This window comes from Brassica napus, chromosome A9, assembly GCF_020379485.1.
Source record: "Brassica napus cultivar Da-Ae chromosome A9, Da-Ae, whole genome shotgun sequence".
NCBI classification, from domain to species: domain Eukaryota; kingdom Viridiplantae; phylum Streptophyta; class Magnoliopsida; order Brassicales; family Brassicaceae; genus Brassica; species Brassica napus.
Genome location: NC_063442.1, coordinates 24,731,641 through 24,875,819, shown reverse-complemented (window position 1 = coordinate 24,875,819; position 144,179 = coordinate 24,731,641). Strand labels below are relative to the sequence as shown.

Below are 144,179 nucleotides of genomic sequence, written 5' to 3'. Positions count from 1 at the left end.
CCTGTTGTCGCTTGAATCAGATTGAATATGTGAACAATACTTTTAAAACGATTTTATAAAACGTTTTTTAAATCGATCTGAAACGGTTCTATGAACGCTCTTTAGCTTTCTCTAGAACGTTTTGGAATAAAAAGAGGAATCATATTTAGAAAATAATTTACACAACATTCTCTGAAAGGCTCGCGATTTCATTTTTCTAAAGAAAAGATAGCGTTTAAGAAGGCTTTTTGGCGAATTCTGAAAAACGATTATTAAAAAGTTCAAGAACGCTTTTGTGCGATTATGAGGACACATATTAAAAGTTCCATAACGTTTTTATGCGATTCTGAGGACACATATTAAATGTTCAAGAACGATTTTATGCAATTCTGAGGACACATATTAAAAGTTCCATAACGTTTTTATGCGATTCTGAGGACACATATTAAATGTTCAAGAACGCTTTAAAGCGATTCTGAGGACGAATAATAGAAGTTCAAGAATGCCGACTAGGAGATTCTGGGGACAATCATTAGGAATGAATAATGGGGTAAATGGTAGTTCATACAGTGAGGAGACAACCCTAACTGGGAATGGACTACCACTTGGAACGTAGCCTACACAAGTTTCGGTTGTACCGATCAGCATAAGCAGACTTTACCCTGATATGTTTAGTAGGACTGAACTTTGAAATCATGGAAAAATCTGAAAGATTGTGTCCAAATAATTACAAAATATTTCTTTTGAATCTATCTAAATCTAAGGATTAAAGATTGCTTTCAAATGATTATGGAATATTTTGTTAAAACCAGTGAGACGACAGCCCTAATTGGGAATGGTCATCCAATTGGATCGATTTGTCTATGCCTAGTAAAACCACTATATAGTGAGTTAAATACTTCCATGAATCTTTAAGTTTTGATATGGAGAAATCAAGGCTAAGAACACAAGCTCAAACAAGTTTGCAATGACAAACAATCTAATCATAGAGTTGTGATTCTTCATGCATAAGATAAAGACTGCATGTATGACAATTTATTTGCATACTAGGTCTATAGTTAAAATGGAAAATTTCCATAAAAACTATCTCTCATAAGCAAAGGCTGAGTGCCATAATATGACTTGATTGTCAGGCAACACAAAAATATGCAAATCACAAAGAATATGTCATCACAATTGTGAACATAAAACGAAAGTGATTGAGCCAAAGAACTATAAAAGCCTAAAATTCATATTAAATTATACATTAGCTTTAGAAAGAAACATGCTTTAAAGAAGTTCAATGTATAGTTTCAAAATATTAGACACACATCACAGCAGGGCTGGCGAATGTTGTAGCAATATTGGTTTACATAAAGACAAAGTGAAATCTCAAACCAATTTGATAAAAACTGATACATGAAGTGTAGTTTTGCGTCAATGTTCCATAATATAATGGAATATATATGGCAACTCAAATGAGAATGAATAAGAGAATTAGCATTATTCCTCATAAGAATTTCTCCTTATTCACTAGAATCCAATGAAGTTGCGGAACAAAAGTTCTAAACTCATAACGGATGAATGCAAGCATGCATGATCCTGAATTAACTCAGGAAATGTGTGTGTGTGTGTGGGGGGGGGGGGGGGGGGGGGGGGGGGGGGTTGCTTACCACATTCAAAGATTGGCAAAAAGCCATGTACTTTGAAAAGGTAATGTAAGTTCATACAAATACCCAAAGTGTGAAAGTGCTTAGCAAAATCCATAACAAGGGTGTTAAATTATTTGCGATACACCCTAAGTTATGGGCTGCTCTAAGGTAAAAAACCAAGAGTTTTAGAAGGATACAGTGATGAATACTGGATATCTGAATCTAAGAACTCGAAATCCATGAGTGGAGATGTTTTTACACTTGGAGATAAAAAAATATCTTGGTAATCTTCCAAATATGACCAGATTCACAATGTAACCTGAGTTCATTTCTTTAGACAAATCAGTAAAAGAAGCAGAATGGCTTCGTAACTTCTTGGAAGATATTCAAATATGAGAGAAACCAGTCCCAGCTCTACACATATACTGTGATAGTCAATCGGCTATAGCTCGGACACTGAATACTCTATATAATGGAAAATCGCGTCACATTAGACGACGACATAAGACAATTAGGCACTTGATCTAAACCCGTGTTATATCTGTGAATTACATCAAGTCAGGTGACAACCTTGCGGACCCGTTTACCAAAGGGTTACCAAGAGATGAAGTATTAAAATCATCAAAGGGAATGGGTTTATTGCCTATGACTAAGAAGATGCTTGATAGAAACCCCACCAACGAGATTGGAGATCCCAAGATGTCGGTTCAAAGGGACAACTAAACCAAGCGGAATCTGATTAAAGCACTGAAATTACTCAGTTCCCACGATGACAAACAATGCTTCCTGTAAGTATTTAAGGTAAAGCAATGGCTTTTTAATGAGATAAGACCATAAACTTTCATATATATATATATATATAGAGAGCGTATAACATGATACTTTCTGTATATATGATAGGTTTTAGTGGCAATCACCTAATGAGTGTGAAATGGGGCCGCTTCTAGGAGAATGAAGTTTAGACTATACTCTCCAAGTTCACGGCCAAAATAAACACAATAGAAAGCTTAACTCTACGAGAAAACACAGTTGTGTTATATTTGTTGACTCGGTTTACATAAACTTTGGGGGGAGGGGGGTGGGTTCAAGACATCATGTTCACCATCTGAAAAGTAAATCTGACATGTATTAACAATGAGTAGTTGAAAGCTGGAAAACGTTACTACATCATATACAGTTAGTTTTTTCGCTTATACTCTCGAAAAGTCTGTTTGTGTAGTCTAGTGTTAGGCCTAGTTGTAGAGTCTGTTGAGTCAAATTAGTCTATCTAGTCTAGCTTTAAAGTAACTTCTAATCATGTGGAGGATTGTTGGACCAATTATTATAAGCCTAATATGGGCTGAGTAATAATTGGAAGTGTGAATAGAAAATTTTTATAAGCCCAATGGCTGAGTAAAATTATGATTTTATGTGAAGAGATATGGAGAATTTGGACTCACTTTGCAAGCTAAATGAGCTGAGCGAATTGATTCATTTGTTGGTTTTGGACCTATGATGAAAAATGCTTAAGCCTTAAGAGAAAAACTTGGCAACCAAGCTAAGCCAACTTGGTTACCAAATTTAACTTGCTTGGTGACCAAACTAAATTCTCTTATAAATACTACATGATCTCTTCATAATTTATTTATACAATTATATTTTTCTGTTCTTAGTTTCCCTCACTAGAAAATAAAAAAATTACTCGTTAGATCTTCTTCTTTAAAGTAAGTGTCTTGAGAGTATATCGTAGTATTTAGTTCGTAGATTCTGTTTCGGGTGTTGCGAAACGGTCTTATCATGGTTGTATCATGGGATTCAAAAATCGCATAAAATCGTCACACATTACGGGTGATTTATTGAGTTAAGGAAAGAGATCAAATCTCGACTTCGTGAATTTCGGCTATTTCCTTATGACTTCTTAAACGTTTTCAGTCTTTATATTAACGTTCATATGCTTTAAGTTTCATAATTTTCAATCAGAATTTTTGCGGTTCTACACATACTGCAATAAAGGAGTCATCGAAAGACTCAGAAGAAAACATCACCAAGCCCAATACATTTACCGAGCACGAAGACAACAGAGTCGCTGGAGCTGCAGAGCTTAAGAAGCCGCACATGAAAGGCAATAGATCCGGTGGGTCAGGAGGAACATAGTCGGGAAGGTCACATGAAGAACACGTGATATACCTTGGAATTGACCCATTTTTATCCATGGTATATTAGTATTTTACTATATATATATCTATGTTTTCTACTCTTCTAGGTATCCATGGAACTTGGAGGTGGCAATCTTCAAGGCTCGCTTTCGCAAAGAACTCTTGGATATATGTCAAAAAGAAGTGAACAGAACTTGGTGGCAACCACCATTAAGTTTTGATTCATGGAAGCCTGTCCAATCTTGGTCACTGATCCTACAATGGAAGCAGACTTTGACTCAAGAGAGAAATTTAGAGAGAGAAAAACTAGGAACTAACTTTTACCTGCAGCTCCAGATACCTGTCTGAAATCCTTGCATCATGTGATCGATACTCCCAAGGTAAAGCATTCACTTTATATTTATGCTAAGAAATGAAATCAGTAGAGAGGATGTCAGACGTGAATTGATGAGTTGTGTTATGTTAGAAATGGTTGCTAAGCTAGGATATTGCATAGTGTGCTTTTGTGATTAGAACTTTTTAAATGTGGTTGCAAAATTGTTGAGGAAAGATTTCTATGTTTTTAAAATCTTAAATCCCTAAATATTTTCAAACCTCATTCAGAGAGACTGCCTGTATGTTTTGCTTGAGGACAAGCAAAAGGGTAAGTCTGGAGGAGTTGATATACCTTGGAATTGACCCATTTTTATCCATGGTATATTAGTATTTGACTATATATATATATCTATGCTTTCTACTATTCTAGGTATGTTTTCGTTCAGGTGCATTTCGAAGTAAAGCTATGACTTTGGAGCATTTTTGAGCTTAAAGACATTTCACCCGAGCTGACCACTTAGAGGTCGACGAGAGGAAGAATAATCGATCGATGCGCATCAGTGCTGACGATCGATATCAGGAAATGCCTTGACAGATGAAGATTAATATCGATCGATGTACACAAGTACTATCGATCGATGTCGAGACACCAGACGCGACATTTTGGATTCAGCAGACTTAAAAACCAAGGCCAAGCCAAATTACCAAAATGCCCTGACGAGTTTTTAACCTAGTAGAATATATACTGCAAGTGTTTTGACGGCAGAGAGAGAGTTTTTCTTTTCTAGACATAGTTTTGTTACAAGTTTCATTTGGAGAGAAGATCACTTGTGATTGGAACTCCTTGTTTCATTTTCTTATCATCTATTCTATGAGTTTCTATTTATCTATTGATATGAATTGCTTTGCTATGTCTGAGTAGTTCAACTTTTAGATCCAGGGTTCAGATAGGTTTGTGGAATTAGCCCCAAACTATAGATCTGCCTTGTTGTGATATTCATGATAGATTTGTATTCATTGCTTGTTTTAGCCTAGCTAACTAGAACTTGATCATAGGATTGCATATTCAAGCACCCTTGTTATCCCATCCTGACATCTATCTATCATATTAGGATTGCTAGAGAGGGCTAACCGCCAATTTAGAATCTTAGTAGACATTTTCATACTCGCGCATAGGCCTGGCTAGAACCCGTCGATCGATGTCCTCAACTGACAATCGATCGATGTTGGCAAAGGTGTATCGGTCGACGTCTTAATAGACTATCGATCGACACTCTCTTGTGTCTGCATCTAACCAGTGAGACACAAGATCTAGTCTTTTAACCAGTGGTACATGTGACAGCTGATCACTGAGTTAAGCGAATGAGCTCTAATATATCATGCATGCAACAGTTAGGCATCTATAGGAATTATAATCTCCAACACCTGAATAGTGGCCCTGCATCTAATATCATTTCCAACCTAAGTTACATTTATCATTTACTCGCTTGTTACTATTGCTATTTCATTAAAACATTACAACCTTTAGAATTAATAAACACTAGATTTAATTGTTCCCTAGTTCCTTGTGGATTCGATCCCTAAGTACTACATCTGGACCTCTTTTGATGAGAGTAACACTCCTTAGGGTAATTTGAGTGGCATCAAATTTGGCGCCGTTGCCGGGGAGCTTTGATCGCCATTAGATTTAGTTTTATTAATTCTTATTCTTTTCTTTACCCCCTTTTTTCTAATAATTTTTTTTCTTGTCTTTTCAGGTGCATGCCCAGCGGTACCAGAAGCAACAAGAAGAAAGACTTGCTGTTCTCAGACGATCCTGCTCAATTGGAACGCACCATCCGTAGAGGTCAACGTTCCACATCGCTCGACGCAACAACTTCATCGTCGATCGATACGCATAATCAACCGTCGACCGACACCAGACCGTCATCGTCGATCGATCCCAATCGTTCGATACTACACCGCGTACGTCGATCGATACTGTGTCGTCAAAAATGGTCAAAAAATAGATGCTCAGGGAATTGTAATCCCTAATGCTGATGCTACAGGAGCTGCTCAACCTGTAGATGAGGACGCTCGATCGAAACCACTAGCCGACTACAATCGCCCAGATGAGTACTATTCCAACAGATCAGCTATTCGACTTCCGGAGATCCAGAAGCAGAATTTCGAGCTGAAGCCTCAATACTACACTCTCGTGTCGCAGATACCCTACTATGGGTTACCGCACAAGCATCCTATGGACCATTTGGAACGGTTCAAGGATCTAATCGCTGCCATTCGGATGGAAGGAGTCCCCGAAGATTACCTGCTGTGCAAACTTTTAAGATACACGCTTAATGGAAAAGCGATGCACTGGCTTAGGCAGCAACCCACAGGATCTTTAACATCCTGGAGCGACATCAAGAATGCTTTCTTACGAAACTTCTTTGATGAGTCGCGCGCTGAAGAACTTCGAAACAAAATTTCCACATTCTCGCAGAAGGCTGGAGAGTCTTTCAAAGATGCGTGGATTAGATTTAGGTTCTTCCAGCGAGACTGTCCACACCACGGATTTAATGAAGTGCAGCTGCTAAGCACTTTCTTCCGAGGTCTCGCCTTACAGTATCAAATGGCTGTTGATACGGCGAGTGAAGGAAACTTCACTACTCGGAATCTGTTGGAAGCTGTGAGACTTATCGAAAACCTTGCTAACAGCAGCAGCACCAAAAACACTGACTCTGAAAGGAAGAAGTCTGTAGCCTCTATCGGGAAGGAACAGATGGACGAAGTAAGAGCTAAGTTAGATGTGGTGAGCGAGCTTCTTAGGAAGCAAGTCTGTTCAGCTGAAGGAGAAGTAGCAGATACAGAAAGAGAAGAAGATGTGAACTACATCGGAGGTACCGGATTCCAGAAATTTGGAAACCAGGGCGGAAACAGAAACTTCTTAGGAAATGGCCAAAGAAGTAACCAAAGTTCACAATTTCAAAAACCCTTCAACAACAGCAAGAGCTACTCGAACTCTTACTACCAAAATCCACCACCCCAGACTCAGAAAAGCAAGATCGAAGAGATGCTTGATCGAGTACTGTTGGGACAACAACAAATCACTGTGGATTTCAACGGTAAGATAGACTCTGCCTACAACAATCTGAACACCAAAATCGAGACCTTAGGGACTCAAGTGAGAAAACTTGAAACCCAAGTAATTCAGACGGGCGAGACTATAAAGAGGCAAGAAGCTTTCGCTAGAGAGGCAGGAGCCGACAAAGGAAAACACCACGTAAATGCCATCATAGATGATGATTTCTGGCAAGTGGTGAGAAATGAAAAGCTTGAGGAAGGAGATTTCGAAATCGAAAGCTCCATGAGTCTCGGCGGATCCCAATGGTGTCGACCGATGTCGATGAACTCGCATTGATCGACAGACCATGATGAAGATCGATGGACGGATTACTCCAGTCATCGATCGACGTCGTCTGCCAATTCGACTGAATGCAATACGGTTCGAATTCTAACTCATGAAGAATTCGCAGCTAAGCATCCTCACCCACCCTCCCCTTTCTATGATAAAATCGATCGATCGGTTGAGCCAACCATCGATCGACAGAGTGAGCCCGACGTCGATCGTCACAACACACCTCCCATCGATCGACATGCACCTCTGACATACCGAGTGCGGTTACCCTCAATCGATAATGATTACATCAATGCACTCAGACCACCACCTAAACCATTAACAAACCCACCCGAACCATAACCCAACCCTTTAAATAGTTCACCAGAATCTGTTCAAGAAGAACACGAATCTGAAGGGAGAAGGTTAAGGAAAAAAAATGAGAAGATTCCAAAAAACCTTAAGAGGGAAGCTAACGATAAGGAGATGGATGTTTCACTAAACGAGTCCTCAGAATCCCAATCGAAAAACCTTTTGATGAAGCTTACTTCACACACCGGTTGTGGATGTTCTTCAGAGAAACAAAGGTAACTGAGGAGGACATTAGGAGAATGTTTTATCAAGTCAGAGAAAAGATGAAACACAGGATCACATTGACGAAGAAGAGTGATCCTGGGAAGTTTGCAATACCATGCGTAGTCAAGGGTGTTGAATTTCCCCATTCAATGTGTGACACAGGAGCATCAGTTAGTATCATCCCTAGGATCATGGAAGACCAGCTTGGTTTGACCATCGAACCCTCAACAGAATCCTTCACCTTCGTGAATTTTTCAGAGAAACGATCTGGAGGCATCATAAGAGATCTGGAGGTACAGATTGGTAATGTCCTTGTCCCTGTAGATTTTCATGTCTTAAACATCGAGCTTAACTGGAACTCTTCACTTCTGCTTGGAAGATCTTTCCTAGCTACAGTAGGAGCTGTATGTGACATGAACAAGAACAAATTGTGTATAACGCTCATAGACCCAAACATCCACTACGACCCCATCTGACCCAAGAGAAATGTCATTAATTCTGTGGATTATGGGAAAGAACTTGGCTTCATTGGCGCATGCCATTGTGGAGCAGAGTGTGAATCGGAGTACGAAACAGAGTACTCAAAATCGATCGACACTCCAACCTTTCCATCGATCGATTCCACTGTGTCAATGGTGACCGATGACCACAGCAACACGTCACTCGACGTAATGCACCCAGTTGACCATTTCGCTTCACCAAATCATTGTCACCAACATTTTGCCTTCCAACCTCCAACCAGGAGAGGAAATGATGATAATTCTATAAGCAGTTGGGCAGACAGTGGTTTCCAAGAAAGTTTTGCAGTTGACACTGTAATTACTTCACCTAATGAGGAACATACCGAGGAATACGATGAGGATTACTGGAAAGAACGTGCAATAGAAATGTCTTTGCAGGATGAAAGACTTGAAACACACAAGTTCACCAACACGTTTCCAACATCGTTCGACGCTGTGCACTCCACATTGGTCGATACCCACCCTCGTCCAGCAAAACAACCGCTCACATCGATCGACACCCACAAAGAAACATCGATCGATATTCGCGCCGCAGCGAGAATCCATGAGCAGGAGAATATTCCCTCCCCAACTAGGTTTATAGATACCTATATAAATCGTTTTGCACCTCTGAAACCACCTACACACAACAGAGCAAACACGCAAGCAAAAAAGATGAACACTATTCCCTCTACATCAACAGAAAAATCCATGAAGAGCAATCATCTCAAGAACAAAAGTTTGCAGAAATTACACTGCCATCGATCGATGTAACTGTATCTACATCGCTCGATACTATTCTAAACCCTAATCTTTCTATTTCTAAATTGAATGATTATCCAAACATTGATTACAGTTTTCTAACACCTGATGAATTTGGTATTTTCAGGGACACAGATGGCAACGCACGTGCAATGGATGGAAGGATTTTACAAGTGTCCAGAGAGGACATAGCAGACATCTTTCAAGTAACCAATGGACCTGACAACCTATTCTCACAGCAACGTGGAACTCCAGACGTCATTCAAACAGATCCTAAAAACCACGCAGGAGTCGCAACAACAGAGATCAACCAGATCTATCACGTCAACCAAAAGGGCAAGCATCGATCGACGGTACAATAGAGACATCGATCGACAGGGTAACACCAACGTCGATCGATATGGATGAACCGACGTCGATCGACAGACGGTATGAATGTGGGAACCGCGCTTTTGACATGTATGGAGCCAGAAAGTTTACTTGGGAACAAAGGGACGAATATATAGTCTACAGAGATGAGCGTGGACACGCACGAGGCGCAGCTGGTGAGATGATACCTGTCACAAAGGACAACATCAGGAAAATACTGGAAAGAGCATCTCTTTTTGAAGAGAGCCACATCTGTCTTCCAGAACATGCCACTTCCTTCACACCCACAAGACTGGCACCAGAACTTTACACCAAAGAAGAAATCGATGAAATGGTGTTTGGTATTTGTGGAGCTCAGGAGAAACTGGGAGAGGAGCTCAAAACATTGGTAGAAGATACACATCAGCCTTTGGATAGAGGCTACAATGAGCTTTTCAGATGTATGGCAGAAATGAGGACAGAAATTGAAAGTTTACGTCAGCAACTTGAGAAGGAAGCTACGACCTCCGCATCGATCGACACCACGTGCAACATCGATCGACGTCAGTATTTCTACAGCTCAGATCCACTGCAGAACGGCGCTGTTCAACACAACACATGGATGAATGGGAAGTCTCATACATCGACACGAGGATAAACGACGTTTACTGCCCTCTCAACAACAACGTGGACTGGCTAAGCACTAAAATCGAGCTACTACAGCAAGATCTGGACACCATTCGCAAGAAGGACCAACATCCAGCCACATCGATCGACATGTGCACCTTCACATCGCTCGACGCCAAAGTCTCAGCAATGAATGAGAGGCTGAGGACTTACGAGGATATGCATGACCATTTTTTATCACCTGTCATGACATATTTAAACAAACTGTCTAGTCAATTACTTGATGTCCAAAAGGATATTGCGAACATTACTAATCAAAGTTTTTTGCAGGCAAAATCAGCATCGATCGACAGGCTACGAGGACCCTGGATCGATGGCAAGAAACCTGTGGAGTTACTTCCTTACACAGCAGCAGAAGTTGACAAGATCACATCCAAGATCTACACTGCTCTAGACACCATGGAGGAACGACTTGACAAACGCCGCGATGACATCTACTTTCCATTCGACAACAAAATCAGTGGACTAGACAACCACGCATAATGGCTACAGAAAGAAGTCAAAGCCATTCAGAGGCAACTCGCAGCTCAACATCAGATATCAACATCGATCGATAGGACAAAAGCGAAATCGATCGACGGCAACTCGCTGAGATTGACCAACGAACACATAATCGCATCGAACGACGCCGAGTTTATACCATTCGGCGAGCAGCTGATACACAAGACAGTAGAGTCAATGCAAAAGGAACTGACAGATCTTTCAGCATACGCCTATGACAACATAGGCTGGCACCAGGTCAGCATTGACAACATTCAAGAAAGGCTACAGAACATCTCCACTGTACTTGGGAAGATGGATGACAAATGGACAAGAAATGATGAGGCCACAAGAAGCTTCATTGCATCTTGGTCCAGAATGCGCAGAGAAGACGTGGATGCTTGCTTTCCAACAAGCAGCTGCTTCTCCACCCAATAGCCAATCACTACCACAGTCAAGCTAAATGACTATAATTAAGCGCTGAGTGGGAGGCAACCCACTATTAGGTATTTTGCTTTGGTTTTATTAGCTAGCATTTAATTTCTTTCGTTTTATTTCTTTCAGATTTAGGAGACCCAAGTAGGAGGACCTGAATATCGACCGACGACGAGACGTCGACATCGTTCGACATAGGCAACCACACGACGATCGATGTAACAGTTACACATAGATCGATATCTAATCCGGTCAGATGTATCTTACCTACTTGTTACATTTCGTATATTACAAACTATTCATCATAACTCCGGCTGAGTTACACTGAGACAGTGTAATTTAAGTCTGGGGGGTGATTTACTGATATAATTTATTTTATTCTTATGTAAAAAGGAATTTCAAATAAATTATGCTTAGCTATTGAAAATAGGGACTATAATCCTATATTGATTTAAAAATGAATATCTAACCAATCTTTAGCACCATTTTAGATTTACTGATTGCAGATAGCACTAAACATGCTAAAACCGATCAACCTATCAACTACACATGTACCTTGAACCGTATGAAGTAGCCAAAGCTGATTTCCAACACTAAACCTGACATAACCGCTTGTCTTGGGGCTTGGTATACATGGCATCGGATCTTCAGACAGGTCTGGAAGGTAACGCATGGTTTAGATTATTTATCACATTTTCTCTCTCTAGATTTCGACCCTAGATTAGTTAGTGAGTATATAAAAAAATAATATATATATATATAATAAAAATAAAAAATATATATATATAAGATCTATTGTTTAATTAGGATGAGTCTCAACAGGACTTGGTGGCTAAAATCATTAAGGCTTGATTCATAAAGACTCAAATAAAAGAGTTTGAAACGGAACTTGGAGGCGGCAATCTTCAAGGCTCGCTTTCGCAAAGAACTCTTGGATATATGTCAAAAAGAAGTGAATAGAACTTGGTGGCAACCACCATTAAGTTTTGATTCATGGAAGCCTGTCCAATCTTGGTCACTGATCCTACAATGGAAGCAGACTTTGACTCAAGAGAGAAATTTAGAGAGAAAAAAACTAGGAACTAACTTTTACCTGCAGCTCCAGATACCTGTCTAAAATCCTTGCATCCTATGATCGATACTCCCAAGGTAAAGCATTCACTTTATATTTATGCTAAGAAATGAAATCAGTAGAGAGGATGTCAGACGTGAATTGATGAGTTGTGTTATGTTAGAAATGGTTGTTAAGCTAGGATATTGCATAGTGTGCTTTTGTGATTATGACTTTTTAAATGTGGTTGCAAAATTATTGAGGAAAGATTTCTATGTTTTTAAAATCTTAAATCCCTAAATATTTTCAAACCTCATTCAGAGAGACTGCCTGTATGTTTTGCTTGAGGACAAGCAAAATGGTAAGTCTGAGGGAGTTGATATACCTTGGAATTGACCCATTTTTACCCATGGTATATTAGTATTTTACTATATATATATCTATGTTTTCCACTCTTCTAGGTATGTTTTCAGGTTCAGGTGCATTTCGGAGTAAAGCTATGACTTTGGAGCAATTTTGAGCTTAAAGGACATTTCACCCGAGCTGACCACTTAGAGGTCGACGAGAGGAAGAATAATCGATCGATGCGCATCAGTGCTGACGATCGATATCAGGAAATGCCTTGACAGATGAAGATTAATATCGATCGATGTACACAAGTACTATCGATCGATGTCGAGACACCAGACGCGACATTTTGGATTCAGCAGATTTAAAAACCAAGGGCAAGCCAAATTACCAAAATGCCCTGACAAGTTTTTAACCTAGTAGAATATATACTGCAAGTGTTTTGACGGCAGAGAGAGAGTTTTTCTTTTCTAGACCTAGTTTTGTTACAAGTTTCATTTGGAGAGAAGATCACCTGTGATTGGAACTCCTTGTTTCATTTTCTTATCATCTATTCTATGAGTTTCTATTTATCTACTGATATGAATTGCTTTGCTCTGTCTGAGTAGTTCAACTGTTAGATCCAGGGTTCAGATAGGTTTGTGGGATTAACCCCAAACTATAGATCTGCCTTGTTGTGATATTCATGATAGATTTGTATTCATTGCTTTTTTTAGCCTAGCTAACTAGAACTTGATCATAGGATTGCATATTCAAGCTCCCTTGTTATCCCATCCTGACATCTATCTATCATATTAGGATTGCTAGAGAGGGCTAACTGCCAATTTAGAATCTTAGTATAGCATTTTCATACTCGCGCATAGGCCTGGCTAGAACCCGTCGATCGATGTCCTCAACTGACAATCGATCGATGTTGGCAAAGGTGTATCGGTCGACGTCTTAATAGACTATCGATCGACACTCTCTTGTGTCTGCATCTAACCGGTGAGACACAAGATCTAGTCTGTTAACCAGTGGTACATGCGACAGCTGATCACTGAGTTAAGCGAATGAGCTCTAATATATCATGCATGCAACAATTAGGCATTTATAGGAATTATAATCTCCAACACCTGAATAGTGGCCCTGCATCTAATATCATTTCCAACCTAAGTTACATTTATCATTTACTCGTTTGTTACTATTGCTATTTCATTAAAACATTACAACCTTTAGAATTAATAAACACTAGATTTAATTGTTCCATAGCTCCTTGTGGATTCGATCTTGATAGACCGTGGTCCACGGATCAGTACATGGAGCCGAACCAGCCTGGAGATCAGAACGTTCTGAACATTTCAACCGAGGTTCATGTTTTTCACCGTACCGGACAGACTGACCGTGCAGTGTACTGGACAGTCCCGCATACGTCCGGAAAGGAGCTTTGGCTGGAACCATGGCCAGATGACCGATCTGACCATACTGGAGCTTGTCTTTCCCGTCCAACTTCACATTTGAAGACATATGGTCGAGCTAGAATCCACTTTCGGCGAGCTGGACGAGGTGACACTTACTTGGGCGAGCTAGATGAGCTGAGTGAGCTAAGTGACACTACTTTGGAGCTGGATGAGCTGAGTAAGCTAAATGACACTAGCTTGGAGCTGAATGAGCTAAGTAACACTGAAGATGGAGCTGGTTCAGCTCCTGGGCGAAATGGGCCTTTTCAGTCCAAAGAAAAGTTCATAAAAAGTTCATTATGGGACTGTTTCTTTCCAAATTCGACCAGCCCTTTCCTCAGTCCATTTCAAGCACATTCTCATCAAGAATACCAAGAGGGAGTCAGCAAGGAAGTCTTGGTCGTGCATGGGAAAAAGAATTCAACAAAAATCATTAATTTCGGTCTTTAGTCAAAGTCTTCATTTCTAGTTTCTATGTCTTGTTTTTAGCACATTCTTCTTTGGATTTCTACAACTTGTAATCCTATAAATAAGGCCTTAGAGCCACGAAATAAATCAGATTTTTTTTCCCCTTTTTATGAGTTTCTCTCATTGTTCTTTGTTTAGAACACTTCTTAGTTTCTTGGTGAGGTTATCTCCAAGTTTCGATCCTTCTTTTGTTGGACCGGTGCATCACATCCGGCAACGATCGAAGTCTGGTAGTATCTTTGGGCTATTCCGCAACCCTTAGTGTCACCGTTCATACCATCAGTTCTCAATCCTCTCGGATCTGAGTTCATATCAACCTTACCGAAAGAGTGATCCTTATTTTGGTTCTATCAAGTGGTATCAGAGCCACTCTTCCGGTAACTCTATTATCATTCCATCTTCTCATCTCTCCATCTTCTTCAAACACTTCTTCTTCTACCTTTCTTAAATCCGGGCCCCTCATTACCATCCATATATATAAAAAAAAAGATTTACGATTTGATTCAAAAAAAAAAAATAGAAAAAGTTCAAAGTTTGTTTTGTGGATTGGTGGTGGAAGAGAAAGCCTGCTGGCTGAGGAGAAAACCGGCCTTTGAGGTGGTTAAAACGGATTTCAAAAGTCAAAAATCTCTTATCTATCTATCTTGAGAAAAACCCTTTGTTTGCTTTGGATCTATCCATTGGGATTCTTGATTTGTTTTCTTAGAACCTTGAGAAGAAACTTGAGTGATTACCATAAAATCTGAGAGAAACACTTGAGTGGGTGAGATTAAACACTTGAGAGAGTGTGAGAATTTTTATCTAAGTTTTTTTGTTGAGAATTTTCAGGTTATGATGTTTGGTCTCCAAAGGAAAAGTAACAAGGAGAAGCACCCACGATTTTCTGTCTCTCAAACATCCTTTAAATCTTCTTTGAATTATTTTTATGAGTGTGTTAGTGTGCAGGAAAAACCAAACAGGTGGAGCAAAGAGCATGTCAATACATCCAAAGGTGAATCTGATCCAAGAAGGCGATTGCTTCAGTTTGATGTCCAACAATTTTGTGATAACTTTGTGAAGGGTGTGGACAAAGCCCTCAAGGACGTCAGCAAGAGCCAAAAGAAGAGCACATTCACACGTGCCCCAGTAGCTGAGCCATCCTTTTCCATCAGTAAGAAAACCCAAGGTGAATCTGAAAATTGTTTTGAAGAATTTAAAGATTTTTTAGATTCTTCACCCATATTTGATAAAACTAATGAAGAACCAATTGAATGTTTGATATCTTGTGAAGAAAGTTGTGATCTTCCTTATCTTGAATCTGAGTTTATAAATGATAATGAACAGGCTAATGTAGAACTTCTTCTTCCCTACTAGTGTTCCTTATCTTGTAGATAAATTTTCATACATATTTACTCAAAACTTCTTCTTCCCTACTAGTGTCCCTCTCTCTATTTCTCACAAAACGTACAAATCGTTTCACACTCAGTATTCTCTCCCAAATCTGCATTTCTCTCTCTCCCTATATCATTCCAAATCATGTAAGTTTTCATTTTAATAGAGATTGTTAAATTAAAAATTTGTTAGGTTGTTCGTTTAAGTGATTTGGAAATTGGTTTTAGGTATTCTGAAGATAGATTTAAGATTGAATGATAGTTTAAGAATTTTATTGTTTGTGTTTGATCTTGGTAGTTTTAAGATTAATTTTTGTTGTCAGTGTTAAGATTTGTTAGTTTTAGATGTTTTTGTTTATAAGATTTAAAATTTTTTTTTCTATATAAAACTTATTTTATATTTTCTATTTAAATTAACATTTGAAAAAAATTTAAAATATTTTCCAAATTATAAACATTTTTGCAAACGTTTTTAATATATATAAATGTATTTTACTTTATAAATGAACATATCATATATAAAATCGTTTACAACTATTTTCTATATTTTTACAAATTAAAAATTGTATATTAAAAAGTTTTTTATTTTAAATAAATATTTAAGTATTTAAAAAAAAACTTATTTAAAATTTCGTTTTTTTTGGGAAATTATGTTCAGTTTGCATATGTTTTTTTAGTACTCAAAATTACTGAATTGCAAAAAAAAATATTATTGTAAACAATTTTTTATTTTTTATTCTATTTTTTTAAATTATATCTATTTCTATTAATTTTTATTAAAAAATCTTATATTTTAAATTATTTTTCAGTTACATATATTTGTTAATTTAGAGTTTGTTACTTTAGGATGTTTTTGCTTAGTTTGTTAGATTAGGGCTATAGATCGTAATATTTTAATTTAGTTATGAATTATAAATATTTTTATATAATTTATTTAATTTTTATATTTTATTGCTGTAGAATTTTATGGTAAATCCCAAAAAATTGTTTTGGATATTTGACTCTACAAAGCACTTGTACATGTGTATGTCATTTCAAGAGATGTGATTTTTGAAAATTGTTATTAAAACTTGATTGCTGTAAAAAAAAATAGGGTTGTGGGCATCACCTACCAATCAAACCCTTAGAGAGGGAGCTCCTATCAATTAATAAAGTAAGTCATTTATCTCGCTTATATTTTGTTGGTTAGGAAGAGAACCAATGATAGATAGTTTCAGCAAATGTTTTATTTTGTCCTCATGTACTATGTATAGTGACTTATGTTTTAATCAGATGTATAAATGCTTTGTAGATTTTTATATTATGCTCTATATTTTCCCTTGACACTACAACAGCTATATCCAGAAATCTTTGGTGATTTGGTTAATATTTTTTTTGTTTATGTTTCACCTTATATAGAAGTCAATCACTAATATCCAAGTACATATATGTTCTAAACACAGCAATATCTAACTGTTGAAGAAGGTGCACAACCGATTTGTTATCAATTTTAGGATAGCAAACCAAAATGACGAATGAGCCGAGGCTGATTTTATTTCAATTTCAATACATCTCCTTATACTTTGTATTCTCTAGTCCATATAAATCTTCGAAACAAATCTTTGCAAGCTCCGACTTGTTTCTGGGGTCAAAAACAGTGACTACAATTAATATCATGTTAATATTCTTCAAGCCATTCCAATACCTCTCGAACTTTTTTAGCATTTTTGTCGCCTTAGACCTCATATCAGAATCAGAGCTGCTGGAGAGTACCAGATTAGTCGCAATGGTTACTATCTCACCATAGCACCTATGTGAATTGAGTGAAGTTGAAGCCGACACCACCAGAATTGAATTGTAAAAGATGATAAGAAATCAACATAACTTCTCAATAGCATTCCAATCCCTTAGCTGAGGAGGTCCTACCCTTTTTGCTCCATTTTCAAATTCATAAAAACGGATCATTGTACAGCTTGTCTTCTGCTTCCATCTTATCGAAAGCCACCTTCAACTTTTGAGCTGTTGTGAACATGAGATAGGCTGAATTCCACCTTGTGTTGACATCCAACGGCAGACTTCCTCTTGTAATATTCCCGAGTCAATTTTTAGCTCAAAAGATCTCAATATGTTAGCATGTGATCTAACATAAGAGATGCCATTGCGGATAGCAACCACATTCTGATGTGGGCACTACATCTCAAAAGCCTGATCCGAACCCAAAACAACATTACTATAAAACTTCCTCAAAACTGAACTATTGGCAATAGCATTATCTACGGTTATGCAGAAATTTTTTTCAATTCCCCATTCAGCCAAACACTCTAATAGAACAGTTCATATAGTCTGACTTTTGTGATCCGTGATGTGTTTGAACCCTATGATCAACTTCTTCGACCGCCAAGAAGCATAAATATAGTGCACTGGGATGACAATATAACTCGCACAAGTATACATTGAACAGTAAGAACCCCATGACCAGCTTCTTCGACCGCCAATAAGCATCAATATAGTGCACTGGGATGACAATATAACTCGCACCTGTATACATTGAACAATAAGAACCCCATGACCAGCTTTCTAATATGTATAAAAGAATCAGAAGATATCTATTGTATAAAGGATTACATGTAGTTAGGGAGACCCAAATATCTGTTTTCAAAGATACTAGTTGTTTGTTACACAAGAACCATTTCTTGAGTGCATCTTTCCTTTCCACATACGTCTTGATAATGTCTTTAGTCGCAGTTCTTCTTGAATGAGGAGTATACCCAAAGTTTGCCTATAAATATAGAAAAGAGAAGACATTAGTTACAATTAAACATGAAAAAAAGATGACATTAGTCACAAGTTAGACATTACTAACCTTGTCATATAAATGTTTCTATGCTACACTTTCAACAAATGATAACGGCAATTGTCATAAGACAACCATCTAATTTATGGCTTATCTCAACTGACCTTCAGTCAACTTTGCCTTCTTAAGTTTCCCTTCATCATCATTGTTTGGCTGCTTATCTTCTTGTCCAGCCGACAAAGCAAAATGGCTCTTACATTTCTGAAGATGGCTCTTCAGATTTGAGGTTCATGAGTTTGTGAGACATGAAAATGTGGTCTGACAGTAGTTGCATACACACTTGTCTCGATCTTCTTTAGTCCTTGTGTAATGTTTCCAAACTTCGGACCTTGTAGGGAGAATATGCTTCACTTTGCTTATTGTTCCACTAGCTGTTTGTGTTTCTTTCCTCTTGCCGGTATTACTATCTGGTGTTTTTGAATGTTTCCTACATCATTTTTGTTTTGGGTTTCTCGGTCAAAAGATGATGTTGAGTCCATTTACAAAAAGAAAGAAAGTAAAACACCAAAATCAATTTGAGTAGACATGTAAACCGCAAACAAGAAAGCAATAAAGCAAACACAAAAACATATGTTCTATAAAGATTACGAACCAAAATAATAATCGATTTTGACTCAATTCAACAAGGAACTAATGAAGAAGAAGAAGAACAAGAATCGAAGAAAAAGAGAGACAATAACTCCGATTAGATTCTCGAATAATCAGATGAAGAAGATGGAGAAGCTAGGTGATTTATAGTAGCCAGTTTGAGTTTGTTAATTATGATGTCGAGAGATGTCTTTTTGGGAACTAGGGTTCATTAGCTCACGAGTTTAAGAAACAAAGAGGCTATTTGTAAAATGTGTGTAAATGAATGTATGTATATATGAGACAAGATTAATTATAGATGCTCGGTATTTTCAATTTACTTGTTTGGATTTCGGTTTGCAACCGACCCGACCCATAGCCAAAATGTTTGGGCTACAAAATCGAATCGAATTTTTGCTTGGGTCCGTTACCAGTCCAGTACCGTTAGTTCGGGTTACACTATGCACTTCGGGTCCAGTACAAAACGCCCAGGCCTAGTTCAAGGTAATATCAGAGTAATATAAAGGGTAATAGTATAAGATTTTTTCCGTTGAATGAAATGTTTGTCTTAGTTAAGTGTCTACTATAGGTCGATACGGTACTATAGGCAAACCTAGAATGTATAGTGTTGTTCGAAATTTCTTGTAAGATCTACGAACGTGTACAATATAGGTTGAAGTTAATCAAAAAAATTAAGACGATTCAGAAGAGTAAAATGGGTAAAAAGACTAGAAAATTGTGTCTCCAAAACTTATGCAAAAGTAAATAAAAATCTCGAACAAAAAGACAACAAGGGATAAGCCGAGTTTTGCAACACCGGTGACTTTGGTCTGTGATAAACAAACTAAACATTCAAAAGATGACGAGAAATGAATGTCTATTCCTCTTCAACAATCTTGCTCTTCTCGCTAACATAGATACCGTCGAGGAACTTCCTGATATCCTTCTTCTTCACGTGACATTTCTGCACATTACATACAAACACGTTGTGATTATCTTCTTACACTTGTGTCTAGAATCAATCAGTGTATTAATGAAAAATGGTTTCACTATATATCTGCAAATCCCAAGTTCAAACACCCACCTAAATACACATGTATTATCAGAAGTTCCGTCTAAATGCGAAGGGAACAAACAAACAATATGAATACTAGTCCAAATTACTATTGTTGTCACTACTGTGGTAATCTATGGCAAAACTGTGAAACCAAATTCAAAAATCAACAAAGAAAACTTATAAACAAAAAAGTAAGCACAATATGCAAACTCGGCCAAGTCAGCTCTAAGTTTTTTGCCTACGTGATAATGTAAATGCGTATGAGAAACTCAGATGAATCCCCATACAGTTGAGCAGAAAATGAATCAACGCAACTCTTACGAAACTAAAAGATATACTGAATTTCATCAATCAATCAAAACAGAAAACAATCTTAACTATAATCACACATGAATTTGAACTGGTGTCGGCAGAGAGTATACCTGGTTGATAAGGGCGCATGACCTTGAGACAAGCTCGATGTCATTTCCGTCAAGAACAATCTCATCCTTAACTTTTTCAGACCGAACAATGGTTACACCATCCAACATCTCTACCTTCCGAACCTATATGTTCCAATGAATACATTTCTAAGTAGGAAAAAAATAAAATCATCAAAAGCAAATAAGACACAAACCTTCTTCTCGCCAAGGAAGTTACGGATCTCAATGGACTTGCTGTCACCGCCGATGGAAGCGTTGATGGGAAAATGAGCATAGACAAACCTCATCTTGTACCTGAAACCTCTGGTGACACCGGTGATGAGGTTATCGACGTGGCTAAGAGCGGTTCTGATGGATGCACTTGATTTGCGAGATCCGAACCACGAGTCGATCTTGAGCTTCCTCTTCCCAGTCTCGGCGTCCTTGATGAGCTGGAAATCGAGGTTGAGATGCTTGAAGTCGCGAACGAGCTTGCCGCGGGGTCCTTCGACTTCGATCACCTTGGCGTGAACCTTGATGCTGACGCTCTCGGGGATGTCCATCGTCTCGGAAGAAAGGATCGTCTTCATTTTCTCCTCGCTCTCTCTCTCTCTCTCACGCTCTGTTTTTAGGTTAGGCTCAGGGAGGAAGGTTTCTGAAGTTGCGGCCGCGTTTTTAAAGGAGGGAACAAAGAAGCCCTAGAATGTATGAATGAAACCCTAGGAGGGCTTCCGCTTGTGTTACGAACCCATGAGAGTATGTGTTTAATGGGCCGGCCCGAATTGCTGTTCCATTTTCCCCAGTCCTAATGTATTTTTTGATTTCTTTGATTGACACCATTGCATTGCACGTGAATCCGCTCCTGCTTAAACACTCTTTTTAGAAAGAAAAAAAATGATGTCTAAATCAAATCAGTAATTGAAATAGGTACCCAAAAATATAATTATGTATCTAAACGCTATTAGCTATATTAAAGTAAGCTAAATAATATAATTATATTATATTTATATTTAAGTAATATAATATAATTATATTTAAGTAATATAATTATGTATCTAATTATCCTGGAATGAAATGCTATCTTGAATGAAATGCTATCTGGAATAAAATGCTATCTTGGATCAGATCTCCAGCCGTTTCAAGCCCTATCATCCTTCGAAAGCTAGCTGTCCAGTCAACCGTCTATCACCTGTGGAAGCAGAGAAACAATGTGTATCATAACAACAACATCATTGGACCAGTGGTGATTGCAAGGATGATATATCGAGAAGTCAAGAACACTATCATGGCAAGAAGGGATAGAAAGAAATTTCAAAACCTCTTGTCAAGTTGGATTATATAATTTTTAGGCTTCTCAGCACTTTTGCTCTATCTTGTTTTTTCTTCTTTTTTGCCAAGGTAGAGTACTATCTAGATTTAACTTTTTTGTAAAATCTGAACATCATTAATATGATATTAGCATTCTTAGCAAAAAAAAAAAGTAAGCTAAATACTCAATATTATAATTTTATAATCTAAAGGGCTTAATTATGTGAAAATATGTTTTATGAACGGTCCAACAGAGTCTGCATGTCACGTATCTTTGGTCTCATCAATTGTATTTTTCTTTTTAAAATAATTACTAGATTTTGAACCGTGCTTCAAAAGCGCGGATTTTTTTCCGGTTAAGAATATTGTTTGATATGAATTATTATTTTGGTTTTGATGTTTTGAAGTATATTATTAAGTTATAAAGTATTATTATATCGAAAAAGTAAAAGAATTTTAGTTTAAAATTATATAATTATCAAATAGTTTATTTTAAATTTTATATGTGTATTCTTATGTTACAACGTCATCGTTGCATTTCGTGTGTATTTTGTAAGAGTTATATTTGTTGAGTTGATGAGACAAAAAAATTTACTTGGCAGATTTTGGGCTGATCTAATAGTATATATATTGTAGAATTTTTAATACTTTTAGCATTGTTTTCATACCCGAACCAAACCTATAGTCTCAGAAGTAAATAATGTGATTCATATAAATCTGGTCTGAATTTTGTTAAAACCTTATATATAAAAATCTGATAAAAGTCGGTAAAAACGTAAAAACTATCACTGACCCGCTATCCAATATTGGTTGACCCGATAAAATCCCATATAAATTGGATGATATTTTTTCAAAACTCAATTCAAACTTTTGAATCAAGCTTTGAAGCATGGGGTTAATATTTTTTCAAAAGAGAAAAATCTTATTTAAATTAGTTATTCCAAACCTAGTGAAGAGTTTATACCAATCTCAATGTGTTTAGTATATAATATATGATTGAATAACCCGCAGAAACCTGCAAGCTTGAAACTCAAATAATATAAATATTAATTCTGGACCTAATTATATTTGTAAATTTATTTTGTTATTTAAATTGAATTACAGAAGTGGACTTGTATTTGAGCATCTTTTATACTAAACATTATTTGCTGCCCAAAAAATAAATACTAATCATTATTTTGGATTTTAGTAATTGTGCTTCATAAGTAAAAATCAAGTCAACTTAGTTTTTATAAAAAAAAAGAGAGAATATGGAGCAATATTTTCTAAATTATTTGTATTTTTTAATTTTCCATAATATAGTTTAAGTGGTTGTATCTGAATTATAGTAAAAACTCAATTAAATAAGTTGGCCCGAAGATAATTTTTAACTAACTTCATATGCATTTTTTTCAAATTTGTTCAGTACGTATATGTTAATATCGTTTTTTATGAACTGAAAATAATATAATATACTACTATGTTTGATCGGTTCTATAGTAAAACATGATTTTGTGATAATTATTTATCATACTTCATTAACTCATTTTTTAAAATACATGTATTACTTACCAGACTATTTTAATTCAAATGGCATGTATTATTTAATGGTGATATGCACCATACCAGTCGTTTTATATAGATATGAATTTAAGAATTAAAATAAATATTATATAATATATATATAGTCACACATACATAATTGATTAGTCTATGGACCCACGAGTTTATATATTATTGCATCAAAAAAATGTTGGTTAGTAAATCGTATATGAGATATCAATAACTAAATGGAGAAATTTATAATCAAGGGATGAGATTTATAGAATGTAATATAGTAGTTACCATAAATATAGGAGTGACACACTTATAATATCTAAAGAAAATCAGAAAAATTTATGAAAATATATTGTTAGGAGAAATTTAAGTAGGACCATGAAATTATTAACTCTTAGGAAATAGTCCAAACAACCTTGTATAAGTAGATTTTTTAAGATTGCTTCCCTTTTAATAGAATAGATTATTGATATTTCATTCTTTATAGAGTCAATGGGCTTATACTACAAAAAGAACATGAATATTAACAATCTACTTATAGGAGTAAACTTTGGTGTCTAGCAATCAAGGCACCATCATATAGGATTTCGGGTATTTACCTAATTAGGGAAACAGTTTTATGTAAAGGTGCAATTTCTCTATCGATGTATAATTTACATGAAACTTAGCACATGTGATCTACCTTTCTTTAATGAACTGATTTAGTTAAAGAACAAGTGAATGTCATGATGTTTATATAATTTTTATGTTATCAAGTGAATTGGTATGGGAGTACCTCGCTAAAGGGATCCTGAGAAATTCTTATACCAAATTCTTAACTGATTACAGATGAGACTATGGGAAAAGAAAAGTTTATTTCTTTATAAAATATGCGCTTCAGGCAGCAATATATGTGTTGTGGCGTGAAAGGAACAAGGTTAAGTATGGGGACAAACCTCTGTTCAAAAACTCGGGCACCTAGCCGACTAGGCGTCCGATCGGTAAACCATTTAATCGACAAAAAATTGCCTAGGCGCTTAAAAATCGGATTAAAACAGATTTTAACTGCATAATAATTAAACTTCAATGACAAATTTTGGGTCCAAAAACAAAATCCCATTTGTCTAAGAATTAATATGACTTGATACATGTATTTATAAGGCACTTCAAGACCCCTCTTTATCATTATTAACTGATGTGGGACAAATGCATGTTTTTTTTTAATTTTTATTTTTAAAGTCGCGATTAAAAGGTTGAAAAAAACGTTACAGGAACATCAAATCCAATACCAGTTGGACTAACTTATGCGGACCCAGCCACTAGACTATGATGCTTTGACATTCACTTGTCACATATATTTGTATATATAACCATGTATTATTTATTTTTTATTATCATGTTTGTTACATAAACATATTATAAATATATTAAATCGTATTGAAAACTAAGTCCCAATTAATTTCGGCTTAATCCCCTGATTTTTTGGTAACTCGCTAGGTTCGGGATCACCGTTTGACTAGCGCCTAGCGTAGTTCCGAACAGGGGGACAAACTGTTATATATGGAAGTGTTGAAAAAGATGATTGACAAAGGGATCCAAAACAAGCTAAGTTTGCTGAGATTGAAGGGTGTTAAAGGAATGGAAGAGGTTTTGCAAATTTTGGTTTGGAACAAGATTGTGAATAAGTTTTAGATTGATAGTAATATCAAAAGAAGTAAAGGAGTAAAATTTGGCTAAACAAAGGATGCACTTGATGTTAAGAGTTTTTTTTTTGAATAAAATGTACCATTCATTCAAAAAAGAAAATTATGTTATCTTGATTATAAATAATGCTCATAAATTCTTTATAGTTTATAAAATATATTATATCAAAATGTTTATATTTTATTACCATCAATACGATTAAAACATAAGCAATTTTTATCTACTTGCAAATAGTCTAGATTGGTCTGTTACATTAATTTTACTTTTTATTATTTCTCCTACAACTAACTTAGTTATTAATAAGGGGGCGACTGGTTTTCCTGCTACCACCTGCAAACGCAGTTTTTGCTGTTGGTAGCGGTTGTCGGCAGTTTGTAACAATCACTCAAATCGCTCTAAATTGCTCTAAACCGCTTCAAACCGCTCAGAATCTCATAAATTCAAAAGCTGGCTCCAGCTAGCGTTTGTGGTTGCGGGAGGGTAAATTTTTTTTCTTTTTTTAAAAAACAATATATATACAAAAGTAAAAATATTTAATAAAAATTTTAAAATTGAAATTATGAAAATATTAAAATATATCTATTTTATTTTAAATAATATTATACTTTTTTATAATAAAAACAATTTCAATAAATTTTCAAAAATTAAAATTATAACTTTCTAAATATAAATTTTATATTTATTATAATTTTATGATTTTTGATATTTTTATAATTGTATTAAATATAAATATTATTAATTTATTATTTGATTGTTACCGCATTTGGTAGTTAACCAGTCATAAGTCACCCGCAAGCGCACTAGTTTTTAACCGCAGTACCAGTCGTTCAATTCTCTTAAAACCGCTAGAAACCGAAACCGCCCGCATCCACAAACTCGCGCAACCGCAACCGTTGCGTTTGAACCAGCCCTAAATATATATCATATCTAACCAATTATTTTAAAATTTTCAAATAAGATATCTAAAAGATATTCTTAAGTATCTTTTTCTAAGATTACATTTTGATAATATCTTTTAATACCTTTTATTTTAAATGTAAACATAAACTTCTTTTTAATATATGCTTTTAAATAATAAAAGTCATAATTAATATTAACTATAATAAAAAACCAATATTGTTTAATTTTTTATTTATATAATAAGAATAACATTTCTATAATATTTATATATACATAATTTATATTCAAAATTAAATTACTACATCAATTAATAAATATAAAGTAATTTAATCCATTTATTAACTATTTTATAAATTATAAAATAACAGAATAAAATATATTCATGAATTTTACAACATACTTCAACTTATTAAAACAAATATTAAAGTAAGATATATAAGCTACTATAATTATTTCATATTTTAATATATATATATATATTTAAATTAGAATATTAAAAATAATTTAATATATTTATCAAGGATTATACAATAATCTTGAGAAAAATATAATAACAAAATAATTTTTTACCAGTATGAAAATAAAAATTAAATTTGTACTATAGTTTAAATTTTTAAAATATAGCTATAGTTGATTTGAGGTGGGTTATATAAATGAATTATCTTATTTTCATAAAATTTTATTCATGTAAATTTTATTTTAATTTTATATACTTTAAAAACAATTTTTTTATTAAAAAATATATGTGTATAAGATTTCTAATTTTCAATAAATACGTTTTTGAATAAAAATTAATCCGTGCTTTAAAGCATTGATCAAAAATGATAATAAAAAATATTATTGGATATATGGAAAAAATATATTACAAAATTAAAATTAATAAATATTTAAATCTTTAATATGAATAATGAAATTAAATTTAAAATTTAAAATAACCCAAAAAGATCGAGAAAATTCTAATAACATGTAAACAATAAAAGTAAACTAAATAAATAACTGATTATATTTAATTAAAACTAAAATCACTAAATTGTAATCAATAAAAGTTGTATACGAATCGTTGATCCTCAAATATATTTTTATTTTAGTATGTATCCTCTCAAATATTGATACATTACGGTTACAACAAAATGATAAATTGGTTTGACTAAAAAATTTATGGCTAACTTTTGTAAAATTAGAGCATCACATTCATAATATATCCACCATTCATCTAAACATTCATGAATTAGAATACTTTAAATAAGACAATTTAAATCAAATTGTATTACATAATGGGTCACCTATCGGTTCAACTGGTAGTCGAGTCTTAGGTTTTAGCGGTGTTTTACTGATTTATAGAATTTCTAAATATAGATTTTATTTTTTTTAAACCAAACTGGATTACATATAGGATCACCGGTTTTATCGGTTTAACCACGGTTCCGGGTCAGGTTTCAAAACACTGAATATAACACTTAATGTGTAACATTTAAATGTAGATATATATATACAATCAAAAATACAAATTTATATCATATATATTTAGTCATTATTAAGATCAAATACTTTACCGTAAAAGATTCACATTTGTCACTTCTAAATTTTAATTGGGCTTCTCTCACTCTTAACTCCGTTCTCTCACTTCAATTTTAGAACAATCTAAATAAAGATATAGTCAATAGTCTTCTAAATAAGGCTGTTTCATCCCAGTGTCATGGTGTCCCCTTGGATTTCCCGCGGCAGAAATAGTCTTCTTCCTTTCAGTGCAGGTCCCGTTTTCTCCTACGCCTAGCTTCCTCCTTAGCAACCTGTCCTTTCGGCCATTGGAGTTGTGTGTGTGCTCGTGCCTCTCAGGTATGTTGCTTCTCACCTTCTGTGTGCTTAATTGTCAGTGGTTGTGCTTGTTTGGACGAGAGTGAGGATGCTTCGGCTCCTCTCTGGATTAACAGCTCTGGAAGGTAATTGAATGTAAGGCCCGGAGTTGCTTCTGTGACTTGTCTGTGTAGTCTGACCATTTTCACCTTCCGGTAGTTTTGTCGTACCAATTTTACTTTCGTTCATCTTGTAAGCCATTGTTATTCACCTTCTAGGGTTTTGCTTATCGGTGTTGTTCTTTTCTTTTAATACCAGTTGTATTTCTTTTATTTTGTTCTGTTTTTCTTTTTCTTTGTGAACTCTGTATCCTTTTTTCTTCTTTGTTAAATTTTAATATGAAAGCCAGTTAAAAAAAAAAAAAAAAAGATATAGTCAATAGAATATAATTATATAAAGCTTGTTTGGAAGCTTTGTATTTAATGATTATATGATTTGAAGTTTGTATACAAATATCAGCAATGTTGAATAACTTTTAACTTATAATTATGTAAAAAGAATATGATTAAAGCAGAAATATTGGAAAATACATATTTGTCATGTAAAACAAGGTTGTCTTACGATACAATATTATATAAAGAGATTTAAGAAATTTTGCAAATCATATATTATCTTCTATAGACTAAGCAAAACACTGAGGTATAAATTAAATGCATAAATCACGTTGGTTATGATTCATTTCCTGAAGCGTATACGACATTATATGTTAGAAAGAAAATGATCACACCAATAGCAATGGTCGGAAAAAATTGCTATAAAAGTGGTTAAAAACGTTATGATCATGGATCTGTATGTATAATATCAAAATCGAAACAAAGCATTTTCTTTAAGACTTGTACCGGAAGTGAAACAATAAAGATGGCAATGAACAAATGATATTTAATCATATCTTCTGAAGATAAAATAAATCAAGTGTGAGTACACTATCAGATTGTACAAAACTTTTTAAAATCTAAAAAGACTGATAAATGAATGCCTATGAAAATACAACTTGAGATCAGTGATGCACAGTATTCTTTTAGTCTCAAAGAATTTTATTGAATTTGAAAGATATACTCCATGATGTATATCACTAATTATGATGTTTGAATTTCTCCAACCACGTCTTAAATATAGTCAATCAAAAAGTGAAAATTGTTCTAAATTTAATGAATAAGAAGAAACTTCATTTTAAGAGATGATATTAGGAGTCTCGCACTATATGTTAGTGACATTTTTTCGTCACTTAATGATTTCATTAAACTTAAGAAAAACAAATAGACCTAAAATGTGGTCCATTCCGAAAGGTTCATTACACAAGCAGAAAGGAGCGAAGAGTCTTTTTGGCTACCCCATCAGCTAACGAGTTTACGATCGAGGGAGATGAGAGAAACAAATAGTCGCAAACCCAGAGGAGATCAAGTGTATACGATTCCAATGATTTCTTTAGACTACGATTTGCCGGTTTTAGCTCTGAAGGGCGTTGAATTGTCAGAGAGAACTTTGAGATTTGAGAATTCCAAAGTTAGTGCCATGCAAAAAGAGCCAATCACACCGCAACGGTCTCTACCATTCGTGGGGAATTAACGAAAGTCTGGATCGATGATCCCTGGGATGAAACTGCCAAAGATGGTCGCGAGAATATCCAACCTAATCATGTAGTCTTCCTGTCCGAATTCCAAGCCGTGTCTGTTTTACAAGTGATCAATCTCGAGGTATATGTGGATCTGGATGATCGATTTGAGGAAGAGCGTAGAGCAGAAGGTAACAATTTAATTTCTGATGATTTTCCTTGTGCTTCCGTCCATTCTTTTGCTAATATCAGACCTTTTAACGATATTTCCTCAGGACTGAAGGTTTTACCTTCAAAAATCAATGAGTTTCGTGCTGTCTGGATTTCCTAGCAAATCCATGGAAGTATATTAAACACAAATCCCGAAGGGCGAAGGCAAACGGCTGTTCGAACCTTGATGATGGCCTCTTTAAAAGATGAATCTGCAGCTATGTGAACTGCTTGGCGTAAAAGAACACACTTCCATTCCTTTACCGCAAAGGGGCAGGTAAAGAACATATGTATGTCTGATTTAAGGTTTTGACATCTGAGGCAAGGGGTTGCTGATACTAATCCTCTTTTGTAGGTTGACTCCTAGAGGAAGGGCATTTTGCACTACTGACTAGAGGAAAGCTTTTATTTTGGGTGAGAACTTTCCTGACCAAATGTCCTTTATCCACTTGAAATCCTCAGCTTGATGCAACAATGACGACTCTGTGTAGGAGATAGAAGCCGTGTGATATCCTGAGTTTTGCGAAATAAATACCCGAAGATGTAGAGTGCCATATATAAGAATCTTATGCTCCTTTCAGGCTGGGTTGCAGGCACAAAATCTGAGAGAAATACTCCGGTAAAACTTTTTGAATTCTGCTTTTATTTCACTTTAGGTAATCCGTTAGGAGGTCTGGCACTGTGAGGTCAAGATCAGATTCTCGAATAGGACCTATAGGCTTTTCAATCTTATCGAGTGAAATCCAGAAGTCCTTCCAAAGGCTCCACAGCTTTCCCCAGGTTCTTAGTTAGAAGATCTCTGCCGTAGAGGATCCCTCTCCAGCCATGAGAGCAGGTCTAAGGTGGCTCCACATTAAGGAAGTGTTTTCCATTGCAGTATTTCCGCAATAGAACCCGTGCTAGTAAGCTTCTCGGGACCGTGATTAGACGCCATGCCAGTTTTGCTAGAAGGGCCTGATTGAATTTTTGGATATCCCTTAAAACAAACCTCCTAAAGATTTAGGTTTAGTTAATTTATCCCAAGCCACCCAACAGATTTTATTGTTTTCATCTACTCCATCCCATCAGAATCTTGTTAACACGGATTGTATTCTTTTACACAGGCTGATTAGGAGTTGAAAATAGGACATGGTGTAGGTTGGGATGGCATTGAGTACTGATTTGAGCATTGTGAGCTTCCCAGCTCGAGAGAGTCTCTTTGGGGACTAGCTGATAGCCTTCTTTCGGATTCTATCTACTATCGAGGTAAATAAATCTCTTTTTGTTCTGCCAAAATGTTCAAGCAGTCCTAGATACTTGCCTAAACCTCTTTCTTGTGTAATTCCCAGCAATAACTTCATTTTTTCTTTGACTTCAGGTGGAGACTTACTTAAGAATGTGGTGGATGACTTGGCCTTGTTAATCATTTGACTGGAAGCTCACTCTTTTTTTTTATAGGATCCTCAGCAGAGTTTCGCAATTTGAAGCGGATGCAAGGCCAAAGAACATGGTGTCATCTGCAAAGAGCAGATGACTGACCCTCTGGCTTCCACGTGCTACACTGACTCCCTGAAGTAAATTAAACCTTTTCTTTCTGCACTCTTGCACAAACCCGATAGGACTTCACTGCATAGTATTAAGATATAAGTAGATAGGATATCTCCCTACCTAATACCTCGGCAAGGCTTTACTTCTCCGTAGACTGAATTATTGAGTAGAAAGGAGTAAGAAACTGTAGTGATGCATTGCATTATCCAGTTTATCCATGTTGCATGAAAGCCTAAACTTTGTAGAACATATGAGACAAAATTCCACTCAATTATGTTGTATGCTTTCAACATATTTGTCTCTACAGCCATATTACAGTTCTTTTCTACCTTTGATCTCTTTAGGAAGTGTAGCACCTCATGAGTGATCAAAATGTTGTCTGTTATAGTCCTGCTCGGATCCCAAAATTGTTTTTAATCTTAGGGACATCAGCTTTGAAATTGCTAAGGGCAACATGTCTATAATCTTCCACTTTTTGCGCTCCTGTGATTTTTGGAATTAACTTCACATATTTTTGTTGAGCGTTGGTGTGAGGATACCCGTTGAGAAGAACAGCTGGATCTCCTTCACCACCGCTGGCCCGATGACCTCCAGTTGGACTGAAAGAAACTGGCTGAAAACCTGTCGGGGCCTAGCGCCTTATCTGCATTGATCGCAAAGGCAGCTTCCTTTATCTCATTTGCATGTGGCATCACTATGAGTCTTTCATTTTGTGCATCTAAAATGCATGGTTGGAGAGCTTTCACGATTTTTGGTTGTCCATCAACACCACCCGATTCAAAGAGCGCTGAGTAGTCATGAGATGGCTCTGGAAATCTCTTCCTCTTCATAGACTGGTACGTCATTCTTGTATGCAATCACTGATAGTCTATTTTTTGCTGATCGACCTTTTGCTACTGTATGAAAAATTCAGTGTTGGAGTCCCCAAGGGCTAACTATAATTGTCTGCTGCGTTGTTTCCAGAATTCTTCTTCGGCTTTTGTACAAGTGCAACAATCTCAGATTAAGTTCGTGAATCAGGGCTTCATTGGATTTTGAATTGGACATTGCTGCCTCCAGTTTCTGTTTTGTATCCTCTAACGACTTTTGGCTGTTCTTATGAAACTTCTTACTCCAGGAAAAAAATGGTCTTTCTGCATGAGAGAGCCTCTCTTCCACAGTAAGCTGCATGGAGTTTTCCCAAATATCCTTAATGATATTTTTTTATTTCCAGATTATCTTTGAAGCATCTGTCGTATCTGAAATTTTTTGCCCTTTTTCCTTGAAGTATCTAGGAAAGCAAGCAAAAGTCTGTGATCTGAGCCCTCAAACTTGAGGTACTGGTTTATGCAAGATGGGAACAGCTCCTTCATTCGCTTTTACTTACAGATCTTTCCAGTCTGCAAAGCACCAGATGAGTGTGTCTCTTCCCTCTCAAAAATAAGTATTTTCCAGAAAATTTTAGATCAAAGAGCCCATTTTGAGACATGAAAGACCTGAAGGCACATAAAGTTCATTCAACTCTTTCCTCTGCTTTTTTTCTATGATTCTCTCTCTAATGGATATACACCTTTTCCTTGTGAGTTCTGAATCTACGAGATTATTTTTTTTTTTATAAGCTGCTCCACGAAGAATGTTAGAACTAAATCTTCGTGATCTCAATTTTGCAGGTTTCCTAATTTTTCTCCTGGCTTTGTTCTGAAAAGCCATCAATGTCTCATCTTCCTCAGGTACTGCAATGGGGTTTGGAGTGTTTCCAACGCTTCTTCCCTTTCCGTCTTAGGGCTGATAATGACCGATTTAAACTTTGATCTTTCTCTTTCTCCATTAAGGGTCGCTTGGTCCATATAACGAAGAGTGTCACTAAACTTTGATTCCAATCCATAATCCTCTTCTCTCCTAGCTTAAGGGCAGTAAATGACCGAAGGGACAGGGAAGAGCCAGCCATGTAGAGGATATTCATTGATTGGAGGAGGAGTGATTGGTTTACTATCAGAAGCACTTAGTTGCAACGACAAATTCGGCTGCTTTGCTGCTGGAGCCATTATTGAAGTTATTGTTTCTTCCATTAAAAAAATTGCATCTCCGTAGAACTCTCTACCTCCGAGCTGCTGCTCCAACAGGGTCATGGAAACTTGGGTACTGCCTCGTAACTTTGTGTAGTTTTTCCATAACTGCCTCTTTTGAGAGCACTTGAGGTACGCTAGTTCTCTTCTGCAAAGGATCCATCTGATTTGTTTCCTCTATTGCAAGATTCTTTTGGATGAATGGTTTGACAGAGATGTCCTCCGTTTCCGAGACCTGTTTTGGCCTCCATTGGCATGAGCTCCGTTGAGGAAAGAGATCTCTACGTCTCTGTGATAATGCTGATACCCTCTCTCTTCTTAGAATAGGGTGGTGAAGCGTAAGTCTGAGCTCTTTTTGAGACTGGTTTGCTTTTCCAGATCGGTTATGTGGTGTCTCCTTGGTTCGCAGATTTCTCTGGTGGTGGATTACGAGTTTGCTTGGTGCTTACTCTTTCCTTGAAAGAGTTTCCGTGTCTATCAAATCATTTCTGGAATGAGATGTTGGCAGAGTTTACACCAACATAACTTTACGAAGCTAGTAATCCTCCTCCGAAGATCTTAGGGAGTCTGAGATGTAGCGGTTGGGGGTCTTACGATAATCTCATGGAGAGATCTCAGAGCTAAAGTTTTGTTGACTTCTTCCTCTTCTCTTGACCTTACCAATTGTGTTTTGGATGCTTCGTCATCTTGTTTTTTCGGACAGTTTTTCCTCAGATGAAGAAGTGAGAAACAAAATGAGCAGTGTAATTCAAGTCTCTCTTATTCCAGGGTAATAACACTTTCTTCACCCGAGTCAAACTCCACAATCGATTCTTTCACTAGAGACTTTAAGCCATCTACTAGTACTCTAACCCTTGTTGTTGTTCTTGTCAGCTCATGGTTGTCCAAGGTACCCAACTCTTGGTCTACTCTGCACACCAAGTCTTTTTGCCAGTAGAGGAGGGGTAAACCTTTGATTTTGATCCAGAAAGGAATCATGGAGGGAAAAGAGGGAGAGATGACCGGTTTCCACCACTGGAGGATGACCATCCAGAAGGAGAAATGGTACGGTCTATTATCTAAGACTTTTCTCAGATTTCTTTGTAAAATCTAAACTGGAAACAAATGTTTTCCAGATCTGACCCAACAGCTCTACGTTGAAAATTCTATTTGCATGGAAGAGATGGAATGAGAGCTCACATCTTCTGTTCAGCCGTCCTATAAAGGTAAGCACGTTGTCTCTTATGAGTGTTGAGTTATTCAGAGCTGGTGCCTTGATTCTCATAAAGTTATTGTCGCGGCCTTCATTCATTTGCTTTTTCCTTTTTCTGTTTTTGTGAGCCTAAGAGCCATTGAAACCAAAAACGAAGTACGTTTCCAACTGGTCTGCAAGTAGTGGCAAGACAAAACTTTGCTGGAGGAGTTACTAGTCGATTCCTTGCAGATTCGCTTGCTGATGTCACTGAAAAGAAGTGGAAAGCAAATAAAAACGAAGATGTGGCTTGCAATCTTGAGAGAGGGAAGCATGGTGAACAAATGTCGATGAATGAAGAGGGCGTTGTTGCGGATTCATGTTGCTAGAAAGTGAAACAGCTTCAGATTTGAGATTTGAAATTCAAACTATGTTGAAAAGGCAGCTAAATGATGCTTTTTGGGACATATAATATGGCTTCCAAGAGGTTAATGGGAAGGAACAGTGGAAACTATCCTTACTAGGAAAAAGCGAGAGTAGTCCCTTTCACGTTTTACCCGTTGGACTCAAGCAAACACCTTGCTTCAAAACACGTGCCGTGGATAGTTTTCTCAGCAAGATTATTTGGTCTCCACTCGTGGTTGGAATTCTTGTGGAACTTTTTCTGGTTACTTAAATTTACAAGAAACCTAATAAGACATAAAGAAGTTCCATATTTTAGTGACCTGAACTGGGTATATTATCGATTATAAAGTGAAATTCAATTCGAGATTAAAAATCTCATCATCTCAAACGAAAGAGTAAAATATTCTCATATTCACAACAAGTGCCTAACAAGTGGAACGTCTAGGAGTTTATGTGTCTGGTCAGGGTGGGATTGATGAGTCATCCATAAAGTAAATTTAGGAGATTTTGAAACTAATCGTATTGAGGTGCTTAGCAAATGAACTTCGAGCATGCACATTACAAATATGTTGCACGGTTTCTACAGATTTAAAAAAGTAAAAATAATTAGAAAAGGGAGAGAGAGAAGCATAAACGATGGTTCCTAAAAAATCGATTCATCCCCATGTTACTCTGCTTCTTCCACATGTTACTACATTACTGGTTTGATTTATCTTTCTTATTTAAAATTTAGTGATTAATTAAATTATACTCAAAGATTAATATTTTAATCATTAGGTACTCTTTCTGGAGATACCAAATACTAATAGTACTCTTAGAGCATGATTATCGGGTGAAACTCATTTTGGTTTTCTAAATATTTTTTTTTCTATGTTTTATCTAATTTAAGAAAAAAAAACAGAACCAATTGCCGGCTGCCACGTGTTTTGGAGTCCGCAAAATAGTGTAACAAACTGGCCAAGAACGATCCGTAATTAGCAATTTTGGTGACCGTTTTTAGAAAAAAACGTGGAGCCCACACCCATTTTGGGTTCCGTGATAAAAGTGCTCTTATGCATTCTCTTTTTTTTTTTGGCTCAACTACTACTTTCATTCTCCAACTGAGTTCATGTTTACAACAGACATATCAGCCTCACAAACAGATTTTAACCAAAGTGGCAAGATAGAATACAACTTAGGAACATGATTCTCTAACGAAAAAGCTTCCTTCGCTACTCTATCAGCTGCCTTATTACCTTCTCTAGGGTAGAAAGTCACTCTAAGATCAGGATTTCCAGAGAGAATGTGTTGTATTTCTTGCACGATCGGCTTCAGCTTTGGCCATGTACTCTCCTTTCCAACGATCATTTGTGCAAGAATTTGTGAATCGGTTTCAAAGATCACCTGCTTATATCCAAGGCCACACAAAGATTGCATTGCCCATTTAATACCTTCTGCTTCCGTCTCTATAGGTGAATTCAATCTCTGGAAATTTTTTGCCCCTGCCCAAAGCATATGTCCTCTGTTGTTGCGAGCGATCCAACCAACCCCACTGCAGTGATGATCCTTACGCCAGGCACCATCTGAATTACATTTGATCCATTGGGGAGGGGGCGCCTTCCATTTGGCTTTGGTGTTGCTAAGGGGGGGTGATCTGGTCATTTTTTGCTCCTCCTCTTGTCTCCTTTTCCATTCCTCCATGTCCTCAGTTGCTTTTGCAATCGAGCTTGGTGCTGAGTAGTCTATGCCTTTGAAGATGAATTCATTTCTATTTTTCCAGATTCTCCAAAGCAACCAAGGCACTAGATCATCATGAATCTTGAGATGAGGACTGTGATGCTTTATGTTCAGGACTCGGTAGATATTAGCATATAATGAGTCTGACATCTCACCACTTGGAGGAGCTTGGATAGGAGATACCGCCCAGATCAAGCGAGCATAAGGACAAGTGAAAAGAATGTGGTTCACTGTCTCACTGCCCGTGCCACATCTCCCGCAGCTGCCATCTTTGGCGATGTGTCTGTAATGCATATTTGCTGCAGCTGGTAGAGAGTTGCTGATGCATTTCCATAGGAAATGTCTGATTTTTGGGCTAGTTTGCAGCTTCCAGATTTGTTGATAGAGCTCATCCAGACTCGGCTGGTTCACTGTTGTAGCTGCTTGATCTGTATTGATGAAGTTTCTTTGGACCCAATAGCCTGACTTCACTGTGTAGAAACCTGTATGTGTGTAGTCCCAAGCGTATGTATCATTGCCAGCTCTCCCTTGGGGGTTTATTGCAAGGATTTTCTCTGAGGTTTCTGCAGTAAAAATTGCTTCAACTGCTTCTTTGTTCCATTCATTTCCGGGGATTGTCATTAGTTCACTAACACACATATCAGGCTTCACTAATTGCATGTATCTGAGGGGGACCATCCTGGTCGAGGTGGGTTTGATTGCAGGGCTGCTTCCAATCCAACGATCCTCCCACACTTTTGTGGCCTCACCATTGCCAATTATTCTTTTAGCTCCCTGCCTTATCAGCTTTTGAGCTGCTAATAAGCTTCTCCAAGCGTATGAAGGGCGAGATCCGAGAGGAGCATCTAGCGGGGTGGAGGATCTGAAGTAACGGCTCTTGTATATTCTTCCCAACAGTGAGTTGGGACAAGTGATGATCCTCCATAGCTGTTTTCCAAGGAGAGCTACATTGAAGTGTTCAAGGTCTCTGAATCCTAGTCTGCCTTCGCTTTTGGGCTTGGTGAGCTCAGACCAGCTTTTCCAGTGCATCTCTCTTGAGTCCTTATTGTTCTTCCACCAGAAGTTAGACAGAAGTGACACTACTTGCCTACAGATTGTCTTTGGTAGAAGGAAGCATGCCATAGTGTAGGTGGGTAGAGCAAGGGCGACTGCTTTCAACAACACCTCTTTCCCTCCCGCAGAGAGAAACTTGTTTTGCCAACCGTCGACCTTATGCTCAATCCTTTCTTTGAGGAAGCTCATGATTGATACCTTTGATCCTCCAAAAGACTCTGGCAGCCCCAAATACATACCATCTCCTCCAGATTGTTCTATGCCAAGCTTGCGTTTGATGTCTTCTCTGCTTTCTTCAGGAATGTTTTTACCGAAGTAGATGCTCGAATTTTGATAGTTAATCCTCTGGCCTGAAGCAAGGCTATATTCGTGGAGTATTGATCTGATGCTGTTGAGTTCCTCATCAGTGTTTTTGCAGTAGAACATACTGTCATCAGCATAAAGGAGGTGAGAAACAGAAGGTGCCCCTCTTGCTATCTCAAGTCCTGTGATTTCACCTCTGCGCTCTGCTTGCATTAACCTTTGCACTAGCATTTCGGTACATATCACGAACAGGTAAGGCGAGAGGGGGTCCCCTTGCCTTATACCTCTCGTTGGGCGGATATCACCGTATGGGTTACCGTTGATCAGCACCTGGTACTCCACTGAGGTTACGCACTCCATTATGAGATTACACCAGCCTTCGGAAAATCCTAAAGTTCTCATCGCTTTCTCCAGGAAAGCCCACTCTACTCTATCAAAAGCTTTTGAGAGGTCCGTCTTGATGGCAATGTGTTCCCTGGAGCAACGGTTGTTGGAGTTTAGTGCGTGGAGAAGTTCATGAGCAATCAGAATATTATCGGATATTAGTCTCTCCTCAACAAAAGCCGCCTGTGTTTCCGTAATGATGCCAGGTAGGATCTTTTTTAAACGCTTGCTCAACAGTTTTGACACAATCTTGTATGCAACATTACATAGACTTATGGGTCTGAACTCATCAAGAGTTTTGGCGCTCAGCTTCTTTGGAATGAGGCAGATGTTTGTCTTGTTAATGCCCTCCTCAAGCTTCCCCGTTGTGAAGAATCTTGTGACCATTGCAGTTATCTCCGAACTCATAGTCCCCCAGAACTGTTGAAAGAAGTGGCCAGTCATTCCGTCTGGACCAGGGTAATTGTTGGGGTTGATGTCGAAGACCGCTTCTTTGATCTCTTCGATAGTAACCGGCATCATTAGCTTGGGGTTCTGGTCTGTTGTCACTATCGAGGGGATCTCTTCCCAAAATGGGAGAGTAATCCCAACATCTTCCGAAGTGTAAAGGTTCCGGAAATGGCCCTCTGCTACTCTACCAAGATCCTCCTCTGCATACCATTCCTTGCCTTCACCGTCAGTCAAGCTTAAAATTCGGTTTTGTGCTCTACGGTTCTTTGTAACAGCATGGAAGAACTTTGTGTTTTGGTCCCCTGATCGAAGCCAAACCAATCTGCTCTTTTGTTGCCAAAAGGTTTCTTCATTCTGGTATTCTTCGTTTAGCTCCGCTATGAGGCCATGAAGTCCTTCTTTATCGATGACTTGTTGTCTCGTTGCTGTGTCTATCTTGTGGTGGAGCTCTTGTATTCTTAGGGCGGAATTTGGCTTGGCGAATCTTTTCCATAGTGAGATGGATTTTCGACAGGTTGCTATGCTGCTCATTAGACTGCTCTGGCCTTGTGTTGCGCCTTGCCAAGATCTTTTAACCACATCTGTAAAACCTTCTCTATGTAGCCACCGTTTATCATACTTGAAACCCGCACGCCGTTTCCAGATTTGATCCATAAGGGTAGTTAGGACAGGGCTATGATCAGAGCTTACTCTCTTAAGATAAGTGGCACCTGCTTGTGGAAACAAATCTACCCATTCCTGGTTAGCCACTGTTCTGTCAAGTCTGCATTGTACCGTCTCTTCGTTACGAGTGCCTGCCCAGGAGTATTGATATCCTGTATGCTTGATGTTTCCTAAGCCGCAAGCTGAGAGCATTTGCTTGAAGTCTTTCCCATCTGCTGGATCTCTCTCTGTTCCACCTATCTTCTCTGATGGGTCTAGGATTTCATTGAAGTCCCCTGTCATCATCCAGGGACCTTTTCTGTCTACTCCAATTCTGGTTATCCTTTCCCAGACCTCATGTCTTCTGCATTTGACTGGATCTCCGTAGATACAGGATAAATAGAAGCTTTTGTCCTGCCAATGCGCCTTCATGTCGATTATTCTCTTATTGGCCTGCAGTATCTCTACTTTGCAACTTTCCTTCCACATCACTGCTAGGCCTCCATTCTTCCCGATGGGCTCCACTGTTTTGATGTTATAGTATCCAAATTTTTCCACAAGCCCTTCCATATATCTTCTCTTATTTTTGGTCTCGCTGAGGAATAGTATCTCAGGAGAGTACTGACCAAGTACCTCCTGTAGATGTCGAACTGTCGGGGTATTCCCCACCCCCTGACAGTTCCAGCTCAGTAGTTTCATATTGGAGATGAAGGGTTGGTATTAACCATCAACCCTTCTTCAACAATTTTACCACTGGCCAATACTATTCGCTGAACAGAAAGGCTCTGAGTATTTGCTGCAACGTGTGCAGAATGCTTCTTGTCTCCTGAATGATTTCCTTCAGGCACTACTACTTGAGATCCCAGTCTATGGAAGACCGATGATGGGGAGATGTTGCTCTCCCTACCACTCACCCTCGCCTTCTTACTCTCTCTACCACCGCTGTTGCTGCCTGATCTTCTTCTTTTAGCAGTGGACAGTTCCACGTCTTTATTCTTTTTGCCAGAGGAGCTGACAGGAGGAGTGCCAAGTCTTTCAAAGACTGAAGGAGGGCTACGGCTTCCCTTGCTTGATCTGCCATCTTGGTTCTTGTCTGAACTTTCGGTGTCGTTTGATGGAGTGTCAAACTTGCTGCTAAGTCTTTCAAACACTGATGCCGTCTCTTTACTAGCTCCCGATGAGTTTGCACTTCCTTTCTTTTCTGAGTTTCGCCCTTCTCCGCTGAGACATACCCTCTGACTCGAGTTTTGAGGGGATTCTTCTGTGCTTTTTGAGTTCCCTCCAATAACAATTGACTTTTTCTTCCAGACTTGAGAAGGTGCAGCCTCTGATCGTTTTCCTTTTTTATCGTCACGCTTGCGATATTCTGTACTTTTCGTCTGTCTTGCTGGAGTTATCTGAGAGAGGGAGCCTTTTGTTGTTGGCAGTCTGTGTCCAGAGCTAGATCCTGGTGGAGCTTCTTTGCGGCTTTCGCTCGCTGCCATCAGCGCATTTTTGCCTCTTTGACCTCTACTAGCAGGGAGAGATTGTGCTGGTGCTACCTCGGGACATCGAGTTTGGTCATGAGTGAGACGTTTGCAGGTGAAACAGATTTTGAGAAGCTTTTCGTATTCGAGCTCCGTGGGCACAACTTCTCCTGATCTGAAGCGGGCAGTTCTCCTAAACTGCAGAGGTTCATCTGCATTGATCCAGACTAGTGCTCTGACATAGTCTACTGAAGTTGAGTTCTTTGCGTGTAGCTCGACTTTCTCCACGGTGCCCAGAGGTCCCAACAGGCTTTCGATAGCTTGTTTCTTTAAGAGGTGTATGGGGATACCTCTGACTCTTATCAAGAAGGGGATTTTTTTGAGGAAATCAGGTCCAGGGCGCGGAGTCCACTGGTCAAGGGAGACAATCCATCCGTTAACGAACCAAGGCCCTCTGGTTAAGACGTGATGGAGATCTCTGTATGATTGGAAGATGAACTGAACTCTGTTTTCGCCCACTCCTCGCCCATGGACTCTATCTTCTAGTCCCCATATGGGTGGTAGTGCTTTGACAAGTCCCCCAATCTTGTGGGCCGCTGGGTTGAGACATCTGACTACCACGCTCAGCGAGTTTTCTTCAATAAGGTCGTCATTTTCTATCTCTGGGATGTCGACCATTTCTCCCTCTTCTAGCAGAGCGCCTTCAGTTCATCAAGGAGGGAGAGTTCCTTCTTCTTCTTTGGACGGAACATCGAGATCTTTTCGTGGAAGAGAAGCCACTCAGGCTTATTGTGAGAGTAGGAGCAGATCTAAAAATCTGAGTGAAAAAACGGTATACTCCTGCCCAAAACCTAGATCTGGTTCGTGAGATCCGGGATTGCAGGCGAGAGGAGGAAGAAGCTAGAAGAGCTTAATGAGACTGAAAAGCTATTGGAGCTTAATGAGGCAAAACGGGGAAGCCACTAGGACTTAGTGAGATTGGAGAAAGCCACTGGGACTTTGTGTGAGGCTTGTGTGAGGGGAAGCTACTGGGGCTTTGTGTGAGGGGAAGCTATCGGAGCTTAATGGTGGCAGCAGAGATGAAAGATCTGTGCTGAATGAGAGGGACTAGGTCTGGATCTATCGAATAAGCAGTGGCGGCTGTGATTCAACGAAGAAACCTAAAATCGCCTTCATTTTCTCTCTCCGTGAAACCTTCTAAAATCCCATTAGTGCTCTTATGCATGATGTTTATTAGAATGAAGATAAATGATATAATATAGGCAAGAACTTTACAAAACTAGAATACCAGGGTCATGAAAAAAAAGAATTTTACAAAATGTTTTAATGTAAACCAGTAACACTATTAATAATCAAGAAGTTAAGATCTCATTTCAAGTTGCCACGAGACATAAACTGAATAATAAATGTTATATTCTTATCTTTACAGGCTTAAAAGGTTGCATTGATTTTTATTGTATAATATGATATGCCATCTTATGTGAATTTGCAGAATCCAAATTAATTATTCCTCTGATGGAGTTTTACTTACGGCACTAGATTCTGGTACAACCCACCGGTTTAAACGTCTCAGCGATGTATACACCTAAATATTTTTGGCAACAAGCATTATATATAAGCTCCAAAAACAGAACTCGCTAGAGCTTGAGCAAAATAGTTATGTTGTTTGTAAAAAACTTAAAAAATTATATACTAATCCATTTCTAACCTGTTGATCCCAATCTGTTCTCAGAGTCATGATGGTAAGCACACAAGTTTGAACAAATACTCCAAATAGCATTCCGATCCAGACACCCTAAAAGTCAGAGAAAAAAACTATATGTTATATCCAAGAGAATCAATAAAAATGAGAAAACAAAAGAAAACAAAAGTTACTTTGACTTGCAAACCGACTACATAACCAAGGATAACACCAGTAGGAATTCCGACAAGGTAATAGCAAGCAAGGTTAACGTAAGTAACATATCCTTGCCATCCTGCTCCAACAGCAACTCCTGTTCCGGTTTAAAACGGTTCAAAACACATGTAAGTTCAAAGATCCGCTTCATGTTACTAACCATCACATGCCAAATAGCAAAAACACATACCTGAGAGAACAGGTTGAACACTGTTCATGAGGATGGAAAAAGCTAAAAGTGGAGAAAGATCGGCAACTTCTGCTGCTACAGCTTCACTTGTAGTGAAAATGTAGGAAACTTTTCCTCTTAGAAACAAGAAGACGAAGAATAGAACTATTCCTATAGAGAGTGACGTGAAAACCGCTGTCAATGTTGCAAACTTGGCTCCTTTTGAGTTTCCCCTACCGAGCTCATTCGACACTCTTACACTGTTTTTATACATAATTGCAAATAAAAAGAATAAGATGACGATATTAATATAGCAACGATGATGTTAAGTTTGCAGGTATCAAGTATACGCACCTTGCTGCTGCCAAAAAACCAAGTGCTATCATCATCTCCATTCCATTTATGTTGAGGCTACAAAAGTTGGTAAAGAAGAGTCGATTTATAAATATTTATGTATTACTACTCATGATCATGTTTAATTTAATAATCAAGTAGGTGAAATGTACAGATGCACGAAAATGTATTAGTTATGGATAGGACCAGAGAAGAGAGAATGAAGCTTAGTTCTTGTTAACATACCAGATAGCAAGTGCATCTAGAGCGACCTCTGCGTTTTTTAAATTTCCAGTGAGCAGTACCAAGATCGAGTTATACCATAACTCCAAGCTGTCGAAAATAACCACATAGTAATAACTAATATTAGAGGTAGGTCTACACGTTAGAATCGATTTAAATTTATAAGTTATTAATCTTTGACATTGTCATTCCTCGTAAGAGAGCCTGAGTAATTGAGTTTACTCTTTAATATTTCGCACCTTTCTCTCACTTATATATATAAAACTATTTTATATTTCATCTGTTTCAAAATAAATATCATTTTATATTTTATATTTGTTTCAAAATAAATATCGTTCTACAATTCCAATGTAAATTTGTACATTAAATCTATTTTTAACCGTTTTGAACAACCAATAAATTTTTATTTAAATTATTTTCATTAAATTAAATATGGATATATTAGTCTATTATATAATTTTCTTAATCTCAATGAAAAATATCAAAGGAGGGAGTATGAACTTTCTTCTGTAACCAAATCTTTGAAACTAAATGCTAAACTAATTAAGAATCATATGGTTCCAGCTTCCAGCCACCAAACTGATACATTGACAAAGTAAGTGCAAGTGGAAGTGGAAGCCAATTGTCTGTTGTTTTAACCACCAAAATAGGAAAACTAACGCTATTTATACGAGTGGTATCACTAATAAGACTTTTTATGCAAATATTTGGTGAGAGATTCTTAATATATATTATGAAAGCTTACCAAAGCATTCCACCGGAAGACATGGAAAGTTTAAAAACGGGCCATAAATCTTTGAAAGCCAACATAGAGAATCCTCTCCACGTGTCCTTACACCCACCGCAAGTGACGAACAAGAGCTGCGCAATGTTAGGCAACCAGAAGGCAACGAGCGTCGAGGTCATAGCACCGGTGATTCCAAAATCGAAATGAACCATTAGGAGCCACGACAAGAACACGTGGACCGCTAACGAGACTGCAGCCACATAAGCAATGATTTTGTTCTTGCTCTGAGCTTGGAGAAACATTTGGCAAGTGAATGATGGTATGAATGAGAAGTTGATGCCTATGACCCATAGGGATATGATCCGAGCCACACGGACAATGCGTTCCTCTTGACCTAAGGCTAAGAGGATCGGGCCCGAGAAGATATAAACGGGCGTGAGGCAAATGGTACAACCTGTGAGGACGATCCATGACCTTTGGAGATAGATTCCGAGCATATGGTTTTGTTTTGCTCCGTAAGCTTGGCCACATAGTGTTTCTAGTGCACTGGCCATGCCTAACTGCATCACAGTTCATGTAAAAACACGATGATTAATTGTACGGTGACTTATAAAACAACACTTAAAACGATAAGTTGAGGCATCTGCATAGTTACATGATATGTGTTACCCGAAATAATATATTCTGAAAAATACTCCAAAACCATATTAACAGGACTTAATTTTATTCAAGATGTTGGTGCATGATTTACCATTAGTTTCTTGTTAGTTATATTGTTTATTAGTTATATTGTAAGAACATCTTTAACGCTAAGAACATATAAGAATTACCAAAGAAAAAAATATTAATATTATAATACTTTATAATAGTACCATTAGTTTCTTGTTAGTTATATTGTTTATTAGTTATATTGTAACATATAAGAATTACCAAAGAAAAAAATATTAATATTATAATACTTTATTTACTTTTTATTTTTTTGTAAAAAGTAAAACCAATAACTGACTAACACATATGTATGTTTCGAAACCGTCTCTTATAGTAGTTGTTTTAGAACTGTTCTCATTTTTTTTTCATAACTTTTTACTATTTTACTTTATTTTATTTTGGAAAGTTACCGTAAGAACTTAGCGTAAAGATGCTCTAACTCAAATTTCTTCGGTGTTGGATTTCACTTGAAAATCAGTAAAAGTAGTCTTTACAGAAAATAGAATTGGAAAAACCATCAGGGATATCAAGTACAAAATCCAAACAGAAAAGGATGCCAGCAAAAAAAAAGGTATAGCCCAAAGCAAGATCGACCAAAATGCAAACTGTAAAGTAGGAAAGCCATGTTACATATGATTTTAGGCCTATCAGTGACAAGACATTAGATTTTGACCTTATCGGTGGAAGAGCTATACATTGCCAGTTTAGGAGCTCATTATTTTTGAGGTGGTGGAATTGACGATGATTTTTGACAACCAATGAAGAGGATAGTTGAGAATTCACGATGAACAAATTAAGGTTTCCGAATTATAATTAGTGTTTACATTGAATACGAAGAGAAGTCACTGTGAAAATATGGTGAAGGAAAAAGAAAAGAACGAGCTAGGAAATGAGAGAGGAGAGTTAGAAAAATAGGACCAATCTTGGAATTTAGAAACTGAAAACAGTGAAGGGGCATTCAGCTAATTATGCTTTGTGTGTGTGTATAGAGCCTAATTTATCTTTATCTTTTCATTGTAATATATTTGATCCTATAAATGATTTGTAATGATTAATAACATATAAATATCTTTGCTAAAAATTCATATTATTTTCCACATAAATATTTTAATTTTTAAATTGACTTTAAGGTCTACTATATAAAAACATTTTGTTTAAATCTGTTTTGAAATCGATGAATTTTCCAGTCTTAAAAAACTAGTGAAAAAATTTCGAAAATAGTATAACATACTATAATTTTGTAAGAAATTTTTAATCTTTTTAAAAACAGTGTACTACAAAATGAGATTGTGACTACGCATACATAGATTTGTAGTTATCTAAGTTTTCCCATCAGTGAGAAAATAATTATCATGGTTTACAAGAAAATTATTATTAAAAACATTTTACTTTATAAGTGAAAACTATTAGTCATTATTACCACCAGTAGGTGATAATTTGCAGTGATCAAAGACTTTTATTTCTAATAGTTTTCTCATATGTTAATCCATAATAATTAGGTTATAAAAATACTACTATAATATACGTTCAGCAATAGTAATAATATACGCAACTTCTTATCATAATCTATTTACGTGGAAGAGAGACAAAAATGCCGACATCACTGCTCACCCCTTTGTGGATATGGTTTTTAAGTAAGATCCGATAAAATTTAATAAAAACATTTTATCCTCAATAGCAATAAATATTTTTCTTTTTCTGTGGATGGATTTTTCTTAATGAATTTAATAAAATAGTACCACGGGACGACAATAACCAAAAACAAAAATAGTACCACATTGCCTCTAAGAAATTGATTCAATATCAGAACTCTTAAAACATATATAAATGATTTAAAATCGTGGATGATGCGTTTAATCTTTAGTGATTAGTATTACAACTAATCACTAAATAAGAGTCTTCAACAGTGTGTTTTAAAAAACATCTACTCCATCAGTTTCAGAAAGATTCATATTTTAGAAAAAACATTTGTTTCAAAAAGATATATTTTTTACTTTTTAATGTATTATTTAATAAAAAAAATTTAATTTTTAAAAAGTTAATGTGTTTATTGGATTTCTATTGATTAAAAATTATGAAAAATTGTTATTCACAAAAACATAATGTATTTACGATTAAATTTTAATGTGTTTTATTTAATATATGTGAAAAGTTTAAAATATATATTTTTTGAAATGGAGGAAGTATGTATTAAACTATATTAACTAATTGTATTAATTGGTAATCAAAGTCTTACCAAAATACCATTACTGAAACGGAGGAGAACGGTGAAGGTGATTGAGTAAGCGGCTAACTCGATAGGTCCAAGATGACCGATGAAAGCTTGACTTATCATCGAAACTCCGAACGTAGAGAACCTCGTGAAGATAGCCGGCGCCGCTACTACCCAAAGCTTCTTTGATTCAATCCAAACCTTCTTCGTCAACCCCAACTCATCATCTTCCCCACCGTTCTCAGCCGTCTTATTCAACAGAGCGACCGTGAGTTCCTCTCCTCCTCCGGCCATATCGTTGAATCTCTGTTGTTTCTAGTGCGCCAGAGGCTAGAAGCCAAGGAGGAAATGAACGGAACAGAGAATGGAGGGAGGGGAAGAGGATATAGTTTGTTTGATGGACGAGCTTGGTTTAAGACACGATTTGTTGAAAAAAAAAAAAAAAAAAGACACGATTTGTTGTTCTTTCTATAGTTTTATGTTTTCTTTTTAATGATTTTTATTGGGAACGAAAAGCCGCCTACGCCTCTTGCAGGAAGTCGCAGTTAGTAGACAAAAATATATTGCAACAAATAATAGAAAAGGTTGTATAATTCAAGATCACATACGATCGTCCATTTATTGACCATTTAGTCTATTTTTAACCGATGCTCTAACTATACTAAAAGACAAATATCAAGCCCTCTGAGAAGGTCCACGTCGGACTGGAAATTTATCTAGTAAAAAATCAGCATTCGGCCATGTCAGCAACGAGTTGGTTCAAGTTGGGCTTCAGGTATATTTTGTGACCCGCTTATTTGGGCTTCTGTTTATCTTGGCCACATGTGTTGTGTTCGTGTTTCGGAAACGCAAAACGGCGTAACCTAAGTTCTTTCTTCCCCTACCTTTCGACTTTCACCTCTTCCTTTCCCCTTTTCTGCAAATCCGTTTAGCCGATTAACTTCATCACTAATTGCTCTAATCAAGACTTTGTTTCAACTCATTCAATGGCTTCTTTTCACCTTCCTATCAATTTTTCTATTTATAGATCTCTTTTCTTATCTTATGTCTCCATCAAAATCATTCTCTCAGGAAAAAAAACTCAGACATTCATCCCGATGGAACCCACCGGCAACTCCGCCGACTCCAGTGACCGCAAGACCGGCAAGAAGATCGTCGCCTCCTCTGCTACTGTGAAACCAAATGGGAAGTCCATCGCTTCCTCCGCGATTGTGAAGACTGATGTTTCATCTACCGTTCCGGTGAAACCAAACGTTGCTACAGCTCTCTCCTCCGCGCATGCAGACCAAGTCATGTTATTCCGAGATGTTTCATTTGGCCCACGCGAAGCGGAGTTGAGGTTTCGTCTGATTCACTTCTGGGAAGCTCGAAATCCACTCACGAATGGACGTACGTTTGAGAGAGAATTAACAAATTTGAATTGATATTATGTAAATATTATCTACTGTTTTGTAGACGAATTGAGTATCATTCATTCGTTACCTGTTTGAGATGGCAATGCAATAAGATAATTGATTTCCCTGTCATTTTCTCAGGACACTATATGTTTATCTTTGATTGATTACCTCCCAAGCTTGAATTTTTGTGTTGCGTTTTAGGCTATGCTCATGGTGATTACTTCTAACTGATTGAGTTCTCTATGGTTTCTCTTTTTTTGTATGGAAATAATCGACATATATTAGCCTACGATTTGAGAAACCAGCAAAGGTGCGTTTCTCCATTGTACTTTATATGCTTTCAATATTGTAATAGGGTATGTGGTGGACAAGATAATTTAATTTGTCTAATAATCTATCTTGCATGTTCAGTTGCTATTCTCCTCGATTCCTGAGAGCTTCTCGCCGTTAAACAGGTTAACTTATTAACTCCATTTTGGATTTTAGAAACTGTAGTCCTTCTTTGCAGTTTGATTTTTATTTTATTTTCTCTGTGGAGTTTGATTCCTATGATGAGTTTTTGGTAGTCAATGGGATATCCAAGCTCATTCGTTCTACATATGTAGAAAAACGCATCACCATATTCCATTTGATTTCTCCATAATTATATTTTTTAGTGTTTACTCTTAACAGTATTTTTGTTGTTGATTTGACTAGATTTTAGTTGTTCTTACGAGGTTCTGACTGCATCCAATAAAAAAACTCAAGTTTTCGGATAAACTAACATGTTTCTTTGTTACTATTGTGCTGTGACTTATTTTCCATCACATGATCTTAGTCGTTTCTTTATCTACGGTGAGCTGATTGATTCATGACTATCCTACTACTTGTTTCACATGATCTTAGTCGCACACAGGTCGCGCACAATATACATCGTTTACATGATATCTAGCCTACATCTTCAGGTTTAGTTAACATGCTTCCCTGAAGTACTAAGTCTGTGTGTGGTTAGAGAAAATGTTCATTCTCTGTGTTGTTGACTACTTCCTGCTATTCTGAGATATCTAATTTTAGGAAATGTGGATCCAATTTAATATATACAACTTTATTTGTGTTTGGTACAGAGCAGAGGAAGAAGCTTGGTATAGGAAAACACTTTCTCTTAACCCTTAGTTTTCTCTGTATCAAACTTCAAAAACATTTTATTATGTGATGAATGCATGATAAAAATCTATGACTTTGTGTAGTGGTATTAATTTTTATTCAATTTTCTCTATATCTTTTGCTATTTTCATCTGTGGAAAGGTGGAAGCTATAAGGTTGCAAAATGATATTTAACTGTTAACGTCCGACTGTGACAGACCTGCATGCATAAGTGTATTCGACAACCTTGCGGAGCTCCAATGAGGAATTAGTAATGTCAGGTGTGGAACCAAAGGTTGCTGTAGCCACCAATATCAACCCTAAATTAGTTGGAGGTAACCATTTCTAAAACTCATCTGTTATTTTAAGCCATCTTTTTTCTAAATGCTACCCCAGGAACACATTTCTTTTTTGACCATGAGAGTGTAGCCAGCCAAAGTTATCTCACAAAGTAAGGATTATAGCCTTTGTTACTGTGAAAATAATTTACATGTCTTCATGTTATAAATCATGTACAGAGTTAGTCACCACAAGGTTGGTCTCTGTAGGAAGGTTCATTGTCAACGTCTACGAAATATGGTGGTGTTAAGAAGATCGAAACGTTAACACTGTCTTAGCTAAATGCTTATATCATATCGCCCCACAGGCGACCACTTTCACGTAACCCATATGTTAGTGTGTTTCTTGACCGACAATTACTTTCACTTTCTTAGTGCCATATCCAAAGGTTTGAAACCAATTTTTCTGCTCTTGCACTGATGAAATACTGAATATATATTAAAAATATTAATTGGATCGAACTGTTCTCTTTTGTTTTGATGCAGTGTTCCTGAGATAAAGTGCATACGAGGAAAGAAAGCTTTCTTATTACATGGTATCTCACCAGAATCAATCAATTTGTTTCTACCGTGAGTATCTCCAAATACAGAATGTAATGTCTTTAAAAAAAAAAAATTCAAACACAGAAATAGTAATCAGATCGATATAGCTTTACATCAAACACATTCAGGACATAGATCAAAATGTTGTCTCAGTTCAGACTCATGCATGTTGTTTCCTTAATCAGGTATTGCAATGAGGACATCAAGATGATCAATGTGTATGAGTATAGGGAAAAGGGAACGCTTAAGGACCATCGGAATGACTCGGATAACCCTAGGTTGAGCTGGAGACAGAAGCTTGAGATATGCGCTAAAGGGCTTCACTATCTCCATACAGGTTCCGCAAGAGCCACTATACACTTCATTTGAAGTCTGCTTCAGGTAAATGTTTAGGACCAACTCTTCTTCTGTAGAACATGTTGAAGAAGCTTTACTCTTTACACAATGTAATCATTCTCTACAGGCCATTGAAGCTCTCGACCCGAACCACAAACTGGGTACTGGAACCACAAGAAGCAAACTCAATCTGAATAGAAAGACAACTTCATATCATCAAACTGTTCCGTGAGTTTAACCAAAGGAAAAATATACAGAGCAAATTTGATGTAATAAAAGCTCAAAGAGCAACTCCGAGACAACAAGAGTGAATACCTTTTGGATAGATAGAGAAAGTTTCTTGCTTTCATTTTTTGTTGTTGCATTTATTCAGAATCTTTTGTTCTTTTTATTCTCAGCAAAATTTTCAGTAAACAAATAACCTACCTTAGCGTTATATAACTAGGAACAATAAATGTTTGATTCTTTCGCTAATGCTGTGTTTTGAAAAACTGAGATACAAGTTTATTCTGTAACAACTTCCTTGGTCGGGGTTGTGTGGGGACCATATTATCTCATTTGTCGTGCTCTTTGCTGGAGGTCGGGATAATGCTTCTTTCTTGGTAATGCAGTTGCTGGAGCTAAATACCCTAGACTGGGGGGGAACACACAGTCCAAGTGTTGTTGGAGGAAAATTAAAAAAAAACCTCAGTGTCTATCCTATTCAGCTGGAGCACATATATCTAAAAAACATGGCAAGACTCAAACCCCCAAGAAGTTGCAACCTCCAAAACATAAATCATCTATGCAAGAATTGTTACTAGTTTTTAAGAGTTGAGAAATTTGTCGATTACATTGCTAATAGATCCAAATAAAATATGTCATTATTTCTTTTGCTTTTTAAAGACAAACCAGGTTTTACATTTCTTATCATGAATAAAAAAATCTTTAATTTATATATTTCTTTACTTTTAAAATAAATTATTACACCCTCCTGTACTAGCTCCTAAAATTAAAATAATAAATAAAATCCTTAATACATACGTAAACCAAAAAAATTGCATCTAACCCATAAGTAAAAAAAATTATCTTATTCACTTAGTGGGAGTCAGAAACGCAAACATGACATCATGAGATCTACTAACATGTACTCATAAAATCAATTATTAGTTCAAGACCCTCGAATCTAAATTGGAAAGAACTAATAATTCAGATTCAATTGGACTAACAACTAACAGATGAAAATGAGACTAATGGAATTCAAATGAGAAATCAACATCCGAACCCGGCGCGTAGCGCCGGAATACCCCTAGTTTCATTAGACTTCTTGTACACTAGGCTATCCCGTGTTCGAATTTAATTATGCGGTAAACGCTACTAACCCCCAAAATAAAGAATGGACAAATCACGAGCACATCAAACTTATTACTGGCCTGGGCATAACCCGGACCTGAACCGAAATGAAGAGATCAGATATGTTACAGATCTATAGAAAACCCCGATCGGGTTTCGTTTGGCAATTCGGATTAAACTGATAACCAAAGAGTAACCTGAAGTGAACCGACCCTATATGATATATAACATATATACATATATGATATATACATAACACATGTGAGTCTCTTCCTCTTTTCGATATTTTTTGTTTCAGAGCAAAATCATTAAAACAAGAGGCTATTCATCTTCTTATACTTTTTGAAATCCCTAATCATATATGCTATTAAACCTAAAGAGCCTCTCATGTTTCAAAAACGTACTCACTCTCCATCTTCTTCAATTTCGCGAAATCAGCCCCATGTGAATAACAACTTATGAATTTCACAATCCATAATCTCCTATTTCTTCACATGTTATGTTATTCGATTTGGGGTTTGAATGAGAACAAATTAGGTTTTTAAAATCTTAGGGTTTATAGTTATTTCAAATCGATTGAATGCTACGGGTTCTGTTAGGGTTACTTAACTTGAATACGATTGAATGTTAGGTTTCTTTTCGATTGAATGTAATTTCTTCTCTTATGAATCATGAATGATTCTGAATGTAGTTTTTTCAGATAGATTCATCTTCAACTCCAAACCGTGTTACTCTTAACAATGACAAATATGTAGAAGGTGATGAAGAACAAGAGTTGATGACTCCATATAGTAGATGCAAGCGTAAAGAAACACATGGAGCTAGTGGAGAAACATACCAAGCAACAAAATTTCTTCGGGTTCTTCCTACAAGGTCTAACATTTGGGAGCATTATACAAGAACAAAGGAGAATAGTGACAAATGAATTTGTCATTAATGCAAGAAGGAGTTTTGTTGCTCAACAAGGTCGGGAACATCAAACTTGATGAAGCATCTTACTGTCTAGAAACACTACATGGCATTTTCATAGGCCAAATTAAGTTCCACTTAGCCTGTGATCAACAAAGAAGGAAAACTGAAGTCTGAAAAAGTCATTGAAATTACCATTTTCAGAAAAGTTACTGTTGAGATGATGGTAATAGGAGAGTTACCACTGAGTTTCATAAAAAGTGTTGCTTGGAAACACTTCTGTTCTAAGGTCAGATTTCTCTTATTTTATCTAACACAAACATATTTTAATGCTTTCGTTTAGTTTGTTATATAACTTTGAATGGTATGTTTGTAGGTGAATCTATACAAACATGTTTCAAGAAGGACATAAACAAGAGACATTGTTGAGCTATATGTGCAGAGGAATCCATTTATGAAGAAATGGTTTAAAGCTAATAAGCACAATGTTTTTTCTGACTACAATGTGTAAAGACTTTAATTTCCATTTTTCTATGGTTTTTGCCTCTTGTGTTTCGATTGATCTTTATGTGTTTCTTCCTTCTGTGTTTGGCTTGATCACAAGTACTGTTACATGGTTGTCACTTCCCATCACGTTTATGCTTGTTGGCGACTGAAGAAGCTCAATGAGTTCAAACACAGTTACTGATCACAAAGGTCAGACAATTTCTAAGGTTCTTTTGGATTTCTTAGCTGGCGATAATATTTGATCTAACGAAGAAGATGAATTTCACAAGCATGTGTTTTGATGAGTTTTATGGGCAGGACAGCTTGGAAGGTAAGGAGATGTAAGACTATGTGATTAGTGTTCTTCGTAGTTTGTTCAAGGAGGACAATGAGAGATATGAAGAGTCAAAGAGGGCAATCTGATGAATCTAAAAAACCCAGTACACAAGCCTCTCAGTAGATTCAACCGTTACTATGGAAGCAGTTGATGATGATTTAGGTTATAAGAGGATGACCGAAGGTATAAGGATAAGTTAAGTGAGATAGGACTGAAAGACAAGCGTGATGTACTGGATATATACTTGAAAGAGGCTGTTGAAAATCCAGATATGATGCTTGGTGTAGAGTACAATGCTCTTTCTTTCTAGAAGAGAAATTGTATCATGTTCTCGATTTTGTCACAGATCGCTAAAGATGTTTTGGCCTTACAAGTTTCTTCTGTTGCATGTGAGAGTGCCTTCAGTACAAGTGGGAGGATAATCGAGCCATCTAGGATGCCTTACACCCTACATGGTTAAGGTGTTGTAAAAAGACATTCAAATTTGACCCAAGAGTGCTTACTAATGCACAAATCCTTGATGGTATTGAAGAACTTGAGAAATTTGAAAGAGATGTATCTTCAGTTTGCTTGTTTACGTTTTTTTTTGCTTCTTATATGTGTTTGTTAGTTGATAGTGACCTGCTTTTTTTGTCTTTGCATCAGAATTTGCTGATTCAGTTCACGGGTCTGCATAAGGTAATGTCTATTGTTGATATTCTGTTTACAAATAGTCTATGATTTTTGTTTATGGCTTCATTTTAAACATCTTTTGTTGTCACTCTGTTTGACAGAAATAGAAGATTGTCAAGTGCTAGTGTTTATCAAATGGTGTAGTGTTATCACAAGATTTTCATATGCTTTTGTGCTTATCTTTCTACAACTATGCTGATTTTCTTTTGTTGTATTTTCGGATTTTATATGTTTTGATGCTTTTTTCTTATGGAATGTTATTTTTCGGATTTGATGTGCTTTGGATACTTTTTCTTAGTGGAATGTTGCTATTTTGGAATTGGTGCAGTTTAGATTTTTTTAATCAAAACATTAAGTTTCCTATTTTTAGATTTTTATAATGTTTTTTACTTCAGTATAACCCAAACTGAACAAAAAACCCCGAAACTGAATGATATATGATTACTTTACCAGTTTTAGGATGTAATACAAAATATAACTGAAACAAAAGTATTATTATCCGAATCCGATACGTACAAATAAAAGTTTAGTATGGGACCTAGGAGGGTGAAACAAGAAACCTAAAAACCTAAAAATCTTATTCGAACCCGTATGGGTACCCAAACGCCCATACCTACTTATTACAATGTTGACTACTCTATTTTTATGCCACTGATGAGATATTTTTGGAGCTCTGTATCAAAATAATTAGTTTAAGTTTAAATTATATATGAAACTTAAATAGATGATTGGTCTCAAATTATTTTGAATAATTTATGAATTAGAATCTGGATAGATTTTGTAATTATTTTATTTCAGGATTACCTGTACTGATTTGATTATTGTAAAAATCTAAAATTTCCACTGTAAAAGATAGAGGATTCCTCTGTTTTTGTTTGTTATATACTCTCTCTGTTTGTTTTTTTTAATTCACTTTGACATTTTTTTTCGCTACATGAAAACTATAGTTGTAGAATTTAATTACAATTTATAATTATTTTCATCATAATATTAATTGAAAATGCATTGATTTAAAAAATAAAATTATGTATATCAAATACTATTGGTTAAATATATGTAATTAATTACAACATAAATGAATTTCAATAATTTTTTGTAATATGTGTAAAATGTCTAAGTGAAACGTTTTATGAAATGGAAAGAGTAACATTTTGAAGTTGGGTAAACCTTTTAATAAAAATATTTAATTTCTATATTTTCTTTACAAAAACATCATTAACTATCTAACTAACTAGCCATATTGTAACCAATAAAAAGTAATCTGCAAAATATAAAAAGTCATTTGCATAAAAACAAATAAATTTTACATTGAAAAGCGAAAATTTCAAGTAATTTGAAGCAATTGTTTTTCTTCTAAATGTAATAAATTTAGTGATAATTGATTTATATTTCTGGAATATTAAATTTAAATTGATTATATTCCACATCTTCTGAGTACTAATATTTATTTAATATTTAATATTTAATCTTATAATACATAAGTGAAATTCTAAATCATGAAAAACGACAAATCATCAGCTAAATTGCTAAAATGTTTATTAAAACTAATAGTTCACTCAAATCATAGAGAAAATATAAGAAAAAAACAAAATTGATTTTTAAATAACAATTTAGATTTATTGATAAAATTAAATAACAGTGTCATGATTTTAAATTTTAATTAGTAGGTTATATTTGGATATTTTCTCTTCTGACAAAGAATATATGTCTTTTAAGTAAATTATTGGTTGAAGATGTTATTATCTCGGTAACTAATGCATAATCTATACTATTATAGCACAATACCCTTTTCTGCGGTTACCTTGATTTTTGAAAGTATTTACAGATTATGCCACTGGAAATTAATTATAATAAAACAATTACATTAATATTTAATGCTAACAATCAGTTAACTAATAATATATGCATATTCAAAATTTCTATCGTAATCATATCTTTTTGTTAGTAAATAAAATCAATCATATATTTGTATATAGTTTGGCTACATCACATATAGATACATTATGATATCTACATCTTTGCTTATTGTATTTAAGTTTATATTATAATTTCTTTATAGTTTCAGTGACAACTTTACTCGGATGCAAATTTGCACTTTAAGTGATACAAAGACATTCTATTTGCTTCATCATCTATCCTTCAGCAATCATGAGGCCCTTATATAAAGCATTCTTCTATATAACTTCAACCTAATCTAAGTGTGTAAAATGAACTTATATTTAGAGTGATAAACTGTCAGAAAACATACCTTTTGTGTTCATATTCTTGGAGTCCTGCTGCTTGAGATAGAAGCTTCGATGATATAGTGATTTGTAATGGTTATTAGCATATACTTAAGCCCATACTTTCCTGAAATCAGAGTGACAGCTAGCCCATTCTTCTTGTTTCTGCTTCAAGTGAGTTAATATCATCGGCAAGGCTTACCTATAAGAGAATCTTCTTCAGAAAAGTCCATGATGTCAAGCCCATAATAGAGTTATCTTTCCTGGCTTGTTCCCGTGGGAAACCCATCGAAGGAATCTGCGAAAATAATTTCTGTTAAGCAATAAGAATTAACAAACTTAGGGACAATCTAAAGGGTTGTATATGAAATTACGAGTTTGAAGTTGTCAACTTGCAGTGTAAGACGTTTTCTTAGTGAAAAAGAGTTATTCTCACAAATTGGAGTATTTGTAAGCGTTGGGGAACTTCTCCAAAATCGAACAAATCTCATATTTATCATCTTAATTTCTAGTGTAACCGAGACCTCTGAACCTGAATATTTGTAATCAAATTCAACAGACCTTGATTTAGCCTCAACTTCATAATTATGCACCAAAATTTTTATGTTTAATAGATTTACCTCAGAACATCTTCTAGCTCCTTCATGGAGGAAAGTAAGGGTTCCACGAATCTGCAAACAATTATGTTTGGACGTACATAATTAGTTAGAAAAGGAACCAAAAGATATAGACGTGAACTGTTGTGTGGGTGCATTAGGGTTTCGAATGATGATTGTACCACAGTTCGTAGTGCGATGGATTTGAATCTTTCCAAAGCCATGGCCCATAGTTTCTTAAGGGTTTTAGTTTAGGGATATTAAGATTTCCAATGGCTAGACGACAAAGATGGAGTGAGAGAGGGGAAGTCACATTGGTGATGTATTTTTTCTTTTCGGAAAAAAGCAAGCTTAAGCTAGTGGGAGAATATATGTTAAGCTCCTTACACCAGGTGACGATTCAGATAACAAAACAGATGAAGAGGATGAAGAAGGAAATCTAAACGACAAAGAAGCCGGCGTTGAAGAAGATGGAGGTTAAGTCAAAAAGGTATTACATATAATTGTCCCATAGGAAAGTTTTTTATAACAAATGCAAAACATAAGCCCAAGGACTTAAAGCATCCGAAGACTGGGAATTTGTTGACATGCCACGTGGCATAATTCGCCCGCTGCTTCATGGTGATGTGGAGGGCTGAAGAGAAAGAAAATTATGTTTTATTATTATAGAAATTGGGGATAATTGAGAAGAAGCTCATTAATGAATCTGAAGAGCAACTATATTGACATGATTAACTCAAATTGAGTTTTTCACATAAGATTGTTTGTTGATGAAAGTTTCAGTGTGACTTAATGTGAGATGCTCAACAAAGGAATGAGAAAGGATCCGTAGAATCATTTATAACTATGGTACTATGTGAAACCCAAATGAAAACCTTGATGAATCAAACTTTTAACTTTCAATATCTTTTTCCATTTGGGAAACAAATACAACGTCATTCATCCTTTTATAAAACATTTCAATCTTATCTTTTAGTAGCATCAACACATGAACATGGGCTGAGACAATCAAATATATTGGAGTTGGTGAACATGTGAGCTGCAATTTTTACATGGTACATAAACGGACTTTAATCTACTATGGGACAAAAGGATGAAAAAAAATCTGGCACCACCTAAAGTAATCTCCCATAGGACAAGAGAGTGGTTAATGACAATTTGCCCCATTAATGAAATCAATATGAACCCTTGGATCAGAATTCTATGGGATATAATGTGAGCCGTCGGATAATTAGAAGAAAAGAGATCAATATTTACCAGAATGCCATTAATGAAAATCTCTCTTGAGCCGTCAGATCTTCTGTCTTTGTTTTAATCTTGGCCTTCGGATCTCACATCCAAACCCTTCTCTCTTGCCTGGGTCCCACAGATGCATTAATCCTTTTTCTTCTTCTTCATTTCTCCTACAACCATACTCAACTACCACGGAAATTCATTCTCCTCACCAACAAAAGCTTTCTTCTTCAACTTTTCATCCACAAACCTTCACCTCTGTTTCTTGGGGATTTTTGACAGGTTAGGACGCCGTGAAACGGGTCATGTACGTCGTCCTTAGTTCTGAAATCGGTTGATAAGTGTAAACTCTCTCCTTCTCTCTCTCTCTCTATTATGTTTCTCTCTCTCTCTCTCTCTCTTCTGTTTCTCTTTCTCTCTTTATTGTTGTTTGTTTCAGTTTAGTCATATAAACTGTGTGTTAACGATATGAGACAGATTATAAAGTTTAATATAATTTGGTTAAAGTATGAAGCATGATATTGTAGAATAAATCGTTTTTGTCTATGGTACAATAGGTACAACTCTAGTAAAATGGAAAGTAGCAAAACTGGCAGAACTAGTATTACTGATATTGTTCATCCGAAACATACCACTAGTAAACCTGTTAAAACTTGGAGTAACACATTGAATAGATAGTTTTGGTACCACTCGTATAACTTATATTAGTCATGTGCAAAGTTGACATAGTATAACTGGTCTTACTAGTATAACTGATAACTACTGTTACATGTAAACTAGTCTAATTGATAATATTAGTATAACTGAACTAGCTAATAAATGATAATGTTGGTTTTTAGTCATTTTCAGAAACTATGGATAGTAATGGGTCTGTGGTGATACATTTTGAACATGGTGAAGAGCAACATATTTCTACACTAGTGATGAAAGGAAGATATGAGGAGATTACTTATTCTCAGTTGCTTGATAGAATAGCCAAGAAAATGAAGATCGATGTAGTTGAGACGAAGCTTCAGTTGAGTTACTTTCCGCTGGTATTGAATAATAAGAGGCCTTGTTATATCTTGGATGATGAAGATGTTTTAGGATATTTAATGAAGGTAGATAAGAAAAACTGACGTAGTGTCTTGCGTGTGGAGCTTAAGGAAATCGTCGCAGAAAATCAGAGCAACGAGATGTTTTCTATGAATGAGGAAAATCTGAGTGATGCCAGAGCTAATGATGGCATGGTTGGAGTTGGAGAGTTGGAAATTGTTCCTCGTATTCAGGAGGATGAGTTTGAGCATGAGAAAATCAGTGAAGAGGGTGATGAAATGGATGATAGGGAGGAGTTGCTGGCTGTTACAGTAGTTGAACCTCCTGTTGTCAATTCAGAGTGGGATGATGGCATTGATATTAGTTTTCATCAAGAATTTGCGACTAGAGAAGAAGTGAGGGATTTAGTGGACAAAGGTGTGCATTCCAATTGTTTTCAGGTTGATATAAAGAAGTCGAATCCTCGGGTTTACATATTGAAATGTCGTGGGGCTGGATGCAGATCTGATTTTTTCTCTATCAGAACGTATAGAAAGATGCATATGTGCTCTCGTGGAGATGCAAGTGTCATGAAGAAGAAGAAAAGAGGCACGCCAAGCTTGGTCGCATCAGTGGTGCACTCGGATTATCCCGGCAAATACAAGACTCCGGATCCAAAGACTCTCATAGATTTGGTAACAGACTGGGTGTTAAAGTTTAATATTCTACGGCTTTGAGAGGGAAAAATAAAGCTTTGAGTGATTTGCGTGGTAACCCGGAGGAGAGTTTTGCTAGGCTGCCATCTTACTTGCACATGTTACAAAGGATGAATCCTGATACCATTACACGATTAGAAGTGGATGAGAAGAACCAGTTTAACTATATGTTCTTTGCGCTCGGAGCTTGCATCGAAGGGTTCAAGGCGATGAGGCAAGTGATAATAATGTATGGAACTCACCTGAAGGGTGTGTACAAAGGAGTGCTTCTCATTGCCACTGCTCAAGATCCAGATCATTATCATTATCCCCTTGCTTTTGCGGTAGTAGATGGTGAGAAAAATGCAAGCTGAGAGTGGGTTTTAACTATATTAAAAACTTTGATACCAAAGCATCATCAAGAAACTTTGATCCTCAGTTTGTATTTTGTACTGATAGAAACCAAAGCATCATCAAGAAAGTACACGAGGTATCATTGGCGATCCATGGATATTGCAATTATCACTTGTCTAATAATGTCAGCGAAGCTTGCAGCAATGTTAACAAGAAAGGGGTTGCCAAAAACATTTAGAGATATTGCTGGTATTTACAGTGAGGTGGACTTCAGAAAATGCTACAACGATTTCAGGAAAATGTATCCTCAAGCAGCCGAGTATATAGATGACAGTGTTCATGAGACAAAATGGGCAAGATGTAAATTTCTGAGAGAAAGGTAAAACATAGACACAACCAACACTGTTGAATCTATCAATGATGTTTTGAAGGAACCAAGGAAATATGCGTTGTTGCCAATGCTTGATGTGATCGTGGAAAAGATAACAGAATGGTTCAACAAATACCGTCTATTATCTCTACGCGTACCAGAGAGGCAGATACTAATCCCACATGTGCATGGGATATTGCATCACATATATCCTACGGCTAAAAAGTTGAAGGTGACCGAGCTAAATACATTTGAAGGTCACTACAATGTGCTTGGCGAGGATGGTCATGGTTATTTGGTTGATTTGAGCAACAGAACATGCTATTGTAGGTATTTTGATATTGATCGGTATCCTTGTGTGCATGCACTTGCTGCCATCATGGCGCGTGGAGAAATGGTTGAACATTATTGTTCTAGGTATTACTGGATGGAGCAGTGGACTTTGGCATATTACAGGACAATATATCCAGTGCCTCATCATTCAACATGGGAAAGTTCTGAAATTCCTGAGGAAATTCGATCTCAGGTTGTATTCTCTCCGTAGGTAGAGAAAAAAAAGGAAGACTACAAGTTACTAGATTCCCGTCTGCAGGAGAATATAGGAGTAAGAGAAAGAAGAAGTTTCCACCATTGATTGGTGAAAACGAAGAAAGTGGCAGTGATAGCAATAGCGGTGGTAGTAACAGCAGTGACAGCAGTGGCATCAAGGGAAATGGGGACGAGGGAGGTGACAACGAAGGAAATGATGAATGAGTCTTACTTGTTAACTTGTTATGGAACTTGCTTATGTGTTGTGGAACTTATTTATGTGTTGTAGAATTTATTTATGCACTGTGTTGTTTCAATCAGGTAAAACTTCATAAACATAACACTCATTTTTATGTGTTGTCATACTATTACAACTAGTAAAACTAAAATAGGTTCTACTGGTATAACTAGTACAACTATGTCTAGTTTACTAAAATAGGCTCTACTAGTATAACTAGTACAACTATGCATGTTCTGAAATTTAAATATTCTTTTGGGCTTTCCCTATTAATAAAATAATCAAATAGTCTAATTTTTAAGTGTTTGGATAGGTTTATTTGTGTTTTGTATTGGATTTTTTTTTTTTATTTCTAACTCCATCACAACAGTTTGCTTGTGATACCTTATACTTTTAAGGTTTGTTTACTTGTTTGTCCACATATTTTTTGTAAAACATACGTGACAAGTATTTAAACAATAGTGATGCTTTCATTGTATCCGAGCAAACAAATGTAAACATAAATAAATGGTACAACTTAGATAATAGAATTTTTTTCTTTGGTATAACTAATATTTTCAGGTTTCACTGCCAAAGTACAACTCTGTACAAACTAGTATAACTGAATAACTAGTACAACTTTGTGTAGGCCAGTATAACTAATAAACAAGTACAACTTTGTAGAAACCAGTATAACTAAATAACTAATATAACTTTGTGTGCATAATGTGTTTCAGATAAGTAGATTCCCAGATAAGTCCTAAATGTTTTAATTCAACACTAGTTGTACTAAGTTTTCTAGTTGTACTAATTTTATATTTTTGGGCATAGTTGATGCAGTTTTACTTGTTCTAGTTTCCCACCTGTAAATGCAACCTATTCAACCACCAAATCAATTACACACATACAAGTTTGGATTTAGGTTTTAAAACGCACACATATACAAGTTTTAGGTTTTAAAACACACACATACAAGTTTTAGGTTTTAAAACACACACATACAAGTTTGGATTTAGGTTTTAAAACAAACACATACAAATTCCAAAAACAACAACATAGTTTAGCACTTCTCCAAATCAGTTTGGCGTAAAAGGAGACCTCAACAAATGAGAACGCTTGGACACCCTCTTTGGCATCTCATCAACTCCAACCGAAGCTGCCTCCTCTAAAGCATCATCAACTCCAACCGAAGCTGCCTCCTCTAAAGCAACATAAACTCCAACCTCACCTTCCTTCTCCAAAGCATCATCATCATCTACAACCTCATTGGTCTTGTCCGCAGCAGCTTTTTCCGCAGCAGCCTTCTCAAATCTATCTGCAGTGTCTGCCATAATTTGAAGTGTAGATTGCTCATCTCCATCATCATCAAATCTCTCTTCAGTATCTACATTGAACAAAAATACATCATGACTTAGATCATCATCATTTAAAATATAATTTGAACTTATATGTTATCATGACTTACCTTGCATCAACTTCTCAGCCTCTGCCCCAATCTGTTTCTCACCATCTTTCTCAGCATCTACCTCATCACCATCCTTCTCAGCCTCTGCCTCTATCTGTTTCTCTTCATCTTTCTCAGCCTCTGCCTCATCACCATCCTTCTCAGCCTCTGCCTCAATCTGTTTGTCACCATCCTTCTCAGCCTCTGCCTCATCACCATCCTAGTCACCATTGTCCTCGCCCTCCTTATCACCCTCATAATCATCCAAACACTGCTTCTCAGCCTCTTCATCACCCTCCTTATCACCATGCTTCTCAGTCTCTTTATCACCCTCCTTATCACCATTCATCTCAGTCTCTTCATCACCCTCCTTATCACCATGCATCTTAGCCTCTTCATCACCATCCTTATCTCTTCTTCTCCCTCCGGAAGCATATCCGGTTTCAGCTTCACCAAACTGGAATGGCCAACTTTCTCTCTGAATCTTGTCTTGTTCCAACTCCTTCACTCTTACTGCTAGAAGACGAATTGTTTCGTCTCTCAATGCAAATCCATCGTCCATTCTTTTGTTCAACTTCAACTCTAATTCTCTTAAACTCTCACGATCTGCCTCGCCCCCTGCCTCAACTCCTGCCTCGCCCCCTGCCTCACCCCCTGCCTCACCCCCTGCCTCACCTCCTGCCTTGCCTTCTGCTTGCTCTTGTTCTCTCGGGTTCTCACATCCATCTCAAATAGATCCGGCCAGAAAATTTTACTCCCTGGTTCTAGTAGAATCTTGTTCCAACTGTCAACAACTATGTCTGGCGTATCCGAATCATCTGTCAGCTCCAAGTCTTCATAAGTCCCTTCATCCATTATTTCATACAAAAGGTCTGCTTCATATCCTTGTGGTTCCAAAATACTGATAATCTCCTGAAATATGACCAACAACAAATTACATATTTAATTAACTATGAACTTGAAGAAAATGACATAAACAACACTTTAAAAAAAATTATAAGCTTTTACCTTTGTGTTTCCTAGCGTCCGATAAATCATGTCAAGTGGAAATTCTGTTGTTCCGGTCCTCTTGAACTTCCATTTGCACATTCTTGGACAACCATCAGGACAGTTTTGAACATGCTCTCTGAATCTATCTCTAAGGACAGGGATACATTCAAATGCTAATATCTGCACATCATTTCACACAATCACATTAGTTATATTATAACAAATATACTTATGAAAAATACAATTCTTATACCTCCAAAGGGTTGATAAACCCAGGAAATACCCATTGTGCCTTCTATTGGATCCCATCACGAAACTAATCCCTCACATGAAAAATCTCCTTCATGCAATCATCAAATGTGTAACGGCCCCATGGAAATTCGGTGCAAAACTCCAGATCTTCTGCTGCTTGGAGAATGAAATACTCAATGAAGTATCCTCCTTTTGACCTTCCTCTTAAAACTCTAGCCAAAAAGTAAAGAACCGCCATCCTCAGACGATCGCCACTACCATCAAACTTCATCTTCTGAAGTTTCTCTAAGACATCCGCTTCTGCCACTTGCAGACCCTTTTCCTTCCCATCCTTTGTCTTCTTTACCTTAAAATACTTTCTCGCAAACTTCATGCTCCCTATGCTCGGATAGTTTTCTGGATATGAGTGGCAGTATAAACCAGAGAGGAGGGCTATGTTCCCTGATGGAGTATCTAATTGGAACACCGTTTACCCCAAACGAAGCTTGTCGACCCTTTCCTGTATGCATAGTACGAAGTAGCAACATCCACAATCCCATCACTTTTCTTGTTGGGGTACAATCCATGTGGAATATATGCTTGAACTGAGGATGATCCTCAAACCAACTCTTCTCTGAGGCCTCTAACTTTTTAATCGTCTTCAGAAAATCGTGTTGATGGCACCTTGAGGAGAGCTTGCAACCCTTTCCATAGTCACTCGATTTGAAGAAAAAACCAGCAGGTCTGGCAGCATCTACGGTCATATCATCCCTCTCAACCTGAAAAACACAAACAAAATACACTGAATAAATAACTGAGTGATACAGCACAAAATCACTTAGTTGTACCAGTTACACTAATTAAATGAAAACTAATATTACTAGTTCTACCAGCAACCCTAGTTATACAACGATAACACCATCTCATTAAATAGTTATACAAAATACTTCTCTAGTTATACCAGTAGGACTACGTATAAGAAGCGTAGTTGTACCAGTTATATTACTTATAAAAAAAGATTTTACTAGTTATCTTGTATCTGTTTACAACATATTATTACCTGTTGAACTAGTTTCATTATTTTAGTTGTACTAGTAATTCAATACTCAGTTGTATTAGTAAGACTAATTATACTTTTCATAGTTATACCAGTTATATTAGTTATAAGAAGTGTGGTTGTACTAGTTATACTAGTTCCATTGATTTTGTTTTACAACATATTATTACCAGTTGAACTAGTTTCATTCTTTTAGTTGTACTAGTTATTCAATACTCAGGTGTATTAGTTAAACTAATTATACTTTTGATAGTTGTACCAGTTATATTATTTATAAGAAGTGTGGTTGTACTAGTTATACTAGTTATATTGATTCTGTTTACAACATATTATTACCAGTTGAACTAGTTTTATTCTTTTAGTTGTGCTAGTTACACTACTTATATAATTACTACATATTTCTTAGTTCAATCCTATCATAAATAATTCTAAAACCATTTTAAATTGACTTGTTTACCGTTCTTGGAGCGTCATTATCAACGGCAACCTCAGGTGCGTTTGAATCTCTGTTGTTAGATCCAATCTCCTCACCGTCTGCTCGTCTACACGATGTGAAGGACTCTTTGTGGAAGAGCTGAGGTTACTCGAGGTTGTTGTTGATTCTCAGCCTCACTCGCTGCATGAGTTGGTGTTGGCGATTTTTGTGGCTGACTTGGAATCACTGGGCGTGGTGTACCCTCGCTATCGCCCTGAGAAGGCAATTCTGCTGCTGGTGTGGGGGGGCATGAACGCCTTGATGTTCCGGTGGAGATGCTGCGGTTTCTCTCACACGGTTCCAAGTCCTCTTGGTTGGATTCGACGAGGACCCACCGTCCAGACCACTGTCTCGCTTCCTCTTCTTCTCTGTGGTTTCACTCCTCTTTGCCGCTTCTCTCTTTTTCTTAATGGCGGCTCTCCTTTTCGCTGCCGCTACTTTTCTTCTTTTCACATCGGCGTTCTTCTTCTTCTCCGACGCTTCCGCTTTTTCTTTCATCTCGGCGAGCCGAGTTTTTGGCGACATTGCACACACGAAATTGGATACGAAATTGGAGATGGATATTGTTGTTTAGAGATGATTGTGCTTGAATCTAAGTTTGATTAGAGATGGGGGTTTGAAATCGTGGTGGTTATGGAAAAGAGAGTTTGAAATCGTGAGTGGGGAAAGATGAAATTGGAAATTTAGGATTTTCAAGTTGGGTCGGGTCGGGTTAATGGATTTCGGTGATTAGGTTTGTAAATAAGTTGAAGTTTCTTGGTTACTTAGTCTTTTTCTCCTATTTTCGTTTTATTTTTTTTTAATTTTTAAACAAAAATACACATGGGTCCATAATAGTTTTCTTTTTTTTTTTAATTTTTAAACAAAAATACACATGGGTCCATAATAGTTTTCGTTCAACCCTTTTGTCCCTTCCCAGCATTTGATCCTACATAAACGTTGAATGTTGTGGTAACAAAGGAAGAGGAGGAGCGACAGTTGGGGTTTGGGTTACCTTTTCCGGATTCGCGTGGGCTTTAGGAACTTGTCCAATGATATCAGCTTCGGCTGAGCTTGAAGACTCTTCTTCTAAGAGCAGGTTCAGCTTCCTTTGATATCCCGAGAAACATCGTAATAAATGCATTTACACTATAATAGACACGTGGCAGCCTCACAATAATTTGATAATAAATATGCTAACGCGTTCACACTATATTCATAAATGTGTTCACACAATGTATTTTGCGTTTTTAATATAAAACTCACATACATGGTTCCAATAAAACTCTAGATTTTTCGGTTCGAATAAAAATAGATAACGAATCAAAAGCCAAAAAAAAATATATATATATTACATTTATTGTTTACGGATAAAGTTGAGCAAAATGTTCATAAATTTTGATTCTATTCGTTATCCGTTTTGATTTGAACCAAATAATTTGGATATCCGCAACTCTACGAAACAAATCAAATACTAAATACAATGTCCAAACAAAAAGCAAATCACAAATACCAATAATTTTAGGAACATATATCTAATTTGATCTGCTATATGAATATATATACATATATGTAAAGAATTATATATATATGTTTTGAATTAAATTTAATATATTAGGTACTAAAATTTAGAAAGTTAAATAATGTTTTATTTTTTGCAATAAAATGTTATTATTAAAATTTTCAATTATTTTAAAATTTTATTTTTTACGGATCAAATCGGATATTCTTAAAAATTCTAAAACATTTCGGATATCCGAGTCACCGAATATCTAGGTGGCTAAAGATCGAATCGACACGAATGCTTTCAAACATGCATATATTCGATCTGGCCCCACCCTTATTTACGGATACAACTTTATTTTCTTTATATGAAAAATGACTAATGTCAAAGCCTTTTTTATTTTAAATTAAATTAAATTTTATCTTTCATGTATTATTTTGAACAAAAATGTCATTTCATCTTAATTAACAATATCTTTATATATTTGTCAACTATTTTTATATACTTTTACATACACATACAACAACTAAAATATCTAATTTTTTTTAAAAGTTGAAATATTTTTTCTTATTGCTTCTTTCACTACCGACCAAATTGTAGTAAAATGATTTGTCTTAATAATTTTCTTTTTTTTTCTTTAAATATTATCTGTTTAGAAACTATAATATGAAACTATTGGTTCGACATGACAACTATCTAAAAATCATAACATGAAAATAAATAAATAATATTAATTTTTAGTTTTTACCGAAAAAACCAAAAAATCAAACATTTTAACCGAATAAACTAAAATGAATACTCCCTCCGTTTCTGAAAAAGTGTCGTTGAAGAAAATTTTTTTTTGCTACAAAATAAGTGTCGTTTTCGATTTTAAATGCAAAATTTATTAGTTTTATTCAATAATTTATTTTTCTATTGGTTGAAATATGGTTAGGTATATTGGTAATTTTGTTTTTATATAGGAAATGTACAAAATTAATTGTTTCCTTAATCCGTGTGCACAGACCCAAAACGACACTTAATATGAAAAAGAGGAAGTATTAATTTAAAATAATAGTTATATTTTAGAAGATTAAAAACCAAAAAAAAACTTAAAACCAAACCAATATCCAGATTAAACAGATTTAATGTCTATTTATTAAAAATAACAAAACTAATAATCACATCCTGTGCAAGGCGCACATTATTACCTAGTATATATATAAATTACGTGAATTTGATCAGTGAGAGACAAGGACCTCTCTTTGGCGTCTAAATTCGTTAACAGTGTATCTCAAACTTATTTTAAATGAACACATATAAGTGTATACTTTCAAGAGTGGAATATGGCTTATAGTTAATCACAAAAATTATGTTTTAGCTCAATCTTTAAAATTATTCTCTTGGCGAAGTTTGGTTTCGACCCCTTGATTCTGGTTCAACCCAACGGTTCAGACGTCGTTGCGAAACAGACACCTGAAATGATTTTAACAATAATAATATAAATTATTATTTTTTTGTTCTAACAAAAGTGTTAAAATTTTTGAGAAAAGTTTCGAACAGTTCTAATAAATTTGATAAATTATATTAATGTACCTGTTTATCCCAGTCTGTTTTCATAGTCATTATGGTAAGCACACAAGTCTGAACGAAGATTCCAAATATCATTCCTAACCAAACACCCTAAAAAATTTGGCAAAAAAAAATAAAAATAAATGATTTGTATGTTATTAAACTATTGAAAAAGAAAAAGAAAAAGAAAAGTATGTAACTAAACTATTAATTTATAGATTTGAAAACAAACTAAGAAAATAATAGACTTACTTTGACTTGCAAATCCACGACATAGCCAAGGAAAATACCAGTAGGAATCCCCACAAGGTAATAGCAAGCAAGGTTAACGTATGTAACATATTTTTGCCATCCCCCTCCAACAGCAACTCCTGCTCCGATTATAAACGGTTCATGAACATATGCTCAGGTTTAAGTTTCTTATCGATATTAACGATATCCATTACTGAATACCATAATGCTAGGTTATAGGTCTAGGGCCCAGTAACGGTAATAACAGTAGGAAGTCATTATAAATGAAAGTGATTTAAGTGGATATCATATAATCGTCTTATTCGAATAGTTACTTGTCCTTACTCCTTATCACCCGAAACTATCCAAGATACAAAACCATGCATACCCGAAAACCTAAAATATATGAACCGGGTAATAGAAAGTTCTAGGATATACGGTCCATGCATGAACATATATCGTGATCGCAAAAAAAAAAAAAAAAAAAAAAATATATATATATATATATATATATATATATCCCTAAAAAACATCGTACGAATTTTCCATGGAGTCAATGGCTAATGGTAAACACGACATTCAGATCAAGAGAGAAAATGCGTACCGGAGAGAACAGGCTGTACACTGTTTAAGAGGATGGAAAAGGCTAAGATTGGAGAAAGATCGGCTACTTGTGCGGCAACAAGTTCACTTGTTGTGAAAATGTACGAAACCCTTCCTCTCAGAAATAGGAAGACAAAGAAGAGAATGACTCCTACTGAAAGTGACGTTAAGACTACTATCATTGTAGCAAATTTGGCTCCTTTAGAGTTTCCACTTCCAATCTCGTTTGAAACTCTTACACTATTACATATATTATTACAAAAGAACAATAAGAAAACACTGATAGAATTCCTATGTAGACACATCTGTATATTCATATGTTTATAGAGAGAGATGTATATATGCATATATTATATATAGTACTAAGAGATACTCTCTAAAAATTCTATAAATGAATAATATCGAGACAATAGAATTTTACTAACTTAAAATTATTTAAAAAATATTATTAGACATCTATATTTTTAAAATAATTTAATTGTTCAAAAAGAAAAAAGAATATAGTAAAAATATATAAAATAATAATATCCAATACAGTAATGTATTATTAATATTATAGTTATTAATTAAAAGATTATTTTGTTATTTAAATAGTTTCTATCTAAAGATATTATATTTTTAATTAAATTTATTTTTAATTTCATATATTTTGTTAAATTATTTGATACATTTTATGTGTCTTGAATACATACCATATAATACAAATAATTTTTAGATGCAATTCGATAAGAGCATGAAAAATTGAAAGGAAAATAAAATTACATGTGAAATTAGTTTTAAACAATAAAATGTATTGTTTATGTTTTTATATATATACACATAGTAATTATTAATTTGTAATTTTTATGGGTACATATTTTATATTAAAGTTTTCTAAATACTACTATCTTTTTATCTTATCTAACAACTTGAAACCGGATAAATTTATTACCTTATTGTATTAACTTCATATCGCATATCTGAAACTGAAGACATTTGGATAGTTCGTCTTTTCTAAAGTAGTTCGAATAAAGAGCATTGGATGATATGTTATTTCAGTTTTATTATGTTAGTATGTTTGATATCAAATGTTTTTTTAAATGATTCGCGTGTGTATATATATATATATATATATATATATATATATATATATATATATATATATGTATATCTTTTAATATTAATATTTATTGTATGAGACGTCCTACTTATATGATTTTGTAATCATTTGTATCTTATCATAACAAAATTTTAAACCATAGATCAAAAAAATTTTAATGTGAGAATTCTAACACTTACATTTCAGGTACATGCCATATAAAATAGAAAAAGTGTTTGTTTGAATTAATAAAATTTATTCACGTGTTAGGTCCAATATAATTATATACATAAATTTTTATTATATATATATATATATATATTTCATAATATGTAAAAGAATATATAATACGTAAAAATAATTTGTACATAATGTTTACTTCGTGTAAAGCGCGCATGTCTTAACCTAGTAGGATATTATTTAGTTGGTATAATAAGGGTAGTCATAACATTTGGTTGTGTATAATAGGTTGGATCAAAAATAAATAGGTGCAACAACTTTTTAAGTAGATTTTAAGATGATCCTTTTTAATAGTATAATAGTATATATTAGATTTTGACCCGCATTTAAAAGTGCGGATTTGTTTTTTCACCTATTGATCCAACATTGATTGAAAAACTACCTTTATCTTTTATTTTGAATCTTAATTTTTATTTGTTTTTTCAAAAAAAATCAAAGTGTGGTATTTGTTTGAAATAGATTTAAAGAATATATATGTGATTTAATAGTATATATATATATATATATATTCTACACCGAAGTAAAATATGTTTTTACTATTCAAATGTAGTAACGATATGAGTTGTTGATTTTAAATTGAAAATGAATTTCTATTGTCACATATTTGTATCATAGTTATAACAATCAATATATTCTATTTTATCTATATTCAATTTAAAAGGTACTACTTTTTGACCCGTTTTCAAAGTACGAGGATCTTTTTTGTTGACAATTTCAGTAAAATTTGCATTAATTTATAAATTTTTATTAGAAAAAATAATATAAGATTTTTCTATTATGATGTTTGAATTTTAAGAAACATTTTCCTATCCGACTCGGAGCCATGGTCAAACAGTAGACCCGGTACCCGGTATATAATCTGGTTAGGATTTAAAAACAAATTGTTAATTAAAAATATGATATAATCCGGTAAAAATCCCAAGAACCCACTATTATTGGAGGTAGTAATTTTTAAAAAAGATTTGAATCTAACAAAATTTAAAAGAAACAAGCTTGTGGTCTCAAATAAATTAATTTGATTTTTTTTTAAATGATATATCATGTGGTCGAATTCGATATATATGATCCTGATGGGTTATAGTCATATTATTGTAGTACTTTGTCATACTCTAATTTTGAATAATTATATTTTTAATAATAACATATGTGGCAAAAACTTTATTTCTACTGATTTGTATATAATAAAAGCATTGTTTAATTTTGTTCCCCATCATCAAAACTTTCTTATATGACATTAATTTTGAATAATTACTAATAACATTTTAATGCTGCAGCTCTAGAGTCGGTTGTTCGTGTTTATTATTTGCAGGTGGAAGAAACGAGCAATGCCTAATTTGCATATACCAGTTCGATGGGCTCTTATGCATGAATCAAAGTGGATATGTCAACTTTATTTAATAAAATAGTGTTTTCATATATGAATCGTAAGCTATGTAATCACTAATTTAATAACGATTCAAAATATGAATCCTAGATAGTAGGCATTATTATTAGGATATTTTTTTAAAATAATGGTTCCCACAAAAATAGGATAATAAACAATAGGATATAGAAGGAAAATAGAAAATACAACATATTAATAGTTTAGATATATTTAGTTTAATTCATAGGTTAAAAATGAATAGGTACAACAACCTTGTTTAAGTAGATTTTTTCAGAATGATTTTCTTTTGATAGTATAGATTGTTTGTCTTTTAGCTAGACTATAGTTTTCATCAATGCTAAATTTGTATAATTAATAAATCCTCAATATTTGTCTAAAAATCTGATATGTATGATTTAATAACCTCGCTGCTGCCATGAAGCCGAAGGCTACCATCATCTCCAGTGCATTTATATTGATGCTGCAAAATTTTCATCAAATAATTAACGATCACTCCTTAACTAAGTTTCTTTTGAGTAATATTGTAGAATAGAATAATTGTCAAACCTAAAAACATAGGGATGATAATAGTTCCTAATTCCTTTGGCAAAAATAACATAGGGATGATAACAGAATTACAAAATCTATACAGACAAATTTTACACGACTAAAAACTCGCAAATGATTGCATTTGCACATGACAAATAAAATCCTAAACGCAAAACGATTCTGCTTTTAATTCCTTGTGTTTCCAACTAGAGAGTCCAAATACGATTAGTTACCTTAACCTATCATTTTTGATTCGCACTAGTGAATATTATGTATTGCTTTCAGACCACTATATAATCTAAAGAAAAATGTACAAATGCATGAGTATACCTTCAAAAGACAGCAGAAAGCTTACCAGATTGCAAGTGCGTTGAGAGAAACCTCAGCGTTTTTTAAATTTCCTGTGAGCAAGATCAATATCGAATTGTACCATACTTCCAAACTGCCCAATATAAGTATCAAAAGAAATTACTATTACTCACTTGACAAAAATGCTAAAACAATATAAAACGTATATTCAAACTTTTTGGTTAATCTTGTTGGGATTGCGAAATCCCGTGTCCAACTCTATCTTATCTTATTAGTACGATATTGTCCACTTTGGGCCTTAGAGGCTGGCCCGCATGGTTTTACTTTTTGGTTTCCTTCCCAAAAGGCCTCATACTATTAGAGTTGGACATCTCTTTATATATTAGACTTTCATTTGTCTAATATCCGATGTGGGACTTAACTTGTTATCTCACATTCTCCCCCTCAAGCTAAGGACCACATTCATCTCATATGTTTCCTTCGGCGAATCATCTTCGGCACCACCTTGTACCAGTAATCGCAAGGCTTTCTTTGAGAATGTTTCTCCCACAACACATCACATGTTCCATGATCTTCTGACGTTTATGCAATGTACCTTCTCTTTCCTCTTCTACCCGTTCTTACTTAAAGGGTATTTTAGTCTTCTTGCATCTCTTTGTCAAACCGCTCTGATACCAATTGTTGGGATTGCGAAATCCCGTGTCCAGCTCTATCTTATCTTGTTGAGCTTAAGGTTTGTTTGTGTGATTGCGATTCAAAGAAACAATGGCTGATGATAAAGCATTGATAGACACGAAGACTCTGGGAAGAAGAGATGGGATTCCCGGGACTGTTGTCTGTCCAATGCTAACCTCAACCAATTACACGGTTTGGGCAATGAGAATGAAAGTTCTTCTACGCGTCCATAAGGTATGGGAAGCAATCGAACTAGGGACAGATAAAGAAGAGAAGAATGATTATGCTATGGTGCTTCTCTTTCAATCCGTACCAGAGAGTTTGATATTGCAAGTAGGAGATCAGAGCTCACCTAAAGATATGTGGGAAGCTTTGAAAACAATAAATCTTGGCGCAGATCGTGTAAGAGAAGCTCGACTGCAGACCTTGATGAACGATTTCGAACGTCTAAAGATGTCTGATTCGGAATCAATAGATACCTTCTCAGGCAAGTTATCTGAGCTTGCATCGAAATCGGCCTCGTTAGGACAGAGTATTGAAGAACCTAAACTAGTAAAGAAGTTCTTAAATAGTCTTCCTAGAGCAAAGTACATCATGTTGGTGGCCTCTCTGGAGCAGATGCTAGACTTAAATACAATCAAGTATGAAGATGTTGTTGGGAGAATTAAAGCATATGAAGAACGTATCAAAGAAGATACAACAAACGATCAACAGAACAATCTGCTCTTCTCGAGTTCAGAAGGATCGAATTCAAGAGGACGAGGAAGAGGCAACTATCGAGGACGTGGTAGAGGCAACAGAGGAAGAGGACGCGGCAGAGGCAACACCGGAGAGTGGAACAAAGAGAAGAGAGACTACTCACAGATCACTTGCTTCAACTGCAACAAAAAAGGTCACTTCAAGTCTGTTTGCCCAGAGAAGAAAGAAGAAAATCAAGAGCTCAAAAAAACTGAGACGGAAGTAGCAGATGCTGTGCTCTACATGCATGAGGTCGTGTTTCTGAATGAAGAGAAAGTTATACCTAAAGCACTCGATATAAGCAAGAAAGAAGAAGGAGTATGGTACTTGGATAATGGCGCAAGTAACCATATGACGGGTGAGAGAGGATACTTCTCTGAATTAAATCAAAATATTAAAGGAAGAGTGAAGTTTGGAGACGGCTCATGTGTGGACATTGATGGTAAAGGTTCGATATTGTTTGAAGCTAAAACAGGGGAGCAAAGGCTTCTTACTGATATTTACTACATCCCTGATTTGAGAAGTAACATTCTCAGTTTGGGACAGGCAACGGAGCAAGGCTGCGACGTTAGGATGAAAGATGACTACCTAACTTTGAGAGATTCAAACGGAAGACTTCTCACTAAGGTTCTAAGGACTCCTAACAGACTTTATAAAATTCCACTTAAGATAGGTCAGCCTAATTGCCTTCTCACGAAGCTAAAAGAAGAACCTTGGAGATGGCATGCACGCCTTGGTCATATCAGCTTCAAAACAATACAAACCATGGCAGCACAGAAGATGGTTCACGGTCTGCCAGAAATCAAAGAAGAGAATCAGTTGTGGACTCGTGTTTAGTTGGGAAACAAACTAGGCATAGCTTTCCTAATGCAACTCCCTATAGGTCAGCTAAAGCCCTAGAACTCCTACACGCAGATCTCTGCGGTCCAATATCACCCGCCACACCAGCACACAACCGCTATATATTTGTCATCATCGATGATTGTACGAGATATATGTGGACTATTCTGTTGAAAGAAAAGAGCGAAGCTTTCGAGAAGTTTAAAGAGTTCAAAAGCCTCGTCGAAAAGGAAGTAAACAACAAAATAGGTACACTACGTACAGACAGAGGTGGTGAGTTTACATCAAAGGAGTTTCACGAGTTTTGTAACAAGAGTGGGATCAAGCGTCATCTAACGGCGCCGTATACTCCGCAACAGAACGGCGTAGTAGAGAGAAGAAACCGCACCCTCATGGAGATGACTCGGAGTATGTTGAAAGCAACCAACGTACCTAACTACATGTGGGGAGAAGCGGTTCGTCATGCCACTTATGTTATAAACAGAGTTCCCACAAGAGCTCTTAAGAACAGCACACCATACGAAAGCTTGAAGAAAAGAAAGCCTAGTGTTTCGCATATCAGGGTTTTTGGGTGTGTTGCGCACACAAAGATCGACTCTCATCGTCTAAAGAAACTAGATGATCGATCGCAGGCTCTTGTTCATCTTGGAGTCGAGCCTGGCTCAAAAGCATATCGACTCTATAATCCTACCTCAAAAGGGATTGTGGTTAGTCGAGATGTTATTTTTGATGAAAGAACCTGTTGGAATTGGAAGGGAGGCGATAAAGAAGCTAACACAAACTCTGGAATGTTTAGTATGACTTGGGGAACGACTCTCGACGAAGGGGCAGGTCCGTTTGTGTCTGGACAGCGTCAAGAAGAGAACATTGCCGCAGAAACAGAACATCAACCTGAAGAACCCGAGACAACACATATTGAAGATGTTGATGAAGAAGCAACAACTCAAGAAACAAGACACTCAAACCGTCAGAGAAGCAAACCAAGCTACCTCGACGATTATATTTTACTTGCTGAAGTAGAATGTGAGTTGCTACTTCTCTCAATCTACGATGAACCAAGAAATTTCCATGAAGCAAAGGGAAATAAAAGATGGACGAATGCATGTGAAGATGAGATTGACTCTATCAATAAAAACAACACATGGGAGCTCGTAGAGTTGCCGCAAGGAGTCAAGATCATTGGTCTCAAGTGGGTTTTTAAAGTAAAAAGAAACGCAGATGGCTCTATCAATAAGTTCAAAGCTCGACTTGTAGCCAAAGGCTATGTACAGGAACATGGAATTGACTTCGACGAAGTGTTTGCTCCAGTGGCTCGACTAGAAACTATAAGGTTACTGATTGGTTTAGCTGCAGCAAACAAATGGGAGATTCATCATTTAGACGTCAAGACTGCTTTCTTACATGGAGAACTGAATGAAGAAGTTTATGTCTCACAGCCTGAAGGGTTTGAAAAGAAGGGAGAAGAACATAAGGTTTTCAAACTCTCTAAGGCTCTATATGGTTTAAGACAAGCTCCACGGGCTTGGAACACGAAACTAGACCAGATTCTCAAACGGTTAGGTTTCAAGAAATGTTCAAAAGAAAGCTCTGTTTATCGCAAGGATGATAAGGGAAAGCTACTCATCGTTGCTATATACGTTGACGACCTGTTCGTCACTGGAAATTCTAAAACTGAGATCGCAGATTTCAAGAAGAACATGTCAAAGAACTTTGAGATGTCAGATTTGGGATTGCTAACGTATTACCTTGGACTGGAAGTAAAACAGAATCCAGATTGCATCACGATCACTCAAGAGGCTTACGCTAAGAGAATACTGAAAGAAGCCGCAATGGATGATTGCAATCCAACTTGTATACCAATGGAGTTTGGTCTACAACTCTCCAAAGGACAAGACGAACCCGAGATAGATCCAACTCTCTATCGAAGGAGAATTGGCTGTCTCAGATATCTCATGCACACAAGACCCGACATGGCATTTGCGTTCGGTATCCTAAGTAGGTATATGCACTCACCGTGGACGTCTCATGGTGATACTCTAAAACGTGTGTTAAGATATCTGAGAGGCACTGTCGGATATGGCTTGTCATACAAGAAAGGAGAAACTAAACGACTTGTGGGGTTCAGTGACAGTAGTCACAACACGGACCCTGACGATGGGAGAAGCACGACGGGACACCTGTTCTGCCTTGGAGAAACGCCAGTAACCTGGTGTTCACAGAAGCAAGACACAGTTGCATTGTCCTTCTGTGAAGCAGAATTTATGGCCGCGACTGAAGCTGCAAAGCAAGCTATCTGGCTCCAAGACTTAGTGAGCGAGATTACAGGAAAGAAGATGGAGAAAACACTGATTCGTGTTGACAATAAATCAGCTATCGCATTAGCCAAGAATCCTGTGTTTCACCGAAGAAGCAAACACATCGCCAAGCGTTTTCATTTCATTCGAGAGAAGGTGGAACAAAACGAGATTGATGTGGAGCATGTACCGGGAACAGAACAGAAAGCAGACATTCTAACCAAAGCTTTAGCAAGAATCAAGTTCAAAGAGATGAGAGACTTGATTCAAGTTCAAGACCTAAGCAAAGATGGTTTGAAGCTTAGAAGGGAGAATGTTGTGGATAAGCTTCAATAAAGATAGCTTAGGATTCAAGTTATTCATTAAGAAAAGTAGAATAACTTATAGATTAGGATAAAGATAAGATTCCTAGTCTCAATTGTATTAGGACAAGTTAAGAGCTCCTATATAAAGAGATCTATAATGTAAGTTGATCTCACAAGTTAAGAAAATAAATAAAACGAAGGAACTGTTTTATATACTCTGTTTCGCATACACATACGATCTTTGGCGACTTTAAATCTAACATTATATTCAAACTTTATCAATCTTTGACAAGGTGAATGAATGTAATTCAGTTTTTGATACTGTAAACTTTCTCATATTTTATAAATACGCATAAACAATCCATCTCTTATATTGGTACCCTTAATACAAAACTAATAGATTACATCCCGGACTAGTATGAAGAAAGTTGGGCATTTTCAAAGCATTTAACATCGCAAAGAGGAAAACCACAGTGACTACAAATTAACCTCATCCTCGACTTTAATCTAATATCACATGATTCGACTACAGCTCTCGTATATGCATGTATGAATTATATATATGCTTGTTCAACGAGACATTTCTTAATATTAAGCCCTTTATCAAAAAAAAGACATTTCTTAATATTCTAAATGATTCGACTCTATAAGACTTCAGAAAATTTAGAAAAACATACCACGTCATGCCACCGGAAGCCAAAGATAATTTGAATACGGGCCAAAGATCTTTGAAAGCAAACCAAGAAAATCCTCTCCATGTGTCCTTACACCCACCACATATTACGAACAAGAGCTGAGCAATATTAGGCAACCAATGTGCTACGAGCGATGAGGTCATTGCACCAGCGATCCCAAAGTCGAAATGAACCATTAGTAGCCAAGACAAGAAAACATGGACCCCTAAGGAGATAGCAGCGACATAGGCAATGATCTTGTTCTTGCTCTGAGCTTGGAGGAACATTTGGCAGGTGAAGGAAGGCACGAAGGAGAAGTTGATGCCTATGACCCATAGGGCTATGACTCGAGCTATACGGACAAGGCGTTCTTCTTGACCTAGGGCTAAGAGGATAGGACCAGCTAAAATGTAAATGGGCGTGAGACAAATGGTACTGCCTATGAGGACGAGCCATGATCTTTGGAGGTAAATCCCTAGCATATGATATTGTTTTGCTCCGTAGGCTTGACCACATAGTGTTTCTAGTGCGCTAGCCATACCTAACTGCATAACTTGTCATTGAAGGTGTATTAATACATGGTAAAAATGACTCAATAGTGAATTTCAATAATATAATGTTCATAATCAAATTCAAGCCATGTATATGTTATTAAAGTTACTACGAGATCTGTCTGTTGGTTAGAAAAAGTTAATATTTGTGTATAATTGCGCAGGATGAACGTTATATATAAAAATAATTTTTATATATTATTATTTATTTATGTTTATTTACGTATTATGTATATAACTAAATTATAGTAAGCACATAAATCAAAACAATACCGCTTGTTTCTTTAAGTTATTTTTTGGTAAATAAATAAATAAATCATTTTATTTATTTTATATGGTATATAATTAAATTTCAATGACATGGACATAGATATATAGTATATTTAATATAAATATATATTATTGAAGTCAACATATCTTCTTTTTGTTTTGTTTTTTTTTTCTTTTGACATCGAAAGGCTATTGTATTATTCAAAGAACTTGAAGTGGTTTGGGTATCCAGACCGAAATAGAAAAAAACAATGTAATAGAGTTTCCTTTGAAATGTTCTTGCAATCTTAGCTAAAGAATCTGAAATTCCATTATATGCTCTTGGGATGTGAAAAATCTTTGAGTCCGGATAACATATACGCAACCTCCAATTCAGTTGAAAAACTTGGCCAAGCTTGAGGCTCCTTTACCATATCAGTTAGATCCTTGCAATTTGTACCAAAACTCTGACATGACGAATGTTGAAGCATGCTTTCCATTGCCCATTGCAGTGCTTCCACTTCCGAATGTAAAGCAGTCTATCACCTACTTAAGTTTCGCGTCTCCATAAGTTGGATTTTTCCCAGACTATCCTTCCAAACCCATCCACAACCACTAAACTGAACCGTGGAAGTCCATGAACCATCCACCATACAAATATTTTCTAAGCTTATTGGGGTTCTTCACTGATATGCTCATGTGGAATGAGTGGTACCATCTCATTTGCATTATACCGAGCCTGACATTCACTTTCAGCATATCGGAATAACTCCAAAGGATCCATGTCTATCCCCCTGAATAGTTTGTCAACCCGAGCCTTTCAAATATACCAGATTATCCATGGGTAAGGGTCCTTGTCAAGCTCTAGCTCAACAATGCTATTCTTCTTCCAGAAGAGATAATCCATATTAGCATAAGTGCTCGGTAGCAGGAAAATGTTAGGACTAGATGGTGTTGTCGAAAGGGACCATACTTGTAATGCTGGAGGGCATTCAAATATGGCATGAGTAACAGTTTCTTCTGGTTCTCCACATCTTGGACAATAGTTGTCGAATCTCATATTACGGCGTATTAGATTTCTCGTTACAGGCACTTGTCATGTTATCAGCTGCCACCTAAGATGCCATATCTTCTGAGGTCCTTTTTACCTTCCAAAGCAAAGGCTTGGAGTTTAGTTATATTGGGTTCTTGGATCTCCTTCTCTTCTTCAGTCCTTATTAGATTTCAAGCTACCAGTATCCCGATTTTACCGTATAGTGACCATTCTTAGTGAGAGTCCAACGGAATGTATCTCGATGAGTTAAGCTTATGGCCAAACTTCTCATGAGAGGAATATTATCAGGGGCAACCTAATTCTATAATAGTCCAACATTACATTCCTTTGTTTCACCGTTAATGAGATCACTGACTCTCATATTCAGATGCAAAACTGGGGCAGTTGATCACGGCGGTCTAGCTGGTGAAGTAGGAATTCAAGAGTCCTCCCAAACCTTAACCTCATATCCAGAATGTATTTTTTGCCTACTTCCCACTAGTAGTAATTTTCGTGCCGCTGAGATACTATTCCATACATAGGAAGGGCTGCTTGTTGAACTCATTCGCAAAGGCGAACTCATTCGGTAATATCTTCCTCTCAATACTCGAGCTACTAAGGAATCAGGATACTGGACTAATCGCCAAAGTTGTTTTGCTAGTAATGCCATGTTGAACTCGTGGATCATACTGAAACCAATCCCGGATCATACTGAAACCAATCCCGCCTTCTTCTCTCGGCAAACTCATCTCTTTCCATTTTGTCCAGTGGATTCCTCTATTTGGTGGATTTGAGCTCAACCAGAAATGTGCAATGGCACTTGCGAGGTTCTCACATATCTCCTGTTGGAGCAAAAATCTAGACATAACATAAGTCGGAAGAGCTAACAATATAGATTTGATTAAGACTTCTTTCCCTCCTTTTGATAGCCATCTTCCCGTCCATCCATTCACTTTATGCATTAGTTTATCTTTGAGAAAAGCAAAAAAATTACAGTTGGAGCTGCTAATGTCTTATGGGATTCCAAGATATGTTCACATTCCTCCTTCAGTCTAGATCCCAAGTGTATCTTTAATTTGTTGTCTAACATTTGCGCCAATCATCTTACCAAAGAGTATAGAGGATTTATCAAATTTGATACAATGGTCTGATGCTTTTCCATATTTCCTTACCATTTCATCACTTCTTCAAATTCACGGAGCTCCGCCTTACAAAAAAAAAGAAGCTATCATTAGCAAAAAAAAGGGGTGAGATACCAAGGGACACGAACGTGTAACACGCATCCCTGTTATCTTCCCTTAGTTCTCTGTATAATTTACAAGGCTAACGCTTCGTGCGTAGAATAAAAATGAAAAGAAACAAATAATATCCTTGGCGTAATCCTCTCTCCGAAACAATACTCTTCTAGGCTGCCCATTCATAAATACCTTGTACTGAACCGAAGAGATACATCGCATTCTCCAGGTAATCCAAGTTTCTGAAAATTCCATCTTTCGCATAACTTCTTTGATGAATGACTACTACATCCTATCATTTGCTTTACTCATCTCCATCTTAATGGTCCAGTCAAAGTCAACATATTTTTTTTTGGGGTCAAAGTCAACATATCTAAAACCATAAATTTCTATTAAAAAAATAATGAGTAAAGCAACACCAATTTGCTTTGGTTTCTGTGTGCGCCGGGTTCAAATTACCATTGGTACGGTCCGGAACTTCTATTGTTAACCAAAAAAAATCTTGATTTACTTCTCTTTCAAGAAATTAGAACGTCGATACACACCCACGTCTCTTTTTCCTATCAACTAAAAACCAGATCTGCGATTTGGATGGATGCTCCTCGGATCCCTGTGACCTCGTCGGACAGTAGGTCGCTCTCCCATCCCCTCTTTTTTCTCGGCGTCTGTTCTCCATTGTCGAACTAATCTAGATTTTGGTGATTCTCGGAGGTATTTTTTCTCTTCTTCTCGTTGTTCGTAAAGGTTTCTTGTTTAGATATTGATGTAACTATGACCATGAACCACTGATAAGTTTACTCTTATGTTTTAGTTAAAATTTTTAATGTGGCTACATATCAAATAACAATACGATATAGCTAGAAAGATTCTGACTCTGGACATATGAACTCGATAGGATGATGACGTGAGAACGTTTATGTGGATGGTGAGAATGAATATATCAATTTCTGATGATCCACTAACAGAGGTGTGCCTACAGTGTATTGAAAAAGGCATTCGCCTCAGGCCCCCGATTAATATGACTATTTTTAGGGCCCCAAGATTTAAAATAATTTCTAGTCTAGTGGTTTAGACTTATTTAAAAAAAAACATTTCTACGAAAATTAATCAACTCATTTTCTGAATTCATGTATTTTTTTCTATATAACATAATATAACATATTTACGTTATAAACTTATTTCTTTACAGTATTAGACTTGTGTATTTGGTGAAAATAATATATCACATTAGAAAATTATTTTCATTACAGTTGTAAATAAATTTATTTTTAGAACTTGCCTTAGGCCCCTTAAACTCTTCGCACGGCACTATCCACTAAGAAAATGAATTCCAAAGAGATTTAGTAAAACACTGGGGAAAGTATGATTAAATTCTAGAAGCTTTCGCTTCATGATCACAAATTGCCTAGTATTGTTTTCATTGGATAAGGCCAAATTACTCATCCTTTTCTTTTACTGCTCTCTATAAGTTAGTTGGATAGAAGTTATGATTAAGTTAGTAGATTTGTATATAAGAGAGCAATCTATAACTTCCTTCCATATTCAAAGATCAAGGAATACGAGCAAGAAAACGGATGCGCGATTAAAGACTAATGAAAAACATGACATGTAGCATACATGTGAAAAACATGTATTGATATGCCATTGTTCAGCTTTTTTTTGTTGTTGGTAAAAGCCATTGTTCAGATTTCAGACAGATATCACAGTTTGCTTGTATTTTCAGCAGTCAATTTAACGGAGGCAGGTGTTGCTACTTCCTTAATCCAGTCGGCAGTCGCCGGTTTGTGACTTCCCTCATATTTGTGAATGATTAATGTATATAAACTCGTGTGGTATGCATGTAATAATTAAACCTTGACACTATACAATTCTATTGTCTGTCGTGCAGCATATTACACTTTAATGTCCTATAATTGAATAGTTTTAAGTATTTTCATTGTAAATGGGAATCTACGAATCTCACAAACGATGGCAATGACAGGTCACCACTGGACATTTGCGGCCAATGAATATTGTCAGTTGTCACACTTGCTGAGAACGAGCCGTTACTGCATTTTAAAACAAAACTAGATTCTGACCGTTTTTAAAAGGCGAGTATATTTTTTGTTTTACATTTTTTTTTAAAATTTAATTTTTATATTTATGTTTTTTAATCATATTTATGTTTTTGTATAATACTTTCTTAAATGATTAATAAATTTTTTTAATAATTATATTAAAATAGTTGGACTACATATATATCAATAGGTCATGTTCTTGTTTTAATAGAATATAGATAAAAAAAAATATTTTATGCACTTGGAAAGCGCAGATTTTTTTTATTATATTATAATACAAAGTCTTATTATATCGAAAAATATAATTTTTAACAGTTATATAATCTATGAATTAGTTTATTTGATATTTTATATGTACACTTTTACGTAAGTTTCTTTTAGGCATGAGAATTATATCCGGATAAAAGAAACAAACCGAACCGATCGGAAATAAAGGTTTAGTTCAGGTCTAGAGAAGATAACCTATTGGGTTTTTTTGGACCCGCAGGTCGTTGTTTGAGTCTGGGTCCTATCCTAGACCCGATCATAAATATGTTGTGTTTATTAGGTATATTTGGATATTTCGAATATGTTTTCGGCATTATGGATATTTTTTTAACTTTTTGGTTTACGATTATAGTTTTTGATTTCAGGTAATTTTCAAATTAAAATTTTTTTTTGGGTATTTGGATAAAATTTTGGGTATTTTCAGTTCAGTGTCAGATTTTGAATAAGATTTTGAATATTTAGGTATTTGAATTTTTTGGGTATTTGTTTAGAGTTTCAAGTACTTTTCGTGTTTCGAATATTTTTCAGAATTTTTAGATATTTCAATTTTTTTCAGGATCCTAAATACCCGAATAAATGTGGACACATTATGTCCATATCGGATCCAACAACCTTTTGAAACAGATTTTTAACGTTATTGTACAAAAACATGGTTGATGAAATATTTTTAGAGAACTCATTTTTAGATATGAAAATATCTATCAAACTATAGACGGTTGAAAGTTTAGTATATATGATATGAGATTTTAGTGGGAAAGTTTTATATATGATATGATTACTTTATTATAAAGGAAAGAGGAAGTTAGAATGTATACATATATACCGTGTAACTTTTCTTGCTTTAAATCATATATTATATGATAAAAGTGATAATATAAAACATTAGTTTCAATGTTTTTACGATTAAAAATCAAAATGATAAATATAGTAATAGTAATGATTAAGATTTAAGAGTGATATTTGAATAAATAAAGGAATTGAATAAATTATTATTAGAAAAATAGATGGTAACAGATTGTTAGTCTAAGTTTAAGGTAAGACAAAAAAATAATGAGTTAAATGAAATGGTCTAAACAACTTTTATAAGTAGATTTTTAAAACTCTTTCATTTTTAATAGTATTGATAGATAAAAAAGAAAGAATATTTTTTTCCTTTTTTGGTTATATTACGTTTTTCTTTTTGACCGAACTATTACGTCTTATTTTTAAATATTCTTCTGACCATACATTTATTCTAAATTATTTTATAGAATCAATATATTCTCCTACTTTTTGTTAAAGGTGTTATCTTGCATTTTCCAACTTTTATTATTATTTTATTTCACTGATTGAATTCTACTAACAATGAAATGTTTTCTGCCGCCTTTCGAAAGAACAAGGTAATTACATAAGCGAACAGTCCCGTCGACTATGAATGACAATATTACTGAAACCCGTCCAAATATAATTTGGAGTAGCAAATTTTTGATTTCGTAGAAACCAAAGCAGGCTCCGACAAGAAACCAATCTAAGCATTCACGTGTATATAATAGCAATTTGTACCATTAATTAACTAATCAGAACTTCTTGACAAAAATATAATCTATACTATATTATGAACAAACTTTTTCTTTCTTTTCTTGAATTTTTTTAGTAATATACGAGTTTGCAGAAAAGATTTGTGGATGAACTAATCTAATTTTCATATGATTGTCCTTAATTAATCTGTAGTAATATTGTAGAATCAAGAAAGTAGAAGAGTACTTACCAAGATTCCATTACTGAAACGGAGGAGAACGGTGAGAGTGATAGAGTAAGCAGCCAACTCAGTGGGGCCAAGGTGGCCGATGAAAGCTTGACTTATCAAAGATACTCCCGACGTAGAGAATCTAGTGAAGATAGCCGGCGCGGCCACAATCCATAACTTCTTAGATTCCCTCCAAACCTTCTCCTTCATATCCAACTTATCATTTTCTCCACCCTCCTCGGCCGTCTTTTTCAACAGGATCGCCGTCAGTTGTCCTCCTTCTCCGGCCATGGCTTTGGAGGGAATGATAGAGCAGAGGGAATGCGTGGAGAAAGTGGGTCGTTTATTTGCAGAGGAAATGAATACCGGCTTACGCCTCTTTTTAAGATCCTTATTTGCCAAATTGGTTCGGACTGAAGATTTTGGTTTAGTTCGGTTTAATGCCTATTTGGTTAAGTACGAATACGATAGACTGACCGTATATTTTTATGTAAGACTACCTTATTTTGTAAACTGATAATTTTTCTCCCCTCTTGCACCACGTCACTAACTCGAGCTTCCACGGCGCATCACGTGTCCATCCTGCGATTCATTAACTTGCGACTTTAACAATTTTGGCTTACTTTGTTATCTTATGATCGACGCTGGTCCGATAGACCAAATGATTTAGCTCTAATGTGTTTTATGGTTGCGAATGGTGACTGCGGATTGACCGGTGCGGGATAAGCGGTTTAATTACGGTGCGGTTCTAACAGTTATAAAAATGTATAGATATAAAATATATATAGAGATTTTTGACACTATTAACTGCGGGGTGAAACGGTAAGCCGGTTACCATTCGAAGCCTGTGTGCCTGTGTGAAGGATGACCTACGTGAGAATTAGGGTTTTCGTATCTCCTCTCTGAATCTGCAGTGACTTTTAATTTTCGTCTGATTAACACACCCATATATTTGTTCATTGTGGTTAATCCCCTATTAATTCAAACACCCACGATCTAGCCTTGAATGCGATCTTCTATTGGTGAAGTGGTCTACTAAGAGTATAAATAGGTATATATTCCTTCTCTAGAAACCATCTTCTCTATATCTCTTATCATATATATATATATCTTTGATATGGCTAATTCTAGGGGTTTTTTTCTCTGATTTTAAGTAGTAGAGTACTTTTCCTAAAGAGTAAAACAGTAATGTGTACTTTCTCCGATTTTCATGTTTTACAGTCTAATTTCATCTCACTCTTTCTCCAAGAAGGCTCCAACGAGATCTCCGATGACTATTGGGGACTCCATGCAGAAGAGATTCTTCAAACAGCCATTTCCTCCTCCGTCTTCGGCTAAACGCATCATCGCGAGACGGCACTGCTCCGTGAATCGGAAGGAGGCAGTGTGGGATTGGATAATAGCTTTGAGTTTCTCTAGGAAGTACAAGCTTGGTTATGAAGTTTGTCGTTGTAAAGACCCTCACGAGCGGATAGGGTTTTGGTCGAGAAAAATCCCGTTCGACCAGTTCGGAGTTGGTTCGACCAGAATTAAAAATAAAAATCGACCCGGTAAATTATTCTTGATGGGACTGTCTCGAGGCCAAAGTACCTACTCTTAATAGTTCTGACCAAGTGTTAATTATTATGGTCGAGTTTTATCTAAGCTGGACGAGAACCGATGGACGGGAAACATTTTATCGAAAACTGATCTTGAATACTTTCAGTTGCTTGCGAGTCATGTGCATGTCATGTGCTGCCTGGCTGCTTGCTTCCTTCCTGACCTGAACATGTGACTTGCACCTTCCAGCTTGTTTGCTACATTAAATTCATGTGAGTTGCACACCTGCTTGAAGTTTCTTCATGGAAAAGAAATGACATTACTTCATGGGAAGGAAAGTGTGATTCAGCTCACCACATGTCTCATACTGATCTGAAACTTTTGTCCTTTCTTGCTGACTCTTCTCCTGCTGTTTCCCCTGTCATTTATTACATTGTCCTCTTCCTGGTCGAGCTCATTCATCTCAGAAACAAGAAAGAAAAATTCAGAGAGAAAGAGAGAAAGAAAGAGAGAAAAATCTGTGAGGAAAATACATGAAAAATTCAGAAAAAAATAAGAGAAGAGAAGGGAGCTTGGACAACCCTTTCTCACCATCTTGTGACTTTAATCAGTGAGTATTTGTGTGGTAAAGAGTTGGAGATTTGGTGTCCTGAAGTTGAGAATCACCCATGTTCTTCAGCCTTTGATTTTAATCGGTAAAGATGTAAGTTGTTGTGTGGATCCGTTTTATGTGAGCATTTCTGTTGGATTGACTGCGGTTCAGCTTTGTTCTGATTGAGTCCGACATTTTTTTGATGTGGTACTGATTAGGTTTGGCGTGGCTTCATCTTAAAGTGGAGTATCAGTTATATTCAGACAGTGTTTGATTTGAACCGGTAAACTGTTTTGCCTTTTGATCCAGATCAGTTTAGATTGTAACCAGCTGGCTGAGTTGTTTTTCTTCCTCTATGGATTAATTTCTTAATCCCTTGTGTGGATTTATATTAGTTCAGTTCATTTTCCCCTAGCATCTAGACAACTTAGCTGAAACGATTTATGTTTGAACCGAACTGAAGCTGCCTTGAACTTGCCTTAGTAGCTGTCCTGAATCTTGAACTGTGGGGGTTGAACCGGACTGATTAACCGTTGTTCCAACCGTTATGTTATTGGTACAGATGGTCAAGGATAGTGTTCGGATCAGTCGGATTCTTGTGGTGATTTTAATCCGAGAATATTCCAGAAGCCGAGTGTGATTAGCTTGAGCTCGAGTATAGTCTTCCTTAGCCAATCTCATGGAATCAAAGGTGAGTCTAGATAGATGATTGATGAGTAGTGAATGAATATTTCTTGACTGAACGTACTGATTGTAGATGATTGATAGGCTTTGTCTCTTGATCAATATTGAATTGGTAAAGTGTTTACTTAGTGTAAACACTTATTAAATATTTATGAATGATCATAGAGGTTTATTCTAAACCTTAGTACTTGTTCTCAAGTACTAATACATATGTATAGTATTAAATATAATTAAGTATGGAAGTATTAATCATGTGAAGTCTTATTATAAACCTGTCTTCCAAATTATTCCCGTATGAATGATGATTACCGTGAATTGGTCCTGCGATATGGAACAAGGTCACGAAGACACGATGATGGGGTCGCACCCTGGAGGCCATGTAACTGCATGCAGTGTTAGATGTTCTATCTTTGAATATCTGATGGTGATGCTAACTCGCTAGACTCGTTTAGCCTTTGTGGTTTCTCGGGTCTGGTATATATATATATATATGATTATATGAATGATATGAGAGACGGGAATAGGAAGTGAGGTATATGATTAGATTCACAATGATGGAAGGATATGCCTTATATATAAATATTCAGTTATGGAATATATTTCCACTGCATTCAAATGAAGTTGATTGCTTGAGATATTATTAATATATGTTGGGGTGTGGGACTAGGCTCACTGAGTAAACTAGTTACTCATGACTCATTTGTGATGCAGGTAACCAGTAGACGGGAGACCTTACTTTAGGATGGGAAGGAACATCATTAGCCAGCGGTAGTTTTATTATCCTTGCAAAGTCATTTTGATATATCTTATGTATAAGATTTGTAGACCAAAAACCTCGAGGTTAATTTATAAAAAATTTTGTAAGATGCTTTTGATTGATAGATAAAGAATGTTTTTTTAAGTACGGGTTTCATATGATATTAGTCCTTGTCTGGACGAACTAACTATCGGGTATTGCTTTGTCGGGTTGAAAAGCCTAGAGTTATATCCGATAGGAGCGTTGGTGTTCTTTGGTTGTTGGTCTAAGGCGATCGGAAGTATTCTGAGAACCTCAGATCGACAATCGAGGAACATCGACCATGTCATTTCCGGTCATCTACGATCGGGGGTGTCACAGTCGTGGCCATTTTTGTGCTCTTAAGCTTAAGAAAAGTGATAAAAGTCGTTGTTAATGTTATTCACAAAGCAAAGGTTAGTGCTTTTTGATAAAAAAGTGCTTTTCGATTTGATATCTTCTGGTTTTGTGACAGTTATGAGATCTGTTAGATTGTTTGTAATTATTGTGTAGATTAGGACGGCCATTGCCATTGAAAATGTGAGGAGAGAAGTGAATATTTTGAAAACTTTGTCTGGTCATGATAATCTCTTCATTTTTACGATGCATATTAGGATCATGATGATGTCTATATTGTGATGGAACTAGCTTTCTTTTAGCTCAGACTTCCTTGGAGAGTCTTAAACAAGTGGTTTGTTGTTTTAGGCTATGTGAAGAAGGTTTTGGAGATGTCCAGAAACAGAGCAACAACAACATTTGTAAGAGAAGATTTAGAGCTAAATTCTCTAATGATAAAATTAAGAACTAATCTTCATGCTAATAATATCTTTTATGTTTTCAGGTTATGAGCTAACATTACAGATGAAGCTTCAGCCATATTAAGAAGGTGTTCTATTCTGTTTTAATAACATGACTATGTTTTTATCCCTCTTTCTCTCTCTTTTTTGGATGCATTATCAACTCTTTATTTACTTTGTTTTCCAGGTGATCCAGTGGAAAAAATAAGGAGAATAACCACATGCTCTTTGTTTAAAAGTTATGTTGACCACATTGTGATATGTCTCCACTTTTTTTTAGACCGATTAGTCTCCACTTTGATTGATAATTCTGTCAAATGATAGGAAATAATGTGTAACCGATATACATAAGATAGTTATGCAGATTTTCTAAAAGTGTAGTTTGAGACTGATTGACCAACGTGTAACCGATATACATAAGATAGTTATACATAAGATAGTTATACATAATGTGTAACCAACGTAAATGGTTTCAACAGAAACTTCAAAAGGGTCAATCTTGAGAAAAGAGATTTTCTAGACTAATAAAAAGCACAAAAATGTACAAAAAGTAACACAAACCAGAAAGATAAGTTCAGGCAGATAACAAATCTAAAGCATTCTCCAAAAATGTCTAGGGAAAAGTACTCTACAAGGCTTGAAGAAAATATGATAATCTTGAAGTTCGATCTAAAATCAGCCATAACGAGTAAAAATGGGATTATTAAGGCAACATTTACCAAAAGAGTAATTTTGAAGTTAGATCTAAAATTAACATATTGTTTTAAAAAATAACATTAATAGGTGATAATTTAATAAAATATAATTTTTGGTTAGTAACAATATTGTAACTCATACATGAAAATAGTTTTGTTCCCATTTTAGATCAAATTTCTTTTTCATAGTATTGCACGATTTAATAGTTATGTATTTTAATTTATTCAGAAATTCAAATATTATTTAAAATCTAAGTAAAATATACATATTTTAAAATTTAACATACAAATTTAAATTAATATTTACAAAACCGAAGGTTTTCTTTAAGGTTATTGTGGAAACCGAAATTTGCAATGTCAATTTCCGTTTAATTAGGACAGTCAATAAACCCCAACTTTTTCAGAGGTTCCAGATTCTCTGGGAGAGCCAATGGCAAGTGACCAAATAAAGGCAGAAAATATGTAAAGACAATAAACAAGTTTAGAAAGAGTTGATCTTATTTCGAATCTGCGTAAAAGCGTTGCGATCATTACAAGAGATTATAAAAGCTTCGGCCGCAAGAGCTGTCAGCAAATTACTTAGTTCTAGCAACCTAAAACCTTATACCCAGTTGAGTCGCAACTCGATAATAGAAGACGAAAAAGATACAAAAAGAGGTTTTGATTGATTTCGGACTGAACCTTATGAAAGGCTGCCAACGTACCCATTTCGAGGAACAAGTCGAACGTAGTTCGATTGAAAGAACTAAATATATATAAATGTTTTTAATTATTTCTATGTATAATATCACAAAATTTACATAAAAATTTATATATACTATTATAAAATGAAAATATAATAAATAAATTTAGTTTTTATATATACATACTACTACTTCTGAAATAAGTATTAATAAAAATTATGGATCCGGATATCCAGACTAAAAAATCAAGATATTCGGATCCGGATCCAGTATTTTACTATCCGGATCCGGATTCGGCCCTCTCGGATATCCTGATTTTCGGATCGGATCCGAATCGGATCTCGGATCGAATCCAGATATAAGTTCCAGTCCTAATAGTTACTGAAGTATAAAGCATACAAGAAAAAAGCTTTGTTTTAGATATCTAATAATATCTTGATAACAGAATTGAAAATTTAAATATTCTTGAGAAGATTTAATTAATAAATCAACATAAAAACAAATTACCATTTACAAAATTGAAAAGAATATTAAAAATCAATATAGAATTCAGTCATCTTTTTGCTTTTCTTTCATGCTTTTTCAATACATCTTAAAAACTGCAGTTCTTGTGTATGTTCTTCCACTTTTAGAATAAGGATTGTAAAATTTACATGATTAGAGATCATCTTAAAAAGCATTTCAATCCTACAAAAATATTAAATTTCATAAGAAAACTCCAGAGAATCATTGTTTGAATTAGAACAACCGTATCAAGAAATATAGATAGCATAAAGTTTTGAACTACCTTCCCTTACTTTTTCTTCGTAGCATGTAGAAATCACACTCTTCCCACTGTTATTATTTGCATCTCTCTCCAAGATTTTTGACGTTCACTATATTTTCACATTTTCTAAGCACATAAAAACTATTCAGAATGTGAAAAGTATCACTCTTTGAAGAAAAATATCAAAAATAACATATAAAATATATATGTGAAGAAATAAAAAATAGAATTTAAGAGAAGACGGTTTTTTTCCTTAAAAAGATGGTTTTAGAAAACAAATTATAGATATAAATAATTAGATTTAAAAAGCTAATATAAAAGGGACAATTTGAAAAATACTCTATAATTAATTTAAATTTTGATAAATGCACCTTCTTTTTTATTTTTGGAAAACTACACTTTGTTAAATATGAAAAGACATTTTTATCCCAATTAGATATTTCAATAATTATATATAAGTTTGAATTAGTAATAATATAATTACATATGTTTAAGAAAAACATGTCTTGAGATAGATATATTATTTTACTATAATCTTTTATATAACAAGGATATTATGAAAGAAATAAATTATGGTTTGTTTTGATTTTATCAGGAAGTTTCTATGCATAACTTTTTAGATTTCGTAATAAAATAGAAATAAGTTGTCCAACCACTCATTCTTCATACAAAAAAATCATTTTTGTGGTGACCAGTAGATGCCAAACAAGAAACGATTACCAGAATGGAATGAAGAAGTGAGAAAAGAACTCATACTGTCAAGATCCGTACCAGTACGAGGGACCCTCAGACTTGAGCTGTAGACCTTGATGTCCCTGCTTCAGCTTCGATTAGAGAGGAAAGCCAACGCAAACCACCATGGGCAACATACGATTGGTAGCGTCTGCCTCTCGTTTTACTAAGAGCGATCTCCGTTGCTACTAAATTAGCAGACTGTGTAACCACTTCCAAACGACACTCTTAAAACTGGTCAAGAGAGCTAACTATCTTCAAGATCTCATTGTGCAAGTCCGGGTAGTCAAAAATATTTTGGAAATCACTCTGAACTTGGGCTCAGGACATTTCCACTACAACTCTATTCTAACGTAAACTGAAAAGATATCAGCTGCCCAACCAATGGCTTGAAGCTCTGTTACTCTGATTACTCGAGCAGCTCCTCTGAAGTCACACACGATCAAAACCCACTATGTTGAGAATTGCCAATCCACGAGACTACATTCTTGCTATGAGGAAGCCATGCAACGACAACAACGTAACTGTTTAGTTTATGTTAAACTCTTTTAGAAAAAAAGAAAGTTATTGTTTGATTCTTGTCCTTTTATGAATGTTCCATTCAAGTTTTTTTTTGACAAAAAGAGTGTAACTGTGTAAGACTATAAGGAGGTATCAAACTCAGGTTTTTCGGGGTGTCAATGGACAAAATTAAACATATGTGCTACCAATATTCCATTAATTTTTCATTCAAGTTGTTAGATAGACATAGGAAATCAAAGGAAAAAAATGTTGTTGTTTGAGATTACTTCATCTGTGTATGACAGAATTGGAAGAAAACGTCAATTTACTAAATTGAATCACACTGAGGACATAGGTGAAGAAACAAACCTCTGAAATCTGAATAAAAGCAAGATCTTTTTTTTTTTGGAGGAGACGAGACATCTCTAACTTGTTTCTTTTTCAATTAAGATATTGTGTATATTGTAAAGATTTTTTTCAAACAATCTTATATTATTGTTGAAACTGTTTAGGGAATTTGCGGTCCATGACTATAGATAAGAATTTTATTAGGCAAATGGATATGCAACTGTACATTTTTTATTAATACCAATAATAACCCTACTCAATCCCACAAACCAAAATGCATAGACTGACAATCTTACCTACTTTTAACTCTCTCTCTCTTCTCTCTTCGTAGAGCTAAGCCTATACCTCTCTCTCTCTCTCTCTCTCTCTCTCTCTCTATTGTTCTTTCTCTTTCTCTATTCTTCTTGTTTGGTCAAAGAAAGTCCTATTTTTTCTAAATCAAGAACTGTTTTTTCTTGACAAAAAATCTTAGACAAGGCTTAAAACCCTGATTCTTTCAATCGGCCCTGAAATTTTCTCAATTTTTTTGATAATAATCCAATCTCTCTCTCTTGTTTTTGATTTATTTTTGTTGATCACTCTTTTAGAGATCGGGAGAATCTCTGTAATAATCTTGTGTTGCAGTACAATCCTCCCAGTTGATCTTGATCTCGTGTGCACTATGGCTCTTTCCATTGGCATTTTTATCACTGGACATAGAAAAACAGATCTTGGTGGTACAGCACTGGTAAGTGAAACAGAGGATCTATTTCTCTCATTAGCCTTGTTCTTCTTGTTATAGGGAACCAGATAAAACATCCATTGACTCTGTTTGTTTCTCTTAAACAGGTTGGCTTCGAAAATTAAGAACTGACTGTGCTTGTGCTGAGAAGATGAACGGAAGTTGCGTCTTTCTAGCAGCTCAGTCTCTGTGGTAATAATGCAATCCTCTCAGGTTCTTAATTCATTTTTTTATAGATCTCTGTTTCATTAAAGGTTTTTGTTGGTTTCTGGAAAGTCCTGTGCTTTTTTTTTTAATTTCTGGAGAGGCATAAACTTTGTTTTGTCTGATTTGATAATGTATTGTTTTATTCTGATTGTCTGTGTAGTCTCTTTGCAACGCGTGTGAGATCAGAAACAGGAAGATACGAGGATGAGAAGATCAGAAGCCATAAAGAAATCAGATCATGGGGGCGCCGCAACGGCCTCTGGCGACGGCGATCTTAAAAGTAATCCTAAATTTTGTAATTCAAAATATAGAATGGATTTGGGGATGGGGAAGAGATTGGAGAAGCAGCAACCTAAAGCTTGGCAAGGAAGAGCAAACTGTCGTATATGCTTACTGGCCACGGTAAAACTGTCGACGGTAAATCTGTGAGAAATAGTCGAAAAAGAAGAAAAACATCAATGAAAAACCCTATTGGCCAGTTAATGGAAGTAGCCGGTAGCAAGTAAAATAGAAATGGATTCCTTTGATTACAACAAGGTTAATATGGACTTTTCATACAGTTGTTTCTCCTGGTTTGCCAATTAATAAAAAAAATGTCCACTTACCTAATTTCCATTCTTGTTTTGGTTATTCACCCAAATGAGCCTTTATTTAATATTAAATAAATTCTGATGATAAATATTCATATCGGATAATTTAGTAAATTCATATAAGCAAAAGTGCATTTTTCAAAAAAATTAAACAATGATATAGTTTTCAAATTAAAATCTTATATAGGTGTATTTCTCCACATTTTCCCAATTTAAAACTGCAATGAAACGTTTTTCAAAGGTTTGTGAAGGTGGAAGAAGAAAATAGAGGCGCGAGAAGAAGATTGTGGATGGTTAAATCAACTAGTTAGTTTATATAAAAACTAGTTACATTCTGAAATAAAAACAGAAATATCCCTATATTTATGAAAAATATATATTTTCAGTAACACTAGATATCCTTACAAAATAATATTAAATTGAAAAAGTGAGATTAATTACTAATTTTTCTAATTATGGCAAAATTTTAGTATAATTTATAGTAATTTTTCATATATTTCATTTTTTTAGTTGACTAGATATTTACAATAAGTGTATATATTTATATATATTAAACAATGATACTTTTATTATTAAGTTTTTATTTAGTCAATACTTATTTTTTATTAATTAGTTTTGATTATTTTATTTTCTTCGCAATAAAACATTTCCACTCATATTTTTAAATTTTAATCTATGGTCTAGTTTTAAAGTAAAATGCATTGATTAAAATTAAAACATGAATTTTATATACAAATTAAAAGGTAAAACATCAATTATTTATAAAAGTGGGTGAGTATCCAATTTTTACATATTTAATTTTAGGATGCTAAACCCGTCCCAAAATATTACAAGTTCTCTTCCCATTGTACGTTACCATGGAACATTGCCTTGTAGTTCGTTCCTCCAAACCCTTTGACTAATAGTAGTAATTTCCACTATCTACTCTCAAGACGTGATTGGCATAAATATTAGCCTATGACTTTTAAAATTTAAGAAATAATTTATCAAATATAGGGTTATATAAAAATAAATTGAAATTATAACTAAATTATTTATTACCCCTAAAATAATTTATATAGAAATAGACTCTTATACTTGTAAGATTTTTTATTAATATTTTACTAAATTTCCTTTAATCCCCAAAATCTTAAGTTCGATTCTATCTTCATTTCATACCAGTTGAACCCAAAGGAACCATAACATTACAACACATTATCTATTACACTACAAGTCTTATCTTTTTTGTTTTTTTTGGAACACTTTGCACGTTGATACACGTTGCACCCTCCAAATACAAATCTTTTCCCCGTTCACAAACCCTGCAACAAAATTTACCCTAAGCAATCTTCAAGCTAAGAGCATCTCACCAAGTTTAATATGATAATCTAGGACCCAAACCGCCAAAGATGACACGTCGATCTTCTATTATATTCCCTCTGTTTCATAATACTTGATGTTTTCTAGTAATGCACAAATATTAAGAAAATTACATTTCTCTAAAAAGGTATTTTAAAGATATAATTATAAAATCAGTCAACCAATTATAAAAGAGACAGTAAAATTTAATTGGTTGAACAATTTCCAATAAATTTAAAAAGAACCTTAAAATCTCAAAACTTCATATAAGTTGAAATAAATTAGTCTTTCTAAAACATCATCTATATTGAAACGGAGGGAATAGAAAAGATTGACAACATGGTATATGGTCACCAACAGATTATTTCTTGTGTACTCCTTAGTTTTGTGTAACTGGTTCGGACTCATCAAAAGACTAAAATAGTGAGAGGTTTCATGGTTGGCACCTATAAACATAGTACGGAAGCTCTTAGAATTGATTAATCAAACCATATATATAGTTTCTTCCTTTATTTTTAAATTGTTTACAAGGCCTTTTGGTGAAAAATGATCTCAATTCGTTACTGGATTTCATATATTTAATTCGTAGAATAAAGGAAATTAATAACTCTAGTTCTGCACTTATCATTGGAATTTATTATTCTTGTATCTGCTAAGAGAAAAAAAATGGGTTTCTTATAAGGGAGAATTTGCTTAATATACAAAACACAAACAGAAATGAAGAATATATCACCGATTTTGACATAATTAAGTGGATGACATTTTGTTCTATTTCTTTCCGGTTCTAACCTTATTTTTTGAAGGTAAACGGTAAAAGAAAAATATTTGACGACCTCAACAAATATAACATATATGGTCAGCAAAAATCTTTGAAATATCACATAATGTCATCCACGTGACACACTTATTGACCATATAAATATGTACCCGCATGTTCTATTCTATATCGTTGAAATGATATATGACTTCATCTACATTCATAACCCTTAAATACTAAACCCTACTCCAACTCAACCCAATCCTTAATTACTAAACCTTAAATCCTAGTCACTAAGTTTTAATCACTAAATCCTAATTTCAAAACCCTAAACCCAATTATAATCTATAATATATCAAATTAAATAAACTGAAAATAAACAATATTATAGTATCTTGTAGCTTAAATAGTATAGAAATACATGAAAATAAAATATTGTAGTTTAAATAGTATAGTAGTATTACATAATAGCTATATTACTATATTTTATTTTACTCCATATAGTATGTGGGTTCATCTTCTTTATCTCCTTTTTTTCAGATACATCGACACTCTTCTGAAATTACAACAGAGTACAAACACTAGACACATGTAACATTAATCATCAATGATGATAATCAATCATAGAATCTTATTGGTAATGATGGTGATAATCTAGCAAAAAAAAGATATTATGATTTATGTTTTCGTTGATATCAAGAGAAACAGAGATCTGTAAAAAGAAGAATAAGAAGAAAATAAAATAAAACAAAGAACAAAATAGAAAAAGGTTACACCGGGCGATTGAAAGGATATTTTGGAATATACAATAGAAAATACGTTGAATATTGTGGTCAACTTTTTTTTTGGTTAGATAGTTAATTATAATTTGTTTGATGTATACTGAGTGCAATTTCCCTTCTTATAACCAATCTCTGAAGCTCAGCTCTCTTGAAAACAAAAGTGATCGTTAATAGAATTGCAAGAAGTCCAAAATCCTTAAAACAAAGCTTCCAACGATGAAGACAAGTTTTCTTCTTTGCTTTTGCAGCTTTACCTGGTGACTCTAAAAGCCTAAATAAACATAAACAAAAAGAGTGAAAGGGGAGTCATGTCATGTCATTGTATACAAGTAATATCAAGGGAAAGGGGGAGTGGGGGGGGGGGGGGGGGGGGGGGGGGGGGGGGGACATTTTATTGCCTTGACCTTTTTCAGTAGATTTATGGCGTGCTCTTGGTTTTGAAATTATCACGAAAGTGAGGTTATCGTGAGGGAAGGACTTACTTGCAGTATTATATTCAAGTCTTTCTCCAGATTTTCAGGATTCAATTCGCCGCTCTGCTAGTTGGAGGAATCCGCTATATCATATATTTTTGGAATCAGTGAGATGATATTATTGGTATGGAAATATTTTACCTGAACAACTTCATCTATACGATCGACACTCAAAGTGGAAAACAAACATGTTCTAACTGAAATTAATAAAATCTTTATAAATGAATGCCAAAGCTAAAAAAGTTCACAAGATACAAGAAGATAGAGTGCCAAAGAGTTCCTTTTTGAGAACTGAGATATTGTTCAAGGTGATATTGAAACTTCAAGGTTCGCAGAAACTGGGATGATTATACAAAGATATAATGAGACAAAGAGAGGGGTTCAACGGGTGAATAAATTATAAATATCAGGAGAGATCACTTTTGTCACAAGATAACACACTGCATCTTCCACCCACGACCGCGGCTTCTAAGACGACTGCTAAAATCAGTGCACTCTATCTCCATTCATCTGATTAGGACATCATGTCATCAATTTCTTGTGAAAACTGGAAGTCATGCTCACACATTGCAGTATCACCTCGTCTTGTAGGAGGATCATCCCCTCTCCTACGAGGACTTTTACCAAAAACATCTAATTCAGTACCTTCCTGGATTCTAACCAAACTTGGAACATAATTGAAAATATGAGGAGGTGGTGATAAAGACATTCCTTCAAAAGTGATTTCTGAGTAATATTTATCTTCCTCTCCAATAGTACATGCCCCCCTCAAGTGGTCCCCCACAATTGTATTACACAAGACCACTTTCTTATCTTCGTCGATTAAAAGACCCGTGTAAACTAAGACAGGAAAACCAAAGTTCATTGTAAAGGATTTGCTCCATGACAATTCTGAAGCAGAAGTATCCATTTTATTGGTCGTCACCCACATCTCAATCTTTGATGAACCATTCACACAACGTAACACTGAGAGTTCTTCTCTAACAACTGATAGAGACGTATACATGCAGCCCTGAGATGGGGGAGGTAAACACAAACGTATAAATCTCTCTCCTGTAAAATCAAAACTGAGTATGTAGTCGACGTAGTTGTCATCATAAGCATTCCAGTAACCATTTCCTTTCAAATTCACGCCATGAGAATTCATTATGAAGCAGTTGGGATAATTAACAACTCTCCACGCATTAGAGTTAAAATCATAGACTTTAAATCCATCGACTTGGCCGTCGTATAATTCGTCACAATCCCAAAACATCAAGATTTTGTAGCTGCGGCAAGACTGGTTGTTCTCGTATCCTAAAGCATACATAGGCTTTCTCTCTTTAACCCTTTTGCTGCCTTCGCTGTGTTTGATCCACATGGTTTCACCTAAACAAGGATTCCAAACCACGAGTTCATCCCTGGTGGTGCATAACAATAAACCATCGCAGTGAAAAGCTGAGTCTATATGGACCTCTTCTGAATTATTAGAATTATTTAGGCTAAGTTCATCGCTAAATTCAATAGAAGGAGGAACAAAGTTCAGATTTAAAAGCCTAAATAAACATAAACAAAAAGAGTCAAAGGGGAGTCATGTCATGTCATTGTATACAAGTAATATCAAGGGAAAGGGGGAGGGGGGACATTTTATTGCCTTGACCCTTTTCAGTAGATTTATGGTGTGCTCTTGGTTTTGAAATTATCACGAAAGTGAGGATATCGTGAAGGAAGGACTTACTTGCAGTATTATATTCAAGTCTTTCTCCAGATTTTCAGGATTCAATTCGCCGCTCTGCTAGTTGGAGGAATCCGCTATATCATATATTTTTGGAATCAGTGAGATGATATTATTGGTATGGAAATATTTTACCTGAACAACTTCATCTATACGATCAACACTCAAAGTGGAAAACAAACACGTTCTAACTGAAATTAATAAAATCTTTAAAATTAATGCCAAAGCTAAAAAAGTTCACAAGATACAAGAAGATAGAGTGCCAAAGAGTTCCTTTTTGAGAACTGAGATATTGTTCAAGGTGATAATGAAATTTCAAGGTTCGCAGAAACTGCGATGATTATACAAAGATATAATGAGACAAAGAGAGGGGTTCAACGGGTGAATAAATTATAAATATCAGGAGAGATCACTTTTGTCACAAGATAACACACTGCGTCTTCCACCCACGACCGCGGCTTCTAAGACGACTGCTAAAATCAGTGCACTCTATCTCCATTCATCTGATTAGGATATCATGTCATCAATTTCTTGTGAAAACTGGAAGTCATGATCACACATTGCAGTATCACCTCATCTTGTAGGAGGATCATCCCCTCTCCTACGAGGACTTTTACCAAAAACATCTAATTCAGTACCTTCCTGGATTCGAACCAAACTTGGAACATAATTGAAAATATGAGGAGGTGGTGATAAAGACATTCCTTCAAAAGCGATTTCTGAGTAATATTTATCTTCCTCTCCAATAGTACATGCCCCCCTCAAGTGGTCCCCCACAATTGTATTACACAAGACCACTTTCTTATCTTCGTCGATTAAAAGACCCGTGTAAACTAAGACAGGAAAACCAAAGTTCATTGTAAAGGATTTGCTCCATGACAATTCTGAAGCAGAAGTATCCATTTTATTGGTCGTCACCCACATCTCAATCTTTGATGAACCTTTCACACAACGTAACACTGAGAGTTCTTCTCTAACAACTGATAGAGACGTATACATGCAGCCCTGAGATGGGGGAGGTAAACACAAACGTATAAATCTCTCTCTTGTAAAATCAAAACTGAGTATGTAGTCGACGTAGTTGTCATCATAAGCATTCCAGTAACCATTTCCTTTCAACTTCACGCCATGAGAATTCATTATGAAGCAGTTGAGATAATTAACAACTCTCCACGCATTAGAGTTAAAATCATAGACTTTAAATCCATCGACTTGGCCGTCGTATAATTCGTCACAATTCCAAAACATCAAGATTTTGTAGCTGCGGCAAGACTGGTTGTTCTCGTATCCTAAAGCATACATAGGCTTTCTCTCTTTAACCCTTTTGCTGCCTTTGCTGTGTTTGATCCACATGGTTTCACCTAAACAAGTATTCTAAACCACGAGTTCATCCCTGGTGGTGCATAACAATAAACCATCGCAGTGAAAAGCTGAGTCTATATGGAGGACCTCTTCTGAATTATTAGAATTATTTAGGCTAAGTTCATCGCTAAATTCAATAGAAGGAGGAACAAAGTTCAGATCTAAAAGCCTAAATAAACATAAACAAAAAGAGTCAAAGGGGAGTCATGTCATGTCATTGTATACAAGTAATATCAAGGGAAAGGGGGGGGGGGGGGGGGGGGGGGGGGTGGGGGGACATTTTATTGCCTTGACCTTTTTCAGTAGATTTATGGCGTGCTCTTGGTTTTGAAATTATCACGAAAGTGAGGATATCGTGAGGGAAGGACTTACTTGCAGTATTATATTCAAGTCTTTATCCAGATTTTCAGGATTCAATTCGCCGCTCTACTAGTTGGAGGAATCCGCTATATCATATATTTTTGGAATCAGTGAGATGATATTATTGGTATGGAAATATTTTACCTGAACAACTTCATCTATACAATCAACACTCAAAGTGGAAAACAAACACGTTCTAACTGAAATTAATAAAATCTTTAAAATTAATGCCAAAGCTAAAAAAGTTCACAAGATACAAGAAGATAGAGTGCCAAAGAGTTCCTTTTTGAGAACTGAGATATTGTTCAAGGTGATAATGAAATTTCAAGGTTCGCAGAAACTACGATGATTATACAAAGATATAATGAGACAAAGAGAGGGGTTCAACGGGTGAATAAATTATAAATATCAGGAGAGATCACTTTTGTCACAAGATAACACACTGCGTCTTCCACCCACGACCGCGGCTTCTAAGACGACTGCTAAAATCAGTGCACTCTATCTCCATTCATCTGATTAGGACATCATGTCATCAATTTCTTGTGAAAACTGGAAGTCATGATCACACATTGCAGTATCACCTCGTCTTGTAGGAGGATCATCCCCTCTCCTACGAGGACTTTTACCAAAAACATCTAATTCAGTACCTTCCTGGATTCTAACCAAACTTGGAACATAATTGAAAATATGAGGAGGTTGTGATAAAGACATTCCTTCAAAAGCGATTTCTGAGTAATATTTATCTTCCTCTCCAATAGTACATGCCCCCCTCAAGTGGTCCCCCACAATTGTATTACACAAGACCACTTTCTTATCTTCGTCGATTAAAAGACCCGTGTAAACTAAGACAGGAAAACCAAAGTTCATTGTAAAGGATTTGCTCCATGACAATTCTGAAGCAGAAGTATCCATTTTATTGGTCGTCACCCACATCTCAATCTTTGATGAACCTTTCACACAACGTAACACTGAGAGTTCTTCTCTAACAACTGATAGAGACGTATACATGCAGCCCTGAGATGGGGGAGGTAAACACAAACGTATAAATCTCTCTCCTGTAAAATGAAAGCTGAGTATGTAGTCGACGTAGTTGTCATCATAAGCATTCCAGTAACCATTTCCTTTCAAATTCACGCCATGAGAATTCATTATGAAGCAGTTGGGATAATTAACAACTCTCCACGCATTAGAGTTAAAATCATAGACTTTAAATCCATCGACTTGGCCGTCGTATAATTCGTCACAATCCCAAAACATCAAGATTTTGTAGCTGCGGCAAGACTGGTTGTTCTCGTATCCTAAAGCATACATAGGCTTTCTCTCTTTAACCCTTTTGCTGCCTTCGCTGTGTTTGATCCACATGGTTTCACCTAAACAAGGATTCCAAACCACGAGTTCATCCCTGGTGGTGCATAACAATAAACCATCGCAGTGAAAAGCTGAGTCTATATGGACCTCTTCTGAATTATTAGAATTATTTAGGCTAAGTTCATCGCTAAATTCAATAGAAGGAGGAACAAAGTTCAGATCTACGCTCGGCAGAAAAAGCCTATTTTCCTTCAGTGTGAGAACACGAAGCTGCTTTGGAACGTTACGAAGGTGCTTTTCGGCGAACATTTGGTCTTTGAATAAATTGTACCATTGTTTGCAAGTAGATCTCAATCGTATTAGAGATGTGGCCGGAACCCTAGAGAGTATTTCATCTAGCAAATCTGCCGGAAGATCAGATATCATCATTGTTTCTCTCTCTCTCTCTTGTGTACTCTAGATGAAAGGTTTTGTATCTCTTTCTTTCCCCTTTATTCTTTCTTTATTCTTTCTTTCCCTATATTTAAGTTGACAATATTTCTTTCATATTTCTTTCCCTATATTTCTTTTCATATTTCTTTATTTTTATATTTTTTTCCTTATATTTAAGTTGACAATATTTCTTTCATATTTAAATATGATTCCCTTTATTCTTTCTTTCCCTATATTTAAGTTGACAATATTTCTTTCATAAATTCCACAATATATTGTTTAGTATTTGCGCTCGATATATGTGTAAGCTAAAATCTGAAGTGATTTTTCTTTATAAAATAATTGTTAGGTCTAGAGAAACAGTAAAAATAATATTCTCTATGCTTCAAATCGAGTGTCGTTTTGTGATTCCAGTGTTGTTTTTCTATTAATTTATTTTCTTTTCATTTAATTAAACTAAGATAAATAATAAATGTTATGCAATTCTAATGGTAAAAAAATGGTAAATTTGAACATTTAATTAGTTTCTTATTATGTGCAAAGCTCTAGAACGATTACTTATTTGAAACAGATAAAGTATTCTATAAATAAAATTAAACAAGATATTTTCCTCAAATTGAATTAACGTTAATAATAAATATGACATGTACAAAGAAACATGTCAAATACAATACAATTATATGAGAGTATTTTAAGTATCACAGTGAACTAGTAGTGTTGTGATGTGTAAATGATGAGCATGATTTGTTTTTAAATGGTTCGGCTCGATCCAACTACTAAGCGTATCTATGGTAGACTTTTCATGCCTTACTCAATGAATCTCGGGTTGTTTAGTAACCACTTGACCTCAAGGTGATTTTTGTCTTCATCATTATCCACTCAATCCGTAGCTTCCTACATCAAGCTACAAGTTAGCCCTTCGTCGGATTAGTTAGGTTTCGCCAGCGGACCATGTAAATCTTGTCAAATAAATGCATCTCAAATATTTTAATGCACTGGATTTATGTGTTAAATCCTACTTCAACAATATACATAAAATATATTATTTAACTATGTGTACATGACACTATTCACGCATTATTACTATCATTTTGTACCATTTTTATGATAAATCTTTCTTCTTTCGGCAAATATGCTACATTAAAAATCTCATCTTCATAAGAATTTAGTTCTGATTCAAGATATATTCTTGAGAATATACCTTAAAACTTGATTTGGTGATTTTGGAGAAATATATGTGATATTGTAATTAAATTGCTGGTAATCCTTTTCATGGATCTCGGGTTTTCACTTTTAAATTGTTGATCTTTGACTTTTATTTAATCTGAATCTGAATGCACATTATTTGGTGATTAAAGGAAAATCAGATATTTGTATACCAGATAGTGGAATAATGCACACTATTCTGAAACACATAAAATATTTTTTTAAATTAAAACCGACAAATATCACTGTTACCACAATATTAGATTGTGCAGACTTGTTGAAGGGATTGGTAAATCCCATTTCACATTACTTAATAGGACACAATTCTTGATAAATAATGCACTATTTAATCTAAATTCTAAAATAAATTTGTTGAGTTTTAAAGACATATATCTTAAAGGATTTGATACTCAGTCTACAACTGATGATGGAAAGAAGTATATGTATACTACTCTTGAGAAATCGGGAAAATGAAATGTGTTGAAACAAGTACCAAAACTCTCTTCTGGTCTGCATCATACACATATAAATGTCATTGAATCACATTTGGTGATTAAAGGAAATTCTGATGACTTTACATTATGGCATGATCGTCTTGGTCATCCAAGCACCATAATGATGCGTAAAATCATCGAGAACTCATATGGTCATTTAGTGAAACCCCAAGAAATTTATCAGGGAAATAAAATAACATGTACTGCATGTTTCCTTGAAAACATTGATAATAAACCATAGCCAACCAAAATACAAAAAGAGTTACCAAAGTTACTTGAACGAATTCAATGTGCTATTTATGGACCTATACATCCATCTTGTAGAACATTATATTCTTTTAAGGTAATGGTCGACGTGGCGAGTAGATGGACACACGTTTGTCTGTTGTCCTCTCGAAATGTGGCATTTGCAAGATTTTTATCTCAGATAATCAAACTAAGGGCTCATTTCCTAATTATCCAATAAAGAGAGTTGGACTAGACAATGCTGGTGAATTCACTTCCCAAGTATTCAATGATTATTGAATGGTAACCGGAAATGATGTCGAACATCTCGTTGCTCATGTTCAAACACAAAATGGTTTGGCTGAATCATTAAACGTCTGCAACTGACAGAAAGAACATTTATCATGAGATCAAAATTTCAAACTTCTGTGTAGGAACATGCTATTTTGCATATAGAAGCACTGATTCAGGTGAAACAAAGTGCATATCAAAAATAATCCCCAATACAGTTAGCATTTGGACGCGAGCCAAATATTTCTCAGTAATTATTTTTGGTTGTGATGTATATGTGCGAATTGCACCTACCTAACGTACAAAGATGGATCCTCAAAAAAGGTTACGGATATATGCTAGTTATGATTCTCCATCAATTATATGATATCTAGAACCGTAAACTGGCAAACTGGTGACGTATTTACGGTATGTTTTGCTGATTGCCAGTTTGATGAAAAAGTATTCTCAGTTCTAAGGGAGAATGTAAAAAAAGTAGGAAAAAATATAAATGGTGTGTAAAATCTCTACAACACATTGATCCTCCTACCAGACAGTCAGAATTAGGGGTCCGTCGAATTATGCATTTAAAAAGCATCGCAAATAACCTACTTGATGCTTTTGCAGACACCAAATCGGTTACAAAATCAAATATATTGGCTGCGAATTCTCATGCTCGTATAGAAATGCCAAATGAACGTGGCATAGAAGATAATACACGAGAGTAAAGAATAAGCTTGAAGCGTGGTAGTCCTATTGGTTCTAAGGATATGAATCCTAGGAAACAGAAGGAGACAGATAGAACACCAAAATCCTTCCAATATAGCAGAAAAGTTGGAAGCAATAAGCCATAAGGTTGATGACAATGTTTGACATCATGATTCTGAATAAAATCATGAGATTTCTATTAATTACATTCATAATATTGAATCAAAGTTAATGGTGTTGATGATGTTTCCTCATACTTTATTTCGAAGGAAATAAATGAAGAGGGTGATGATCTAGAACCACCAAAATATATCTTTGAATGTCAAAAGAGACATGACTGGACAAAATGAAAAGATGCAATACAAGTTGAACTTGACTCCCTTAACAAACGAGTGTTATTTGGACCTATTATAATCACACCACATGTTGTGAAACCAGTTGGAAACAAATGGGTTTTCGTTTGGAAACAAAATGAGAATAACAAAGTTATGAGATATAAGGCTGTCTTGTGGCTTATGGATTTTTTCAAAGACCTTGGATCGATTATGAAGAAATATATTCTCCTAATATGGATGTAATCATGTTTAGATTTTGGTAGAACCTAGCCGCCAATTAAAATCTAGAGATGCTTATAATGGATGTTGTTACCGCATATTTATATAGATCCTTGGACACTGATATTTATATGAGAATCCTCTAAGTATTTAAAATGTCATAACCATTAAATTCTAAGCCTAAAGAGTTATTTGAAAATTTTTTGCAAAGGTCATTATACGACCTAAAACAATTTGGACGCATGTGGTATAATAGTCTCAGAGAACATTTGATGCAGCACATCTTGACAACTACATCAAGTCTCTCGCACCATCATGTAAGACTTAGGTCACGTGTTTGGGATAGTATTATTTCGGCTTTATTAATTGTCATTGATGGGTCTAGTTATTAACGTGGCTTTGTTCTTAGATTAGGGTTTTCATTAATTTTGTTATTTAAGCTTGGTCTTGTTGTTGTAGTCCAACAGATTTTGACGTTTAATAAAAATACAGAGAAATAATTATCTATTTTACTTTGTTCTCGGATAGAGCTTCGACTCTCAACGATCTCAAGAAGACAATTATTCTATGTATTTTAAGAATCAATAGATTACTTGCGTTATCGTATTTTTCGCTACACCATATGGTATCAGAGCCAAAACGGTTCTTTTATCATGTTACCAAGAACGAATCTTCAGGGATGGAAGAACGAGCAAGCTAACACCTTGCAGAAAGTATTGGCCGAGTTTCAACAAAATATGTGTGATGTGTTGCAACAGTCCTTGGAAGATGCCCTACATATGGTGCTCCAGCTGAACCAACAACCTAATTTTGTGTCAACATGATGATCTTATTTTCAACAAGGAAGTAGTGATGCTAAAAAAGATCTATACAAAGAGTTATATGGTCAGCGTATCTTTGATATCTACGCTAATGAAGATCTGATAATTGAAAATGTGGATCCAATCTGTGATGTCTTTGATGGGGAAGATTTGTCTTATTACGTGTATTGTGAAGAATATTCCAAAACCATAGATTTCATCTTTGGTGACAAAGCTTTTGAAACCTGCAAAAAATCAACAACGTCTTTGAACATTATGTGTTCTAACGTGTTGACAAAAGCATTACGTGGAGAGTGTCCATTAGCAAGAACTTGGAGGTTTGATGAGTATATCTTCATACCAATATATTTTCAGAGAAACAAGATTCGAGGTTGAATCTTTTCATAGTGGGAGAGACTGATGCAGCGCATCTTGACAACTACATCAAGTCTTTGGTGCCATCATGTTAGACTTAGGTCACATGTTTAGGCTAGTATTATTGTGGGCTTTCTTAATTGTTATTGTTGGGTCTAGTTATTAACGTGGCTTTGTTATTAGATTAGGGTTTTCGTTAGTTTTGTTATTTAAACTTGGTCTTGCGGTTGTAGTCCAACAGCTTTTGACGTTTAATAAAAATACTGTGAAATAGTTATTTCTTTTACCTTGTTTTCGGATAGAGCTTTGACTCTCAACGATCTTAAGAAGATAATTATTCTAGGTATACTAAGAATTGTTGGGGTCAAAAACGGTTACGACAAATTTAACATTCAAAACGTCCGAGGAAGAAAATAAGAAATTTCTCCGAAGAGTACTTTTCGAAATAGATTCTTCCTTACGAAAAAGCTTTACGGAAGAAAGAATCGAGATGTCCGACGAAAGCTCGAAACAGGTCGTCGTTACGCAGCGACCGAACGTCCATCCCGCTCGGTCGCTACGTAGCGACCGAGCTCAAGCCAAGGCTCGGTCGCTACGTAGCGACCGAGCGCTCGTCCCGCTCGGTCGCTACGTAGCGACCGAGCTCGAGCCAAAGCTCAGTCGCTACGTAGCGACCGAGCGATCATCCCGCTCGGTCGCTACGTAGCGACCGAGCGTTCGTCCCGCTCGGTCGCTACGTAGCGACCGAGCTCAAGCCAAGGCTCGGTCGCTACGTAGCGACCGAGCTCGAGCCAAAGCTCGATCGCTACGTAGCGACCGAGCGATCGTCCCGCTCGGTCGCTACGTAGCGACCGAGTGATCGTCCCGCTCGGTCACTACGTAGCGACCGAGCTCGAGCCAAAGCTCGATCACTACGTAGCGACCGAGCGGGACGCTACGTAGCGACCGAGCTCAAGCCAAGGCTCGGTCACTACGTAGCGACCGAGCTCGAGCCAAAGCTCGGTCGCTACGTAGCGACCGAGCTCAGCCAAAGCTCGGTCGCTACGTAGCTACCGAGCGCTCGTCCCGCTCGGTCGCTACGTAGCGTCCGAGCTCAAGCCAAAGCTCGGTCGCTATGTAACGACCGAGCGTTCGTCCCGCTCGGTCGCTACGTAGCAACAGAGCTCAAGCCAAGGCTCGGTCGCTACGTAGCGACCGAGCTCGAGCCAAAGCTCGGTCGCTACGTAGCGACCGAGCGATCATCCCGCTCGGGCGATACGTAGCGACCGAGCTCAAGCCAAAGCTCGGTCGCTACGTAGCGACCGAGCGATGGTCCCACTCGAGCCAAAGCTCGGACGCTACGTAGCGACCGAGCTCGAGCCAAAGCTCGGACGCTACGTAGCGACCGAGCTCGAGACAAAGCTCGGACGCTACGTAGCGACCGAGCTCGAGCCAAAGCTCGGTCGCTATGTAGCGACCGAGCGATCGTCCCGCTCGGTCGCTACGTAGCGACCGAGCTCGAGCCAAAGCTCAGACGCTACGTAGCGACCGAGCGTTCGTCCCGCTCGGTCGCTACGTAGCGACCTAGCTCAAGCCAAAGCTCGGTCGCTACATAGCGACCGAGCGCTCGTCATGCTCGGTCGCTACGTAGCGACCGAGCTCAAGCCAAAGCTCGGTCGCTATGTAGCAACCGAGCGCTCGTCCCGCTCGGTCGCTACGTAGCGACCGGGCTCGAGCCGAAGTTCGGTCGCTGTGTAGCGATTGAACTCTTCCGAACATCGACAGACATCAATCCATGCATTCTCGTCAAATCTTCGAATGCCATCTCCCGAAGACCGTAGCAAGCTCAGTCCATGTTTTCCGCTATTCTAACTCATCGATCAAACTTCGCGGATTAGAAACCGCAGAAAATTCTTAGTAAACGTGTCGAGTCGGAAGACGGCCCAAAGGTACCTAAAACACGACTCGAGGCCCATCCTACGATTTTCCTAACCAAAAGCCCGTAAACCACAGCATGGTTTACGCTTGGCCCACATGGAAGGATAAATGTCAAGTTTCCGCGGATAAATACGGAAGTTTTGAAGATAATTGTGAAGATCTGGAAAAATGGAATATCTCCATTTTTATGCTATGACGGCTTAAGGGCAGAAGAGTAAAAGCGTAAACCGACCTTGGAGCTAGTATATAAGGAGTCCTAGGCGAGGAGCATGGGAGGAGAACTTTTTCAGAGCAAACTTAGCACTTAGAGCAATTTAGGCAATTTTCCGTTTTTGTTATTTCGAGCTGCGACTCAATTAGGTTTAGCCGTCTTAGGGTTACTAGAACTAGGAATCTCGCCGACAGCTCTCGAGCCCAGGCTTGTACCTTGTTGTAAACGCTCATACGCAAATTCGGAATAAGATCTTCTTTGCTCTCTTTTTCGATTTCTTATACTTTATCGTTGTTATTCTCGTGTTCTGATTGCTTGACGTGTGGTAATTAGCAGATATCCGGGTCCTCTGGGAAATTAGGGTTTTCCTAGTTTCCTTATTTAAACGGAAATCGACAGTGCGAATTTTGGTTCCCACAGTTCCCACAGTTCCCACAATTTCGGTTCCCACGGATCAATCTAACCCGCAAAATCCACTCAACGATCAAGAACGGTATGCAAGATTCGATGTGTGCGAACGTCATCTCATTCAAGGGGGGAGAAACGATCGATCGATCCAAACCTCGAAACGATCTCCTTTTGTTATCGAGTTGATGATTCGAGATATCGACGTCGCTAGAGTGCTAATCGATACGGAAGCTCGGCCGATATCATCTTCAAAGACACTCTTGAAAAGATGGGGATCAATCAATCCGAAGTCACGAAATGCCCAAGCCCACTGCTAGGACTTTCGGGAAAAACGACCATGGCCTATGGATCGATTAGACTCGCTGTCAAAGCCGGAACCGTGACGAACGTCACAGAGTTTCTAGTCGTTGACCACCCCGCATCTTACAACGTTATCATGGGAACGCCATGGCTGAACACCATGCGCGCAATCCCATCAACCTACCATCTTTGCCTCAAGTTCCCGACCCCTAACGGAGTCGAGGTAATTTGGGGAAATCCGAGAGTTTCACAGGTTTGTTTCGCCGCGCAACTAAAACGAAAGAGACCGATCCTCAAAATCACTCCTAAGAAAGCGGAGAAAAAGACCTCCAGCAAAGATACGCGAAGTCAGGATTCAGCGGAATTCTTCTGGCAGTCTCGCAGCATCGCAGCTCTAGATGAAAAACGCGAGCCAACATGCGAACCCGTGGTAACGATCTGTCTCGACGAAGCCTTCCCAGAATGCTGCGTCGAGATTGGAGCCAATCTCCACGAGCCTTTAAGGACAGAACTCATAACCTGTCTTAAAAAGAACCTTAATACTTTCGCATGGGCTGCGGAAGATATGCCGGGAATCGACATTAACATAACATGTCACGAGCTGAATATCGACCCAACATTCAAACCCGTCAAACAGAAAAGACGGAAGCTAGGACCCGAACGTGCTGCCGCAGTAAACGATGAGGTCGAAAAATTGCTTAAAGTTGGGTCGATAAGAGAAGTAAGATACCCAGACTGGCTCGCCAACCCCGTAGTAGTCAAAAAGAAAAACGGGAAGTGGCGAGTTTGCGTAGATTTTACCGACCTAAACAAGGCATGTCCAAAGGATAGCTTCCCTCTACCACATATTGATCGATTGGTAGAAGCAACAGCGGGCAACGAACTCTTATCCTTCATGGATGCCTTCTCAGGTTATAATCAAATTAGGATGAATCCCGACGATCGTGAGAAGACTGCGTTCATTACCGATCGCGAAACTTATTGCTATAAGGTAATGCCCTTCGGCCTCAAAAACGCTGGAGCAACTTACCAACGACTCGTGAACCGAATGTTCTCCAAACAACTCGGAAAAACGATGGAAGTTTATATCGACGACATGCTCGTCAAATCCCTCAAAGCAAGAGATCACGTGTCACATCTCGAAGAATGCTTTGCACAACTAAATTCCCATAACATGAAGCTCAACCCGGCAAAATGTAGATTCGCCGTGGCATCAGGGGAATTCCTCGGCTACTTGGTCACATACCGCGGCATCGAAGCAAATCCAAAACAGATCAACGCACTAATCGAGATGGCTTCACCAAAGAATAAGCGGGAAGTCCAAAGACTGACCGGCAGAATCGCAGCGCTTAACCGATTTATTTCACGATCAACAGATAAGTGCCTGCCCTTCTACGACGTCCTGCGAGGAAATAAAAAATTCGAATGGTCGGAAGAGTGTGAAAACGCCTTCCAACAGCTGAAGCGTTATTTAGCTACTCCTCCAGTCCTCGCAAAACTTGTGGAAGGGGAGCCTTTATTCTTGTACATCGCTGTGTCGGCAACGGCCGTAAGCGTAGTCTTGATCAGGGAAGAACGCGGGGAGCAGAAACCTATTTTCTACATAGGCACAACCTTGCTGGATGCCGAATCTAGGTATCCATTGATGGAAAAATTGGCATGCGCGGTCGTAACATCGGCCCGAAAACTAAGACCATATTTCCACCCACACAATCGTCATCCTCACGACTTTTCCCTTACGGACAATTTTGCATAGCCCAAGTCAATCAGGCCGACTGGCTAAGTGGGCAGTCGAGTTGAGCGAGTATGACATCGAATACCGACCGAGGACGAGCGCAAAATCACAAGTGCTCGCAGACTTCTTGGTCGAACTTCCAACGGGAACAATAACCAATGAGGAACCAAATTCCACCTGACTCCTCCACGTCGACGGATCCTCATCCAAGCAAGGATCAGGTATCGGAATCCGTCTCACATCTCCAACGAGCGAGATCTTGGAACAATCGTTCAGCTGGAATTCCATGCCTCAAACAACGAGGCCGAATACGAAGAATTAATCGCAGGGCTACGTTTGGCTCACGGCTTAAAAATACGTAACCTCCACGCTTACTGCGACTCCCAGTTAGTGGCCAGTCAATTCAGCGGAGAGTATGAAGCCAGAGACGAAAGGATGGACGCGTACCTCAAACTAGTCCAAGGTCTAGCTCAAGACTTTGACTGTTTTGCCCTTACGCGGATCCCCCGTTCCGAGAACGTCCAGGCGGACGCCCTCGCGGCCCTAGCATCAAGTTCCGATCCCGGACTCAAAAGGGTAATTCCGGTCGAGTTCATCGAACATATGAGCATCGGACCACCAATCGTCGTCAATCTCATAGAGGGTCAAGATGACGAGGAAGAAGAAAACGCGATACCACCACCATCGGAGCAATCTGATTACGGCTGCGATACCCCATGGTTTCCGACGATTCGAGACTACATTGTCGACGGGCAACTGCCCGCCGAAAAATGGGCAGCTCGCAAGGTCCGAACACAGGCTGCGCGCTACGTAACAATGGACGGCGAAATCTACAAATGCAGATTCTCCGGACCACTGATGACGTGCCTGGAAGGAGAAAAGGCGAGAAAAGTAATGGAGGAAATACATTCCGGCTCCTGCGGGAACCATTCCGGCGGAAGATCACTAGCCGTAAAAATCAAACGTCATGGATACTATTGGCCAACAATGATCGGAGATTGTGAGAAATTCGCACGAAAATGCGAAAAATGCCAAAGACATGCACCAACCATCCGACAACCGGCCGAAGTTCTTTCCTCCATCACATCGCCCTTCCCCTTTATGCGCTGGGCCATGGATATTGTCGGACCTCTGCATAATTCAAAGCAAAAGCGTTTCCTTCTAGTCCTTACCGATGGGTAGAGGCGGACTCGTACGCAAGTATAAAGGACGTCCAAGTCGAGAATTTCGTATGGAAAAACATCATCTGTAGGCATGGAGTTCCTTACGAGATCGTAACCGATAACGGATCTCAGTTCATCTCCACCCGATTCGAGGCATTCTGCGAAAAATAGAAAATACGACTCAACAAGTCAACTCCCAGATATCCGCAGTGCAACGGACAGGCTGAAACAATCAACAAGACCATTCTCGACAGACTGAAGAAACGTTTAGAGGCCAAAAAACGCAGATGGGCCGACGAACTCGAGGGAGTCCTCTGGTCTCACCGTACCACCCCAAGACGAGCAACGGGAGAAACTCCCTTCGCTCTGGTATACGGCACGTAATGCATGATTCTCGCGGAAGTAGAATTTCCCGATGTTCGAAGAAGGTTATTACCCGAACGAGAGGAACTCAACAATGCTATGCTCTTGGATGATCTCGACCTCATTAACGAGCGCTGAGATCGAGCGCTCATCCGAATTCAAAACTACCAGCACGCCGCTGCAAAATACTATAATTCCAACGTACGGAATCGTAGGTTCAATCAGGGAGATCTGGTCCTTCGCAAAGTCTTCCAAAACACCGCTGAACGAAACGTGGGAAAACTCGGAGCAAACTGGGAAGGCCCCTATAAAATTGAAAAAGTCGTCCGACCAGGTTCTTACGAAATAGCCAACATGCAAGGCATAAAAATTCCTAGAACCTGGAACGCGATGCATCTCAAAAAATACTATCACTAAACAAACCAACTCGCAATCACTGAACTACGAGACGGCTTGATCTCCGCAAGGAGTACGTAGGCAGTTTGTCAAAAGGCAAATTCAGCTGTCCCCCCTCATTAAAAAGGGGGGGGGGGGGAAGTGGGTACGTATACTCGTATACTCCCAAAAAATCGAAAAAACTTCTTACCACGCTCTTGGTGTTTTCAAAACATCCTCACCCGTAAAATCAGAACGAGGTCTTCGGAAATTAGTCGGCCGCTTAGGAGAAGCAACCTTTAGCATCGCGAGACGTCACAAAAGATGCCTCAAAGTTTATTTCCTCCGAGCAGACGAAACCTCCGTCACAAAAAAGACATATATATGCACACACTAACACTTATTTTGCGCAAAATATTCAAAACAACGGCACGCGCCACCAAGTCCGATGCTGATCACATCGAACTCACAAACGTCCTAAACAGACATAGCCATCTCACGGAGATGACTCTCTTACATCCGACACAAGGATAATAGCGCTATAAAAGAAATCTGAAATTTTGGTCTAGCACTTCCGGTCTCCGGAGCGATGCTCGATTCGTATCAAACAAGTCGTATAAGCCGAGAACCTATCGCGGACTTTACATCGATACGAATCAGGAAGAAATTGCGACAGGAAAAAGATAGACGGTTAGCGACCGAGCTCGAGCCAAATCTCGGTCGCTACGTAGCGACCGAGCGATCGTCCCGCTCGGTCGCTACGTAGCGATCGTCCCGCTCGGTCGCTACGTAGCGACCGAGCGCTCGTCCCGCTCGGTCGCTACATAGCGACCGAGCGCTCGTCCCGCTCGTTCGCTACATAGCGACCGAGCTCGAGCCAAAGCTCGGTCGATACGTAGCGACCGAGCGCTCGTCCCGCTAGGTCACTACGTAGCGACCAAGTTCGAGCCAAAGCTCGGTCGCTACATAGCGACCGAGCGATCGTCCCGCTCGATCGCTACGTAGCGACCGAGCGTTCGTCCCGCTCGGTCGCTACGTAGCAACCGAGCTCAAGCCAAGGCTCGGTCGCTACGTAGCGACCGAGCTCGAGCCAAAGCTCGGTCGCTACGTAGCGACCGAGCGATCATCCCGCTCGGGCGATACGTAGCGACCGAGCTCAAGCCAAAGCTCGGTCGCTACGTAGCGACCGAGCGATGGTCCCACTCGAGCCAAAGCTCGGACGCTACGTAGCGACCGAGCTCGAGCCAAAGCTCGGACGCTACGTAGCGACCGAGCTCAAGCCAAAGCTCGGACGCTACGTAGCGACCGAGCTCGAGCCAAAGTTCGGTCGCTATGTAGCGACCGAGCGATCGTCCCGCTCGGTCGCTACGTAGCGACCGAGCTCGAGCCAAAGCTCGGACGCTACGTAGCGACCGAGCGTTCGTCCCGCTCGGTCGCTACGTAGCGACCTAGCTCAAGCCAAAGCTCGGTCGCTACATAGCGACCGAGCGCTCGTCATGCTCGGTCGCTACGTAGCGACCGAGCTCAAGCCAAAGCTCGGTCGCTATGTAGCAACCGAGCGCTCGTCCCGCTCGGTCGCTACGTAGCGACCGGGCTCGAGCCGAAGTTCGGTCGCTGTGTAGCGATTGAACTCTTCCGAACATCGACAGACATCAATCCATGCATTCTCGTCAAATCTTCGAATGCCATCTCCCGAAGACCGTAGCAAGCTCAGTCCATGTTTTCCGCTATTCTAACTCATCGATCAAACTTCACGGATTAGAAACCGCGGAAAATTCTTAGTAAACGTGTCGAGTCGGAAGACGGCCCAAAGGTACCTAAAACACGACTCGAGGCCCATCCTACAATTTTCCTAACCAAAAGCCCGTAAACCACAGCATGGTTTACGCTTGGCCCACATGGAAGGATAAATGTCAAGTTTCCGCGGATAAATACGGAAGTTTTGAAGATAATTGTGAAGATCTGGAAAAATGGAATATCTCCATTTTTATGCTATGACGGCTTAAGGGCAGAAGAGTAAAAGCGTAAACCGACCTTGGAGCTAGTATATAAGGAGTCCTATGCGAGGAGCATGGGAGGAGAACTTTTTCAGAGCAAACTTAGCACTTAGAGCAATTTAGGCAATTTTCCGTTTTTGTTATTTCGAGCTGCGACTCAATTAGGTTTAGCCGTCTTAGGGTTACTAGAACTAGGAATCTCGCCGACAGCTCTCGAGCCCAGGCTTGTACCTTGTTGTAAACGCTCATACGCAAATTCGGAATAAGATCTTCTTTGCTCTCTTTTTCGATTTCTTATACTTTATCGTTGTTATTCTCGTGTTCTGATTGCTTGACGTGTGGTAATTAGCAGATATCCGGGTCCTCTGGGAAATTAGGGTTTTCCTAGTTTCCTTATTTAAACGGAAATCGACAGTGCAAATTTTGGTTCCCACAGTTCCCACAATTTCGGTTCCCACGGATCAATCTAACCCGCAAAATCCACTCAACGATCAAGAACGGTATGCAAGATTCGATGTGTGCGAACGTCATCTCATTCAAGGGGGGGAGAAACGATCGATCGATCCAAACCTCGAAACGATCTCCTTTTGTTATCGAGTTGATGATTCGAGATATCGACGTCGCTAGAGTGCTAATCGATACCGGAAGCTCGGCCGATATCATCTTCAAAGACACTCTTGAAAAGATGGGGATCAATCAATCAGAAGTCACGAAATGCCCAAGCCCACTGCTAGGACTTTCGGGAAAAACGACCATGGCCTATGGATCGATTAGACTCGCTGTCAAAGCCGGAACTGTGACGAACGTCACAGACCATCATGTTAGACCTGTGTTTAAAAAGGCGCATTGTGCTCCATGGCGATGAGGTATGTGCCTTGCGCCATGCGCCATGGCGCACCGAGGCGCTCGCCTTGAAGACCACTTGAAACTGTGCATGCATGGTCATCTTCTAGCTTCTCTATTATCCTCCGTCTTCAAACGACATCTTAACTGAAAGACTCTACCCCATTGGGTTATTACTCTCAGTTTATTTACGCCAGCTTTACCGAGTCTCTTTTGAGTCGATCGAATCTTAATCCATCATCATCATCATCATCATCATCATCATCATCATCATCATCATCATTCAAAACCTGAAAGCTCTGTCGCTATGCCATCACCGGCTCTAAAAACAGATAGAGACTGATTTCCAAGGAAAAGAGATGAAGACAACCTAGCTCAAACTAATCGGAATCCAAATATATACTAAAGAAAACCGTATATAGCTTTATTCAACCAAATCATAAAAAAGATAAGAGTGATAAGTGGTTTTGATTTAGTTGAAGTTTACATTTTAAAATCGCCTTGGGAAAACAAAAATTCCCATAGCAAAGACAAAAAAACCGACTTAGCGGAAATATAGATCGATCCATGGATCGAATATTTACAACAAAAATAAAAAAGTTGGTGGTGACCGACGACGGTACCGCTACCAACCACTGAAACCACATGCTTTTCTAGAGGTTCTAGTTCTAGTGAGAGGTTGGAGAAAAAGAAACTAGAGAGAAAAAATGTTGTTGATGCTTCACGTCTGTTCCTGAATCCGATGATCCCTGAACCTACCCATTTTACTGAAAGGTTTTTCTTTTCTTATGATTTATATATTATTACATGCGTATCTTTTATATCTAATTTTTAAAATGTCTAAATTTTACTGATCTTAATGCATTTAAGGCTGTCAAATGACGATCTCTCTGTTGCTCTGGTCCAAAAACCATCTGGAAAGAAAGATGGTAAAAAGCATTTATACAACTGGAATGATGCTGAGATCAAAACAATTTCAGAAGCCGCTGAGACCACTCAGGTACATTTTGGTTATGAGCATTGTAAAACAAATCGTTTTTAATTTTATAAAATGTTTAGGTGGAGATTTGCAAAATCATATGTACTATTGAAGCAATAGATACAGATTGGTCTTGGTTCTACATTGGTTGTAACCGACACCAAAAACGTGTCAATAAGATTCCTAATGTGGATTATGGAAGGATGACAAAGAAAGATAAGCCTTTGTTTCGTTGTGAACATTGTCGTTCAAATATCAATACGGTTGGACCCAAGTAAGTTGTGATATTTACTTAAACTAATTCTTGTGAGTTTACGTATTTTATTTTATCCAATTATTCTTTCTATATCCTGAGTTTTTGTTTTTTTTTAATAGATTCAAGCTACATTTGGTTGTCAAAGATGACTCTGCAACATGTAATTTGATGTTGCTAGGCTCTGTTGGTAAGTCTATCGTTGCAGTGGATGCTGAAGAATTATGGGATGGCTCTTATGAGGAGGTATATTTTTATATGAATTTGTGTTTTGCTGTTACTTTTTCCCACGATAATAGTTAAGATTTAACTCCTTATATTTCTTCTTTCTATCAGACTGAAGATCCAGAGATACTATCAGAACCTATTCTTAGTTTGGTTGGAAAGTCTTTCTGTTTTGGTATTTCCATAACCTCAGACAATGTCACAAATAGTTCATACACTTTTGTTGTTTTAGAGGTTTGTACTGGAGATAAAGTTCTTACTATCGAGACTGACTCTCAATTTAATTCTGATATGGTCACTACTTCTTCCACCATGTCATCTGGATCAGTAAGTATATTTTTTTATTTATTAAGTGTTTGCCTTACATGTTTTTATTACTGTGTGTGTTATCATAGTTTCTAACAAAACCTAAAATTTTAAATGGATTTAGGCCATGATGTTGGATCAAATTTCATTTGATGAGTGTCCAACTCCTATAACAAAGCGCAAGGAAGATAATTACGACCTACAGGACCTAACATCTTCTTCTAAGAAACAATGCATCAAGATCATCAAACAAGAGAAGATCAAGAATGATTAGGCTGAAGATCTAAGAAGTTTCTTTCCGATATCGGACTCCTTTCCCTATTTTCAAGTTGTTATGCTTTGATTTATTCCGTACTTTCGATTTGAGGCTTTCTGTTTTTTTTTTTTTGTTTTTTTGTGTTATTTGAATTTCCTATATTTAATAATAAGCTGGGTTTTTATGTGGATTGCATTAAAATGATGAGATATATTAGATGCATCCTATATTTTTAGTTTATGTTTCAAAATTTAATTTAAACTAATATAATTTAATGACTAATTACTAATCAAAACAATCGTATTCAGTTCACACAACAACCTAACTAACCAATCAACTCTTATAGTTCTAAAGTAAAACTATACTAACTTGCGTAAATCTAAATGTCTCAAACTGACAAAAGAATAACATTGTTTAGAATAGTGTACTTGTCTTAAAGAGTATGAATGTTCGAATCTGCTCCATCTTTGTGACTCATGCATCTGTACTTTTACTAACAAAAGCAATATCTATTTACATGCAGTCAGAGTAGGAATCTATATAAATGTCATACAAACCCCAATTAATGTTACAGATGTTTAGAAATAACAATTACTAATTAAACTTCCTAATTATAACTATTATCCTAACTTTAAGCTAAGTATATATTGTCAATCTTAAATTACACCCCGAAAATTAAGAGATTACCTCAATATATGCAAATCTAATCTGTTGCTTTCCCATTCTTCCCACAATTTTTTCTTCCTTGTGGTCGTACAAGGAACATTCCTTGATCCAATCACTCAACTGATGAATCGCAAGAGAGGAAACGTCCATGAAGGATTTGACACTGCCAAAAAAAAACAAAACCGCATCATGCAGTGATATGCCTAACCTTGAAGAGATTCAGAGGTTTTCTAATCTCATCTCAATCCAGCCGATTCCATTAAGTTCAATTTACTTTAGACTCTTCGAAACTATTGAGAATCAACATGTTCCAAACTACACTATTCCTCCATATCAACAAATACGCAAGCTTTCACCACAAACACCTTTAAATAAAAGAAGATGTATCCTTGGTAAGTGATTCATCTAAAATGACCTATTAACTATCATCATGTACAATTTGGTAGTTCTATAAAATGTATTTCAATTTCTAATGTTTCTAAGGTCTCGAAAAGATAAAAGACCAAGTGAATGACACCCCAGTGTTAAGCAGATGCTTGACCTCATTATCAAGTAAGTGTTTGTTTGGGTGATATCTGTATATATGCTCTAACCTGTTCATTTTTCAAACTCATTTTAACTTTCTTTAATATTATAACAGAGGATCTACAAAAGAGGAGTTTTGAATCTATGAGAACTAAGGGATACCATCAAACCAGAAGTTCAAGAAATGTATTGAAAGACATTACTAATATAGCACATCTGACGGAAAAAAAATGCATATCATCGTCATCTACATTTGATCCATCAGCTCAGTCCATACAAGAAGAAGATGGATTAGTCGGAACTGATTTGTTTGGAGGTAGCCAATCTTTTATCAAGAGTACGGTTTTTTAACTCTTGACGGGACTTACAAATAATTGAATTTTTTTTTCTCAGGGTTCATTGATACAGATAGCCAGCAAGTTTTTGAATGTTCTTCTCTAGAGAATACTGATACTGAAAATGGGGACTCTGATTTAGATGATCCTATGGATTATGAGCCAGAGGTTGAGCCAAACAATAGTGAGAGAGTGGCACCTAATTCAGAACATATTGTTGGTGTTGTAAAGGCGCCAAAACCACCTAACCAAAAGTGTTTTAGTGAAAACGGTATTGATTCTGTGTGTTTTCTTGATTCATTAACACATTTCGTGTTCATCTTCGTCTAATTTAAGCATGTTTCTATTTTGATATTTGATTTTTGTAGAGTACTTAGATGAAGGTGATCCGGACTACAACTGTTCTCATTGTGGTGCTATCATGTGGTATGGAGAACGGCTAAACAAGCGGAGAAACGCAAAGAATCCTACATTTTCATTATGTTGTATGCAAGGACAAGTGAAATTGCCGTTGTTGAAGGAACCACCACCAGTTTTAAAAATCTCTTGCAAGGAGATGATCCAAGAAGCAGACATTTTCAACGACATATAAGGCCGTACAATATGGTTTTTTCCTTCACTTCTCTTGGTGGAAGAGTAGAGAGGTCTCTGAAAAAAGGTAGAGGCCCTGATATGTTTCAGCTTGAAGGGGAAAATTATCATTTATTGGGTGCGGGTATCACACGACCTGAGGGGAGTGAACCAAAGTTTGGACAGCTATATATAGTTGATACGGAGAATGAAGTTGAGAACAGAGCAAATTGTTTAAGGTATAAGTTTTTTTTTTTACGAAACTTTGGTTTTAATAGTTTAGATAACTAACATTGTTCTTTTAAATTTTTTTTTATAGCTTGGGTAAACGGCCATTCCAGGTCAAGAAAAATGATCATCTCAGAAAAGATATTATAGAGACTTTGATGAAGATGTTGAATGAAATCAACCCATATGTTAAAAAGTTTAGATCAGCCAGAGACCGCTTCAATACAGATCCTGAAAATTCTTTTCATATGAGGATTGTTAGTGAGAGGTTAAAGGATGGAAGGACGTATAACACACCCACAGCCTCTGAGGTTGCTGCGCTGATTCCTAGAGATTTTAGTCTTGATATGGACAAAAGAGATATTGTTCTTCAAAAAAATTCAGGAAAACTACTGAGGATAAACGAGATTCATGCTTCATATCTTGCACTTCAGTATCCTCTTTTGTTTACATATGGTGAAGATGGATTCAGACTTGGTATTAAGAAAGGAGCAACAGAGAAGACAAAAAAAAACAGAAGAAGCCTAATATCAGTATGAGGCAATGGTTTGCTTTTCGCCTGCATGAGCGTAAGAACGAATCGCATTCTCTCCTACATTCTAGAAGACTATTTCAGCAGTTTGTGGTGGATGCCTTCACAACGATTGAGTCTAATCGTTTGCGATATCTGAAGTTAAACCAGCCTTCTTTGCGATCAAATAGCTATGATTCTATTAAAGAATCTGAGAACGCAGGAAAAGTGGATATGAATGGGCAAGGAACTGAGTTTACATTACCAGCTTCATTCGTAGGGAGTCCTAGATATATGAAGAATTGTTACTTGGATGCTATGGCAATATGTAAGCATTTTGGATTCCCTGATTTTTTCATCACTTTCACATGTAATCCCAAATGGCCAGAGATCACAAGATATGTTAAGGCAAGGAAGCTAAAGGCTGAAGACAGATCAGACATTATCTGTAGGATTTTCAAGATCAAACTTGATTCATTGATGGATACTCTAACCAAAAAAAAATATTTTGGGAGAGACACAGTCATGTAAGTTAAACCTGTCTGATCTGTATATTTAAATTGTATTCCTTACGTTTATGTTTATTTATATTTTGACTGAAATGTTTTTTTAAACAGCTATGTACACAATTGAGTTCCAGAAACGGGGTTTACCACATGCTCACATTCTCTTATTCATGAAGAAGTTAAAGAAGCCTACAACAGACGATATTGACAACATCATTTCCGCTGAGATTCCTAACAAGAAGGATGAACCAGAACTGTATGAGGTCATTAAAGATATGATGATTCATGGTCCATGTGGACGAGCTAATACTAATTCTCCATGTATGGAGAATGGCCGTTGCTCTAAGTCATATCCAAAATCATTTTCTGAGAAGACTACTATTAATAAGGAAGGATTTTCGGTTTACAAGAGGTGTGAGCTGTCAGAGAACTTTGTTATGAAGAATGGAGTGAGATGTGACAATCGGAGTGTCATTCCTTATAACCGAAAGTTATCTCTTCTTTACAGAGCTCATATCAACGTCGAGTGGTGCAACCAAGTTGGGTCTATAAAGTATTTATTCAAATACATTAATAAAGGACAAGATTGTGTCACAGTTGCTGTTGAACCACCAGACAACATTGTTGCAAGTGAGTTAGGAGATGTTGAGCTTAATAAAGAGAATCTTGATAAGAAACGGAATGAGCTCAAGGAATTCTTCGATTGCAGGTAAGATTAGCATTGTTTTTCTTTACAGTATACCATTTCATTAATTAAGCTGCGATTTTTAAACATATTTTTTTTTCAGATACGTGTCAACGTGTGAAGGAACATGGAGAGTATTCAAATTTCCTATTCACTATCGATCAACTGCTGTTGAGAAGCTTAGTTTCCATCTCCCCGGAAAGCAAGTTATTACATTCAAAGGGAAAGATAAATTGAAGGCAGTTGTCACCCGGAAGCTCATTGAAAATACAATGTTCTTAGCTTGGTTTGAGTTGAACAAGATTGACTCCTTCGCAAGAACATTGACCTATGCTCAGATCACAAGCTTATATACTTACGACAAAAGGTCAAAGAAGTTCAACAGGAGGAAACGGGGATTTTCTTTGGGGAGGATTAACTATGCTCCTAGGAGCCAAGAAGATGCTTATTACTTGCGTGTATTGTTGAATGTTGTCAGAGGACCCACAAGTTATGAGGACATTAAAACATACCTAGATGTTCTCTATCCGAGCTACAAAGAAGCATGTTATTCTCGTGGGTTATTAGATGATGATCAGGAGTACATTGATGACATAGTAAGACGAAGTTTTGAGAGCACATCAAGTGAGCTCCAGAAAGTGTTTGTTATGATGCTTATGAGTAACACTTTGTCTAAACCAGAGTCTGTATGGGAAAACACTTGGATGTTTTTGTCTGAAGATATCGAGCACTCTAGGAGAATGAATTTTAATAGACCAGGTATGTTTTTAGTTTATGACCTGAGATTGTTAAATTTAGATACATTATTTTTGAGTTTCCAGACTTATAATTTTGCTTGCTTTCTTGCCTTTTGCATATTCATTGTAGGTCTGTTGTTGAGTGATGAGGACAAAAAAAAGTATGCTTTACTTGAGATTGAAAAAATATTGAAAAGGTCTGGAACTTCTCTCGCCAAATTTGATAATATGCCTAGACCGCCAAAGACAAGTAGCCACGATGAAAATGTTTTGGTGCTAGATGAACGCAGCTATGAGCGATCTGCTTTGTTAGAGACTCTTCGAAGAGATCTTCCGAAGATGACATGCAAGCAAAGAAAGATATATGAGGAGATTCTTTCTGCTGTTAATAAAGGAGATGGTGCAATGTTTTTTGTCAGTGGTTTTGGTATAATAGGGAAAACTTTCCTATGGAAATTTCTTTCTGCAGCTATCAGATCTAGAGGAGATATTGTTCTGACCGTGGCTTCAAGCGGCATTGCATCACTGTTGTTGCCTGGTGGTCGGACAGCACATTCCAGATTCGGCATTCCTCTAAATCCAGACGAGTTTTCTTCATGTACAATGAAGCATGGAAGTGACCAAGCTAATTTAGTGAAAGCATAATCACTTATCATCTGGGATGAAGCCCCTATGATGAGCAAGCATTGTTTTGAGGCTTTTGATAAAAGTTTATCTGATATTGTTCGGAAACACGACATCCAACCATTCGGTGGAAAGGTTATCGTGTTTGGTGGTGATTTTAGGCAGGTTTTGCCTGTTATAAATGGTGCTGGTAGAGCTGAATAGTTATGGCCTCACTTAACTCATCCTATCTTTGGACGCACTGCAAAGTTCTTAAGCTCTCCAAGAATATGAGATTGCTATCAGCAGGATTGTCACCAGCAGAGGCAGAAGATCTTAAAAATTTTCAGAGTGGATATTAAAAGTTGGTGATGGTAAACTTTCAGAGCCTAATGATGGTGAGGCAGAGATTGAAATTGCCTCTGAATTTTTGATTACAGACTGTAATGATCCTATAGAAGCAATCAGCGAAGAGATTTATGGCACATCAACTTCATTGCATGAAAAGAAAGAGGCCAAGTTTTTTCAAGAGAGAGCTATCCTCTGTCCAACTAACGAGGATGTTAATACAGTTAATGATTATATGTTGGACAAGCTAGAAGGTGAATTTCGCTATTTTCATCTATTGATTTTGCTTTCTTTGTATTTGAGTCTTATTCTCCAAATTATGTTGTTTTCTATTTCAGGTGAGGAAAAAACTTATAACAGTGCTGATAGCATTGATCCTGCAGATACAAGTTCTGTGAATAATGAAGCTCTTAGTGCGGATTTTCTAAACACAATTAAGGTTCCTGGTTTACCAAACCATAGTATTAGACTAAAGGTTGGTTGTCCTGTTATGGTTCTGAGAAACATAGCTCCTTCTGATGGCTTAATGAATGGGACGAGACTGCAGATCACTCAGCTAATGGATTTTATGGTTCAAGCTAGGATTATAACAGGAGAGAGGATTGGGGAGATAGTTGATATTCCTAGATTGCTAATAACCCCTTCTGACACCAGATTGCCTTTCAAAATGAGAAGAAGACAACTGCCTCTTGTTGTGGCTTTCGCAATCACAATCAACAAAAGTCAAGGGCAATCACTATCTCAAGTAGGTCTTTATCTACCAAGACCAGTATTTTCACATGGTCAGTTATATGTTGCTGTTTCTAGAGTGACTTCCAAAAGAGGATTGAAAATTCTGATTTTAGACGAAGATGGGAAACCACAAAAACAAACTAAGAATGTAGTTTTCAAAGAAGTTTTCGACAACCTTTAACAAATGAGGTAATAAGTTATGTCTTTTCATATTTTTGATGTCATATACAGTTTTTGTTTGGATGTGATCTTTGTTTTAAAAACCAGGAAATGTGTTTGAACTCGCCAATTACATATAATAAAAACTATTTGTTCTTTGCAGATCTCAGAAGTTCACGTGTTCTATGGTGGAAGCATGCTTGCTGGTTCACAAAGTTCTCTAATAGTTATGCAAACAACATTTGTTTTCTTTTCCAACGAATCTGGAATGCAATAAGTTTGTTATTATTTTGATTTAGACAGATGCATGAGTTTTTTGGTCTTTAAAACCATATCGAAATAAAGCGCATGTTTTATAAGACTATCATCAACATATACCCTTACCAAGCAACACTCAAGCAATTCAAAACAAAGCATATTGACTAAAGCCAGGGTTCTCTAATCTAAAACCTTATTCTACACTTTCCTACTTCAGAAACCTTACGACTTACTTAGAAGAGATAAGTAATAACTAACCGTATTATAAGATGTTGATCCCCAATGGTTGTTGTCTTCTTTTTCATCTTGATAACTGATACTTTGACCTTTCCACGTCCAACATCATGCTACAGATTTAGAACGTTTAAAATCAGGGCTTATCTCTGTTCAACAAACCATGGGACCTCAACAAGAACAAATTAGTAACTTCCTCTGTTAAATCCTTAAAGCAAATATCTAACACTTTACCTGATTTGTCCTGTGTCGTAGTAATAACATGGATTCCTCGCAGGAACCAGTGGTAGTAACAGCTTGCAATATCAGCATCAGCCGACTCTCCCTCTTCTTTCATAAGTTCACTCCATCTTGATAAGTTGATTCCCCTGGAAATGATTCTTGTGTAAGGAAAAAAACATTAAAGTAATTTCCCTACAAAGAACTTTACTTTGACTTACGACTTACTCAAACATGTTACTTGAGCCAGTGATCCTCACAACACACAGGTCAATCTTACACTTCTCTTTTAGCATTGCATCCTGTGACACAAAAAATTACAACATGATTTTCCTTGCATTGGTAAAAGAAGAGCCTGAAAAACATGAGCTTTCTTAGGCTAGCATAAATATCAGAACAACACTTCACATATATATAGAAAAAACTATTTTACTTCTATATTGCTTGGTGATGGATCTTCCTCTACCAAATACTTGGAGTTGAGTTTGTTATTGAAAGCAGCTACCTGTTTAAGAAAGAAATAGATTAATCCACAGTGGCTTGTAGCTTTATTTTCAGTAGATCACAAAATGTCAATCACGCAGACTGGAACAAGCATCAGAAACTTACAGCAGTTTTGTTCGCATCCTCTATTCCGAACAAGGTCAAGAATGGCTCGCAAGGTTCTCATTTGTTATATCAATGTATATAAACATGATCTGCAAGAAAATAAATAATATACATTAAGAGTATATGTTTGTTCTAAATCCTACTAGCCCTTTTAGACTCAGTGTCAGAAGTGCCTTCGATTTAAACCTTCTTGCAACATCTTCAAGAAGCTGAGCCATACTCTGAAAATCATAAATTTTGGCAAAGATTATAACCTAACCAAGGAAGAAAAATGAAAAACAGAAGTACGATTAAGCACACAAAGATAGATTGCCAGCTGGTATTCTTTTACAAACTGCAGTGACAAAATCTTCAAACCTGAAGCTTAACAGGACTGGAATAAACCCAAGCAGTATTGCTTTCACTCGATTTTGTAATCAAGGGAAACTTGTTCTTGCCTAGAATCTCCAATATCTTATTCTTCTTCATTTTGTAAGATCCATCTACATGAACCACACAAGAATTTTCATCATGATTCCAATAAACCATCACAACAAAAAAATCTTAACAAAATATCAAACATAACAACAAGAAAGGTCTTCCACAATCAGCAGCAAGATTACCATACTAAGTGTACCTTTCCGCCTTAGTTTTAACCATGCAAATAAACACATCACTAGCCTTGAGCTCAGGAAACAGAAGTATCGCAACACCATTAACAGCGTTATAAGTCATCTGATTCTTTTCCGATCTGAAACCACTTGAGGTCATTTCTTCGTGATTAAACAGGAGACGGTATCTATCTATCCAATTGTAGTGTCTTCGTATTACAAAACTGTAGAAAATCATAACAAATAACACAAATTAGAACAACTAACCGTGAATGTAGAAAGTTAAACATAAATCTACAAACTTGAACCTATATTTGAGATCTCCACAAGTAATCAATAGATCTATCTTCTTTCATCCTTTGAGTGAAAAATTCACAGCAGTTTATGGATTTGTCGACGAGATTAATGGAAGGCACCGACAAAGAGATCGACTGGATCAAGAGATCTTTCGTCGAAAAAAAAAGACGTAGAAGGTTTGGTGTTTCTGTTTATTTCCCGGAAAAAGTGTAAATGGGCTTTGATGACTGTTTATAGTCCATTATAATTTGGGCTAAATATTAAAATTACTACACTTATCTAATCTAAAAAATGTGGGTTGGGTTACATAATATATTTTATTTGTTGCTCACAATATTATTTTCTTGAATTATGTTAAAAATAAAATTCTTGAGTTAGTAATACAACCTATGTTTGAATAATTTGATTAAACTTCTAAAATCTACACTAAACACTCTAATATTTTACCCTATAATATTTTTAAAACCAAATTTTAGTGAAAAAAAAATACAAAGAAAAAACACAAGACAACGTTATAATCTAAAATTTAACACAAAACAAAATGAACACCAAACACCAATGTCAGAACTTACTAACATATAAAATCATCATTAATTTTACAACAAACAAAACAAATTGAATTAATGGTTTCATACTCCCGCGCGGGCGCGCGGGTCAAAATCTAGTCTTGTGTTAAAACTGAACACAAGCACACTAACTCTCTCTTTGTCTTTGTTCCTGTAGAGAGAGAAGAGAGCAAACTTTAGTTGCCTACATTGTTACTTTTTTCCAACTCTTTTCTATTAGAGTTGGATGCATTACAACATCATACACACATACATTTTTTTAGTAAATGTATCAACTTACTAAACCTACATTGCTTACACAACTTCTTCTAGACTATATTGTAAGAATATTTTTTATTTTTTTATGACATGTGTCTTTCTTTAATTATAAAGATTAAGTTAAAATTAAAATTATGAGTTATTAAAGACGATACCACGATGGATCGGTTTCGATTAAAGTCATTAGAATTCATGTGTATTGATAATCTTCCTTATTTACCTAATATATAAAGACACATGTATGATGGTAGTTATTTTATGTGGTTTTTCATATTTATTGTCTCACTTTACATGAAGTATCTCTTTATATATTTTCTAAGAGACCTAACCAAGAGACACCACTTAATAACTACCATCACACATGTGTTTTTACATATTAGGTAAGGAAAGAGGGTTATCAATAGACTCGAATTCTAATGACTTTAATCGAAACCGATCCATAACTGAAACCATAGGCAAAGACAAAACTTGATGATCGCTCTTCACCATGTGTCTTTCTCGGCTACTCGCTGACTCAAAGAGAATACTTGTGTTTGGAACCTACTACAGGCCCGATCTACAACTCCCGACATGTTCAGTTTGTCGAGAACTCATACCTCTTTCGCCGTGATCAACCCAAGTCATCATTTTCACCGACTATTCCTCCTGCAGAATCCTCTGCAAACACCTATCCACTAACCATGCATGTTCCCATCTGGCTACTTGTATCTACTAGTTCACCAGCACCACCGAGCTTGGAATCATCACCATACTATTCCTCGCAGAGATTGGCTGGTATCCACAAAGGTTTCTTGGGATAGACGAGCTCTGCTCTACCGCTGATACTGCAAAATTTACCGGAGTTGCTTGGGATAGACAATATCTGCTCTACCGCTGATACTGCAAAATTTATCGGAGTTTCTTGGGATAGACAATCTCTGCTCTACCGCTGATATTGCAGAATTTACCGGAGATGGTGATGGCACTATAGTCTGGTGATGATCCATGCACGGTGGCGCTGGTGAACTAGTAGATACGAGTGGCCGGATGGGAACATGCATGGCTATTGGATATGTGTTTGTGGAGGTTTCTACAGGAGGAATAGTTGGTAAAGATGATAACTTGGGTTGATCATTGCAAAAGAGTATGAGTTCTCGACAAACCAAACATGTCGGGAGTTGTAGATCCGGCCTGTAGTAGGTTCCAAACACAAGTATGAACTTTGAGTCAGTGAGTAGATGAGAAAGACGCATGGTGAAGAGTGATCATCAAGTTTTGGATTTGCATATGGTCTCAGCCATGGGAAGCATAAGCACCCAAAAACCCAAAGTTTAAAGTAGTTTGGCGATTGGTTGAAGAGCTTAATGTATGGAGATATGTTGTTGAGCATTGGAGACGACAGTCTATTTATGACAAAGACGGCAATAGCGAAAGCATAATGCTAGTAGGTTTTTGGGACTCTTACTTAATTGAGTAAGGTAAGGCCAGTATCTACAATGTGGCGATGCTTTCTCTTACCGATACCGTTTTGTTCAGGAGTGTGAGGCGGTGAGATGAGGTGTGATATCCCGTTGGTGATGAGAAATGTTTTGAGGCCAATATATTGACCTCTATTATCAGAATACAACATCACTATCTTGGTGTTGAACTTGTTTTCAACCAAAGCCTTGAATGCGATGAAGGTCTCACGAACTTGTGATTTATGTTTAAGTGAATAATACCATGTGTATGGGTGTAATGAACCATAAAAATGAGGTCCACACATCGCTATATATGAATTTGAGTGGTTTTGTGTATGGATAGTATTTATATGAAAATGTAACTTATGGGTTTTATTTACGAGGAAATCATAAATGCAAAATATTTTTGTAATGAATCCACAACGATAAAGAAAATTGAGCAACAACCGACTTTAACATAAGGGTAGATGGGTGACCAATTCTTAAATGCCAAGAGGAGATAAGAGGTTTTGGGCTAAGGTGAAGCATGGTAGTAGGCGATGGAAGTAGATGGGGTTGGCAACCTGTGCTGAGATCATTCATCTGAAATTGTGTTAGAAAACTTTTGACAGATACTTGATTAGTGTTGCATAATTGGTAGACAAAGATAAGATTATTATAAATATTAGGAACATATAAAACATCTATTAAGGCCAGAGATTGAGACGAAGTAGAGATTATAGAAGAACCATGTGAAATTGACAGGTACAAAGCAAGATTCTTGTCACTCAGATTCAACTAGAAGTATAGACTCGTTTATGCTGAGACTTTTCAGCCCGGTGATTAAGTCCACCGCCGTCCGGCTAGTACTTGAACATGCCTCATCATGTGTGCTGTCTCAGACAAGCACCACACACTTTGTACGAAGAACTGAAACATACTCTCCTTGCGGCTGGTTTCCGAAATTCAGTTGCATATACATCACTCTTTGTCTATACAAATGGTGGTCACCATGTTTTCATTCTTGTGTACGAAGATGACATTGTGGTCACTGAAAGAAGCACCGAATTGGTTATCAGATTATTCAAATGCTTGCGACACGCTTCTCTATCAAAGATCTTGAAAATTTATCATATTTTCTTGGCATCGAGGTAACACGCACATATTATGTGTTACATCTCATGCAAACAAAATATATTCAGGACCTACTATCACCAAGACTAAGATTCTTAAGCCAAACATGTATCTACTCTAATGGCCTCACACCCTAAGCTCACTCTCACCTACGGCAACTCACTAACGAACCCGACTGAATTTAGAATGGTAGTTGGCAGTTTACAATACCTCACCTTTACACGACCAGATATTTCTTATGCAGTGAGCAAACTCTCACAATTCATGCAAAAACCTACCGATGACCATTGGCAAACAGCTAAATGGGTTCTATGCTATATGGATGGAACTGTATCTCATGGAATACTTATTCACAAGAAATCTCCTCTCTTGCTTCATGCTTACTCGGATGCAAATTTGGCTGGTAATCCCGATGATTATGTTTCCACCAGCACTTACATCATATGTCTTGGCGCGACACCCATCTCATGGTCCGCGAAGAAACAAACATGAGTTGATCGGTCCAACACCGAGGCTGAATGTCCTGCCGTCGCCAATACAATATCTGAAATTTGATGGGTTTGTTCTCTGCTATCAGAACTTGGCATTGTTTTACCAAATGCGCATGTTATTTACTGTGATAATGTCGGTTCCACCTACTTGTGTGTCAATCCCATCTTCCATTCTCGCATGATACATGTGGACTTATAATATCAACCGGAGAACTCGTGTTGCACATGTATCCACCAGAGACCAGCTTGCATAAGCGTTAACAAAACCTCTACATAGATAAAAGTTTCAAGAACTATACAATAAGATTGAAATTACGAAGTACATCCATCTTGAGGAGGCTTAGAGAGTATATATATAAAAAGAGTATTGTATAAATATCTCTTGTCAAAACCTTACGTGTATATACTGTGTACCATCGTATCAATAATACATATCATTCTCCTAATATGGACATCTCCTTCTTTTTTTTTGGTCAATTTTTTTTTTTACTTCTCTAATCAGTCGGTTACAGAGTTTCCAATTCCAGAGGAATTGTTAGACATTACAAACATAGCGTTTTCCGCAAGGTTATCAGCAGTCTCATTACAAATTCGAGAAATAAACCTAAAGGAGATAAGAGTTCTGGGATCTACTCAACACACTGATGTCATTGAGGATCCTTTGTAGAGAAAACACAGACTTGTTTCATGTAAGAATATCAATCAGAGTTTTTGAATCTGTAAAGCAGACCACGTCTATAAGACCTGAAGAAACAACCTCTGAAAAAACTGCTTTTAGTGAAGCAACATATTAGCGGATACATGTTCTTTGAAAAAATATTGATCCTGTGGAGTATGTGCCCAGCCAACCAAAACCACCTGCCATTGAAGGAGTATTCCATGCAGCATTCGAGTATACAAGAGAGACGTTTATCAATATCTGGGGAAGAAGATCCATAGCGGAACAATCTTTAGTTGAAGCAGATGTTTGTTTCGATTTTTGGGGTGGCAATGCTGCATGCCACTCTTTTGCTGATTTGATTGTTTTTCACATCATCTCTATTTTCGAGAAAGACTCGTCTTCAACCATCAATCGATTCATGTTAGTATATGGACATCTCTTATATGAGAGAATTTTCTGAAAAGAATTCTACAGATTCTGGGCTTTGGGTAGACTTGTCCTATCTATTTTAGTTGGGCTTATGATAAACAATTGATTTAACGAACAAGGTTAGCTTTTTTTATAGCCACCGGAACAAAGTTAGCTATATACTCGTAGTCTCGTATAATCGTATTAGGCAACTTTTAGGCATTAGGTTGGCTTGGATTATTTTTTTTTTTTTAAATGTTGTTTTCTCCAAAACGTTGCCATGTCCATGTGATTTTATAAATAACGTCAAGCAACACTCAATTTATCATTCTTGTTTGGAACTTTTTTGGGCAGCTCATTGTTTCGTGACATAGGGGATTCTTACTTCCAAGTGATGTTCAGTGCATTCATAGCGGTATGAGTTTAATTGAATTTTGTTTCAGTTGATTCTAGAAATAGTGAATCTTCTTTCTTGGAAAATATACACTTGTTATATATATATATATATATATTTTTTTTTTTTCGAAACTTACACTTGTTATATTTTCTTATGAATATTTTGGTTCATAACATTTTATTGCTGAAGAATGAATCTGTTACTCTAGGAATAACTGAAACATCAATATTTAGAAAATACCAAGAAATGATCAACTTTTTCGAATGAACTTGAAATGTTCAGCTTTCTCAAGAAATATCAACTTTCACATAAACTTGAAATGATGAACTTTCTCAAGAAATTATCAACTTTCTTTTATTCAACGTTTATTTTAACTTTTGCCATCATGCCGACATGAAATAGTATCATTTGTTTTTTTATTATGAATTAAGGTTTATTAGAAAGAGCAAGAAGAAAGAATCAAAAGATGCGTGCGATTTGATCCATAATTGCAACTAAGGACCTCGTCAATTTGAGAAACATCAAATCAACCCCAACCTTTAGTTCCGCCATCTCTACAAAATCGTTCCCTTTCCAACTCTGCCTCCCTCGTCCGGACAGATCGCATCAGAGACCATGGAGGTTGAAGAAGAAGTGAGACGTATCGTGGAGCAGGTGAAGGACCTCCACGACTCAGCCACCTCATTCGTGGCTTCTTCATCCCACGAAGAGCTCTCTCTCCGCAAGAGATCCTCCGCCGTCGAGGCATCAATCACCCGCCTACACTCCACCCTCGTCTCCGACAAGCATCTCGATCCCAAGCTCTTCGACAAGGCATTATTCTTCACATCCCCTTTTGATCTCTATCGAATCTTGTAAATAAAAAAAGTTTCAATCTTTGCAGCTGGAGGAGGATCTGCAACGAGCTAGATGCATGCTTGCCGATGGGGACTCTTCCTCCTTCCTCCCCTCCAAACCTCAAGGTTTCTCTCTCTCTCTCTCTCTCTCTCTCTCTCTCTCTCTCTCTTATTCACTTCTGTTTTGTAGTAAATGATTTGATCCTTTCTCTTCAGGACGCTTTGTAAGAATGTTCTTGGGACCTGTCAATGTTCGAGCCTCGAGGAAAGATATACAGCTTAAAGTCAAAGAAGAATACAATAGCTACAGAGTTAGTGTTTTTTTGCTTTTACTCCCCCTCTCCATTGTCATGTCTCTTCATAACGTGAATTTGTTTTTTTATAATGGGAATAGGATAGGACGGCTCTTCTTTTTCTTGTTTTCCCAGCAATACTTTTGACCCTGAGATCTTATGTCTGGGGTGGATGTTTGCCTGCTTTCCCTGTTCAGCTCTACGAGGTATTCTCTACCCCTTGATTTTAGATTCTTGTATCAACTTATTGTGATCTCCCTTTTTATCAATCAGGCTTGGCTTCTGTTCCTTTATGCTGGTTTGGCTATGCGAGAGAACATATTGAGAGCCAACGGGAGTGACATCCGTTCCTGGTACTCTTATGATTGCTTTTATCCCTTATCATCCACTCTGTCAAAATTTTAATTATTCTAGGTGATGCATTTGCTATGCTATTGCTAGAGATCACATGATATGTTATGATATATTGTATGTTGATCTTAGGTTCTACGTTCATTTTCATGTTCCTTCCTTTGGAAGTGGGGTTCGTTTATCTTTTGGTGATAGTCTCTCTTTCCGTTAGTTAGGTTCTGTCTGCTGCAGACACTCCTTTTTTTTTATTATTAACTTTAGGGTGTTTTGCCTCTGTTTTTTGGATCTCTGCAAAAGCCTTTTTGAGGCATAAGGATTGAATGGATGTTAGTTTTTCTATAGGAAATGTAATGCAGCCGCTGTTTAATATTCCTCTAAAATGTATATGGGAATGCTGCTGAACAAGTGGCTTATTTTTGCTGCCAAGTAGAAATCTGATCCTTTTATCATTTCCAGGATATTACTGAACGCATTGGTGTGTTGATGATTTTTAGCTCAAGCGATTCGTTAGTTTTGGCTAATTCTGATTAACATACATACCCACCCTCCTGTGGATTGGAAATGACTTAATCCTCTGGGCTGGTATGCTTTTTTTATAGGTGGCTTTATCATCATTATTGTGCCATGGCTATGGCCCTTGTCAGTCTCACTTGGGAAATCAAAGGTCAACCAAACTGTGTTCAGAAGCAGGTATTGATTACTATCATTATCATATATGCAGAGTAAAGTCTACCAAGTACAAAATGTTGATGGATCATTCAAAATCTTTGACAGAAAGGAGTCCGTCTTTTCCTCCAATGGGCTATGATGCAAGGTGTTGCGATGCTTCTGCAAAATAGATATCAGCGCCAACGATTATACACTCGCATTGCACTTGGAAAGGTGCCATTCTATTTTACATTTATCTCTGCTCCAAACCCTGTACGCCTGGCTGTAAAAACATTTCATTGCTGGTCATTTTCAGGCTAAGAGAATGGACGTTGTATGGGGAGAAACGGCTGGAGTAGATGGGCAATTATGGCTGTTATGTCCTCTTTTGTTCACTTTACAGGTAACCGTTTCACCTTTTTTTTGCGAAATCAGTTTCGCATTGAGGTTATGAACGTATGCTTAAAGCATCTTGAAGCTTCATGCACCATAAACCAAGCTTGTGTGGTTACTAGTGATTGTATCTACTGACTTCCATAAGGATATATATGGAACTCAAATATCTCTTTGAAGATATATATATATATATATATATATATATACTAAGTAAAACAAAGATCTATGATGTCCTTACTTCCCCTCAATCCAAAGGAAGCGTCAGATGAGGTTGTTTTTTCCTATTGTATGTTAACGTGTTTGTATTATACTTTTGGTAAAACTCAGGGCTTTGAAGCATACGTTGGTCTGCAGTTACTAAGGACAGCGTTAACTGGGGTAGTCGCCGAGTGGCAGGTATATTAATCTCTTTTCTGCTAGCACTTTTTTGCGTTATCTTCACTGGTCTATTCACGGACCAGTTTGACCCCACACAAAAATAAAAAAAAAGAACGTGATGGAGGCACTAGTTAACTAATGGATATCGAAAACTCACTCCCTGGCTGGTCTTGTTACTCATTTCCAAGCAAGCTTATCTTAAATACTTTTTTTTTTATCACAATGGTTTTCTGATGATAACATGAATGCTGTGGCAGGTGTTGATCTGTGGCATTCTTCTGGTTGTGATGGCCGTTGGAAACTTCATAAACACAGTAGAGACATTGATGGTTAAGTCGAGATTCAAGGCTAAGATGAAGAGAAGTAAAAGCAGAGCGGAGCTTGATTAAACTGCTTTACTTATATTGACTACAGCTTCATAGTTCCCAACTTCGGATCTTTCTCCCCATTATTTATTTTTACTTGATAAATTTTGTTTGCTTGGGGCACAAGTACCTAAGGTTCTTGAAAAAAGGAAATTGACCCTTTCTTTTTATGTAAATGGAAGTGGGAATTGATAGTTGATGGGTTGGGTTTTGTAGATTTTTCAACAAACATTTGTTGGGTTTCTAGTCATTAGATTCTCAATAGATTGTCGTTGACTGATTTGTATGTCTTTGTGCTTGGAACTTAACACTAGTTTGAAAAAGGTAGCTTCCTCGTTAAGGTTTTAAACGATAACCTCAGTACATTGTTTCATTAATAATATTTTGATGATTATCTAGAATAACACTAAAAAGATTTTTATTACAAATATAGCATGCAAAGATTAATATAACCAACAGTTTTATTAAAGTACATGACAGTTATACATTTATTTTATAAAGATACTATAAATAAATAAATACTTTAAAAAATGAATATTTTTATTTTTATTTTTAAATTTCAAATTTTTATTTTTGAAAAAAAAAGTCAAAATTTTTGTTTTCCGAGAAAATCAATTTTTTTTTCCGGAAAAAACTTGAAATTTTCATATTTTTAAAAGAAGTTCAAAAAAATTTCAAAACCTTTTAAAATTTTTTTGTCTAGTAAACGATTTTTCTTTTAAAAAAATTAGGAAGACCTTTAGTATGCATGATATCTTCCTAGATTTGAGTTTACTAAGACTTTTCTGAATGTGAATTATATTTTCATGAATTTCCATATATAAATACTTTGATAATTATAATATTTTCATGAAATTTATGAAAATATTGATAAATATATATACTATTTTCATAAAATTTTGAAAAATCTTCGTAGATTTTATTTGAAACTAGGTGTCTTGCCCGCATATGCGGGCTTAATCGTTTAACAAATATTTATTAGTTTATTTTTTATTAATTCAAAAACTATCATAATAACTTATTATTTATGTTTTCAAAAAAATTAAATCAAACATATATATATATATATATATATATGACAAAAATCTAATTAAATATATATGTTTAATTAAAATTTATTAAAGATAACATTGACTTTAACCACTGAATTTATTATAATTGTTTTATAGTTTATTTTTAAATTTTATAATTGAAAAATATGTTTTAAGATAACAACACAATATATAAGAATTATCTTATTTTCCAAAAAGTTAATATTATTAATTAAAATTCGTTTTTGGTTATATAATTAATTATATATAAAATTCATTAAGGGTATTATAGATATTAACCGCTCTAACTTTTAACGTGAGAGCTCGACTCCAAAAATTTACTTCGCAAATAATAGTATAGATTAATTAAAATTTATTAAAGATAACATTGACTTTAACCACTGAATTTATTATAATTTTTTTATAGTTTATTTTTAAATTTTATAATTGAAAAATATGTTTTAAGATAACAACACAATATATAAGAATTATCTTATTTTCCAAAAAGTTAATATTATTAATTAAAATTCGTTTTTGATTATATAATTAATTATTTAGAAAATTCATTAAGGGTATTATAGATATTAACCGCTTTAACTTTTAACGTGAGAACTCGATTCCAAAAATTTACTTTGCAAATAATAGTATAGATACGTACATTCTTAAATATGTTTATATAACAATTTTTATGAATATATATATTTACGAATATCTTATTAGATTTATATTATATATATATATATTGAATAAAGTATTCTTAAATATGTAGAACATCTTCCAAAAGATTTTGGATGAACATCATAAATTTGATATCTAAATTTTATCAATACGAAGGAGTCCTCCAAAATCTACTTATACAAGATTGTTGCACCTATTTATTTTTAAGTCTAACCTATTGTACACAACTAAATATTAATAACTATCCCCTATTATATAGCAACCAAATAATATCTTCTAACATTTAAATAAATCTCACCCACTTTAATAAGATCATAACAACATATATGAAATGTTTCAAATGTTATTTTACTTAAATCAACTTCCTTCAATTTAACATATATACATATAAACGGCACCGAAATTTCAATATGTAGGGGTCATTGTCATATATACCATCCTCCTCCATTAGATCAAAATTTTTTTACGAAATCAATTTTTGAAATATAAATGAGCCATGTCCTATTAAACATTATTGATCAAACCTGAAAAGTATTTTCCACCCAAAATTTTATAAAACGAATCAATGAATTTTGCTAGGTCTGGAGTTTTTGGACCTAATTAGGTATTTAGAAAAAAAATTATTTGGGTTTGGATCGGTTTCTTTCGGATATGGATGGTTTCGACTCCATAATTCAAATACCTATAAAATATATGTTATTTTTTGTACGTAACGGGTATAGATCCGTTCAGATATTTAGAACTCAAATAAAAATCGATAAACATAAAAATACTCGAAACACGAAAAATATCCAAAATCTAAACAAATACCCGAAAAATCAGAAAATACTCAAAAAACCTAAAACTGTACTCGAAATTTGACCGAGGAACCAAAAAAATACTCAAAATTGTATCTGAATACCCAAAAATATATTTTTAAAATTTGAATTTTTACTCGAAATCCAAAACTATACCCGCAAATTCAAACCAAAAACTTAAAAATATATGTATATCAAAAACATATCCAAAATACACAAATATATCTAATATACACAAACATTTCTCTGGACCCGACGTGAACGTGAACCAGTATTTTCGAGTTGATTTTGGTTTGGTTTTTGGGGTCCATGTAAAATACCCATGCGTACGAGAGAATTACATAAGATTTATACAGAATTTCAAATAAAGTAATTCATGAATTATATAATTTTTTTAAAAAAATTAGTTCTTTTATATAAGTCGACTTTGTAACATAATAATATAAAACAATCACAAAATACTAATTTATATCAAACTTTGTTATAATAAAAGAACCCGCGCTTTTAAGCGCGGGTCAAAATCTAGTAAAGATATTAAATATATTTTAAATCATCTTTGTAATGTTTGATAGATGTTATATATTGAGTAATACTTTTCTAAATATGAACATATATCAAATTAAGAAAAATGACATACAAATTTGGGAAGAATTTTTTTAATATACATACAAGTTACTTTCAAATAATTCTATTTAGACATTTATGAAAGCATTCTCAACTTTGTAAAACAAAATTACAAATTCAGAAAGATCAGGAAAGTTTCTAAAATCAAATTCAAGAAGATATCATACTCAGAAAGTTTTCCCTAAACTTTTTTAAAGAAAATTCATTTCTTAAAAAAAATAAAAAAAAAAATTGAAAAAAACAAAATTGGAGAAAATTCTAAAAAAAATAGATTTTTTAAATATTTTATTTTGCATTTTTAGTTATTCATTTATTTTATTTATTTAATAAATAATTAGTTAAAATGATAGATGAGGATATAATTGTTATCTTTTAATTAAACTCATTTTGGTAATATCTGACTTCTAGATACTATTTTTGAAACAAAAACAAAAAATAAACATAAACAAAAAATAGTTAAGGAAATTTAGCCTTATATATTTATAAGTATTTTTGTTCACCCAATAAGTTCTGGATCTGTTGACGGAAAAAAGGTTATGAACCTATATTATCTTCGAACCGGAGGCTGGAGTGTGTTTTTTTTTTTTGCAAAAGGCTTTAAGGCTGGAGTGTGTTACGTGTTTTTGTTTATAGTTTCGTTGCGTAAGCGGTAATCAAACTCTTTAATCTTAAAAACTCCTTTATTTTTTGTTTAAAGCTCAACTTGTACACCATACCCTTTGAGATACTGATCGAGCCAGATTGATTTTACTCGGTTTTGGAGATATAACTAGACTGTTTATTAAAAATATAAAATATTAGCGAAGAATTGACATAGTGAACAAAAACCCCCGAATGACCGATTAAGAATCTAAGTATGTACCTTGTTCAAGTCTTGTGCGAAGGATAATCTCCCAAATTTTTTTAAAAAATTTAATATGAAAAAATTTTCGTTCTATGGTATGAACCTCATAATCAAAATGACATTATAGATTTGTAGACAAGAAAAGTTAGCTAAAGCCTAATCAAAAAGGAAACTACATGTGAGGGACTTAAAAACAGATCTTAAACTTTTGAGTTTATGGTGGGATCAACATGTGAAACTGTTGATTACATGTTGGGTTGTTTTAGAGTTACCCTAAATATACGTAATTAAACAAAAAAAATAAAGAAGAGTATAAAGTGTAATGAATAAAGAAAACAACAAATGCACATGGGTAGGACAGGCTCTTGGTGTATTTTATACACAAGCATTACATTGTAATATATGTATAATTAGATACATATAGACATATATAAATGATTGCACGTTGGGGCAGCTGTGTAAGACACAAAGAGGTGAAAGCAAGTTGGCAATCAAAGTGGTGTTTACTCTTTCTTACCTGTACCCATTTCCTCCATTATTACTCTCTCTATCAAAAAGATACAGAATCTTTTCTTTCTTTCTTTTTTTTTGGTATGATCATGCTGTCTCAGTCCATGTTTGTATATTCTCTCCATTCGTATAACCAGCTTTTATGATTTTCTGTATTTTTTTAAAGGGGGTTTCCTCTATATATGATTAGTATTGCAGTAAAAATCAATAATATTCTGAAACAGCTTTTGAAGGTATTAAAAAGCAACAAACAGAAGATGAACAATGAAAGTGGCACGAGTCTTGTCGTTGTAAGTACAAAAGCTGCACATGCTTTTGATTATAATGAAAATAAAATAAAAAGGGTGAAAGTTGAAACAAAAGAACAAAACTTTGAGTGACTCTATTTAACTGATCGTGACACAAATGAATAAATGGCTTATCGGTTTGTGTCTTTGTGGGCGCCGCAAAAGGGATATAACATAAAACACATATTCTTTCTTCTCTTCTCCTCTTTCTCAAGCTATGGCTTTGAGTGAGTCTCTTCTCAGTCAAAGAAAAAAAACAGAAGCAAAGTGAATATGAATAAGCCAATCTTTTTCATCTATCAAGTCAAAGCAGCAGAAATAAAGTAAAAATAAATGCTTTAAAACACCATAAAGAAATAAAGATTTACAGTATCTCCTTGTTTTTGAAATCTTAGGTCTCCTCAAGGAAAAAAAAAGACTCTTTATTCCCCAATTAACCAATCAACAAATGTTTAAAGAAGAAAAAAAAAAGATTGAGACTTGCTGATAAATTACAACTCCAAATAAACTAAAAGACCTTTAGCTAGAGTTTTTGTTCATGAGGGTGGGTGGGTGTGTATGTGTTTAAGAAGAAAACAAAGAACCGAGAAACAAACAAGAGACAGCGAGAAAGAAAAGAAACAAAGGGAAAGAATGTGAAGAAAGAATTGTATTCACTGGAAATCAAGATTGATGAGACCTTGATTTTCAGTTTCTGGTGTCAGATGGTGTTTTGTGTTTTTGGGGGTGTTGTTTAGAAACTATGCACACATAAGTACATTTTCTTGGGACGAGGGAAATTCAGAAACAGTGATTAAGATTTACTGAACCATTGTCAAGAAAGGTGGCTCGGTGTGGCCATTGCCTCCTCTGTTTGCAGGGCTCTGAAATGCAACCTCATAAGCCGCAGATTTCTCATCCTCGTCTAGTTCTTCATCCATCTCCTCTTCCTCTTCCTCTTCCTCTTCTTCTTCCATGTTATTATAATTGTGAGACTCCTCAATTTTTTCATACTCACTTATCATTGAATCTTGTTGTTGGTGTTGCATCAGCTCTTTCATCACAAGGTCTTCTGGCTTCAATTACAACAAATCAAGATTTTTAGTTATTAAGAAACAAAAGCAACTAACATTTTGGAAATGAAAAGCAAAGTTTGTACCTTCTCTGTTCCTTGTGGACTTTCCTCTCTAGGTTCTTCTTCCTCGCTTGAAGCTGACCCGACGGTAACAACTCCTTGTGGGGGCTTCACTGCAGAGACCGGACTCTGCTTTTGTACCGTTGATATTTGGTCTTGATGAGGTAGAGCAGACGCACTAGAACTGCCACCGGTTCCAAGTACTTTGTTGCGGTAAAGAAGATCGAGGCGGTGAAAGTAGGGACAGGTCTTGGCATCTTGAGGACGTTCCTTGTTGCTTTCTTTAACTTTCTTGTAGTATTTGTTGATGTTTTCCCATTTCTCTTTGCATCTCTTTGCGTTTCTGTTGTATCCCATTCTCTTCATGGAAGATGAGATCTCTTCCCATAAAAGTCCTTTAGGGACATTGTCTTGGTACCTTGGTTCCATTCCGCTTCTCAAGTTTATAAGCGCAAGAATCTCCGCCTTTGGCCACCGCGATGATGAGGGCGACGATTGATCAGAGCTCATGATCACCTCTTGTTGTGGTTGAGGAGGAGGAGGAGGAAGAACCTGTTGTTGTGGA

At 36.2% G+C, this 144,179-nt stretch overlaps 14 protein-coding genes, 3 long non-coding RNA genes and 1 other non-coding gene across 19 annotated transcripts in view; 8 read left to right on the top strand and 10 right to left on the bottom strand.

Annotated features, from left to right (window-relative positions):
* Positions 1–6,509: 6,509 nt before the first annotated feature.
* On the bottom strand, positions 6,510–6,616 carry LOC125578774. The gene has a single exon (XR_007316857.1). It is a non-coding gene; the product is annotated as a small nucleolar RNA R71 (small nucleolar RNA).
* Positions 6,617–20,003: 13,387 nt separating this feature from the next.
* Positions 20,004–21,470, bottom strand: LOC106421188 (60S ribosomal protein L9-1). The gene is made up of 3 exons (XM_013862035.3): positions 20,971–21,470; positions 20,777–20,899; positions 20,004–20,261 (listed from the first exon to the last, which is right to left on the bottom strand). Exons 1-3 carry the CDS (start codon positions 21,343–21,345, stop codon positions 20,175–20,177), a joined length of 585 nt encoding a protein of 194 aa, XP_013717489.2. The 5' UTR covers positions 21,346–21,470; the 3' UTR covers positions 20,004–20,174.
* Positions 21,471–40,189: 18,719 nt separating this feature from the next.
* Positions 40,190–41,638, bottom strand: LOC106421085. Its single transcript, XM_013861932.1, has one exon. The coding sequence runs from the start codon at positions 41,636–41,638 to the stop codon at positions 40,190–40,192; it is 1,449 nt and encodes a 482-aa protein (XP_013717386.1).
* A 618-nt stretch (positions 41,639–42,256) lies between these two features.
* On the bottom strand, positions 42,257–47,837 carry LOC106421184 (protein DETOXIFICATION 21). Its single transcript, XM_013862032.3, has 9 exons — positions 47,706–47,837; positions 47,274–47,673; positions 44,348–44,889; positions 43,606–43,692; positions 43,381–43,437; positions 43,048–43,286; positions 42,836–42,954; positions 42,669–42,755; positions 42,257–42,545 (listed from the first exon to the last, which is right to left on the bottom strand). Exons 2-9 carry the CDS (start codon positions 47,541–47,543, stop codon positions 42,465–42,467), a joined length of 1,482 nt encoding a protein of 493 aa, XP_013717486.1. The 5' UTR covers positions 47,544–47,673; positions 47,706–47,837; the 3' UTR covers positions 42,257–42,464.
* A 12,775-nt stretch (positions 47,838–60,612) lies between these two features.
* Positions 60,613–61,958, top strand: LOC106421084. The gene is made up of 4 exons (XM_048740462.1): positions 60,613–60,835; positions 60,941–61,188; positions 61,267–61,699; positions 61,750–61,958. The coding sequence occupies exons 1-4, from the start codon at positions 60,613–60,615 to the stop codon at positions 61,956–61,958; spliced, it is 1,113 nt and encodes a 370-aa protein (XP_048596419.1).
* A 1,068-nt stretch (positions 61,959–63,026) lies between these two features.
* LOC106421128 (high mobility group nucleosome-binding domain-containing protein 5-like) lies at positions 63,027–63,956 on the bottom strand. Its single transcript, XM_013861971.2, has 3 exons — positions 63,647–63,956; positions 63,416–63,598; positions 63,027–63,334 (listed from the first exon to the last, which is right to left on the bottom strand). The coding sequence occupies exons 1-3, from the start codon at positions 63,954–63,956 to the stop codon at positions 63,027–63,029; spliced, it is 801 nt and encodes a 266-aa protein (XP_013717425.2).
* Positions 63,957–68,828: 4,872 nt separating this feature from the next.
* On the bottom strand, positions 68,829–86,706 carry LOC106421034 (protein DETOXIFICATION 23). Its single transcript, XM_048739014.1, has 8 exons — positions 86,220–86,706; positions 79,084–79,625; positions 73,601–73,687; positions 73,121–73,177; positions 70,017–70,255; positions 69,434–69,552; positions 69,206–69,292; positions 68,829–69,085 (listed from the first exon to the last, which is right to left on the bottom strand). The coding sequence occupies exons 1-8, from the start codon at positions 86,487–86,489 to the stop codon at positions 69,005–69,007; spliced, it is 1,482 nt and encodes a 493-aa protein (XP_048594971.1). The 5' UTR covers positions 86,490–86,706; the 3' UTR covers positions 68,829–69,004.
* On the top strand, positions 82,655–84,296 carry LOC125577578. The gene is made up of 2 exons (XR_007315991.1): positions 82,655–82,859; positions 83,875–84,296. It is a non-coding gene; the product is annotated as an uncharacterized LOC125577578 (long non-coding RNA).
* An 897-nt stretch (positions 86,707–87,603) lies between the features above and the next one.
* Positions 87,604–90,950, top strand: LOC106421127. The gene is made up of 7 exons (XR_007315990.1): positions 87,604–88,440; positions 88,548–88,612; positions 88,892–89,020; positions 89,725–89,781; positions 90,494–90,546; positions 90,630–90,674; positions 90,773–90,950. It is a non-coding gene; the product is annotated as an uncharacterized LOC106421127 (long non-coding RNA).
* A 3,660-nt stretch (positions 90,951–94,610) lies between these two features.
* Positions 94,611–95,847, top strand: LOC106420412. The gene is made up of 3 exons (XR_001283981.3): positions 94,611–95,037; positions 95,139–95,223; positions 95,399–95,847. It is a non-coding gene; the product is annotated as an uncharacterized LOC106420412 (long non-coding RNA).
* A 3,239-nt stretch (positions 95,848–99,086) lies between these two features.
* Positions 99,087–100,745, bottom strand: LOC106421083 (putative F-box/kelch-repeat protein At3g22730; the record flags this gene model as incomplete). Its single annotated transcript, XM_048740461.1, has 1 exon — positions 99,087–100,745. A coding segment is annotated over one exon (1,053 nt), but the record flags the coding sequence as incomplete, so codon positions are not given.
* Positions 100,647–102,325, bottom strand: LOC125577577 (putative F-box/kelch-repeat protein At3g22730). Its single transcript, XM_048739013.1, has one exon. It carries the CDS (start codon positions 102,243–102,245, stop codon positions 101,466–101,468), a length of 780 nt encoding a protein of 259 aa, XP_048594970.1. The 5' UTR covers positions 102,246–102,325; the 3' UTR covers positions 100,647–101,465.
* A 205-nt stretch (positions 102,326–102,530) lies between these two features.
* LOC106421140 (putative F-box only protein 9) lies at positions 102,531–104,617 on the bottom strand. Its single transcript, XM_013861984.2, has one exon. The coding sequence runs from the start codon at positions 104,349–104,351 to the stop codon at positions 103,131–103,133; it is 1,221 nt and encodes a 406-aa protein (XP_013717438.2). The 5' UTR covers positions 104,352–104,617; the 3' UTR covers positions 102,531–103,130.
* A 13,693-nt stretch (positions 104,618–118,310) lies between these two features.
* On the top strand, positions 118,311–120,335 carry LOC106421079. The gene is made up of 6 exons (XM_048740460.1): positions 118,311–118,321; positions 119,169–119,298; positions 119,358–119,551; positions 119,653–119,776; positions 119,867–120,082; positions 120,186–120,335. Exons 1-6 carry the CDS (start codon positions 118,311–118,313, stop codon positions 120,333–120,335), a joined length of 825 nt encoding a protein of 274 aa, XP_048596417.1.
* Positions 120,336–123,176: 2,841 nt separating this feature from the next.
* On the top strand, positions 123,177–125,725 carry LOC111200713. Its single transcript, XM_048740459.1, has 4 exons — positions 123,177–123,600; positions 123,770–124,367; positions 124,447–125,102; positions 125,211–125,725. The coding sequence occupies exons 1-4, from the start codon at positions 123,177–123,179 to the stop codon at positions 125,723–125,725; spliced, it is 2,193 nt and encodes a 730-aa protein (XP_048596416.1).
* Positions 125,726–126,266: 541 nt separating this feature from the next.
* Positions 126,267–129,606, top strand: LOC125577576 (ATP-dependent DNA helicase PIF1-like). The gene has a single exon (XM_048739012.1). The coding sequence runs from the start codon at positions 126,267–126,269 to the stop codon at positions 126,942–126,944; it is 678 nt and encodes a 225-aa protein (XP_048594969.1). The 3' UTR covers positions 126,945–129,606.
* Positions 129,607–134,358: 4,752 nt separating this feature from the next.
* LOC106421153 (transmembrane protein 120 homolog) lies at positions 134,359–138,009 on the top strand. The gene is made up of 11 exons (XM_013861994.3): positions 134,359–134,480; positions 134,894–135,275; positions 135,346–135,424; positions 135,515–135,609; positions 135,693–135,797; positions 135,865–135,944; positions 136,542–136,632; positions 136,717–136,824; positions 136,907–136,993; positions 137,314–137,382; positions 137,622–138,009. The coding sequence occupies exons 2-11, from the start codon at positions 135,078–135,080 to the stop codon at positions 137,751–137,753; spliced, it is 1,044 nt and encodes a 347-aa protein (XP_013717448.1). The 5' UTR covers positions 134,359–134,480; positions 134,894–135,077; the 3' UTR covers positions 137,754–138,009.
* A 4,810-nt stretch (positions 138,010–142,819) lies between these two features.
* The window catches only part of LOC106421150 (trihelix transcription factor GTL1-like), a 3,046-nt gene continuing 1,686 nt past the window's right edge, over positions 142,820–144,179 (bottom strand). Inside the window, exons 2-3 of one of the 2 annotated variants that reach the window (XM_013861993.3) lie at positions 143,639–144,179; positions 142,820–143,551 (exon numbers count right to left, since the gene is read on the bottom strand). The exon at positions 143,639–144,179 is cut by the window's right edge and continues 810 nt beyond it. In XM_013861993.3, coding sequence (XP_013717447.1) covers positions 143,540–143,551; positions 143,639–144,179 — 553 coding nt within the window. In that variant the 3' untranslated portion in view covers positions 142,820–143,539. Of the gene's footprint in view, positions 143,556–143,638 lie in introns of both variants that reach the window. The other variant, XM_013861992.3, reaches the window with a different exon arrangement.

Coding starts and splice junctions, on each gene's coding strand:
- LOC106421188 (XM_013862035.3), bottom strand. CDS start 21,345: ATGAAGACGATCCTTTCTTCCGAGACGATGGACATCCCCGAGAGCGTC. Junction 20,900..20,970: donor ACTTCCTTGGCGAGAAGAAG/GTTTGTGTCTTA, acceptor TGGAACATATAG/GTTCGGAAGGTAGAGATGTT. Junction 20,262..20,776: donor CATGCGCCCTTATCAACCAG/GTATACTCTCTG, acceptor TGTAATGTGCAG/AAATGTCACGTGAAGAAGAA.
- LOC106421085 (XM_013861932.1), bottom strand. CDS start 41,638: ATGGTCGACATCCCAGAGATAGAAAATGACGACCTTATTGAAGAAAAC.
- LOC106421184 (XM_013862032.3), bottom strand. CDS start 47,543: ATGGCCGGAGGAGGAGAGGAACTCACGGTCGCTCTGTTGAATAAGACG. Junction 43,693..44,347: donor TCTTCCGGTGGAATGCTTTG/GTAAGCTTTCAT, acceptor TATTTTCGACAG/CTTGGAGTTATGGTATAACT. Junction 42,955..43,047: donor TGTTCAACCTGTTCTCTCAG/GTATGTGTTTTT, acceptor AAACCGGAACAG/GAGTTGCTGTTGGAGCAGGA.
- LOC106421084 (XM_048740462.1), top strand. CDS start 60,613: ATGAATCCTGATACCATTACACGATTAGAAGTGGATGAGAAGAACCAG. Junction 61,189..61,266: donor GTGTTCATGAGACAAAATGG/GCAAGATGTAAA, acceptor GATGTTTTGAAG/GAACCAAGGAAATATGCGTT. Junction 61,700..61,749: donor TCATCATTCAACATGGGAAA/GTTCTGAAATTC, acceptor TTCTCTCCGTAG/GTAGAGAAAAAAAAGGAAGA.
- LOC106421128 (XM_013861971.2), bottom strand. CDS start 63,956: ATGGACGATGGATTTGCATTGAGAGACGAAACAATTCGTCTTCTAGCA. Junction 63,599..63,646: donor GTGTTTGGATGATTATGAGG/GTGATAAGGAGG, acceptor GTGATGAGGCAG/AGGCTGAGAAGGATGGTGAC. Junction 63,335..63,415: donor GGCTGAGAAGTTGATGCAAG/GTAAGTCATGAT, acceptor TGTTCAATGTAG/ATACTGAAGAGAGATTTGAT.
- LOC106421034 (XM_048739014.1), bottom strand. CDS start 86,489: ATGGCCGGAGAAGGAGGACAACTGACGGCGATCCTGTTGAAAAAGACG. Junction 69,553..70,016: donor TGTACAGCCTGTTCTCTCCG/GTACGCATTTTC, acceptor TAATCGGAGCAG/GAGTTGCTGTTGGAGGGGGA. Junction 69,086..69,205: donor AAACAGACTGGGATAAACAG/GTACATTAATAT, acceptor AAATCATTTCAG/GTGTCTGTTTCGCAACGACG.
- LOC125577577 (XM_048739013.1), bottom strand. CDS start 102,245: ATGTGGATCAAACACAGCAAAGGCAGCAAAAGGGTTAAAGAGAGAAAG.
- LOC106421140 (XM_013861984.2), bottom strand. CDS start 104,351: ATGATGATATCTGATCTTCCGGCAGATTTGCTAGATGAAATACTCTCT.
- LOC106421079 (XM_048740460.1), top strand. Junction 119,299..119,357: donor AAGCCGCTGAGACCACTCAG/GTACATTTTGGT, acceptor TAAAATGTTTAG/GTGGAGATTTGCAAAATCAT. Junction 119,552..119,652: donor ATCAATACGGTTGGACCCAA/GTAAGTTGTGAT, acceptor TTTTTTTAATAG/ATTCAAGCTACATTTGGTTG.
- LOC111200713 (XM_048740459.1), top strand. CDS start 123,177: ATGAGGCAATGGTTTGCTTTTCGCCTGCATGAGCGTAAGAACGAATCG. Junction 123,601..123,769: donor AGACAGATCAGACATTATCT/GTAGGATTTTCA, acceptor TTTTTTAAACAG/CTATGTACACAATTGAGTTC. Junction 124,368..124,446: donor AAGGAATTCTTCGATTGCAG/GTAAGATTAGCA, acceptor TTTTTTTTTCAG/ATACGTGTCAACGTGTGAAG.
- LOC125577576 (XM_048739012.1), top strand. CDS start 126,267: ATGTTGGACAAGCTAGAAGGTGAATTTCGCTATTTTCATCTATTGATT.
- LOC106421153 (XM_013861994.3), top strand. CDS start 135,078: ATGGAGGTTGAAGAAGAAGTGAGACGTATCGTGGAGCAGGTGAAGGAC. Junction 135,798..135,864: donor TCCCTGTTCAGCTCTACGAG/GTATTCTCTACC, acceptor TTTATCAATCAG/GCTTGGCTTCTGTTCCTTTA. Junction 135,945..136,541: donor GGGAGTGACATCCGTTCCTG/GTACTCTTATGA, acceptor CTTTTTTTATAG/GTGGCTTTATCATCATTATT.